General features: G+C 33.0%; 13 protein-coding genes across 14 annotated transcripts; 7 read left to right on the forward strand and 6 right to left on the reverse strand.

The window, feature by feature from the left end:
- Nucleotides 1-13,646: 13,646 nt before the first annotated feature.
- LOC145585338 (blue copper protein-like) lies at nt 13,647-15,058 on the reverse strand. Its single transcript, XM_081642045.1, has 2 exons — nt 14,853-15,058; nt 13,647-14,313 (listed from the first exon to the last, which is right to left on the reverse strand). The coding sequence occupies exons 1-2, from the start codon at nt 15,025-15,027 to the stop codon at nt 13,901-13,903; spliced, it is 588 nt and encodes a 195-aa protein (XP_081498171.1). The 5' UTR covers nt 15,028-15,058; the 3' UTR covers nt 13,647-13,900.
- An 8,232-nt stretch (nt 15,059-23,290) lies between these two features.
- LOC145586528 (28 kDa ribonucleoprotein, chloroplastic-like) lies at nt 23,291-25,452 on the reverse strand. The gene is made up of 4 exons (XM_081643378.1): nt 25,053-25,452; nt 24,841-24,939; nt 23,489-23,776; nt 23,291-23,338 (listed from the first exon to the last, which is right to left on the reverse strand). The coding sequence occupies exons 1-4, from the start codon at nt 25,374-25,376 to the stop codon at nt 23,306-23,308; spliced, it is 744 nt and encodes a 247-aa protein (XP_081499504.1). The 5' UTR covers nt 25,377-25,452; the 3' UTR covers nt 23,291-23,305.
- A 1,043-nt stretch (nt 25,453-26,495) lies between these two features.
- On the reverse strand, nt 26,496-29,782 carry LOC145585340 (uncharacterized). Its single transcript, XM_081642046.1, has 6 exons — nt 29,382-29,782; nt 29,004-29,276; nt 27,370-27,533; nt 27,144-27,249; nt 26,886-27,011; nt 26,496-26,789 (listed from the first exon to the last, which is right to left on the reverse strand). The coding sequence occupies exons 1-6, from the start codon at nt 29,571-29,573 to the stop codon at nt 26,652-26,654; spliced, it is 999 nt and encodes a 332-aa protein (XP_081498172.1). The 5' UTR covers nt 29,574-29,782; the 3' UTR covers nt 26,496-26,651.
- A 1,979-nt stretch (nt 29,783-31,761) lies between these two features.
- LOC145585341 (uncharacterized) lies at nt 31,762-38,120 on the reverse strand. Of its 2 annotated transcripts, none has more exons than XM_081642048.1 (5): nt 37,882-38,120; nt 37,678-37,761; nt 36,766-36,848; nt 36,435-36,637; nt 31,762-32,238 (listed from the first exon to the last, which is right to left on the reverse strand). In XM_081642048.1, the coding sequence occupies exons 1-5, from the start codon at nt 38,031-38,033 to the stop codon at nt 32,128-32,130; spliced, it is 633 nt and encodes a 210-aa protein (XP_081498174.1). In that variant the 5' UTR covers nt 38,034-38,120; the 3' UTR covers nt 31,762-32,127. The 2 variants fall into 2 exon arrangements, with proteins under 2 accessions (XP_081498174.1, XP_081498173.1); XM_081642047.1 differs by having other exon boundaries at nt 36,766-36,851.
- A 13,057-nt stretch (nt 38,121-51,177) lies between these two features.
- LOC145585342 (RING-H2 finger protein ATL54-like) lies at nt 51,178-52,557 on the forward strand. Its single transcript, XM_081642049.1, has one exon. The coding sequence runs from the start codon at nt 51,191-51,193 to the stop codon at nt 52,340-52,342; it is 1,152 nt and encodes a 383-aa protein (XP_081498175.1). The 5' UTR covers nt 51,178-51,190; the 3' UTR covers nt 52,343-52,557.
- A 6,259-nt stretch (nt 52,558-58,816) lies between these two features.
- LOC145584315 (uncharacterized) lies at nt 58,817-63,759 on the forward strand. The gene is made up of 4 exons (XM_081641181.1): nt 58,817-58,904; nt 59,761-59,863; nt 62,670-62,928; nt 63,058-63,759. The coding sequence occupies exons 1-4, from the start codon at nt 58,817-58,819 to the stop codon at nt 63,757-63,759; spliced, it is 1,152 nt and encodes a 383-aa protein (XP_081497307.1).
- A 6,211-nt stretch (nt 63,760-69,970) lies between these two features.
- Nucleotides 69,971-73,423, reverse strand: LOC145585343 (transcription factor bHLH94-like). Its single transcript, XM_081642050.1, has 3 exons — nt 72,657-73,423; nt 71,745-72,263; nt 69,971-70,252 (listed from the first exon to the last, which is right to left on the reverse strand). Exons 1-3 carry the CDS (start codon nt 73,227-73,229, stop codon nt 70,151-70,153), a joined length of 1,194 nt encoding a protein of 397 aa, XP_081498176.1. The 5' UTR covers nt 73,230-73,423; the 3' UTR covers nt 69,971-70,150.
- A 15,901-nt stretch (nt 73,424-89,324) lies between these two features.
- LOC145585344 (E3 ubiquitin-protein ligase ATL6-like) lies at nt 89,325-90,663 on the forward strand. The gene has a single exon (XM_081642051.1). The coding sequence runs from the start codon at nt 89,406-89,408 to the stop codon at nt 90,654-90,656; it is 1,251 nt and encodes a 416-aa protein (XP_081498177.1). The 5' UTR covers nt 89,325-89,405; the 3' UTR covers nt 90,657-90,663.
- A 2,524-nt stretch (nt 90,664-93,187) lies between these two features.
- Nucleotides 93,188-94,501, forward strand: LOC145585345 (RING-H2 finger protein ATL34-like). The gene has a single exon (XM_081642052.1). The coding sequence runs from the start codon at nt 93,251-93,253 to the stop codon at nt 94,439-94,441; it is 1,191 nt and encodes a 396-aa protein (XP_081498178.1). The 5' UTR covers nt 93,188-93,250; the 3' UTR covers nt 94,442-94,501.
- Nucleotides 94,502-97,467: 2,966 nt separating this feature from the next.
- On the forward strand, nt 97,468-98,909 carry LOC145584316 (RING-H2 finger protein ATL39-like). Its single transcript, XM_081641182.1, has 2 exons — nt 97,468-97,904; nt 98,861-98,909. Exons 1-2 carry the CDS (start codon nt 97,468-97,470, stop codon nt 98,907-98,909), a joined length of 486 nt encoding a protein of 161 aa, XP_081497308.1.
- A 1,118-nt stretch (nt 98,910-100,027) lies between these two features.
- LOC145584317 (uncharacterized) lies at nt 100,028-102,289 on the forward strand. Its single transcript, XM_081641183.1, has 2 exons — nt 100,028-100,461; nt 101,749-102,289. Exons 1-2 carry the CDS (start codon nt 100,028-100,030, stop codon nt 102,266-102,268), a joined length of 954 nt encoding a protein of 317 aa, XP_081497309.1. The 3' UTR covers nt 102,269-102,289.
- Nucleotides 102,290-104,111: 1,822 nt separating this feature from the next.
- Nucleotides 104,112-105,270, reverse strand: LOC145585347 (E3 ubiquitin-protein ligase ATL6-like). Its single transcript, XM_081642053.1, has one exon. It carries the CDS (start codon nt 105,268-105,270, stop codon nt 104,338-104,340), a length of 933 nt encoding a protein of 310 aa, XP_081498179.1. The 3' UTR covers nt 104,112-104,337.
- A 27,056-nt stretch (nt 105,271-132,326) lies between these two features.
- On the forward strand, nt 132,327-133,593 carry LOC145585348 (putative clathrin assembly protein At4g40080). Its single transcript, XM_081642054.1, has one exon. It carries the CDS (start codon nt 132,360-132,362, stop codon nt 133,344-133,346), a length of 987 nt encoding a protein of 328 aa, XP_081498180.1. The 5' UTR covers nt 132,327-132,359; the 3' UTR covers nt 133,347-133,593.
- The last annotated feature ends 3,181 nt before the right edge of the window (nt 133,594-136,774 follow it).

A 136,774-nucleotide genomic window follows, 5' to 3' on the forward strand; every position in this document is an offset into this window, starting at 1 on the left:
GTTTCATAAGATTCAGCTAGGCTTGGCATCAGGATTCTTGAATAAATTGATAATCTATTTGGTATTTAAGTATCTCTATGCTTGCATTTAGCATAGGTTTTCGATTATCATTAGTGTCTTCAATTTCGTATTTATTATAGAAACAAAATCAGTTTCTAGATTATTTTGCATTTAAACGAATACAATAAGATTATATTTGATGCATTAATGTTTATCCTACTATCTAAACGTACTTTCGATTACACTTTATTTATAAGACGAAGTGATTATATAATTATATTTATAAATCAAAAGACATACTTTACTTCAAATCTTGTCAACATATTTAAGGCCTGTTCACTTCAGCTTAATTTCAATTCAGTTTAGCTCTAATTAGTTCAGTTCAGTTCAGCTCCTAATTTCCTTCTCTCATAAAATATTCATTTCACTTCTATTCAGTTCAGTTCAACTCAGTTCATGTGAACAAACCTTTAGTAAATTCCCTTTTTTTTTTTTTTGTTTAGAGAGCCACAAGGGCGGGGGTGGAACTGGGAGAGAAGTTCTAACCACTTGAGCTATCCCTCACTCTTTTCTATACTATTTAGTTAATTCCTAAACCTTTAATTTGTTGCTTCAACTAATCTCTTTTTCTATACTATGACTGCACGAGTACATATATACGTAGTACGTATTTGATGACAATTGAAGTGAAATAACGATCATCAATTAAAGAAGACAACAAGTGGCTCCATAGATGAATTTGGAAAATAGACATCCCTCCCAAACTCCAAATTTTCCTTTGGCAAATATTTAATAATAGTGTAGGTGTTCGAGACACTCTTCACAAAAGAAACATTATCCCTTTTAACATATGCCCTTTGTGCAATCAGCATACTGAAACAGTTGATCATCTTTTTCTCAACTGCACTAGAACCAAAGAAGTTTGGAATCTCCCATTATCAAAAAAGTGGTTAGATTGCTCAACCTCCTTTCTACAACTAACAGAAACATTAATGTACTTAAGAAAACACCCAAATATTTTAAGGAAATTCATTTTCCTCATTTGGAGTATTTGGAAAGAGCAGAATGCTATTATCTTCCGTAATGAGACCTTTGATATCTTTAGGATTTACCACCGAACACAATTTGTGTTCATGAGTGGCACCAAAGAAGCCTCATAGATACCTTTTCCTCCATAGGATCTCCCATTTCGAGATCCTATAATCATTCATCTCATACTCAATTCCCATCATCCATTTTTAATATCATGGAAGACGCCTCCCAACAACTTCTTCAAGCTCAACTTCGACGGTTTAGTTCGTAACAACTCAGCAACAACAAGTGTTACCATCAGGGATAGCAGCGGAACACTCATCATCAAGGCATCTACGCTCAACTTCGGCAACGCCAAAGTATTTATAGCGGAAGCTATGACTCTTCATAAAGGAGTCCAACTACCTCTTCAATGTGGCATTCAAGACATTGAAATTGAAGGTGATAATATATTAGTCATCAACTCAATAAAAGGAATTTGGGCAGTACCTTGGCAAATTGAACATATTATCGAAGACATTTGTTCTCTTCTTTCTCGGTTTCGCAATTGGAGTATCCATCACATCTACCGAGAGGAAAATCGCGCAGCGGATTGGATAGCTAATGTTGGCCATTTAGTGTGTAGTAGTATGGATATTAATGTTTGTTATAACTCTAGTTTGTTTTCTATTCTTTCTTTTGATACATTAGGAATTCCCCTTGTGAGGAGGGCTTCCTAATGTTTATTTTTTCTTACCTTCTTTAAAAAAATAAAAAAATAAATAAAAATAAAGAAACTCACATATCAGTATCAAGTGAAATGGATATTGAACTTCTAGCACAGTTATATAAGTATATGTAGGCAACTTTCTGTGTCAATTTGATTCATTTAATATAATTCACAATTGGACCATATATAAATTGATCATGCATATGCATTTAATAAAGGAAAAATTAACATTAATAATTTGAACTATGAGGTGTCTTCCCATTTTAATCCCAATTATTATTTAACCTTAAATAATCCTAATTATACACTAACCCTTCCCTAATTAATCTTTATCATTAAATTACTTGTTTAGCTGGTAAACTTCATAAAATTCTTGCTTTCTTTTTACATTTTCTTGTCTTCTTTCTTTCTTTATATCTAATCATGGATTACACCTCCATTAATCATCTTCAAGCTTTTTTCTCTATATTTTTTTTTCTCCTATTCTTAGATAATCCTTCCTGCTTCCCGTAATTTTTTTTTTCTCTTATTCCATCTTCTCTAAACATAGCTTTTCTAGATGTAACTCCTTTTGCCTTTTATTTCTTTAAATACAAGATCTTACACGTCAAGATACATTGTGAAATGTCATCACAAATATGAATTTATCATATTATTTGTGCTTCTAAACTTTGAAGGAAAAAAAAAATCCCCTTTTTTTGCTATTTAAGAAAGGAGATTATGGGTTATTTTTGCAATTGTATATTTGTATGTAATGTATAACAATTAGTGGACTTAAAAGTAAGAAAAACTAAATCAATGCATAATACAAACCAATTAGTACTACATCTTACCATATATTATCGCAATAAATCAAATCCGTAATCACCACAATTTAAGAATTTCTTGCTGCAAATGAAACACTTAATTGATCGAACTCGTAAATGACAACAAACTAGTATGGGAAGTAAATAACAATTGCTAATTATAATGGGTAGCATGTGGCAATTGCTAGCATCACCATGATTTCCAACTACAGAAGGGTTAACAATGGCGGAGCAAATTGACGAAGATGAATTTTTATTTTTTCAACAGGGGTTTTAGTTGAGGAGAGAGAGGAATATCTTTTACTAAGGTAACCCACTAACGTTATTTTATTTTACCGGTTCTTTGGGTTGCCTATATTGTTAGATTAATAAGGGAAGGGTTAGTGCATAATTAGGATTATTCAAGGTTAAATAATAGTTGGGATTAAAATGGGAAGACACCTCATAGTTCGGATTATTCATGTTAATTTTTCCTTTAATAAACAATAGTAATGTAGTTTTTTTGGTTCCCTTTAGGGTTTCTCCCTTGGGAGGGTTTTTCTAGCCTCCATTGCTAGATTATTTTTTTTTATTTATTTTTTTTTATTTTATTTTTTTTAAAGGTTTTCCTTCACTTTTCTCCTATTCTCTCTTTCTCTTTCATCTCTTTTTCTTCTGGTCTCAATTGTAAATTTAGTAGGGGCTTCCATCGGTATTTTTTTATCGATGGTAAGCCCCAAAACCTTTTAATTGCTTTCAACAAATGGATCTCATATCTATGATGGTGTTTATTCTATTAGGTTTAATTTTTTCATTTATTCGTTTGTCAAAAATTGAAGATTTAGGGTTTCACAATCTGCGATGAAGTTTTTTATTAAGGCGATCGTTGATCGAATCTGCGATGTAACTAGTTCTAAGGTGATTTGTACTTGTATTGGAATTTTAGATTTCTTAGGATTTGTTTGTAAGTGCCGTTTGGCTATCTTTCATTAGTGAAATCTTTGTTCTTTTTGTCAAAAAAAAAAAAAAAAAAAAAAAACCTATAGTAATGTAATAAGTTATTACTTAGAGGTTTACGATAGTAAATATATATAGGATAGTAGGAAATTATAGCTCTGTTGTATACAAACCCTAATTATGTAGTCAAATACGAAGATTTATAGCCAATCTTTATGGGTGGTCTAAGGAAAGCCACAAAAAGCAATCTCATATACCTTTGAAGATATTTACCCAATTATGTAGTCGACATGCTAAAATTTAGTTACTTGCTAGTTGCCTAAAAAGAGCAAAACACTTCAATTCTATGAATAATTTTAAAGTTGATAAACTATCTTTAAAAAATTCTTTTTCAGATTTCACACTTAAACTTAACTATTAAGTAAACTAGCTAGCAAATGTAAATTTACTACCTACACCATATGATTCATATTCATGGTATTTTCACACCTATGTTCCTATTTATTAACTTAAAAATTAAGCTAAACTAAAATAATAATAACAACAACAATACTAATAATTTAAAATTTGAAAAATAATTGATGAAATAGCCGGCCACCTATTTCCAACAGAGAGAGTCACAAACATTCAAATAAACAGAAAAACTTTCTTAGAAGACAACCCACATAACCATAAAAAGACAACCTTACCACTCATTATTAATCACTACAATTAACACTTCATAATCATTAATTAAATATTTATAATATAAAGTTTTATTTTTAGTGTAATATATTTATATTTATAATGTAAAAGGTCATACTATTATATGATCTGTATAATAGTAACAACTTTTATGTCCCGTTATTAGTCTAATTAAGTAAAATAAAATATAAAATTAGTAGTCCCCTTATAATCAAACAACACCAAACCACCGTTTATTAATCTATTTCTCCAACAACGTGCTAATCATAACGGTCCACTTACTTTTTATATTTTTATAAAACTATCATATAGTACAAACGTTGAAATATTATTTTTTAAATTTCCAACCGTTGGAAAACTAATTTTTTCCTCCTCAAATTAACGTCCACAATAGTTACCCTACACCCTACTTTCTCAACCGTTAGATCAACACGCCAGCTTTAGTAAACGAGTCGTTTAAAACGTGGACGGTTGAGATTACATGTTGAGAAAAAGTATAAAATTTAACTTTTTTATTTTATGAAAAAACGGCTAGGATTAAGTGTGGGCCACGACAGGTAACATGGGATGAGTTGTCAGTATATTATTAGTTACATTCATAATTATAATTATTATTAAAAAAGGACTATGTATAAGAAGCTAAAAAAGAAAATATTAAGGATAAATTAACATTTATTACATCGATCTCCATGTCATAAATCTCCAATTTAATTCAATTTTAATAAGTATATTTAATGTCTATACATAACCTTAAGGGTTACATATATCATTATCCCTATTATTAACTCTATTCCAAACAAAATTAATTAATTTAATTTAAATAATTTCAATTAACAAAATTTATCCTCTTCATTTTTATTTTTTCTTTAACTTTTTTTTTTTTAACTTATTAAAACTTAAAACCCTCTTTCTTTTCTCTCTCCTATATAAACACTTCCTCCCTCGCTTTCTCTCTTCATCGCACTTCTATCAATCTCTCTGAATTCCCAAATTTTCTCTCTCTAAAACAACTTCGAATTTTTTCTCTCTCTAGAATTTTCAACTTCGACTTCATCTTCTTCATCAAATCAACAATGGCAGGAGCAATCATCACAACAATTTTCTCTCTCCTCGTGGTGTCCGCCATAGCTCAAGCTCCCACCGGAGCTCCGGCAGCATCTCCGATGTCACCACCAACAATGACCGCTACTCCTCCGACACCGACAATGGCCGCTGCTCCTCCTACCACGGCCGCAACTCCCACCACATCTCCCGTTGGATCTCCTCTCTCTCCACCACCAGCTGAAGTTCCCGCCGCCTTCAGTCCCGGTGTCGCCGCCGGACCAGGAGCCGCCGCCGGTCCAGGTGTCTCCGGAGGTCCTGGTATGAGCCCAAGCGCTGCTCCCACCGCTGACAGCTCAAGTGGTTTCAGAACCGCCATTGCTGGTGGATCTGCTGCCGCAGTTGTTTTGGCTTCCGTGTTGATGTTCTAGATAGATCGAGAAATCTTGAGATTATCTCTTTCTCTCTCTTCTTCATTTTTCTCTCTCTCTTCACTTTTTTAGGGTTTATTTATTTTTTTAGTTCCTCGATTTGCGTATATTTGTTTATTTTTGTTTTAATTGATGGGTGGCGGTTGATGGACGGTGGTGGTTATTGTGTTTGGCGGTGTTGAGACTTCATTTTACGGCCCAGATTTCATTTGTTATTACTTGTTATTATTATCATTATTATCATCATTATTATTACCATCATTATCATTATTGTTAATTATTACTCATTTTTACTGCTCTTAATTCCTCTCTTCACTTCAATTTCACTTGCATTTTCTTAAATTTTAAGTCTGATTATTGTTTTCAACTTTTCACATATCTGACTAATAATGATGTAGATGATATTCGATTCGAGTTTAGATTAGAAAACAGAGTAAAGACATAAGACAGCTAACGAAGTAAAATTCCAAAAAATTCCAGTTGGAAAATAAATCGTACAAATTTGTTGGTATTCTAAGTGATATTTTGATCGGTGGAAGTGGTTAAGAAAAATGGAAAAAGATAATGGAAGAATTTTACTTTTATTTTTTTCAAGGAAGAAACAGGTGTCATGTTTAACACAAGTGTTAGGGAAAAGATAGAGAGCACAAGGTTCCAACTAGTTTCCCATGTGACTTTGCTTTTAGTAGCTGGCAAGAAATAGAAGAGAGAGAAAATTCGAGGATTTTTATTTAATTTAAATTCGATTGTGGTATTTTTATTCTGTTGTTGTCACTGCAAAAGGAAGAATATTTATGGTAACACCAAAATAAACTTTACTAAAAGAAAGGAAGAAGGATTCCTTTGTTCATTATTTATGGCTCTGATTTTGCCATATTTAACCACTTTTTTTTGGTTCTTAATTTGTGTTAACTAAGTTTGTTAGTCATGATTGTAATAAATTTGACTACCTACTTTATTAGGTTAGTTTTGGTGAGGTCTAGCATTAACGATTTGAAATGATTCGAGTTGGGAGTTTTGGTTAATTTGATCTAAATGAGGATAGTACCCTGTATTTTAGTTGGTGCTTCTGGTTCCCTGACCTATTACAATGTGGTTGGAAGCTGTAAGCTCTATTAATGAACCAAGAACTTGATTTTCAAATGTTTTACGGAGTACATTGTTGTAGCGACGTCAAATTATGCAATAGAGGTTTATTCGAATTTAAATTTTATGTTTACATACAACAAATCAAAGTTTTTTTGTGGGACCATTACACGTTCACACACGACGCCGGATGTGACAATTGGTAAACTAGCGATGTGTGAAACATTAAAGTTACAACAAATTAAATCACTTGTAAAATACAGTAAAATTACCAAAATTTGATAAAAAAAAAAAAAAGAGTTGTTATGGGATAGGGGCAAGCACAAAGGGGCAACTAGAAGCATAAGATGAAGGGTGAACATATTACAGTGAAGGTGGGGAATTGACCGAGCACATGTTTGGTGTCCCACTGCGCGTGTCAAGCTTGTTGGGCTCACACAGACGTCTTCCTATGTCCGTGGGTCTATTTACTCATTTTTGGACGCCCACAATTATCAGAAGATATCAAAGTCAAGGATAAATAACATAAAAGTGATGCAAAATGGATGTGAACGAACATTTGCCTTAAAATGGAGCTCAGATGTCAAATCAGAGTGAATAGATTTTCTGTCTATCGTATTAAGGTATTCACAAGTATATATACAACCTAACTAGATAAGGGCTCGTATCTTCGGCCCAAGTACACTAAATAGGCTTAACACCCCCTCAAGTTGGAGCATGCAAATCACAAATGCCCAACTTGCCAAGTAAATACATAAATTGGGTTTTGCCTAAAGCTTTAGTGAATATATCAGCTAATTGGTCGGTAGTTTTCACATATGATGGACTAATAGTACCATCCTGAATCGCATCACGAACATAATGACAATCAACTTCAATGTGCTTAGTACGCTCATGAAACACCGGATTCTGCGCAATATACATGCCGATTGACTGTCGCAGAATAAACTCATCGCACGACGATGCGAAACTCCCAAACTAAGAAGCAAGGCCTTCAACCATTTTAACTCATCGGTGGCCTTAGACATTGAGCGATATTCCGCTTCTGATGACGACTTAGCAACCGTGTCCTGTTTCTTGGTTTTCCAAGAAATAGGTGAATCACCCAGAGATACAAACCAACCAGTGATCGAACGTCTTGTCAAAGGACAACTAGCCCAATCGGAATCACACCAACCTGTCAAATGTAAATTACAAGCAGAGCTCAATAGTATCCCTTGACCCGGACAACCCTTCAAGTAGCGAACTGCACGCAGAGCTGCTTCCCAATGATCCTGACGAGGTTGTTGCATAAATTGTGACAAAATATGAACAGTATATGCCAAATCTGGTCTAGTAAAAGACAAGTAAATCAGACGACCCACAAGACGTCGATACATTTCAGGCTCTGCAAAATGAGGAGTCTCTGATTTTGCCAGAGTATGATTTTGCTCAATAGGAGTACCTGCCGGACGTGCACCAAGTAAACCAGACTTTGCAATAATATCAAGAGAATATTTCCGTTGACACAAAAATATGCCCTCCGGACTACGTGCTACCTCAATGCCAAGAAAATACTTCAACACACCCAAATCTTTCATATGAAAACATGCACTCAAGTATGATTTGAATTGTGAAATAGCAGAAGAATCATTACCAGAGATTATTAAATCATCAGCATACACTAGAACACTAAGTTGGATAGTACCCGATTGCAGAGTAAATAGAGAATAATCAGAGTACGATTGTATAAAACCGTACCTTTTCAGAGAAGTAGCCAACTTAGAGAACCAACACCGAGGCGCTTGCCGGAGACCATACAAGGACTTAAGAAGGCGACACACCAAACCTGGTTGAGTGCCATGAAAACCAGGCGGGGGTGTCATATAAACCTCCTCATCAAGATCACCGTGAAGAAATGCATTGTGAACGTCCATCTGGTGCAATTCCCAATTTTTCGCAGCAGCAACAGCCAGAAATGCACGAACAGTGACCATTTTAGCAACGGGAGCAAATGTCTCGTTATAATCAATACCCTCAACCTGATGATTACCAAAAATAACGAGACGGGCCTTCAACCTCTCAATAGTGTCGTCAGAATTAAGCTTAACTTTGTAAACCCATCTGCAACCAAGAGCTTTCTTCCCTGGAGGTAATTTTTCCTTTACCCATGTTTGATTATTTTCTAATGCAGATATTTCTTTCTGCATTGCATCTCTCCACCCTGCATCTTTCATGGCCTCTTTGAAATTTCGTGGCTCTACCACAGTATCCACAGCTGCAATAAATACACGATGTCGCACAGAAAATTTATCACAATTCACAAAATGTGCTAAAGGATAGGGAGTACCTGAGGAGCATGAAGAAGGCGATGAACTGGAGGAGATAGATGGACTAGTAATAGCATGAGCGACATAATCCTTGTGCCAATTCGGAGGGTTCCTAGGACGTTGTCCACGTCCTAAATCATGAGAGGAAGTGTCCGTAATAGCAGCGGCAAAAGGGGTGGGATCTGCCTGGGAGCCACGGGTGAGCTGCGGACTGTCCCGCTCCCAGCAGTCCCAGGGGCAGCAGGTTCCCCCAAGGTGGCAGCGTCCCCCGTGCTGCTGCTAGCAGCCATATCCGAGGCAGCAGACCCCGAGCTGGCAGCAGCAGACCCCTTGGCAGAATTGGCGGGGCTGCTGGGATGTGAGGCATGTTCAACGGAGGCATCACCAATTTCTAAGACGTGCTCAAGGTCATCCAAAAAATCAACATCAATGCCATTTTCCACTCTTTCGGGTGCATTAGTAGAGGAACCATTTGAGTGATCATCAAGCATAAAAGGAAATTCATTTTCATGAAACTTAACATCTCGTGAAACAAAAATATCACCCGTCTCTAAGTCATACACCTTCCAACCTTTCTTCCCATGAGGATATCCCAAGAATACACATTTTCTACTCCTATGAGCGAATTTGTCACCCTTGGCTTTTTTATTATGAGCAAAACAAAGACACCCAAACACCCTTATCACATCAAAATTAGGTAGCTTGCCAAAGAGAAGTTCATATGGGGTTTTATTGGCTAACAAACGAGATGGAGTACGATTAATCAAATAAACCGCCCCAAGTACACACTCTCCCCAAAAAGCTATCGGCAAGTTGCCTTGAAACATTAAAGCTCGACTCACATTAAGGATATGTTGGTGTTTTCGCTCTACCCTCCCATTTTGTTGAGGTGTGCCAACACACGAGATTTGAAACAGGATACCATTTGCATCAAAATAAGGAAGCATGGTTTTAAATTCCGTACCATTATCACTCCGCACACATTTTACAGAGACATCAAATTGACATTTAATCATAGCAAAGAAGGAGCAAAAAGCAGAATAGACTTCAGTTTTGTCATTCAATAAATAAACCTAAACACCTCTCGAAAAATCATCCACAATAGTAAAAAAATAGTGCGCACCACAAGTAGACGGTGTCTTATATGATCCCCATAAATCACAATGAATTAATTTAAAAATACGACTAGCTCTACTATCACTAATAGGAAAACTATCCCGTGATTGTTTCGCTTGCGGGCAAATAGTACAAGCTTTATTCAAAAAATTACTACTAGAACTACCACTAAGAGCAGGCACTAACTTGACTATATTGTCCGACGGATGTCCCATACGACGATGCCATAATTCAAATGTAGAAACCGCTGGATTTGTCACCGTACATGCCTTAGGAATTCGCCGGAAATAATATATTCCATCTATCCGTTCACCGGCTCCAATCAGGCTCCCCGAGTGTTGGTCTTGTATAGCACATAAAGAGTCAGTGAATCGGACAAAACAATGTGAATCATCAATCATTTTAGACACCGAAATTAAATTGCAATTTAATTTTGGGACAAATAAAACATTCTCAAGAATAATTCCATCCGCCAAATAAACTCGCCCCTCCTTCATAGCCATAGCATGGGCACCATCCGGGAGACCCACAGGGCAAGGAGAAATAGAATGTACGTCCATCAAACAAGAATCATCACCAGTAACATGATGTGAAGCTCCGGTATCCACAATCCAAGATAAAGAAAAAGACTCACCGGTCATCTTGTCTTGTTGGTGATTATTTACCATATTCAATAGCATCCAAACATGCTCGGGTTGGAGCTCAGACAAAGCAGAAAGGGTGTCCTGTGAAGGCAGAACAGAGGCAGCAAGAGGGCTGCCCACGGCATTGGCACGAGCCGTGGGCTTGTGGTGATCAACGACAGCAGCAGCAGGCTTCGAGGATGAAGCAGGAGGTGCGGCAGAGGTCTTCCAAGACTGCTGCCCCGTAGGTGCAGCCCCCTTCTTCCCATATTTCTCTACCCACCACTCGGGGTAACCATGGAGCATAAAACACCCCGAATTCTCATGTCCCGAACGCTTACAATGAGTGCAAAAGAGCTTCGACTTATCCACACGAGTAGTCGATTGAAAGGGCTTTCGATCACTTGGAAGAGCAAACACATGTGCATCCACCCTTTCGGCAGAGGTTTGATGGCTACGATCAATTGCACGCGAACGTTCCTCTTGAAGAAACGCTTAATACGCGCGATCTAAGGTAGCAGGAGGTTGTTGAGAGAGCAAATTCGTTCTCACCATGGCATATAAATCATCATCAATGCCAACAAGAAATTGATGCAATTTTTCTTCCTCCTTATCAAGTTCGTACGAGGCAGCCACATTACAGGAGCAATTTCCACATGTACAGCCATGTGGAGGCTTGAGACGGGCTAAATCATCAAAGTAACCCATCAATTGGGTATAGTATTCTTCAACAGAGACGTTCTTCCCCTGTTTGCAGCTTGTGATGGAAGCCCTTAATTGCTGTAAGCGCATCCCATCAGCCACACAAAATCGAGATTCCAAATAATCCCATAATTTTTTCGCCTCTTCAAAGTAAGGAATTGATGCCGCAAGTTTCGGGTCAACAACTCTCAAAACCCACGAAACAAGCATAGAATTAATCGTGTCCCAGTCCAGCAACTTCTTCTTCTCTGTCGGTTTGGTAATGGTTCCATCAACAAACCCATACTTCCTCCTAGATTTCAAGGATAGAGTCATGGCCCTCGACCACGCAAGATAATTTTCGCCCTTCAACACCACATGGGTAATCAAATTACCAGGCTGATCCCCGGCACCAAGGTAAAAAGGTGAAGAAGGATCAAGTTTACCTTCGTCTCCCATTGATAATTGATCGATAGAGTAATAGAGATTAGAGCAGAGTAGTGATTAGAAATCAGAGATTAGAGATTTTTTTTTTTTTAGGGTTTAGAGTATAGAGGCTCCGATACCATGTCAAATTAGAGTGAATAGATTTTCTGTCTATCGTATTAAGGTATTCACAAGTATATATACAACCTAACTAGATAAGGGCTCGTATTTTCGGCCCAAGTACACTAAATAGGCTTAACATCAGATTATGGGGTAAGCTGGTAAGCTTAGTTGAGCCTGATCAACTTAGGGCCTGTTTTGATTTTTTGAATTGAACTGATTGGGCTAAACTGAACTGAACTAAATAGAGATGAAATGAATTGTTTATGAAAGAAGGAAATTAGGAGCTAAACTGAACTGAACTGATTGGAGCTGAAATGAACTAAAATTAAGTTGAAGAAAACAGGCCCTTAGGCCTATTCAGGCTAAGACTTCGAGATTAGATAGGATAACGGATTCCCACCGATAAAGTGTATTAACACTATTTTTAACGCCATGTAACTTGTTATTGCTCGGGTGAGGCATTACCTGAGTACGAGTCTTTGCTTGTCAAAGGAGAACATCAATTTTATACTCTTTGTACCCTTTATTTCTTACATTATTTGACTCAAAAAACTCTCACAATAAATGCGACCAAAGAATAGGAGTATATTCTTTAGGGTTAAAATGTCTTTTATGTAGACATGTTTTTGGAGTCTCTCAATTATTTTCTCCTTTAGAGGGCTTCATATATGAGTTGGGGAAATTCCCTAACTCCATTTTTTTGTTATACTTTTCTTGTAGCCCTCTAATCTCTAGATTTAGTGGAAGTATAGGTCATATCATGTTAGCTGAGTTATAGAGAGTGAGGGATAGCTCAAGTGGTTAGAGCTTTCCTCCCGATTCTAAAGAGATCTTGGGATCGATTCTCACCCCCGCCCTTGTGGCTCTCTAAACACCAAAAAAAAATATTAACTGACTTATATTTACATCCTCAAATTTCATTTTTTTTTTGTCCCTATAAATTGTCACTGAGTGGTATTGTACTTAAACTTATAATGTAAACACATGTTTAGGGATGAACTATATTTATTGTCACAGATAATACCACATTACCACGAGTTGACAAGTACATGTACAATTATATAAAAAGTGATACGATACGTTAATTGCACGTTAACATATAGTTGTCATACTGATTTTTCTATGATATGGTATCAATATTATTGATGTGAAAGACAGGGTCAATTATAGGCAAATTGAAGTTTGCATCAGTTTTGCTGATGCTTATGTTTCCAAACATTTGAAAATGAGATTTCAACAATAAAGTAGACCTGAAAACCTCTTGATGTTTTCTTGGAAAATAATTGTGCGTTTATCCTTTTAATTAAATTAAAACAGAGTTCAAAATTACAGTGTGTCTCATAATAATAGACTATCTACTCCATACTTTCTAAATTTAGTACCTCACTAGTCACTACTTTACTAGCTAGCTAGCATTTGTTTTATTTACCTTCATTTTAATTAATTCTGAAAATATAAGTTCACGTTACACAAGTTTATTAAAATGATCAAATTCAAAAACAGGTTAATTAGTTATTTTAAACTCAACTGAACTTATTATTATAACAGTAAATTGAAATAAAAATTACGTATTTCTTATATTTACACCACTCGTGAGATCATAAAAAGAAAAAATCATTCATGAGCCTTATTGGTAATCTTAATTATTTAATCTTAGATGGTCATTGGTCTAGGCTAGTGCATATATGAGGAACACATGATCAACAAACTAATCATACCTTTTTCTTAATAAATTTAACAAATATTTCCATCTAAAAGAAGTATACAATTATTTATTTTTTTAGGCACATCCGCACATGAAAATATCTTACAATAAAGTAATTACTTAACTAAAAATAGAAAAGCACTGCCTCTAACCTGGCTATAAGAACCAACAAAAATTAAATACACATTAAAATCACAAAAACAGAACAAAATGAACTAAAACAACCACAAACAAAACAAGGCCACCTTGAATAGAGCTAGTAATACTCCTCAAAGACGAGGCCGAATCTGGGATCATATACGGCATGGTACCGGAGGCGGTGGTGGGGTAGACACCGGTGGTGGTGGTAGGAGTACTAGTAGTGGAAGGAGCAGCAGTAGTAGGAGAAGAAGAAGGAGCAGCAGAAGCTAAAACATTAACAGAAAGTTTCATACCACTACCACAATGCCCTAAAATAGCACAAATAAAAAAATGTGTCCCAGGAGTTTGGAGTAGAATTGAAGTAGTGCCTTTGTTGTCAGTGCTAATTGAATTCCCAATTGTGCATGTTTTGTAGTCACTTTGCTTTACTTCATCCACTGTGTGTCCACTTCCATAATTGAACACTGTCATGCATCCAATTTGTCCCCAACTTTAATTTATATCATCAAATTTATTGATAATAAATAATAAACAAATAGATTCCTTTTGATCTATGTGACAAATAAAAAATTTTCTGACAATAGTTGTAATAATTAATCATATACAAGTATATATCTATATAATTTATATATGCTCCATCATTTTGGAGATTCTTGGAATTTGATAATTATATAATGTAGTCATTTAGTTTAAGAATATATATAGGAATCATGAGTATGGCACAATTTTACAGAATAACTCTTGATAATAGTAATAGTTAGACAGTATTTTTGTTCAATCATCAGCCTATTAGAAAACACGTACATTCCATGTTAACAAACTAGTCACTACGTACAATCGTTGTCTAATTTGTAAAAATAAACTTTATAAATTGGCACCTCTTATGTGATTTAAGATGATATACATACGAGTTTATAATTTTGATGAGTTTATAATTTTGATCATGCTAACTAAAAACCTTTGATTTAGAGCTAATGTAAGGAGAAAATGAGGAGAAACTCACCTAGGCTATCACCAACGACGAATGTCTTAGAAGCAGCCCAAGTGCCATAATCAACCCCAATTGTCCATCCACTCGAGTCACCCACAGTGTACACGGTTGCTAAGCTTCGCACTGCCAAGCATAGCACCACTAACACAATCCAAGCCAAATTTCTGCCCATCATTATCATGTTCATAGAATTAATATAGAGTGAAAGATTATAGAGATTATGGTAGACAAGCTAACATTTTTTGTACAATAGAGATATGGTTTATGGTGGTTTATATATTAGTGGAAAACTATTAATATGATTATTAGGTAAGTGTTTTGGTTTACTTAAGATTTACTCCTCTCTTTATAGACTTAAAGGTACTCAATCATTACCATAAAAGTACATTAAATTCTACTTGTATCTGTCAATTAAGACCAATAATACCAAAAAAATACTAGGATAAAGAAAGTTGTACTCTTAGGTTACGTTTAGAATCACATGCTTATTGATAGTACTACTAATCTTATTGTATGATTTGCTAGACATTTGTTACAAACTATTAATAGAAAAATAAATAGTTCAGGGACCAAGGGGGGCAAATTTTGCATATATAATGCCCTAATTTTATAAACCAAAGCAATATTAAGTTATTAAGTAAATACAACTTATAATTTTGTTTTGTTCGTCATGCAAAATTTTGATAAAAGACTGTCTTTGTGACTTTCTACGAAACTACGAAATATATTACTTTAGTGTGAAACCGTTTGATCCAAATTGAGATGTTTGAATTTTATATTTTTGGATGGAAGTGAATATCAATCGAAGAATATTATTGTTGAATTGTCAGGCCATGATAAGGAAATAGAAAGTTTGGTGAAGATATATGACTTGATAGTTGATATAGCTAAGAATACTAATTAAGATCGACCAAGTAATTACATGGTGAAGTAGGTCTTGATTTTGATTACTAAAGCAGCTAATTACCTCATTTTTACTGTTAGAGAAGTTCTTAAATCACTAATAGACTTTTACATGCATTGATAAGTTAACGATTTATGGAAATGATTTCAAAGAGCAAAAGAAAAAAGAAATTTCAATTCAAAAGGGAAAAGACTGTTTGCTTCAAAAGCCAGCATCTATCACCCTTAATATTTTCCAAGGATAGTATGGAAAATCTGTTGGGGGATGGACTTTAATTATCACGCTCATTTCGATAAATCAGTCCAATTCAGTTGTTGCTTAAATATGTGTTAATAATATTTTTGTAATTTTGTTTTCTTCCACGGATACAAAAACATCATGTCGAGTCACCTCTAAATCACCTTACGTGTTATTTTAGAGGTAACTTTGTAGAATTTGATGTTATGGCCCCTTTATTGTGTTCGTGCATAGAAGAGAAAGACATTGATATAAACGAGATTCTATTCCATCAAGTTGGGAATTCATCTTTCAGATCAAATATTAAGAAAGTGAACTTGCTATCTGGATATGCACATGCATGTAATATATACTTCCTGGTAAGGAATAAATGATAGGGCTTAATGTTTAACATAATACACCTTCCATTTATTAGGAGGGGATGAATTGACATTGTATGTACTTACGCTTGCTGTAACCCTAGTTGGCTTGGAAGAGATAATAGGCCCTTGGAGAGCTGATGCTGATGCCTAAGCCAAGTCCGTCCAAGGCATGGGAATTGGGTGTTGCTGCCCAAGTCAAGGCACGCTGCGCCTAGGTAAGGGGTGAAGATGTGCACAACACAAGGCATAAAAATATCTCATCCTTAGTACACCTATTTTGACAATCAAGGGTAGTGTCTTGCCGTCTTAGCCAAGCCAAGACAAGGTCAAGGCAAGGCAAGACCAACTCAAGGCAATAAGGCGGGCAAGGCAAGGGTTCTTAACACATGCTAAAAATGGGTGGGTCAAGAGCTCAAGACATCGATGAGATGGTTCCGGGCACCAAGCAGGCTACCTAGTGCCATTTTGAAACCCTGGAAAGCCCCTGATGCATATCCTTGCCAAGTCTAAAAATGTCTAACCGTCAAATGTAAAAGCAATATACAAGAAATCGGACATTTTCAAGATATCGAGAATTGGTATTGAAAACTCATGTGATGGTAGGGGGGCATCGTAAATCACAGTTTATGTTTACAGAAAAGTGTATGAATAATGCTAAAGTATACATTGTGCAACAATAGAGGAACGAAGGACATATTTTGTAACACCACAATAACTCAATAAGTGCAAGTCTACATGCTTCAATTAAAAGCAATACACAAGCTCACATCATCACATGGGTTTGGGACGTCGAAATTTGACAACCCCAGCCCACTTTACCAAACTGTTTATACATATTCTTCGTGGGTATAATGTATCCAAATTTAAGCCCAATGGGACCTACTACATGAGTCTTAGCTCCATGATTTAATCATAGTTGCGTTTACTAATGTTCGTTAACGAGTAGTGGGTTGCTTCAATTGCTTGTCTTGGTTTTCCTACTCATGCTTTGATTTTTCATCACCAACCTAACACTAATCTTGTTTTTATCCAACTTAATCACCAAGCAACATACGAAGCATTTATTGTTTTAGACCAGGTTATCAGGCTTACAGACTTTCAAAATCTCGGACAAGTAGTCTAGTACTCACTTTGTACCAATTGTTTGCTTCATTCTAAGCTCAATAACTTCGGCCGTTATTCATATTGATGTCATTTTTCCAACTTTTAACCGCAACCTTTCAAGATCCAACATTAAAAAAAACCCTTCAAAGTATAACAATGAAAATATCAGTGAATCTAGTGAGCAGAATTTATTCAAAAAGCATCTATTGTAACGAGGGCAAAAGATACAGTGCTACAAAGCCTACAATTGCTGTCAAAGTACCCCCCAATTTATTTGGGTCGATAACACTCTAATCCTTGCTCAAGCAGTGACATATGTTACAGCAGTTAGACCAATTTACAAAATACAGGGCTTTACAGGGATGATTTTGGTACTTAACTGCAAACACGCAGTATGCTATTTATGGCTGTAATGCATCCACATAATGTTATGTTTAACTGTAATTATAAGCATTTGATCATGTACTCAGCACATTTCAGTGCACATAGTCAGGGGAAGCAGAGCGACCATTGAGCACAATGTATGAGGAACTTCCAAGCTCTGTATGTAAGCGCCATAATGCTAAAATCCAATATACTGCTTAACCTTGTCCTCTTAGTAATCCATTCAGTCAGACACTATAAGCTTTACATCATCAAATGACAGCCTGCATCAAAGGTTTTAGTGTTTAGTTTTTTGATAAAGCATCAACAGATGCAACACACTAGACCTCCAGGTACTTCACAACAAGAGATGCAACAGGGTAATACTTGGCCTCAAAGGTAACATACTTTGCAACAGGAGACGTAACATACAATATATCTGACTCTAGAAGTCTAGGATAAGGAGCTTATTCCTTCCCATTAACCTTTTGTCCCATCAACAAACAAGCAGTTGTTCTTCATGTTTTCTCCTAAAGATTGGGGCGTCCAGACTTTATACTGGCCATTAGCATCACCCTGAGGTGTACTAGAAAGATCACACTATGGAATTAAAACCTAGGTATGAAAAGAAACAAAAGCAACGATGCTCAAAACTAGAAAATGTGAATTTTTAAAACTAGAAGGCTTATGACCAAAAGGCTTGCAACATAACATACAAAACAAGTCAGATTTGTATGTAGCTTGCAATCACAAATTGATGTGCAACAAAATTAAATTTCTATGATCTTTGTGATACAAGAAAAATGCAGAAGTCATCATGATACATGAATAATTTCATGTCAAAACCAGATGAGAATTCCTTTAGGTCACTAACTCACTACTCTAAAGATAAGCACAAGAAAGGCATTCCTCGAGGACTCGAGGATCAAGTCCAAAAGCAAGGGGAATCTTTATAGGATGGAAACATATTGTGTGTCTGATTTTTTGTAGTTTGATTGGTTTAGGAATTTAGTTATTTGTTTCCTTACAGTGTTTACTGTATTCTAGAGTATATAAGTTTCTTAATAGTATTTAGTCGTTTGCTCAATCTCCAAGTTTACAAGCTAGTATATATATTGTAACACATTTCTGCTAAATATTCTAAATCAATTGAAATATTTTCCCGGAATTTTTACAGAGCATCATGGGCGATAGCTTGGGTTTGCTAGAGTGTGATATCCAAGATAAGCATTGCAGAAAACGTAAGAAGCTGCTTTGGCTGCCAGTCTATTGAGCTTGGCCCAGGTTTGTCACTTTCTTAATCATTAATAATACAGGACACCAAAAGGTATTGACAGACTTCCAAAGTTCACAACTCATGACTGTGAGACTACTATCTGGAAAACTTGTAGTCTCTATATTACTTTAACATTACAGGTCTCCATAACCAAACTCCAGCAAAGGCCATGACTAACGAATCAGATACCTGCATGTCATAAGATCCCAAAGTTTTCCAAAAAACTAGCAATTAAAGTCACATATGACATGCAATGCAAAAATGAAGTGACCCCTACAAGCCTATACCCCAAGCCTTGCCATCCTCTCAATGGGAAAAAGCTGGCCAGAACGACTGACATTTTTTTCAGGGTTACTCAATGGCCATTGGAATCATTAATAACACCAAACCAAGATCGATTGCTTAGAGGCCTTAAGTTATACCTATTTGACTCATACTAGACAAGAATCCCAAGATAGAAGACCTCAACAAAGAGAAGCATGCACAACCACAAATATAAGTTATATAATGTGAATCATAGAAGACAAGATGACGGATCTCAACAAAAAGAAGCATACACAAATACCATCAAGGGTTATGGACCCTTAAACACGAATTGGCATTGACAGATGCCATCTTCAAAAAATCAAAAGCCATATGTGACATCCATGAGAGCCCGAGTGGTCTGTTTGGTAGTAGCCAGTAAGTAATAATTGGCAGTACTGGTAATCTATATTACTTCGCCCCGTTCTTTAGAGCTGTTCTGCTTTGTTGAAATCTGCTCTACTCTGCTCTGCCCAGCCCTTCCCTACTCTGCTTAAAAATAATACTTAATATTGAATTATTATAATAATAATTAATATTTAATAATAATAATAAATATTTAATAATAATAATAATAATTAATATTGAATTATTATTATAATAATAAATATTTAATAATAACAATAAATAATTAATATTTAAAAATAATAATAATAATTAATATTGAATCATTATTATAATAATAATAAATATCTCATAATAATAATAAATAATTAATATTTAATAACAATAATATTATTAAAAATTAATATTTAATAATAACAACAATAAATAATTAATAATTAATATTTAATAATAATAATAATTAATATTGAATCATTATTATAATAATAATAATAAATATTTCATAATAATAATAAATAATTAATACTTAATAATAATAATAATAATATTAAAAATTAATATTTAATAATAACAACAATAAATAATTAATATTTAATAATAATAATAAAAATTAATATTTAATAATAATAATTAATAAATAAATAATATTTAATAATAATAATATTATTAAAAATTAATATTTAATAATAAATAATAAATAATTAATATTTAATAATTAAAATAATAATTAATATTTATTGATAATAATAATAATAAATAATAATAATAATAGTAAAAGTAATAATGATAATAATATTTTCTCAAAAAAAAATGACAATAATAGTAATAATAATGCTTATTATTAATAATATTAATAATAATAATAATTGATTTTTTATAATATAAATTAATATTTAAAGATAATAACTAATATTTAAATATAACACTAATTATTAATTTTTAATAAAAATAAAAATAATAATTAATATTTAATAATAATATTTAATAATTATAATAATAATGTGATAATATTAATAATAGTTATAGTAGTAGTAGTAGTAGTAGTAGTAGTAGTAGTAATAATAATAATAATAATAATAAGGAAATCTGCTCTGCTGTGCTGAAATTTGCTCTGCTCTGCCCTGCCAGAAACTCAAAAGAACAGGGCCTTCATCCGTTTTATATTAGATGACACGTTTCACTTAGGCATGTTTGCATACTTTCTAATGCGATTACATATTAGCAAAAATTTAAAAAATTTGATTTTTAAAAAATAGATGTTGAGATGAAACTAACAAGACCTAACATGACTATATTTTTCTCAATCGGAAATTACAAAATGAAGTCAAAGTTATGTGAAAAGTGCACAAAATCAAAGTGTGTCATCTAATTTGGAATGAGGAAGTATGTATTTTTGTAAAGAAGTCCCATGCCAATACCCCTGATCACCTGATGATAGATATGTTTAGTGTAAAAAAGGAGTCATTCGGGGGAAGACAATTAAATTCCATTTCTACTCTAATAATGTGTTTTTTCCATAAGTTTTCATTACTACCTTAATGGATGGTAATAAAATTGAAGAAATGGAATCATTCAAGAGTAGACAATCATTACGATGGACATAGACATAGAACTTTCTCTATTAATTTGCATATATTAACTATCATTACCACAACTAAAAACTGACACCAAACGATTTCGAGAATAATTGAAGAAGGGATAGCCTAACAGATAGCACTTGATCATGAATAAGTTGCCACAGGTAAAGGCCATAGATCATTATTGGAAGGCCCTTTTCAAACAACTTCAGAAAGTCTAATCTAAATAACAGAGAAACTTCTCTGGCTCTAAAGCTAAAGCAATTTCTCCACATCTCCTGAATGCATATAGGTTATACATAATACGAAGTAGTATAGTACAGAAGATATTATACCAACACCTATCTTTAATGCACTCAAGCTATAAAATACTTTCTAGAGCCAATAAAGTATCTAAGGGAAAAACAGGGAGAAAACATTTTGCTTCACAAATCAAGACTATAAATGACACAAGACACGGATATAGAGCACAATTTCCTTGATATTCCCTTATATATGAGTGGAATAATTTCTTGACAAAATTCTCCTAAACAGTCTCCAAAGATATCCTGCTTGGTTCCATTGAAGTTGCTGGTTCCAGAATAGCAAAATTCAATTGCTAAAACTCCCAGTCTCATCTAATGGGACACTAATGAAGTAACAAGGCAGGCAAACAATCTCTACAGTTACTAAGACATCCTCAAGACCTCAACACTGAACACTTGACCACCAGGAGCTTAGGACATAAATGACAAAGGACCAATTTATAGCCCCAACCGCAACAGGTATTAGCATACCATAATTCAGTTCAATACCTCATTCAGGACTTGCCAATATATGAAAACACAAACTATCCAAACTTCCCAACAAAACCCATGTTTAGACTAACTATGCATGCATTGTTTTATTTACCTACCATCATTGGGCAGGTTACCCACATGCCAATGATGCAATCTCCCAACAAACCATTTTCCCAGTTTATTTTTCTTCCTCTTGATCATATGACCCTATCCCATCTCCATAAGAAATTCTGTTTAGTCAATCATTACCCCAGATATGCTTTAAGCTCATAATTATTGGCACAAATAGACTAATGTATAAAAAAGCTCAAGGTGATTTAATAATTGGCATAACAGCTAAGAATGGTGTACCCTTGGCATGACTGAATTTGTGGATAAGAGGTTCTAGTGTTTCTGAACCCAATCAGAACTAAGGGGGAGGAGGAGGAGGAAGGGGGGGGGGGGGGGGTGGTAGAACCGGTAAAGTAGCAAGTAAACCAATCAAACCCATGGTAGGAAAGGGAGATGTCTAGTAAAAAGAAACTAGAAAATATGCTAAAAGAACTAAAATAAAACAAGGATAATGAAAGCAAAAGGCAATAGAATATCAATCAAGTTATCGAGGAAAAGGTTTGCACTTGAATGACATCTATATATTATTTTTGAAGCATTCAGTTATGAGCTTACCTTCTCAACAAGAGAGTTGACGCAAACACAAAATTGATAGTGCCTCCAATTCTTCATTATTACAAGTTATCAACTGTCTCTGTTTGCTCTGAATCATGAGAATCATCAGGCTGGTCTTCCCCATCCTCTGGGAGGGAATTCAATTCTGATTCAAGTTTTACGAATCTATTGCTACGTGCTAGTCTGATTCAAGTTTTCACTTAGGCATGTTTGCATACTTTCTAATGCGATTACATATTAGCAAAAATTTAAAAAATTTGATTTTTAAAAAATAGATGTTGAGATGAAACTAACAAGACCTAACATGACTATATTTTTCTCAATCGGAAATTACAAAATGAAGTCAAAGTTATGTGAAAAGTGCACAAAATCAAAGTGTGTCATCTAATTTGGAATGAGGAAGTATGTATTTTTGTAAAGAAGTCCCATGCCAATACCCCTGATCACCTGATGATAGATATGTTTAGTGTAAAAAAGGAGTCATTCGGGGGAAGACAATTAAATTCCATTTCTACTCTAATAATGTGTTTTTTCCATAAGTTTTCATTACTACCTTAATGTAAAAAAGGAGTCATTCAGCTCCTGCAAAACGAAACCAACATTCAGGAGTAAAAAGAATTCAATACGAAGGTTAATTAAAGAAAGAAAGAAAGAAAGATGGGAGGGAGGGAGGAAACATGTGTGAAACTAATAGATGTAGCTAAGAGATACAATAACAATACTGAGTAATACCTTCCCATCAAAAGTAGTGAGGGCATCATCGGCTTCTTTCTTAGTCTTAAAAGAAGCAAATCCATATCCAGATGATTTTCTAGGGTTTTCATTAAATATGACCTCAGCTTTAACAACTTCACTACCACCAGACTGAAAAAACTCCTTAAGGTCTTTAGACCTTGTAAGATAAGGTAAATTTGCCACAAACAGGTTGTACACAACAGGTGGCTTAGGTTGCACAAGAGGAGATGCTTTCGTCTTCTTTGGCGTAGCATAAGCTAGCCTTAGAGTTCGACCTTCATACTCCTGCAAAACAGCATGCATGAAGATCTATCATAATATCACAAGCTGAAGTTAGGAACTTTGAAAAGAGCTATAGGTATAACCACATAGGCCAGGATAAGAAAGCTGAAAGGACTTAACAACGAAGGACGCCAACACTGAACAGCAATTAGTGGAATAGGACAACATGTTTAATCTGTGGTGTTCTAAAGTTCCATCACAAATACAAACACATTCATGGAAACATCATAAATCGAGTTATCTCATTTACTCGCAATGAATGTATCCTAATGCTATAACATACTCGTATTAACATTTCAAGTTCAGTATAATAGGACATCCATGTTTGTCAATATACCATATGAAAGAAACCAAAACCAAAATAAGCAATCTCCAATAACAATGACTCTTCTTATTATCAAGACAGCAACTATAACTTCCTTGGCAGATTGAGAAAGTTAAGACAGGGATGCAAAACAATACTCCTCTACCATCAAAAGTTGTACCTTCAGTCCTTCAGTTTATTTGAAACATTTAAGAATTCAAAATTAATGAAAAATTCTTTTCCCTTCTCAGATTACTTGAAGTTAGTTAATTTTTGAAATAACGGGGACACAGTTGGCTACTCAATACTCACCATGAAGGCCTAGTAGAGTTGTAGGTCCGCCCAGGCGCCCATAGCTACGAAAGACGACATCACTCTAAACAAATTAATCCATGACCTTTTTGATATTTTCACAATACGGAGTATCAAATAAGATTATATCCTAATGGCTAATGCTATAACATACTTGTAATAACATTACAAGTTCATTATTAAAGACTGATTGCAATTGATCAACCCTTACTTGAAAAAAAAAATGTGAATAAAATTAACCAGTTTTGTCAAGACAACTCCCAAAATTGCATTGGATTACTTCATCAAGACAAGTTAAAATAATGCTAAGAAAAGTTAAACCCTAATATAACCCAAAACTGTAAGTTCTTCACAATTTTGTCTTTCACCTCAACACTTCATCCACAATTTAAACTTTATTCACAATTAAGTGAAAAAAAAAAAATTAGGTCACAATAACAGTGTTTCTTACAAAAGCTTCGAGCTTAGCAAGAGCTTGAGCAGCTTCTTCCTCAGAACCCATTTCGACAAATGCCAATCCCCTATTCCTCGCTTTATTATGCATCGGCAACTTCAATCAAAACCCAAAAAATAAAGTCCCTCAATTAATCCCAAAATTAAAACCCAGAAAATAAAAAATGAAGAACAATTAAAAAAAAAATCAAAGGGTATTAAAAAGATAACCTCAACATCGATAACAGTGCCATAGTTCTGAAACAAAGCACGAATTTCATCAGCAGTTGATGTCCAAGGGACGTTTGAAGCCAGCAATCTGGTGGGACATATCTCTTTTTCTGGGGATTCTGAAGATGGGTTTTCAATGGCGAGAGTTGCAGAAGAAGAAGAAGAAGGGGAAATGTGGGTGAGGCGGGAATTGCGGCGGAGAGAGGGGAAAGAGGGTTTAGTAGAGGAGAGAGAAAGAGAAGGAAAAGGGGAGAAAGAATGGGGTTCGAGGAGAGAGAAAGAGGTTATTGGTGAAGCGAAGCACAGAGAATTGAGTTGCGCCATTTTTTGGTTAGTGAGTGAGTTTTCTGGGTAAAGAGGAAGAAGGATAGTGGATAAGGAAGTTAAAGATTTCTTTTTTATGCAAAAACTCTATAAATGCTCATTCTTCCCAAATTAATCATCTCATTTTCTGCTTTCTTCCAAAAAAAAAAAAAAAAAAAAAAGTATCTCATTTGACTGATAAAGCTCGAAAAATAAATAAAGAAGTCGATTGAGTCAGATCTTACTTATATTAAAATTTGATAATCTGTTTAGAGCTGGCAAAAGTTAACACAATATGACTAAACGATGAACCAATCATAGAAAAAAGTATAGAATTAGTGTCAAGGGTTTATGACTTATTTTAGATTAAATTATTAACATGACAGTATGACACTACATGTTTAATTATATATAGGCTGAGTAGGTATTGAGATTTTTAAACTTGAAACTAACATGAATTACAGGGTACGAAGTAATATGATTAGTGTCAAGAGTTTCTAATAGGTATGATCATATGAATTAACACGTTTATTTAAATAAATATGTTGGAATAGTGGTGATATTTTCCAACCCGTTTATCTTCAAACACAACACGAGTACGACCCTACATTACATGACACATTTGTCAGCTCTACTTGTTTAATTATAAGTAATTTATTTAGTACTCCGTACTAGTATAAGAAAAGGCATTACCAAATAATATTTCAAATTCATTTAGGGCTTGTTCTCTTCATATTATTTTCAGTTTATTTCAGTTCTTAATTTCTTTCTTTCATAAAATATTCAGTTTAGTTCCGTCAATCAAAACAGACCCTTAGTATTACTTGTGTTATTGTTGGAGCTTAAATATCTTCATTAGCTCTTCTTATAATTTTTTTTTTTTCCATACCCCTTAGCGGCTCCCTCTTTCAGGTAAATAGATAGGTGAGGATTTGTAATTTAGTGGCACATGAGGATAATATAGAATGTTGGCTATCAAGGGGCACCTTACCTTGAAGATTTGCAGCTTCAAATGGAAAAAAACAAATAACAGCGTTTTGACAATCTGCTGTTATATGATAGAATGAATCATACATCAGAAAATCGATGAAAGAGAAAGCAGCTTTCTCTAATTAGTAATCAGTTTTTACAAACATGTTTATAAGCTTTCTAAGATCAAGAATTCAATTCGAATTGTGGTGTTAGAAGCGCTATGAATTACAGCATTGGTGAGAGTTTACATGTTCAGATTTCTATGTGCTACTCAACAATCTACAACTGTTGTTTTTGTTGCTGTTGTTGGTGCTGCTACTGCAATCACATCTTATGGGATTTGGAGCCCGGTGAGTTTTCTTTAAGTGGTGAAAGAGGACAGCGAAGGTTATCAATATCATTAAAATCAATCTTCCGGTCAACTGGACTACTCATCACAGGGCTGGTTTTTCTTTTATTGTTCTGCAAAATATTCAAATACGGCTGCATGAGATCTTCTGATCAAATTTCTTACTTTGATTGTTGAGTAACGGCATAAGAGTACAGCTTATCTCTTACCTTAGTTTTAGCACTGCTATCATGTTTCCCTCCTGAATTAGCATGTTTCTTCTCAGATTTATACAACTTCAGCAGCCTTTTGTTTTCATCATCCAAGACATGATTTTCCTCAAATAGCACCCTCACCTACACAGGGAGCAATACAGTAAACATCATAAAAAAAAAAAAAACCCTAGGATCTCATGCAGACCAGTTAAGAATTCCAAAGAAAAAAATATACAAATACTTCATATTATTATGACGTCCTTAGTTCCTTACCTCTTCTTCAGCTCTGTGTAGATTGATTGTTAAATGTTCCTTGTCCTTCTGCAGAGTCCGTACATGAGCAGCCAATGAGAGTATATTTAGGGTTTCTGGTCTCAAACTGTCAAATAGAGAGATTCACCAAAGAGAGTAAGTCAGGACAGTGAAAACTAGATTAAGTGCAGCCACAGAACATATACAACTGTAACCAATGTCGTGAGCCAAAACTGTGAAGGCTCACCTATTCCACATGTTGAGCAATGCATGACATGTTTCAACCCCATTATTAGCCTCCAGAAATGCTGATGCTGTCTTCGCCACTTCATTTTTGTTTACTAAACTAGCAACCAGTGTGTTAAGTAATTTTTGCTCAGTCAATGAGCCATCATCCTTAGATGAATCAACCTTCAGAAAAATAAATGTTCTGATGAAGTTAGTACTTGCCAACAATTAACTCATGATTATTCTGCTACGGATCAGTTTAGCAAATTACCATCAAACTAAACATGGGTTCCACAAAGTGTGGGAATTTCCCACTTACTACCTAAAGCATCTTGCGATCAGTATAAACCTAATTAAATTCTCACATTACAGATATCATGTAGCCAACACACATCCTTATTCATCACATTCTAATTTCAATAAGACAAAATTCAGTGTCAAAGAATGTCATTTAACAAAACATTCAAAATTGCATCTTTATTGACATCAGGTATACTGCAGCAGTGCAGCTACACTCTAAAACATTCTGGTAGCTGTATATCCAATTATGTATCTAGCATCAGTAGTTATGTGCCACTTATTAGAGAAGCAGCAAAAGAAGAACGAAGGATCTCGTTTCTTTGAGTATTTTGAGTACCAATATTCCGCAAAAAGGAGTGATCTTCCATATAATCCGAATGTATACTATGATTCACAGAAAATGTAAAATCAATGTTGAATTTTACCAAATTGACTTGCTCATCTCTATGTCAAGATATTTCTTGATAACACTTAAAAGAATGATAATTTCTTAAGTCTACTCAGTGACTAAAAATACCTATCTTAAAAAAACACAAGAAGCTAATGGACACATAGAGAAGGATGTGATCCGCAGAAGTATACAACAAAGCAGACCATCCAACACAAATAACAAGGTCAAAAACAGTCCCTTCCACTCAAATGAAAAAAATGAAGGTTGCATTATTACCACACATTGAATGACATCCACTTAAGTCCAATTGACCAATGTATAATAGCAACTACAAAATGTACGCGAACATAACAACTAAGAAAATTGTATAAAACCCGAAACAACTAAGCAAAATGAACCAAGGGCACACCACTTAGTGGCACTGACCACGCATCAAGACATCCCTTTGAAGATTTACTCCAAACTAACAACATCATTCTTGCACTACATTAATAAAGTACACAATGTAAGAATTATTACCACAAATTGATTGACCTCCACTGAAGTCCAATTGACCAATGTATAACAGCAACTACGAAGTGTACGAGAATGTAACAACTAAAAAAATTGTATAAAACCTGAAACAACTAAGCAAATTGGACCAAGGGCACACCACTAATTGGCAATGACCACACATAAGAACATCACTTTGAAGGTTTACTCCAAACTAACGACATCATTCTTGCACTACATTAATAAATTACACAATGTAAGAATCACAAAAATTACATCCAGCAAGATTTACACCAAAACCCAACCAAGGTTTCTTCTTTACTAAAATTATAAATTCTACAGTCCATTTAATAATAGCACTATCAGAAACATTACAGATTAAAAACAATCAAACCCTACAACAAAACTTAGCAATTAAATTATACACACAAAATCAAATAAAATAAGCGCAAAAAAACTTAAATGCTCACCGAAAGGATCTCACATTGATGCTTGTAGTAATTAACTTCTTCAGTAATCTGCTTCAATTCTTCATCCAATTCACTAACCCTAACTTCAGCTTCTTTCGCTCTCTCATCTGCCTCATTGCCGAACTCCATTAATGCCTCGCGATCGTGATCGTAAAGCGAACATTCTCTCTCCAATTTCGAACACTGATTCGCTAAATTCGAACATTCAGCCGCCAATTTCTGATTTTCCTCCACAAATTTCTTGATTGCTTGGGCATTCATACACGCTTCACCCTACAAAAACCCAGAATTCCAAATCAAAACCCAGAATTTCAATCAAAACCCAGAAACAAAAACCCTAAACCACAAAAAAAAAAAGGGAAAAATCGTAAAACAAACCTTAGCAAGTTCAAGGGCTTGTTCTTTCTGCTTCAATTTCGAGAGTAGACTTAAATACTGATTCCGAAGAACATGATTTGATGTTTCAAGCGATTGAACCTTCAATTTGAGGCATTCATTGGGTAAAGAAAGTCCCATAGTATGGTCGATTGAATTTTTGATGAAATCATCGAGTTCTTGAGGAAGTTCCATTCTTGATCTTGCAAAACCCTAATCAAATTGGGGGTAAATTCTTGGGTTTTGAAGATCGAAGATTTCCTGCAAATGGAGGGAAATTGAAACAAAGAGAGAAGAGAGAGAAAGAGGGAAGAATCCAAAAGGAATAAGAGGGATTTGGGGGAAAGAGAATTTGAAAAAAAGGAGAAATGTAGCCGTTAGTCGGTTTTTTAAAAAGGGGCAGATTCAGTGTAACGTATACGGAGGAAGAGTATTACGTGGCATAATGAGGGAGAGATTGAAATCATTGAATTGAGGAGTAAGTGATGAGTAATGACTAATGAGGAGTGAGTCGGCTACTAAAACAACAATGGTGTCACTCCAACGATAGATCATGTGGGTGGGTGGATGAATCGATGGATATATTGTGTGAGATTGATAGTTCTAAATCTTCTAATGATGGTAATGTTAGGACAATTTTTGGAATTCGGAAATTTATTAATTAAAAACTATGCAAAGTATGTAAAATGTCGGTTTTTAGAGAATTTATTGAAAAGGGATATAAGTGTGTAATACGAGTTGTATTCTCTTTGAGGATGGTTGGCTTTGGCAGAATTTTAGTCATATGGAACATATTGTTAGTAAACCATCTCAACCAAAAGTTTAACCTAATAGTTGAGGCCCATAAATACGTTTTATACTTTATCACGCCCCCCCCCACACGAAACCCCGTTAGGCTTGAAATGTGGATGCAGTATGGGCTCACCTCATACCTAGCACTTAATATTCCACTTGAAAATGGGGGTGGATGATATTCGAATTCATGACATTTGTGTCACGCTGGCTCTGATACCATATTTGTGGATCATCTCAACCAAAAGCTTAAACTGATAATTAAGGTCAAGGAAAATATGTTTTATACTCTCACATATTTTAAGAGATGTTGCCACGGTTCCGAGTGTTTTGATATTGGGTTCGTGCGACGCATACTCGTCTAGAAGCATCGAAGGTGCAAGCCAAGTATTTGAGTGGCTCACAACAAGGAGCAACACAAGTATGGAAGCTTCTTGAGAACACTCACGTCTATAGGCAATCAGAGAAAATGTCTGATTTAGTCAAGGTTTGTGAAGGCCAATCAAGTCAAAGTGTTCATAAGCAGATCTTATTACGACAAGTAAATTTGTGTGGAAGGTTTTTTGGTTTGGTAGGGAAGCTTTACAAAAAGAAAGACGACACAATATCTAAAAGGGCATAAAACAACACACAAGTTTCAAATCAATATGCAATGGGATAGAGGGCACAGATTTACAGTACGATGGGTAAAAGGTTGATTTTGTTAGGTTTTATGATGTTTTATCAAACAGTTTGAAGTGATAAATTAGCATTGGAATGTTGAAATAACTTGTGAGATTATGAATGGATCAGACTTGATGAGTGAGGTTGCAAAAGGTAAAAAACTTGTAAGTTGGATATGGTGTCTACCTTATAACCTATTATTGGCTTATTGCACTATTGTTGGGTGTCATCTCAAGTTCCACATAGAGGAAAAAAAAAGTAGCATTTTTGCAGTTTCTATCTATTACATTAGTATATTTGCTTCTTTATTTTATTTTATTTTATTTTTTTTAAATGTACCTAAGAACAAATTCGTGACAATGTCTAAATAAGCACCAAAGTTAGTCTAAATGTATACACCCTTTATTTCAAAACATATTTTACACTGTTTTACTTTTTACACTATTTAATTTTTTAAAAATTGATGTTAATGATTAAATTGCGTGTTGGCATTTTTTTTTCCTAAAGGAAGTGCAACATAATTAACAAACCTGCAAGTTTTATTATAATTTAACGATTTCCAAGTATTATACGTAGTACAAATTAAACTTGTTATATTTAATTAGTTTTAATATGGACAAACTTGTGATTTAGACTTATGACTAATTCTTTCTCCAATTTGATCTCCTCCCCCTATCTACCTCTCATCCAACCAGCTCTCTTCCTCTTCCAGCCTCTTCTCCAAATTCCATTGCCATAGTTGCCTCCTTGGCATCCCCATTGCTCCTTCTACTCAATGTTCTCAATTGCCTCCCAATTATGCTCATCTTTAAGTCCGTACCTAGTACAATAAATCTCTAATTTGTACTACATTTTTCCACTTTTCCAATGACTTCTATATAATTAAAATTTAAAGTTGTCGAGCTAATCAAAAGGATTTCTTCGCGTTTATTGATAATAGAATATATATTTAAATGAGTTAAAGATTCATGTAAATTTGGCTTAGCCGTTTGTGTTGTTTTATTGTTCTTCAATGCACAAATGCACATTTAAGATAATAATTTATGAAAACAGGAAATTATAAATCACAATTCACGAGCTATAAACAGTCTTACATATATGTTAGAGCCGTTCATAAAAAAAAAATGTTAGAGAAGTACTACGAACTAGATACTGAATTATGTCACACTTGAGACTTGAGTACGTACACACAACCACATAGACAAGAAGCAACGCTTTATAAATGGTACTTATATAACTAGTACAAAACATCAAATAACATTAAATCGGATAATTAAAAATAACAATATAGATTTTATGATGCTGGTTTGTTATTATTACTTGTATTATTTTCTTCAATTGACTGGCTTGCTTTTGTTTGTTTTGACTTTGCATACGAATCCACTTGGTCTTCTAATTCTTGAATCTGCATGAGTAATTATTAATGGATAATTAAATATGTATACATAATATGAACACGCATTAATTAAAAAATATATAGAAAAACTTTGAAATGTTAGGTTAAAAAAATGAAAAGAAAAGCTTTGAATGCTATACATACTGAAAATTTTATAGTAGCCATCCATAAAATGACTATCAGTCTATCATTATACTAATATTTTATTAGTTGATTAACATATCAAAATTAAATATGAATGTTATTTCTTATTTTTGAAATTTATTTTTATTTGTTATTCTTTATCTTTTAATAACTAATTTATGAATTATTTTTTAATTTTAGTATAATAAAACTAAATTTCATAAATTAATTATGAAAATTATAAAAAAAAATAAAAAAATTAATTAATAAATTAATGTTAAAAATTAGATAAATGATTTATAATTAATTTTGATGTTAAAGAAAATTAAAATCAGCCAATAAAAATTAGTATTGTATTGTTGGGTTTTGTAGTGTGTGGAGAGTGGTTCAAGAAGGTAAAGGAGAGCATAGCTTTGGAAGTTAAGCTATGGGTTGTTTGCTTGGTATAAAGCAACAATGAAAGGCAAGGGTTGAATTTAAATGGGCATATCTCAAGATCTAGAAATGATATTGAGATGAATCAAGTTGGAGGTGATAGCTCGTCTCAAGAGCTTTCCAACGACTGGTCATAAGCTCATTTTATCCAAGAAACGAGGAAGATATGACTGTTTTACGAGAATCTATCCAGTAGGGGAATTCGGAGCGGCCGCTCCTCTCTGGTGGAGCGCCCGCTCCTTCAAGGCTCATTTTGGCTATTTTCTTCCAGTTTGTTGGAGCGCCCGTTCCTGTTTTTTCGAGGCTCTGTTTTTTCGCGCTTGAGCCTCGATTTTACGGTCTTGATTTCTCCTTTGTTAGTAACTTATAATCTTAGCCCTTGGATTATTTGCTTGTATTTGGACTATATATACTCATGTATGTCATTAATTAGGTTATGATGTTAGATTTAAGAGAGAGAAAAAAGCCTCTAGAGATTAGTTCATCTTCTTAGGGTTTTAGAGAGTGAATTAAGAGAGGTGTGAGCTTTCATGGTGTATTGAGAGCCTGTAATCATCATCATCAAGTTACTTCATAGTGGATTGGTGGGTTTTCTCCCGGCACTCGGGTTCCCATGGTAAATTCGTTCTTGTTTCTTTGCTTCACTTGCTTTCGTTCTTCGTTGTTGTTAATTGTCATTAATCATAAACTTGTTAGCACATACGTAATCCTTTCAATTGGTATCAGAGCCAAGGTTTTTTTTGGTGGTATTTTTGATTAGTTTGTGTGGAATTGCTTGTTATTTGTGATTGAAAATCCAAAATTTGATTCTTTGGTGTTAAAGTTTCAATTTTTTTGGTGTTGTGGGTATTCAAAATTTAAGTGGTTTGTTGGAATTTCAATTGTTTGTTATTGGAATTTGAAATCTTGAATTTTGGGATTGATTAACAATGGAAGACGGGAAAGTAAGGATTGAGAAGTTTGATGGAAAAGATTTTGGGTTTTGGAAGATGCAAATAGAGGATTATTTGCACCAAAGGGATCTTTATCAACCTCTTGAAGAAACGAACTCCGGTATGAAAGAGGAGGATTGGAAGGTCTTGGATCGCAAGGCACTTGGAGTAGTGAGATTGTCATTGTCTAGAAATGTTGCCTACAATGTCAAGGATGGGAAGACAACGGCGGGTTTGATCAAAACTCTATCAAGTATGTATAAAAAGCCCTCGGCGGTGAACAAGGTTTACTTGATGCGCCGATTGCACTACAAGAAAAATGTCTTTTCGTAGCGATTATTTCGTAGCGATTGTACATTCGCTACAATATGCAAGTATGTTTGTGAAATCATTAAGGAAGTCGTATCATTTTACAATCGCCATGGTTTTCCCAAATAAAATCGATACGGAAAACATAATAATATCTATCCACACTATATTTACACATTTATATAATTTTGAGAAATCGTATCATTTACAATCGCCACTAAATCCCAAAAATCGATACGAAAAGTCTTTTCAACACTAGATATATAAATATTGTTTGACAAAGAATACATAAAATATATCATAGCTTATTGGTGAAACATTTACTATAACAGTTTGAGGTTGCATGTTCGAATCTTATAAAGATCACGTGCATGTTTTTTTTTTTTTTTGAAGAAAATGAGTTCAACATTTATAGCGATTGTAATCGCTACAATAATCACCACGATTGGATGTAGTTTTTCGTATCGATTATTAAGGCCAACCCCAACGATATTGAAAACCACTACTAAAGGCTAAGGCAACGGGGGATATTGTATCGAATGATCATTCCTTGGGAAAGCTTTTTGTTGCAATTACAATCGATACTAAAGGTTAAAATAATCGCTACGAAAAGGTTATTTTCTTGTAGTGTTGTTTGATTTGAAGATGAGTGATGGTAGCTCGGCCGCGGAACACATGAATGAATTCAATTCGATATTGAGCCAATTGTCTTCGGTGGAGATTAAGTTCGATGATGAGGGGAAGGCATTAATTTTGTTGTCCTCCTTGCCTACGTCGTGGGAAACGGTGGTGACCGCTATTAGCAACTCTTCGGGAAGACGAAGCTAAAGAGTGATGATGTGAGGGATTTGATTTTGAGTGAGCGCACTTGAAGAAGAGAATCCGGGGAGTCATCCGACGAGGCATATGCGTTTAAGATAGGGGAAGGGGAAGACAACAAGGTGGGAGTGCTAGTCATCATGGGAGGTCGAAGAGTAGAGGGCCAGGAAGATCGAATGCCAATGTGTTGTGTTGGGGATGTGGCGGTGAGGGGCATGTGAAGAGAAGTTTCCCCAAGATTAAGAAGAAGGGGAAAGGCAAGAGCCAAGGGAGTGATGAGGATGAGGATACATCCACAAACTCGATGACGGAGTATGATTCGGATGCTTTGTGTGTAATCACGGAGTGCTCCGTGGATGCTTGGGTTCTTGATTCCGAATCTTCGGTTCATTCCACTCCATGTAAGGAGTTCTTTCGAAGGTTCAAGTCCGAAAAGCTTGAGAATGTTCACCTTGCAAATGGTGAATGTGTCAAAGTCATGAGGAGTGGGGATGTGAGTGTGAAGCTCATGAATGGTGGCTTGTTGGTGTTGAAGGATGTCATGTACAACCCGCTCCTTCAAGGCTCGTTTTGGCTATTTTCTTCCAGTTTGTTGGAGCGCCCGCTCCTGTTTTTTCGGGGCTCTGTTTTTTCGCGCTTGAGCCTCGATTTTACGGTCTTGATTTCTCCTTTGTTAGTAACTTATAATCTTAACCCTTGGATTATTTGCTTGTATTTGGACTATATATACTCATGTATGTCATTAATTAGGTTATGATGTTAGATTTAAGAGAGAGAAAAAAGCCTCATGAGATTAGTTCATCTTCTTAGGGTTTAAGAGAGTGAATTAAGAGAGGTGTGAGCTTTCATGGTGTATTGAGAGCTTGTAATCATCACCATCAAGTTACTCCATAGTGGATTGGTGGGTTTTCTCCCGTCACTCGGGTTCCCACGGTAAATTCGTTCTTGTTTCTTTGCTTCACTTGATTTCGTTCTTCGTTGTTGTTAATTGTCATTAATCATAAACTTGTTAGCACATACGTAATCCTTTCATGTATAATGGTGGTCATTTTAAGGATGACTACCATAGAAATACAGAGCTTTTAAAAATGTTGATAGGCTCTAATAATTAGTACTTTATGAAGTATAAAGTCTCATTCAATTCACTTTTAAATTAGGAAGACAAATCAAATTAGAGTTAAAAATAATTAAATTTAAGTTCAATTTACAATTGAAACATGTTCGAATAATTCCAGTTAAGTCAAGAATCTTAAATTGAGGTATAAGCAAGTTGATAAGCTAACCTCTAGTGTGATAGAATTAAGTGTACACTTAATTTAAGAGTAGTTGATATCATCCTTGAAGTGGTTAGTCTACTACCACAATCAATTACTTGTATATCATTGACTACTAAATAATTGACTTATTATAATGTTTATTATGAGCTATGAATTGAAGTATATGTTACTCCATATTATCTGTCACGTTCAACACAAGTTGTGTTATTATTGTTATTGTTTTTTAAACGTAATTATAACTTACTACGCAAGAAAAGACAAATAAATCATAACAGAAATAAATAAGGATGGGCAGTTTAGAAATAAACACCTTGTCAATGGCTGTATCAGTTAAATGAGCAGCTAATTCCACCTTTTCAGCAGCATCCTCAATTAAATTGGCTACCCTTTTAAGTGATGATCCTTCTTGAAGTTTCTCGCCGACGTCTTCAGCCATGTGCTCCACCTTATCTGCCAACTTTTCCAATCCCTCCGCCACATCTTCTACCGTCTGTAATTTCTGGTCAACTTCCTCTGCAAATATGCAATCGCGTTTGTTATTTTTGCTCTCAGTCCTCACGTTATCAATATTATAATTAATTCCGGATAGAAAGAGTGCGTTACAATTAACAATGTAGTAGAAAGTTGATAATAATAGTTACTTCTTAGTAAGAACAAAGGCCCCCATTTGTCCTTCAAGAATGAGAGCAATAATGCTAGGACTGCTCCTGCTATCCATCCTTTCCTGCTGTGGTTTAATCGTCACCCATAATACATGTCAAGTAAACAAATAATTATAATTAATACTCGCTGTGTCCCAAAACATAATATAAAGAGTCCATCTTAGCGTATAGCTGTTATTTATTAAGCATGTATATAGGAGGGCAGCGCAGTTTGGGCATTTTTTTTTGTTTTTTTCATTTGATATTTTTCTATATTGGTACATTTTTGTGTACTATTATTCATGTATAATGTACCATTAAAGTATAAGTTGGATTAATAGTACTTTTTATGTAGTATTATACATATAGTGGTATTTTTTGTCATCTTATATTGTTGAATATTTTCACCAAAATACCCAATACATGTCACCTATTATGCATGTAGTGATACTTTTTGTCATCCTATTTGTTTGCTAACAAATAACAGCTATGCGTTAATGGTTAACCTAATATAAATACTTGTATGTTTTATCATGAAATATTATTTTTATTAATAACATAATATAAATATGTTTTTATTATGAAGTAGGTTGTTAAATAGTTATTAATATAAAATTTCATAACATAATTATATAAAAATAAGTTTAAAATAGTACATTAGCTGTGTGTAAAATTTGACTATGCATGTTAATTATTTTGGGACAAAGAAAGTATTTCAAGTAAGTTTAGCATATAGATTTTCTTAGACGTTTGTATTATATATACAAGTATATATCTTAGTGATTGAGTTCTCGGGGATGATACATTCATATCCACAATCCATTTCTACTACTATAGAATAGATTAATCTACTTATCTTTGAGATGGATGCGGTTATCATGAAATTAAATGGAGTAAGATAAAAAGTCGTACCCAGGAAATCCAGCAGGCGTGGGGCTTGAAGGGATTGGTGGCGGAACTGGTTCGATGCTGCTTCTAACAGTTAACGAACGCTGCCTTCGTGCATAACAATCATAATCAAACACAAACCAAATTAGAAATATATATACATATATATATCTCAATCAAGACTATAATTAAGCTCAATAATCATGAATTAGCTAAATAATCACATACCTTTGACTTTGTCTCAAGGAGCTAAGATTATAACCAAATCTTGATTTTGAATCTAAAGAAGATTGTCTGCTATTTGAGTTTAAGCTAATATTATGAAGATTAATGCAAGTTGGTGGTTTTGTTGATACGAATAAACTTATATTCATGGACATTTTTGTATTTCGTACTTTGTATAATTGTATTATATGAATAATTTGAAATTAAGAGTAGTTTGAGATGAGGTTTTGGAATATATATAACCTTTTATTTTGAGCAGATAAATCTAGATTAAGGATCGGAAATGCATGTGAGGTTTAAGACTATTTTAGTAAGGAGTAACGTGCAAAGAATTAATGGCCAATTATTTATTCATGCGAAGACTTAGCATATTACGTATAGTAGACAGTGAACCAATACTATATTATGAATTTAATACTTAAAAATAGGGGAGATAGGTAGAAGTGTAGAACATGATGATGTATTATTGTATATTAATCTGAAGCCTGGCCTATTAATCTTATTGGAGGAATTTTAAAATGTACATGTACGATATATACAAACTTTGACAAATATGCATGCTGATTAGATACGGATCTGGGTCGCACCCACAATAAAAGAGATTGTCCACTTCACATATTCATGGAGGTTTTATTCCAAAATTATATGACAATAAAAGAAGTGGCGCCAAACTCTTAATGATTAACCGAGGCTCACCCAAGTAAAGGCCCTAATTCCTTGCTATCTAATTGTCAAAGCAACTTGCGCACCCGGCCATGCTTCACTGCCTAGAACTCGCCAAGCCAATTTCAAATATTGGATATTCAATTTGTAAATGATTTTGTATCGGATATACAATTTGTGCTCAACCCTTGTTAAATATTGGATATCTGATTTGTGTATATACGGAGTATATGTACAATGTACGTTAGAAATTAAATATATAGTGTAAGTACTGTAAATTAGTAAATATAGCTTGTTCTTATTAGTTTTAAAATATTAGGAATACTTGTCTTTTGGGATCTTTTATCAAAATGGCTAATTTACAAAAGTATTTATCAAAACGGCTAATTATAAAATTTAATTCCCAAACTAGCTAATTTCTTAACTTGGAAAGAATTTATGTATTTCTTATATTCTTTTTGAACCGGTTTGGTTCAAATATTATGGGTGTTTTTTTTTTTAGTTTTATTTTGAAAAAATTAGTTTTTTTTTTTTAAAAAAAAAAAAATTTGGATTGTTGTTTTCTTTGGGAAATTCTAATGCCATAGTTTATAATATCCCATTAATTTGAACAATAACATTCAACAAAATATATTTGCAACAATTCTCAATTTTAAAAAGGTTACTCAAAATAAACAATCACTCAAAAAAATTGATCCAAACTTCCAATATCCAAAAAAAAAAAAAAAAAAACTTTATTTTAACACATAAAGATAGAAATATATTAAGGTCTAAAGGCCCAAAGTTTCTAATGCACTTACAGGGAGAAAAGGTGTATTTAGAATGAGATAAAAGCCTAAAATCTAGAAAGCAAGTAGGAACAATTAAGTTTTGATTATAAAGAACTAGAGTTATACAACTGTTGTTTATAGAATCATTTTATTTGCACTGGAAAAGATGAACAATAATACTTTATTTCCCTTATCATCGTATAATTTGCAATAGTCTTGATAGAACAATACTACTTAAAATTTCAAATTTTTGTGATTGATATAATCTAGACGAAAAATTAAGACTTTTTTTTTGATCGAAATTAGGGTTCTAACACTGTTTACATACTACTTATTTTTGCATATTGCTTAAATTTTTCAACTTAAAAAAAATCTTTAAGAAAATTAAAATAAAACCAAAAAAACAAAATTAAAAATAAAAAAACAATAAAGTGAACCAAACCGGTTCAAAGAAAAATAAGAAATAGATAAATTCCTTCCAAGTTAGGTCCTGTTCTCTTCACCTTAAAAAAATAATATTAAGTAAAATAATTTCAGTTCAGTAAAAATAAGTTCAGTTCAGTAAAATTAATTTCAGTTCAGTAAAAATAATTTCAGTTCAGTAAAAATAAGTTTAGTTCAGTAAAATTCAGTTTTTTTAAAGAAAAATTATAATAGAAAATCAATAAAAATAATTTCAGTTCAGCAAAAATAATTTCAGTTCGGTAAAACTAATTTAAGTTCAGTAAAAATAATTTAAGTTTAGCAAATATAATTTTGTTTCAGTAAAAATAATTTCAGTTCAGCAAAAATAAGGTGAAGAGAACGGGGCCTTAATAAATTAGCTAGTTTGGGAATTAAATTTTATAATTAGCAGTTTTGGTAAATACTTTTATCAAATTAGCCGTTTTGGTAAAAGATCCTGTCTTTTGTCAAGGATCCCTTAGAAATATTATTTATTTTTGGTTTGTAGTCATATACAATGGAATGTTGAGTTTCCTCTTTAGGCAGACCTCAACTCTCATGGTTTACAGAGTATACAATTGTTATATAATGAACTTTGGATAATATGGTCGATTAGAAGGTATAAGTGAGTTATTTATATCATAAAAGTTATAAAGCAAATGTAGGAAAATAAAATTAAAATATCAAATGGTATGTAGGAAGATAAAATTAAACGGAGGGGTATACATTTATTAGTTAAAATCTATGAATTTACTCTTTAAAATTTGAAAAATCGAGATACAGGGCAAGAAAAAAATGTTTCCCAACACTTTGCATTATTTTTGTTTTCTTCAATTTTTTTGCTTGCTTCATCTTCTATATCTTTAATCTGCATGAACAGCAAAATTATTACATACATATTTTTTTTTTTAAAAATAAGAATCTAATCTGTATAAGGTAATAAGGATAATTTATAATTTAAAAAATGAAAATTGATATAGTAAAAAGGATTTTTTTTTGAAACCTAGTAAAAAGAATTTGAACATGATCATTTTAAGTATATAAACAAGTACGGAGTATATGTCAATGGGTGAAACTTTTTGGGGTTTTTTTTTTAAAAAAAAAATAGCTGAGAAATTAATCTCTAAAAGTTACAATAAATATTTTGTAAAATAATTTTAAAATATTATTCAATGTGTATATATCATGTACTCCATAATTACTTATTACTCAGTAGTAGATAAATGTAATTAAGTATATGCAAATTTAGTTAAGTAAAAAAAACTTTATATCATCCTTCCCATTTTAAAAATCAATATATATAGTACATGCATGCATAGTCCTAAATTCTAATTGCAAAAGCAAACAACATATGTATGTATAGTACTTAATTGATTTATGTTCAAAGTGATTACCATGTTGTCCAAATACATACTTCCTATGCAATTATAAATTTTAGATGAAGAGATTATACTGTTGTATATGTATTTATACATGCATATATTTTTTTTTTCAAATAATACTCCCTCAACCTCTTGAGTTGATAATTATACTCCTAGAATGTTGATACCTAGTGTGTTTCTCTCTTATCGAATCTAAACATCAAATAGTACTGTATATAATAAAAGAAATAACTTTCAATTCTATAAATAGATATAAGACATTAGTACATAATAAAAAGAAACACAAGAAGTAGATAGTAAGTACTCCCTCCGCCCCTTAAATGTGTGTCTATTTTTAACATTTACTACTCACATAATAAAAAGAAATATGCACGTAATTAAGGGACAGATAGAGTACTAAACGCAATTATATATTTGGTTTCATAGTCTAGTTGTGTCTTAAATACTACTCAATTGGAAGGATAAAAAGATTCAAGCACTTGTTTTAAAGCTTATTAGTTATTACTATAAAAATAAAACTATAAATGGAAGAAATCCTTGTCAATGGCTACCTTCTCAGCTGCATTTTCTATGAAATTAGCAGCCCCTTTAAGTGTACTTTCCGGAATATTCTTGACAACATCCTCAGCCTTGTGTTCCACCCCATCTGTTATCATTGTCAATCCCTTCCCGGTGACAACATCCTCGGCCATGTGTTCCACCCCGCCTACCGTCTTTTTCAATTCCTTCCCCGTGACAATGTCTTCGGCCATGTGTTCCGCCTCGTCTGTCATCTTTTCAAATCCCTCCTCCACATTTTCTACCATCTGTAACTCTTGATCTCTTTTAACTACACTCACATAATACGTCATATATTAATACATTCGATTAATTAATACGCAGATATACATAGTTACCTATATCAAAACTATTTATCTATCATATTACTAGTTAAAATTACGTACAATATGAACATGACTATATAAATATATAATCACTTACTTTTCATCAACATGTTTATGAGCATTGGCCCGCACTTGTTCCATAAGAACCTCAATAGTGATTGCAAAAATGCTTTAATAGCATCTGTTATTTGGCCTTTAACTTTCCTGTTGTGCTTTAATTGTTAATTACATACCCAAAAATATGTAAGGTACAAGGTACTTACGATTTCAATAAATATAATACCAGAATTTCTTAGACTTATCCTTGTTTATAAGGAATGTCGTTACACGAATTCCAATCCAAAAAATGATAAATTATTCATCTAGCTTAGGGTTTCCTTTATTTAGATCGGAATGGATGAATTTTCTCTTTTTTTTTTTTTTTTTTTTTTTTTGACGAATTTTCTCATCTTTAAAATGGGTTTATCATAATTTTACTAATTAATTAAGAAACAAACCAAAGATAATTAATGAAAAGCTAACTTACTTAACAAAACCACCAAGAGAGGGACTCAAACCATTGGGTGGCGGATCAATATTGCTTCTAACAGTCAACATAGGCATCCTTCATGCATAATCATCAAAATGAAACAAATAATTAGTTAAATCATACTATTGAACACTATATCACCATAAACTCATTAATCATTACTCGAATTAATTAACCATTAATCATAGTACATACCTTTTACCTTTTGTTGAGGAGCTAAGATTATAATGACATTTTGACCTTGAAGCCAAAAATGATTGCCTGTTTGAATTTGCACTAATCACATTATTAACGCATATTGATGGTTTTGTTACAATGAACGCGCTCATACTCATGGACATGTTTTTATTTCAAATAAACTTTGTATTAGGAATTGTATGTTTGAAATAATTAAGAAGAATTTGGATCGAATTTATACTATACTTTGAGAAGATAAATCCATCTTAAGACAATAATACATTAATACATACGTGACGTTAGCTATATTATTCATAATTAAAAACGTGTAAAGTATTAATGATCAATTAAATATGTATCATACATTCATTATCTAATAAGAGCTGTATAATAAAAACAGTCTTCCCCCCACTGTACTCAACTAGCTTTCCAACGGTTTGTTATTAAGAGACTTCGAATAGTTTTGGAACATTAAAACATCATGCCATTCTAGTTAAAAATAAAGGTGAAAGAGGTAGAGTGGACGATGAGAAAATACCAAATTATCAATATGATAAACAAAATTTGTTTATCAAATGGCAAAATTATAATTAAATCGACAACTTTTTATTAAATTTGGATTCCACTGTTGTTGATATATTTACAAAAATGTCATGCTGACTGGATATTTAAGTTGTTTTATTTACCATTTTGCCATTTGATAAACAAATTTTATTTATCAATTTGATTAACTGGGGCTTCCTCGTAAATGATATATATCAACCAATAATAATCAAACTAAACATGAATCGATATTATAATTCTTAATTTTCTACTACCTAACAAATAAAACAATACCCTATTCTACTAAAAATGAATGTTAAAATAGGGGTGGCAAATAGATCAGGTCGAGGTCGGGTCAGGTTCGTGTTCGGGTCAGCTGATTTCGAGTCAAATGTCCCCCAACCCGAACCTGATCCATTTAAATTTTCGGGTTGAAAACTCCAACCTGAACCTGATATTTTCAGGTTCGGGTCAACCCGAAATCGACCTGTTTTGACCTGTTTTTTTTTTGGGTTTCAATTGGGTTGCTTTGACCTGAAATCGACCTAAATAAATCTGGATTTTTTAAAATTCAATTAAGTGTATCTTCAAGTTCTCAAGCAAAACAACACTTTAATCCTAACTGAAATAAAGAACATTGCCTATAAAGATGGGCACAGGCCGTGCCGGCACGCTGGCGGCACGGGCCTGACACGGCACGGCGGCCCACTCGTGGGCCGTGGGCCGTGCCGTGAACAAAAAAATGAAATCCGACACGAGCACGGCAGGCGGCACGGCCCGTGGCACGGCCCATGCCCAAATAAAACTTAATTAATTAAGTTTATTTATATAAACTTATTTAGTTATTTATATAAACTTATTTAATTAAATAAACTTATTTAATTAAGTTTATTTATATTAACTTATTTAATTAAGTTTATATAAATAAACTTAATTAAATAAATTTATATAAATCGATTAATTTATATAAAATTATTTAATTATTTATAACACAATAAATTGATTTTTTTTATATATACATATATATTTTAAAAAAAAAAAATACGGGCTGGCCGGTAGCCCGCCACGGCACGGCCCGCCAGGCACGTGGGCCTTACCGTGCCGTGGGCTGGGGTGTGCCAAAATTTGGCACGGCCCGGCACGAGCCCCACCCAGGCATGGCCAGGCACGGCCCGATACGGCACGATGTCCACCTTTAATTGCCTACAAGCCTAATTATATATCACAATCCAAAATAATTCTTTAACAAATTACAAACTTTATTTAAAAAGAACAAGATCTAAAGAAACAATAAGATCTAATTCTTACTACCATACCGTATTTCAAAAGAAAAACCGTAAAAATAAAATAAAATAAAAATAAAAATAAAAATTGAAATCTAATTATCTTGAACCGTGAAGAAGATTAAAGCTTGGAGGTCTGGTGAATGGGAAGTTGACAATTATTCAAGCAGATTGTTGAGAGTTGACTATTGAGAGTTGAAGAGAGAAAAAAAATGTAAAGTGAATGAGTGAATGAGACGGCTGAGAAGAAAATTAGGGTTTTAACTTTTAACATCTGACATTTATATGTGCAATTGGGCTTGGGCCAATATTAATAATTTTTTTATTTGATCGTGACCTTTTTAGTGTTTGAATTATCAGATTGGCACCGACTTGATTTTGATCCAATAACATTTTTGGGTTACATGGGTCATTTTCGGGTTGGAATTTTCAACCTTAATCAAACCCATTTAATTTAAGGTCGGGTTCGTGTCGACCCATTTAAGATTTCGGGTCGAAAATCTCAACCCTAATCCGCTATTTTCAGGCCAGGTTTGTGTCGGGTTATAGGACCGGGTCAGCTTTTGCCACCCCTAGTTCAAACGGCCAAACCAAATCATATATACAACAATTTTGGACAAAAAGAGTACATAAAGCTTATCACGTAAAACATAAAAGTAAAGTCCAAATATACACATAGTTTTTTTCAAGTAATAAGAATTGTTCCACTAGGCCAAAATCCTGCACAAATAAACCTATAGCTGGTCCGAAATAATAGGCTAGAAATATAAGACGAATAAGGTGTAATAGTGTAATACTACCATACTAGATCAAACTTAACTTTGTAACTATTGTGCAGAATATTAATGCTCTTTATCATAAGACAAGACTTTAATGTTGCAAGCAAGTGTGCAAGTAATGGCGTAATTTAATTGACTTTTATCCCATTGATAAACAAACATTTTCAAACATAATAAAGATTTTAGAAAGGAACCAATATGAATACGATAATACGAATGAGTTTAGTGTAATAATCAATGCATAGTCCCTCTTTAATTGTACTTCATGTATATATGCCACTCATCTTATACACGAAGTATATGTTCAATCATTTTAAAAATATCAAATAGGTGGTTGGAGCTTAATAAAAATAAATCAATAAGAATGATGGCACATATGTGAAACAAAATTAGTACGGAGTAGAGCAAAAGATTTTTATGTCTATCTATTATACATTGAATATTATTGCATATTGTACATTTGTACTAGCTATGTACGGAGGAAAGTAAATTATATACTTGTTCATACTTCATAAAAAAATTCCTTAATCATAGGGTACGTAGTTTTATACGGTTTTGTGAAAATGTTATCCAACATTAGTGAATCTCCAAAACCATGCATGAAGTTGTGATCAAGATCTCTAAAAGATATAAATATTCTACCTTCATACCATGATTTTACTAAAAATACCTTTTTAATAGTTGTGTACATGTATAGTTGTATTTAATCCTTCAATTCATCTTTTCTCCATCGCTTTTGAGAAATTTTTACAATGTATTTAATCCTTCAATTCAGGTTTAAGTGATTACAATGTATTTGAAAATCTAAACATTTTCTCAAAAAAAAAAAAAACTAAACATAATGGTTCATTTTTTATTTAACAATTTTGTTGATATGAATAATGTTAAAATCAACAATTGTACAAATGTAGTTGTGATTAATCTAACTAATCCCTGATTCCCTGTCCTACAGATCTATGATTCATGCATGTGAAATTGCATCCTCCTAATTAAGAGTAAGTTTTACATTGATTAGTGAAACAAAAAATTTCTATATGCTTTTTAATGCCCAAGTGAGGCAAATAAATGGAGAATTAATTTTGTAAGACCATTTATCATTACCTATTTATCTAGACCATTACTGTGAGCTATTGTAAGCGTGTAACCTTATTCCAAATTCTCATACCAATTGACCAACATATATAAACCTAAAATTATATAAATCTCAAAGCTATTGTGACTTATTGTATGTTACGACTAAATAATTATATCATACTTCATTATCAAATTAGATAATACAATTTGACTTTGTGCACTATTCACATAATTAGTTGTTTTGACTTCGTTTTGTGATTTGCGTTAAGAAAAAGTATAGTTATTTGGGGGTCTTGTTAGATACAAATTCTTAAATAGACCTAGTTCACACTAATTTATTGTGGACCACCAACATTAGAGACAATATGATTGTTTTATTAATAAAAAAAAAAAGTTACTATATTAAAATAAAGGTTATTATGTTGAAATAAAAGTTAGTGTGACATTATAAAAGCTATAAGAGGTTAATTTTTTTAATGAAATTTTTAATATAAGGTCAATATGAATAATAATAATCACTATGTTAAAATTAGGTCACTATTTAACATAATGTCGTACTTTAAATTCATAATAATATTAAAGATCACACAAGTTTTAAAAAGGGTTACTATGTTAAAAAATAAGATTACTAAATTAAAATTAGGGGTCACTATGTTGAATATAATATCAGTTACGTGTGTATAAATCTTGGGTCCACAATAATATTATTGTGAATCAAGTCCACGCAAGATTTTCTGGCTCAATTATAGACATCATCATCAAAACCTCATAAGGGTCAACAATTTCCCCCTTTTTAATGATGATAAACTGAGCAAACTTGTGGGATAACAAAGTAAAGCAGAAGGTTAGTTTTTTCATTTTCCAATTCATTGATTTATTCATAACGAGTGACTAATTATTAGATGATACTTTAAAAAATTTCAAGTTGATTCAATCGAGGTCATGTACACTTCTACGGACTATTAAATACGGAGTAAATTTTAAAAATGGATTGTCAATCAACATTACATAGGCAATAGGCGTGAACTTTTGGGGATAAATTTTTGATTGGTTTGGGCTGATAAAAAGTAGACAATCTTTTTTGGATTTTAGGTAGTTTAGATAGCCCCACATTACGAAATTACCCGGCCCAATGCTACGACCCACCCTAAAGTACAACTAAGGATTTTCTAGTGTTATGATGTTTGCAGGGCAAGTAAACTTGGGGAGTTGAAGTAGGAACTGAAACAGAAAAACTTTAGAAAATCTAGGATAACAAGCAAAGTCAGAAGAAGAGTTCCAGAAAGAAGTTTTCTTAACATTGCTGGATGGAACTACAAGGAGTTCCTGAAGGAACTCATCAACGGGACAACTTGGTTCCGGTGTAATGTTGGGACAAGACCTCAACAATCAAGGACCAGTGCAGAGCTCGAGATATCAACCGAATAGGATGAATTTCATAACTTAGATTGTATTAAAGATAAGTTTGTTTTCTAGATTGATGTAAATATATACCTGGTTGATATGCATGAGATTTATTAGAAATCGGATAAAGCTTGGCAAACTAAGTAATTCGTAAAAGATAAGTTTAATTTTGTGAAAAAGTATTTTATTTGATTTTATCTTTTAAAATCCAGTTTACTTGGTTTATCTTTTTCATAAAACTTTATCTTTTTATTAAAACGAATTTAACTAGATAAAGGTTTTCAAAAACGTGAGATTAAGTCTATTTTAATTTCAGTTTTGAAAGGATAAGTTCGAAATTCTGTTTGGCTTATCAGTTTTCCAAAAACCCTACTTGTCAGTAGAGGAACTTCTAATAAGGAAGAAGTACTTCGAAGTAAAGTGAGAGTTTTAAGCGTGAAAACCACTTAGTGCTTAAGAGTAAGTTTGCTAAAAGGTTTAAGCTTTATCACTTTTATTTCGGGTTTCATGTGTAGCTTTCCATTTATATATTAGAGTGAGTCTTTGTGTTGTAATTGGTTTTGGAGTGTTTGTGAATTCTTCACAATTCACATTTGAGTTAGGAGTTTGAATTCTCTAAAATTCGTGTGTGTTTAGGAGTTTAAAAGTCTCTAAAATTCGAGTGGTAGCTGTGAGAGTACAGTGAGTGAGCTTCAGGTAGGAAGCCGAGTGTAGGCACTCCGGGAGTGCTGAGTGAACCTAGGTGGGACTTAGGTTGGGTAGGATAGGGTCCTATCAGGTAGCAAGTGTCCGTAGTGGAACTTGTGAGAAAGGTCTGTGTTAATAGGTTGTAATTAGGTGTTGCCCTATTATAGTGGAGTTTGTTTGAAAATCCCGAGAATGGTCGAGGTTTTACTTCCAATTGGGCCCTAGAAGGTTTCCTCGTAAAATCTTGCTGTGTTCTTTAAGTTCCTTTTATTTTCTGTCTTTAAATTCCAAAAAAGTTTACCTAATTGAAACCTACTACTATTCACCCCCCTCTCTCGTAGTAGTTCATCTAAACTAACAGAAGTGACTCAAACCAGATACTATATTGAATGATTAAATTTTCACAAAAAAATAAATCATACGGAATAGATGTGTAAATAAGATTAACTCACAAAAATACATACACAATTCAAAGATAAGGAACATATTGTTAAAACTAATTGAGCATATTCCATTTTCATATATGTTCGTTCTATGTTCTTTTATTTTGAAGTATATGCTCTTTCACTATATGATCTTCTACTATGACATGTACATTACTTTAGATTATACTGAATTGTTTGTTCTTTTGTGATCATTATGCTTTCAAGTGTGGCAATTAGATTCTGACATTATTATATGAGCAACAAGTTTCTACCTGGCTAAATATTTTGGTCGATTTGGATTACTCCTATTTTCAATCAATTTGAAAATGAAATATCACTGCAAATGTTGTTGTTAGGTTTATCTTTCCTCCTCAGCTCATTTCTTTTCCGTATGTACCACTTTAAACATGTCCATATTCCTGCAACAAGTATCTAGTTAGTCATAGGATCATAGCTAATTTTCTTTTCGGTCCCGGGTGGTATAATGTAAAACATTCTCAATAAAAAAAAATGAAAAAATAGTTTTAAGAAAAATCACAATTGCAAATTAGTTTTCCTTTCTTTGGTCACATATAAGAAAAGTTAAAAAGAAAAATGAAAAAAATAGGAATGGAAATGTGACTATGTGAAGGTGGATGATGAGATGAAAGTAAAAAGGAAGCAAGGAGGGAGGAAAACCGGGCTTTCCTTGTTTTGTGAAGAAAAAATGTATTTTATCATTAATGTTGCAATTTTCCACCTATTCACAAGCCAAATAAAGGAAAGGAAAATGTGGAAAAATCATTTTTCATGAAAACAGAAAAAATTTACATTAAACCAAATGATTTAGTTTCATGTTATAATTATATTTTTATTTGTTTTTGGTGATCCTCAATTCCTCACACTATGTATCAGTTTACTGTTGATTACTAGATCATTGAAATCCAATAATTTATCACCTTAAAAAAACTAAAATTAATAAATAAGATATTTGAAAAACAAATGACATGTCATATCCAAGTTAGGAAAAGTATTATCTTGTCCACGCATAAATATATGTGGATTCACTAAAGGGAATGAACAATTAGGTACTAGAATTTTGATTAAGCTACGCCAAGATTATATGCAAGTGTGGTAATTGCTTGGTAATTACTTCTCTTAATTATGAATATGACGGGCAACCTCATTTCTGCAATCTAATTAGGCACCATACAATATTTCTCAACAACCATAACTCTTGTTAGAAATTTAAAAATGATCTTTTGTAAGATCAAGAATATGACAAGGATATACAACCAAATTTCATTGTTAATTTCTTACAAGCATGCAGAAATCAGAGTTCCCGTAAGTTTAGTCTTATATAGGCTAAGAAACAAAACAGAGCAGCTGGTAAAATAAGCATCAATCTAAAATATGAACGTAGTAGGGTCGACTATGGTGCATTGGTGTCATGGAGGTGCCGATCGAGGTGGGATGTTACCATTAAAAATTTATTGGCAAACCAGCGCTTGTCTTGTAAATTTGCCGATCTTAAGTTGGTATAGATTTAGTGGTAATAAAGTGGTGCACTAAAAAAAAAAAAACGAGTAGCTAAGATCTAGCTAGCATGGTGGTACAATATATACAAAGTATATGATATCGTGATGCGAAGATTGCTAACTAGATTACTATAAACCATTAGCCATAGTGTCTTGTGTCAACTTGATCAAGAAAACCTCAATATATGACATTAAAATTTTAACAACAGACGTAAATTTAATTTTTCATGTGCGATTGATTGTTTTAGTTTTCTTAAAACCGTTAACACGACCTTTGTCATTTGCTTTATCTAAAATCAGATTCATTCTATACTACCAATTAATTGAATTTGCCTCCCCTATTTCCAATATTTGCCCACAAATGTACATAGCAAAATTATTCTTAAATCAATGAGTGAGTGGACAAGCTATAAGATAATGTTATATAATGTATATTTGTACATAATAACCTAGAAAGTCATAGGTAATGAGTTGAACTAATATTAATAAACCATAAAAAAAAAAATTTAAAAAAAAGTGGCATATACACTTGCACGTCAAAGTTATAGTAGTGTCTTACCACACCTAATATTTGAAAATAACATTGTTTCCAATCACAGCAACCTTCTAAAATGTGTTAAACAAACCCTTCTTTTCCTCTCCCTTTCCCTTAGGAGATGCCTTAAACTATACTCAGCCTTTAATCTAGTCCTTCCTATTCCTAATCTTAGTTTTTTCTTCCCTCTTTTTTCTCATCAATGGTCTCCTAATTATGGCCATTCGATTTCGGAAACTCTTACATTATCTAACTTATACTACAAATGTCACAACTACTATTCCTTGCACTGATTTATGTGATCCTACATGTGGTGATTTTGATGAATGTTACTCCTTCCCTACCGGACCCGACTCGTTCCCTCCTCTTCCACCACCACTACCCTCTACGCCTACGATCGTGGCAACCCCATCGTCGAACACCCATGATGATTTCCACTTATCACCCCTTGTGATTATAATCATTATTATTTTAGCCGGTGCCTTTCTTCTGGTGTCTTACTATGCTATTGTTATAAAATATTGTACCCTCTGGACACGCTTAGTGTCCAGAATGTCTAACAACAGACATGTAACAAATGAGTCTAATCAATTAGGTGACCCTCATCACGTACCCGAGGATCGAGCCATCGACATCACAACCGGTCAATTTAACCCAATGGTAGATCACCCTATATGGTTAATCTCAACTGTTGGATTGCACCAGTCAGTGATCAACTCGATAACCGTGATTCGATACAAGAAAGAGGATGGTTTAATCGATGGTACAGATTGTTCAGTTTGTCTTAGTGAATTTCAAGAAGGTGAAACTCTTAGACTTTTACCAAAATGTGAACATGCATTTCATATTGATTGCATTGATACTTGGCTTAGGTCACATACTAATTGTCCTATGTGCCGGGCAAGTATTGTTCCCAACCCCGATAACGAGCCCGGTTTCGGGACCTCGAGGCGAATTGAGGTCCCACACGTGGCTGAATCAGAATCTAGTGATGGAGAATTAGTGATCACCCAAAATGGGAACAATGAAGTTAGTTTGGTGATAGAAAACAGAGGAGAAACAGGGGATTTTGAAGTTGAGATTGAAATTGATCAAAGTAAAGCTGAAAGTGATATTCATCCTATAGCATTTCTAGTAAGGAGATCTTATTCTATGGATTATAGACATGTTAGTACTCCATATACGCAACAAAACTCGAACTCGTATCCGAACTCGAACTCGAACTCGTATGCATTAGTGGGCGGTTCTTCATCAAGACCACTTCCTTCAAGGGTTAATAGAGCAATGAAGAGATCATATTCATGGAGTGAGAGAATTTTTTGGCCAGCACGTAATCAGAATCATTGCAATTCAAATACTTCACCGTAAGAGTTTATTTTTTTTTTAAATTAGAGAGATAAATTTTTTATGGCTTAGTAAATGTTTTTTTTTTTTCTTTTTCCCCCAAAAAATTTTAAGGTGGGAAATTGGTAATTGTACATATTTGTATAGAAATCATGTTCAATTGAGATTATTATATACACTAAAATTCGACTTTTAATGTATTTTTTTTTTTTCCCTGGTGGTCCATAAACATGGCGGTCTTTCCCTATAAAAAAAAAAAAAAAAAAAAAAGAAAAAAAAAAGTTGGTGGTCTTTTTCAAAGCTGAAATTTATTCCGTAATTTGTTATAATCCTATGAAATCGGTGATCAAATTTGATTATAAGAACATGAAGCAATTATTAAATTTCATGATTTGTACGGGTGTATCTAAATCGAACACTGTAGAAATCAAGTGTTTTTGTGGAAGATTAATAATTGAAGTAAGACCCAAAAAAAAAAAAAAAAAAAAAAAGGGTAAAAGAACGATTCTTATAAAAATTGGAAAAATAAAGGGTTTGAACCTAGGACTTGCATGCTGTAATTGCAACAATCATTAATGTTCCGCTGAGCTATAACATAGTCCTGCTCTATTATTATAAAAACAAAAGAAATTTGGTTGTTGGTCGAAGGGGACGACTGGGCCTCCACCAGCCTTCCCGTGGCTCCGCCCCTGCATCAATCCCTTATTGCTGGAAATCATTGATGTTAAGGTAAACGAGGAAGAGAATGTGGCCATGGAGACAACTCATATGAGATAAATGTTTCAGAGCCAGACGAATAATAATCCTGTTGACAATCAACATCCAAGAATTGACCTTTAGCGTGGTCATAGGGGACAAGCATGGTATTGTGAATGAAGAAGAAAATATTGGGATTACCGGGATGAAATCCTTCCAGAAGCACCAATCTAGTTGAAGGAGCGAGTACTTGAAGAGGCACTGTATAGGTCAAACACCCATGAACCTTGATCTTTAAAAGGATTGCCCTCATACATATACACTAGAATCGCCTTGTTCTTTAGGCTGCCATATCCAAGGAAAAGACGATTCTCAAAAGAAACACATAATATTTCGTTATAACTAAAAAAGGAAGTCACTTGACGGCCATGAAAGTTATTATAGTCAGTACTTGGCAAATCCATGACCCAATATTTATTTCAAATGCTACCATGATACTCAAGTTTCTACTGTTAACTATCCAATATAAAACACCATCATGTACTGTACAACACCAGGTCGGGTATGGCAAGAAGATGTAATATGTATTGGCCATTTAACATTGATTATTGTTGGGTTGGGCCGATTTATGACTTGGAGTCTGAGATGTCTCCATTGATGATGATGATGATTGGAAGAGAGAATTCGAACCTCAATGATGATTGGGACGTCATGGGTTTGAGATCATATCAAACCATATATTGTCTAGAGACAGTGCACAACCTTATTAGGGTTTTATGAGGGAGTTTATTCAGGATTTCTAGCATCATATCTTCACACAATAACATTATTGTTGTACTTGTATTTGTTTGGGTGGTCATCAATGAAAGAGATGGTGCCGGTGGCGATTGCGGTGGTGACAGCCTCTTCCCCATCTGATGTTATGTTAGTTTCCCTTGTTTAATTTGTTTGCCTCTCTCCTTAATTGGCAATCGACCACTTTTCGTATTTTGTATGCCTAGCTACCTAGAAATTAAACCGTCTTATATAACAGTTTAACATGCATATTTGGACCAATTAATTATAAATTTTTAAGCAAAAATTAGGAAACAAATTTGGACACATACTTTGATCGCCTTCCTAAAATCAAGTATGAAAATGTGATTGGTTGTCAAAATTACAAGGATCCACTTTTCAAAATTTATTTAGGGCCTGTTCATATTTACTGAATTGAGCTGAACTGAACTGAACTGAACTGATTGGAACTGAACTGAACTGAACTGAACTGATTGGAACTGAACTGAACTGAATTGAGCTGAAATGAATATTTTATGTGAGAGAGAAATTAAGAGCTGAACTGAACTGAACTGAACTGATTGGAACTGAACTGAACTGATTGGAACTGAACTGAACTGAACTGAAATTAAGTAAATGTGAACAGGCCCTTAATAGACCAAAAAAAAAAAAAAAAAATTATTATGACAACCAATCAAAATAAATGGATTACAAATAGAACATGAAAAGTTAGACAGAGAATTTTTTTCTGATATATAGATATAATTGTGTATATAGTTTAATTATTTTTGGAAATTTTTATAAAAATGGAAAAATAAATTAGAATCTTCTTCACTTTCCTAAAATTAAGCATTTATTGTGTTAACCGTCCGTATAAGTAATTATTTTTTGGCATTTAAAAAATAATAAATAAAGTTCATCAGATATAGGGGCTGGCTTGCTAGTCGATTCATTTGCTCAAAGGAGTATGGCATATAAAGCACTTTAGTTTGTCAAAAGTGTCTGGCATCATATTTGAAATTTAATCAGGAATCATCTACCTCTATAAATAGGGTTTTGTCGATGTTGTCAAGAAAATAATTGTATGTCAACGCGTAACCAAAAGACAATATTACATGTTGGGTGCATGAAAAATTGAAATTACCCCGTACATTGTACGAGTTACGAAGTACTCCGTACTTGTATATGTTTGTGGAATTGTGGCCTGGATTTGAGTGGGAAAATAAAATGGGCTTATAACAGAATTTAGGTTTGGAAGACTTTGGAAGGCTTTGAAGAGGTTTCATGATCAGGCTTACAATTTGGTAATAATCCACTTTTTAAGGCTTTGTTACATTTGCTTAACTTCTAAAAATTTGGTAACGGGCCACTTCTGAAAATCAGTTTAAACAGTGAAATAATATTAGTTTGATAGAAATTGTGTTAAGGAAATAAGGCCTTGATTAGCAAAAATTAGTATTTCCTCCGTCCGGAAATTACACTCCTATTTCTCTCTATTATGTGAGGAATAAATGCTAAATGCTAGAAGTAGGAATGTAATTTAGGGATGGAGGGAGTATCATAATATAACAAAAAACATTAAAGAATTTGTAAAAATAAGTAATTTTAAGCAAAAGTAAGGGCCTGTTCACTTTAGTTTAATTTCAGTTTAGTTCAGCTCCAATCAATTCGGTTTAGTTCAGTTCAGCTCTAATCAGTTCAGTTCAGCTCCAATCAGTTCAGTTCAGTAAATGTGAACAGGCCCTAAGTTCCAATAATTAGTAATGTGTGTCAATCAATAATTATAGGCTTTACTCACTATACAGTTATACTACCTTCTTCTTGCACCAAAAAAAAAAAAAAATAAATAATATCTTCTTTTCTTATTATTTGCAACAAAGGAATATTTTATATTTTACAATAATAAGAAACTGAGGCAGTAAAAAAAATTAGTTGAATTAGTAAAAATAATTAGTTTCATTAATAAAAATATTGTCTTGAGTAAAAATATGGGGAACTAAGCAAGGTTTAAATATTTGTCTCTCCGTTGTTGTTTTTTTTTTTTTTTTAAATTTTACACTTCCTTTATTGGTAAAAAGTTATGGTTGATATTTTCATCCTGAAATCAACCTATTCTATATTGCTATTTGACCTTATACTCATTTAATTCACTTATAAATATCCCAAATATTAATATTGAAATTTTTGAAAATTAAAATAACTGAGTATGTAATTACTTTTTTTTTTTAAAAAAAAAAAAGTCAAATTGTAGATGATAAATTTTTGTAATTAGTCTATTAGAAAATGATTACTTTTAATATGATTATAGTCATAAAAATTAGATGATTGAGTTTAATTAAGTGGATAAAATAAATAATGGATTAAATAGGTTGGATTAGAAATGTGTTTTCAAATAGTTTAATCAATAATTTTCAATCCAAACACGAATACAAATTCGACTCGCCCTGATCAGTTAGCTATAGCCCCATCTATGTCGTTACTGGTCTAAGTGGGCTGCACTACCAAAACAAATGTACTACGTACATGTGATAGATTATCTTCGTACAATTGTGCCCAAAAATTGTATGAACAACAGTTAGTGACAAACCATGCATAGCCAACCATGTGAACCATATATCTTCAGCATATATCTGGGTGAATGTTTTCTAATATGGATCATATATATATTTGTTCTTGTACGCCTTTTTCAATTTCAAAATTATTTACAGACATTATAATTGTCGGGCGGAAGTACTTACATTAATGACTCCAACAAAAATCGTGTATAGAATCTCATCACCTCAGCTATTTATTGGCTTTTTGTCAATTCACCAACTGATGATATGAATCTAATCAATTTGCATGTTGGCGTGTTAAATGTTATTTCAAACAGATTGTTACTGTATTTGGAACTGGTCTCCCCTACTAATTTTGCTAACTTTTGTAACAAAATTAGTTAAAGAGTATTACTCCTTCGTTTCAATTTATTAGTCCCATATACTATTTTAGGCATTTAAAAAAGATCTACCCATATTGAATGTATTCCATTTTTAACTTAGTTTTTATTTTCCATTTTATACATATTAAATTCTAATTGGTTAAATTAATTGATTGTGAATTGATGACATGACTCTAATTAAAGAAATTACTCTAGGGCCGTTTTTGAGATTTTGGTGGCCTAGGGCGAATATTTAATTTGGGGCCCTGTTAAAACTTTAAGGTATGCAAAACAAAAGATTCCTCAATTTTAACTACACATTTCAAATTTGAAAAATAAAAGACAAAGCTAACAAAGCTCTCAAACAATAAAAATTTTAACATTAAAAAAAATGAAAATTAAACATAAACTTCACAATATTAAGAAAATCAAATAACTTAAGAAGTAATACGTAGTATATTTTTTATTTTGAAATATAGTTGTAAGAAGTAAAATAATACTGGTGAATTATGAACTTCAAAGGAGGATAACATATAACTGAAAGCTTTCTTGTTAAATATTGAGACGATATATCACTGTTTACTTACATTATTCATCTTCAATTGGTATAATTACTACTCATTAGGAAAGAGGGATCTGTATTTAATACTCCCTCAGTCCCCTTTTGATAGTCCCTTATAGGCATTTTTCACGGGAATTAATAAACACAAATAAGAATAGTAAAAGTACATTGAAAAAGTAAATTGTGGGTATGCAAAAAAGTAGAGAGAGAAAGTGATAAAAGTACATGGGAAAACAAAATTTACATGAGAAAATTAAATTTGCATAAATATTGTTGCAAATTGGAGGGAATTTTGGTAAAAAAAATTAATATTAATAAATGTTGGAAAAAGCAAATGGGGTGAACATTTTTGGACTAAAATTTGCCCATAAAGAACTATCATTTGGGGACGACAGGAGTATGAAATAAAAAAGAATATGTGTAGAATTTGAAAAAAGGAAAAAAAAAAGTGAAATATGGGGATTTGTAAATGATTAATTATAGGCATGATTGTGTGACTAATTTTAGTTTCGGAATCTGAATATTATGTGCAATAATCAAGGGTGAGGGAAACCTAAACATGGACATCGTGCCGTCGCGGGCCGTGCCAAGGCAGAACTCATGTCGGGCCGTGCCGTGCCAAATTTTGGCACACCCCAGCCCACGGCACGGCACGGCCCACGTGCCTGACAGGCCGTGCCATTCCGGGCAGCGGGCCAACTCATATTTTTTTAAAAAAATATATATATGTATATTAAAAGAAATCGATATATATATATATATATATATATATATATATATATATATATATATATATATATATATATATATATATATATATATATATATATATATATATATATATATATATATATATATTTTGAACAACTTAAGTTTATATAAATAATATTATTAATTTATGTTTATGTTAATGTTAATATTTTTTTTTTGAACAACTTTAATTTAATTAAGTTTATATAAATAAACTTATTTATTTATTAATTAATTAAGTTTATTTAATTTAATAAGTTTATTTAATTAAATAAGTTTATATAAATAAACTTAATTAAATAAGTTTATATAAATAAGTTTATATAATTATGAAGGTGGGCATTGGTCGTGCCACGTGCTGGGCTGGTGGGCTGTGCCGGCGTGCCGACGACCGTGCCGCCCGCCGTGCCCGTGCCGGATTTCAATTTTTTTTGTTCACGGCACGGCCCACAAGTGGGCCGCTGTGCCATGCCGGAATCGTGTCGAGCTCGTGCCGACATGGCCCATGCCCACCTTTAAGGAAACCAAAGTAGAGAAAAGAAATTATTAAAAGAAGTAGTAATACGTATACAAATTTTTCACTACACTCTAGGGTAGGCAGCTTCCCCTACACCCCCTTCTAACTACGTCGTTTTATATGTCATCTTCTGCATGCTTTTTTTTTTTACTTGCCATTCTAGAAAACCATAGATACATTTTATAGATTTAATTTTTAATTTTCTCTTTCCTATTTTTCACTGATTTCATTTTCTCTCTCCACTTTTTTCTGATTGTTTTTCAATTTTCTCTCTCTTCTTCCATGGACATCTCAAGCTCAATTGCATTTGATGATTGTGAGTCGATTTTCCCTGTTGGAGTTAGATTACTTGATTTGTTTAAGCATCAATGTGAGTAATTCGTATTTTAAATGATAATCAATCAATCGATTTTGATAATGCTATGTTTTTTGATTGTAATGTACGACTATAATATTTTGATTTCATATTTTTGTTGTATTGATTTTAATTTTGATAATGTTTTGGTTTTAGTATTATTATTGTTGATATTAGTTGATTCATAGTTTTGGTTGTATATTATTCTTCTAATTCGATTCTTAGTTGTGTTATTGTTTTATTATGTAATTTTGATTATAATCTTATTATTTGATTGTTGCCTTTCCAGTTTTGTGCGTCATATATGAACATCTATAGTTTTTATCATTTTGCTAACCGATTATTTTTTTCAGTTTGGTGTGTCACATAAAAATAAGCTTAGTTTAAAAAATGATCACTTGTGTAATAGTAAATGTTCATTTATGTTTTCCCTAAAAAAAAAATGTTCATTTATATTTAATGTATGTTTTCTGTAGTAAACTATAGGTTTATTGTAGTTGTATTTGAATATATATGTTGTACAGGTGAATTTCAATGATTTTCATTCTTTTAAACACGCTCATATATATTTTAACAAGTGAACATATTTTAAAATTTGTTATTCTGTGTATTTGTAATAATGTTCAATTATGCAATTATAAATGTTTATTTATATATATATATTTTTGTTTATGGAATTATAAGTTGTACATGTGACTTTTAATAATTATCACTATTTTGTAGTTTCATAAATAATGTTCAGCTATGTAACTATACATGATCATATATATTTTTACATATGGTAATTTAACTGTAATTGATCAAATGCATTATTGTAATGACCATTATTGCTACTGTATGTGTTTATTTGTTACATGTTTAATTATTGCAGTGGGAAAAAAAGAGGATGTTGTTATTTTTGAAGAAGCAAGTCAGTTTGATTTTTGGGGGAAACAATTTCCTTCTAAAGATGATGTTTATGAGATGTATAATGAGTATGTTTTTATGAAAGGTTTTAGAATCAAAGTTGGGAGGAGTAAGAGGCAAAGGGATGACTCATTTTTTATGAAAGGAAATATTTGTTCTAATGAGGGTTGTTATAAAGATGATAAGTGTAGAAATATTAGGTCCTATGAGAGACTTGATACAAGAACTGAATGTTTAGCTTTTGTACAGTATACTATTGATCGTTCAAGTGTGTTTATGAACATGTAGTGTCAAATATTCTAATATAGTTAGTGAATAATGGTTCAAAGTCGACAATTGTACACGCTCAACCACAAATTCAAGTTGATATGAATATTTAGTTTTTTTGTTTATGAACATGTTGTGTTCCTAATATGAACATTATATAAGTCGTCAAAAAATATGAACAACATTATATAAGTCGTCAAAAAAAATATGAACATTATATATATATATATATATATATATATATATATATATATATATATATATATATATATATAATGTTTGCTTTTGAAGGATGTGATTTGTAATAATACTTTGGGAAAAAAAAAGTTTATTTCCTTCTTATTAAAATCAAATAGAAATTGTATATCACCAAAAATTAAAATATTGGATATTAAAATATACAACACAATTCCACACATATTATTATACACAATGAATTCTCGATCCAAAATTGAAAAATACAAGCTCGTGTTATTGGTTCATGTTGCGCGAATCCATGCCTTCTTGATTTCCTTATTTTTGTCGTCTTTTTTTTTTCCTTGCTATTGTGTGGTGTAACTCACTATATCCACGATTTTTTGTTTAACTAATGGACAAAAACAAATGAATTTTTAGTTAGATTTGAGCAAGAATAAGTGTTGAAATGAACCAATTTTCATATGAATATGAATAGTAGAATTGTAATACTCCTCATGATTGCTTTAAAGGATTTGATCTACTACTCATATCAACAAGATGCATCTTCTTTTTAGGGAGCTCATATGCTAAGATACTCCATAGTTAAGCGTGCTTAGCTGGGAGTAGTCTTGGGATGGGTGACCTCCTGGGAAGTTTCTCGGGGTGCGCATGTGTAATACCCCTCATATATACGGCAATTGAAATGATCCATATATATGGAAATGAACATATAATAGTATAGAAATGATCATCCATTAATATGGAAATGAACAAATATTAATACATAAATGAACTTCATTAAAAATAAAAAATAAAAAAAAAACCACTACAAACTAATTTAATTAATGCTTACTTTTCTCCAGATTTTTGATGTTCTTTGCTGAAACTATTTCCTTCGTACTGCAATAAAAATGAACATTCATCAAACACCTTTGATGTTCTAATAATCGTATGTTAATATGTAAAATTGTGAATGACCATGTATTATTATGTGATTGAACATTTACCAAAATAAAAACGAACATTCATCAAAATAATTCTCCACTTCAAACTATGAAAAAAATGAACATTATTACACGAATGACTATAAATTATTAAATACATGTGAATGAGCATTTGTATTAATTACCTATTAATATGTAAATGAGAGTTTTTTCAAAAAAAAAAAAATAAATAAATAATAAAAAAAACATGTGAATAATAGTATACTAATGTATAAATGAGCATTTATCAAAATGGAAATGAACATTCATCAAAAGAAAAAGTTCGCAACGAATTAATTTTATTAATACTTACATTTTTCCAGCATCTTTATTTTCCTTCTCTGGAACTGTTTTCTTCGTTTTACAAAAAAAAAAAAAAAAAAAAAAAAAAATGAAGAATGTACTGATTTGATTTACTAGTTTTTGAACAAAAATTACTAAACCTATAGTATATACTTACATTGATGCATTTTCCGTAGTTGATGTTTCAATTATTGTTCTGAAATACAATCACAACAAACAAACAAAAAAATAAAAAAATAAATAAATTAGTAAAACCTAGGTTTCATACTCTTATTTAAACCAAATATGAACAAAACCACTTATTCTTTCGAATTTCAATCTTGTGTTGTTGAATTTTGTAGTGATTGAACAATTTTTATTGATAATTTGTCTCAGATTCGTAGAAATTTTGGATTTGAAAAGTAGATCAATGGGTTTAGAGAGAGAAAATGCAAAAAATGGGTGTAGAGAGAGAAAATGGGTAAGGAGAGAGAAAATGAAATGAAATGGTGATTTGAATTTATTTTATTTTTTTTTTAATTATCTATAGGTGGGTAAAAAGTGTAGTTACTATGCAGTTACTACACAATTACAGAAAGTGGGGTTGTTGGGTTTGTTTATGCGTTGTTTAGGGGTGAGGGTGTAGGAATAGATAGCTACACTAGAGTCTAGGAGTATATAATTAGTAATATGTATAGTCTAATAAAATTACTATAGGCTTGAATCTCTTTATAGCTTTGTTATTTTGGGGCCCTAACTTCAATCAAAATTGGGCTTCCCAATATTGGGCCTAGGGCAAGTGCCCTACCAGCCCTGCCCTTGTTACGGGCTTGAATTACTTCCTTGATTTATGCAATTATAGCTAATGTTTTTCTAAAAAAATCAAAAAATTTAAATAAGGCAAAACTAGTTATGAATTGTTTTTTTACTTTAATGTTAGATTCCAAATATTCTCCTTTTCTTAGTTTATGTGATTGATTCCATATGAGACTATCATATTAAAACGGACTATCATATTGAAACTGAGGGAGTATTAATTACAAAACTTTTTTTTTCCTTTGTGGAGTTCAAAAGCTTTACTAAAGGAGGGATTGGTGTGGCGTGTTGGCAACGGGGAAAACATCAGTATCTGGTCCAACCCTTAGATTATTGATGATGAGAGCAGGTTTGGGACTAGTACTACGAATGACAATATTTCAAAGGTTAGTGACCTCATTAATTTTGAGACTATGGAATGGGATTATGACCTTGTCCGTGCAAATTTCAATGATCGAGATTGTCGTTGTATTTTTTCCATCCTCTTGCGCGAAAGCTGCCCTAATGATGATCTTTCTTGGGCGTTCTCCAAAAATGGGCTTTACTCTGTTAAAACAGCCTATATGCTTGGTAAGGGGTGTGACTTGGACAAATTTCACAATGCTTGGGTGGATCTCTAGAAATTTAATGTGTGTCCAAAGGCTCGAAATTTTATGTGGAGATTTTGCACTGAAACTCTTCCTGTACGAAGCCTCTTGAAGTATCGCCATCTTATAGAAAATGATCTTTGTCCTTAGTGTGAAACTGCAGCAGAAACCTGGAAGCATGCTTTTTTTGAGTGTGATCGTGTTCGTGACCTATGGACTGAATTAAATTGTGCTGGTCTAAGGTGCAGCGATGATATACTGTCTGCCTGCGATCTTGTGGAGTGTTGGAGAGGAAACCAGGCTGAAATAATTTCTCAAGGAGTTTACCTTGTGTGGGGAATTTGGCTTGACCGTAATGTGAAGATTTTTCAGGATAAGGTGACGCCATTTTCTGTTCTGATTAACCGTGTTGAGAGATGGGTGGATGAAACTGAGAGATATAGCAAGGCTATATATCCTACACCTCCTGCAGCCACACACTCTAGTCCCAATACATGGGTTCCTCCCCCTGCTGGTATAGTGAAGATTAACTCTGATGCATCTCTGTCAGACGAAGGTTGGATTGGGTTAGGTGTCATTGCCTGCAACAGCTATGGTGAAGTTCTTTTCTCTACTTGTAGAAGGGTGCGAGCTTGGTGGCAAGCTGATATAGCAGAGGCAAAGACCGTAGTGATGGCTATCAAGTTGGGGCGTAACTTTGGGTTTGATAAGGTGATCTTTGAGACTGACTGTCAAGTGGTTTCCAACCGTTTGTCCAAAGGAGCTACTCATCTTACTCATCTGGATGCAATACTCTCGGATGCTATGAGGCCTAGCTCTTCCTACTCCTACATTCACTGGTCACATGTCTGACGCACAGGCAATGAAGTAGCTCACAATCTTGCAAAGTATATTCCTTATAATGTTGAGCAAACTTGGGAGAATTGTGTGCCTAATGATATATCTCCTTTAGGGATGTCAATGGGGCGGATGTTGGTCATCCCATCCCCATCCCCAGCTAACATTTTCATCCCCATCCCCATCCCCATCCCCATCTCCGCGTCGGGTTCAATATTCATCCCCATCCCCGTCCCGGCGGGTACAACTCTAAAACCATCCCCGTCCCACCCCCACTTGGATATCCATCCCCACCTAATCCCCACCAAGACCCGCCTAATCCCCACCCAAAACCCATCTAATCTCTATCTCTTAAATACACAATCCTACATAATTAATACAGATTATAATAATAAAAAAAAATTCTTAATATTACACACATTTTTGTTTATAATATAAGTGTATAGTAGTACAAAGTAATATAATTAATATTTTATTTCACATAATTATTTTATAAAATAGTATAAAAGTATATAATTTGCTTTTAAAGATATATAGATGTGGGTACGAGGTGAAGATGAGGCGGGTACGAAGTGGGGCGGGTGGGGCGGGGATGGGGCGGATACAACTTAAAATCCACCCCCGCTCCATCACCCATGGCGGGTATGGTTTTTATCCCCATCCCCGCCCCACCACCCGCCAAACCGAGACCCATCCCCGCCCCACTGGGGCGAGGATGGGGCGGGTCTCCTACTTGATCCGCCCCACTAATATCCCTAATCTCCTTATGTACTTATTGATACCCTTATTACACACATTTTTGTTTATAATATAAGTGTATAGTAGTACAAAGTATTATAATTAATATTTTATTTCACGTATATATTTTATAAAATAGTATAAAAGTATATAATTTGCTTTTAAAGATATATAGATGTGGGTACGAGGTGGAGATGGGGCAGGTACGAAGTGGGGCGGATACAACTTAAAATCCACCCCCGCCCCATCACCCATGGCAGGTATGGTTTTTATCCCCATCCCCGCCACACCACCCGCCAAACCGAGACCCATCCCTGCCCCACTGGGGCGGGGATGGGGCGGGTCTCCTACTTGACTCGCCCCACCGATATCCCTAATCTCCTTATGTACTTATTGATACCTTTATTAACGAATGATTAAGCCTTGTGCTCCATTTCAAAAAAAAAAAAAAAATGTTATTAGAAAACTTTATTGATGTCATGGTCACTTTAACTTATTTAAATAAATTACGTTTACATAATTAAGTTTAAATAAATACTACCTCCGATTTTTATTATTTGCAACTTTGAAATATTTTATATCTCACAAATAATACTCTAAAGTTGTAAATAATAAAAATCGAAGCTAGTATATTGTATATTGTAGTCTTGTAGGACTTTTGATCTTTTTCAACTTCATTACCTACTAGTATGGACTACGTATCTCACAGTTTAAATGAAAAAACTACCTATCAGCTCGATACAACTTTTTAAAAGATAAATTTGATCCGTAAATCAGACCGGAGATACCAATGTCAAAGGGTGGGAGGACATATATATTACTAATATTATACAAGTATAAAGCATAAGAAAAACCATGGTATTCACATTAAATTTTAGATAAGATGTAAAGAATATAATCATTACAACAATGATTTTAAAAATGCAATGTTTGGAAGAAATCTAGTGGCATTTATGTTGTTCCATCTCTGTCATACCCCCTGGCCTAGGAACAACAATGAATCTCCTTTTCCCTATACCCATATCAACTTTTTATTCCTTTATTATGCTGTTTGCATAGTTCTCCCTACAATAATGTCACTTTAATTAGATTTAATTTATTTTTAGTTACAAAAAAGGTTGTTTATCCATGTACGGAAAGTTTATGTGGGGGAATTAATGTCTTATGAAGAATATAGTAACAGTTAACATTGTTCAATAAACAGTTGTGCATGGATCGATATAGTTATTTCTTATTTTCTTTACAATATTTATGCACATTTTAATATATATATAAAGCCCTTGTAAAAAAAAAAATTAATTAAATAAATAAAGCCCTTAGGAATGTAAAGAAAATAAGAAATACTTACATTTCCTAATTTATCCCATGAAAAAATTGTGCATGGATCGATATAGTTATTGCTTCGTAATAAGGCCCCGTTCTTTAGAGCTGCTCTGCTCTGCTTTGCTCTGCTGAAATCTGCTCTGCTCTGCTTCAATCTGCTCTGCTCTGCTCTGCCCTGCTTAAAATTAATACTTAATATTGAATTATTATAATAATAATGTATATTTAATAATATTAATAATAATAATAAATAATTAATACTTAATGATAATAATAATAAATATTTAATAATAATAATAAATAAATAATATTTAATAATAATAATATATAATTAATATTTAATAATAATAATATATAAATAATATTTAATAATAATAATATTAATAATAACATAATTAATATTTGATAATAATAATAATAATAATAATAATATAATTAATATTTAATAATATAAATATTATTAATTATAATTAATATTTAATAATAAAATTTAATGATTATAATAGTAGTAGTAGTAGTAGTAGTAGTAGTAGTAGCAGCAGCAGCAGCAGTAGTAATAATAATAATTGTAGTAATAATAATAATAATAATAATAATAGTAATAATAATAATAATAGTAAAAATAATAATTATAATAATAATAGTAATAATAATAATAATAGTAATAATAATATTAGTAATTATAATAATATTAGTAATAATAATAATATTAATATTAATGAAATCTGCTCTGCTCTGCTCGGCTCTGCTTTGCTCTGCTCTGCTCTGTTTCAATCTGCTCTGCTCTGCTGAAATCTGCTCTGCTCTGCCCAGAAGCTCAAAAGAACAGGGCCTAAGTAAACTATTGCCAAATTAACTTGTTATTGCTTCTTAACAAGTTGTATCATTTAAGATTTCAAGCTACTGTCTTTTTAGTTAGTTTGATGTATTCCAATAGTGGTTAGTTGATAGTCCTATTTGTTAATTATATGAGTCTCACTTGTCAGGTTGTCAATCAATTTGTTTGTCAATTAAATTGGGTATGGTCAAGCTATTAGTTTGAAACTTCAATAAATTGCAAGAAAGTTGATCTCTAATTACATGTTAGTGCATGTAGATTGATGTTCTTTTTTTGGTATTTAGAGAGCCACAAGGGTAGATGATGAGAATCGATCGTAGCTCAAGATCAAATTCTCTGAAATCGGGCGGGTGTTGACGTTCTACGTATATTTTGTTATTATAACTATATTTTTACGAGTAATAGGAATAAGTAATTAATAGAGTATATAATAACGTAAATTGGACAATAGTCTTTTTTTTTTCAATGGAAAGATACACAAGAAATGAGGTAAGACTAGTCTTCTCTTAAAACTATAACCTAATCTATTAATCAGCAGTCGTCAAATTAATTATTTTTTTATTTGATGTGCAATAATAAATAATTATCAAACTGTGTTAGTGTTAATCAACAATCGTCAAATTAATTAATTGTCCCACAGTAATATTCTAAAGATGTCTTAGTCAAATTCTTTTTCAATTATGTTGACGTGAAATTCATGCATGTTACATTGTTACAAAGAGCCGCACTGTCGGGCCAAAGATGAACCCTTTTTTGTTGTAGCATAAAATCTCAATGGGTCCAACCCTTAATTTTTGATTAATCTAGGCAATTATTGGACTTGTTAATTCCAAACGCTATGAAAGTAGAATGATACTCAAAACTTAGCTTGTAGGAAAAGCCAATGTTTATGACTAATATATTCGCCTTTTTGTGAATGCCAACTAGATTAATTAATTAAAAATTTCGACGATAATATTATTTAAGCTATAAGAGTCATCCATCTCATAATATCTGTTGTGGTTCTCTTTACACACAAAAAATCGATCTTTCCTGTTGATCTCTGAGTTATACTAGCTGAAATTGTCAAGTAAAGCTCAATGTGTGAAAGCAACATTGTCAATTGTTTGTTCCTATACACAAAACTCATAAACACTATTAACAAGTCCAATAATTGGAAGTGACTTCCATTGCAATTTTATTTGATGGATTATATAACTGTTCAAGTACTATCTGTGACATTGTTAACATATAAACAATTAAACTGTATCTTTGTAGATACTTACAAGGAGGTAAAGACATGGAGACAAATAAACCTGAATGAACTGCAGAATATTTTTGGCCCTGAAAATTGAGTAAATTTTTTTATGATTGGACATTTGACACAAAAACTCCTGAACCTTTAGAAGTTTAACCTTCTGTTTATTCAAAAACATCATAAGTTGTTTTTTTTTTTTTAATTATTATTTTGGAAATATCAAATACACATACTGTTTTAGAACATATGCGACAATTTGATTTTGCGACAATTTGATTTTAATTAACACTATTTATGTACTCATATTAATTTTGATCTTATATTTTTAACGAAGTACGCAAAAATCAAATGTTTTATTTATTTATATGAAGTAGCATATATTTATGGTTAAACTTGTGCATTGATACGTAGATTAAACTGTTAATATAAATATAAACGGGGAATGTTAACAAATACTCGTAGTTTAAGTTTGATATTTTAAAAATACATATTAAGACGAATTGAATCAACAAGATTCTCAACACTATCTCTAAATAACGAAAAGTAATTGATATGAAGATATCAAATGTTTTATTTACTTATATGAAGTAGTATATATTTATGGTTAAACTTGTGCATTGATACATAAATTAAATTGTTAGTATAAATATTAACGGGGAATATTAACAAATACTTGTAGTTTAAGTTTGATATTTTAAAAATACATATTAAGACGAATTGAATCAAAAAGATTCTCAACACTATCTCTAAATAACAAAAAGTAATTGAAATGAAGATTTTATTTTTTTTGGTTGGTAAGGAGAATAGCTCATAAACCTCTCATAGGTCCTTTCGGACCGGGTTAGCGGGCTAGACAACTTGGGCATTGGGGGTAAGGGTAAGAAATCCTCACCCCAAAGTGTCTCTAATGGAGTTTGATCTCATAACCTCAAGGTTAGAAAATGCAACTTTATCACTTGAGATGCAAATTTTACCACTAAACCAAACTACTATCTCCGTTACATATTATTTGCAATGATTAGACATTTTTCCTCTCTACTTTATGTCAAATCTAGGGGTTCTTATCGAGCGAGTCGATCATGAGATGAGGGGTGCTCGACTCAACTCCAAAACTTTTTACATGTGCTCAACTCGTGCTCGCTAAAGTTTCGAGCAAATAAAACCTGCTCGACTCGTGCTCGTTAAAGTTTCGAGTCGAGTCGAGTAGCTCACGATCTGCTCGTTAAAATTTTGGTCCTTCTATTATTATATGCCTTTATTTGTTTTTTGTTCAATTTATATTGTTTTCCTTATTATATATAGATATTATTAAACATTTACTCTTTCTTTTTTTTATGATATAAATTAAGACTTAATAAGTGTCAAATTTGTTTAAAAATAGTAACTTTGTTTGCAAATACTATATTAATATTATATTATCGAGTCGAGTTAGAGCTTGCTCAACTCGTGCTCGTTAACATCTCGAGTCGAATTTGAGTCGAGCTAACTCGAGTCGAGTTTTGACCGAGCGTTGATCGAGTCGAGTACGAGTTGCTCGCGAGCTGCTCAACTCAATTAGCACCCCTAGTCAAATCGTTGCAAATAATATGTAATGAAGGTAGTATGTTGGTTAATCCATATGAAGATGTGATTTGTACTTTGTTAATTCAAAAAAAAAAAAAAAAAGTGATTTGTTCAAAAAACTCAATACAACAATAAACTAAAATTATACTTCCTCCATTTTTTTTTATTATTGCACTATAGGGGTTGGGTACAAATATTTTGGTAGTGGAAAAAAGTAATAGAGAGAAAGATAAAAATACAAAATTGCCCATGTGACATATTGATAAACTAAAAAGTAAGTGTGAAAAAGTAAGAGTATGTTGGGTATTTATGGTATGTAAACAAATAATTCGTTTCCTAAAGAGAAGATTGTGTAATATTTGTGAAACTTTCTAAAAAGGCAAGTGGTGAAATAATAAAAGAACGGAGGAAGTATAAAAAATAAAATAAATAGGAAAGTAACAATAATGCACAAAAAAGGCCTACTGAAATCAAGCTTTACCCCACTATGGAAAAGGGGTAATTTAACAGTATTACAGTAAAAAGATGAGATATGGCGAAAAAGGTGAGCTATTAATGGGAACGATTTTAAAGGGGCAACGATTTTAAATAATTGAAAACCCCCTTACCTAGCTTGTCATTAGCGCTACTAATACAGAGTATTAAAAGCTTAAATTATATGCATAATCATATTAAAGTGACTGTTCTCAAAAAAAAAAAAAAAAAAATTAAAGTGACTGATCTACGGCTTCCTCTTTATTTTGACCAAGAATATGATTAGCAGCCGCCGCGATATCATCAACTGAATTCAATTGGCATCCTTCCTCGACCTATTTTACAAAAATGGAAATTTATTCAACTATAATTTAATAATAAAATAAATTGATCATGGAACAAAGATATGCACAATGGAAAATAAAAACCTTTATAACTTGATCATGGAAAATAAGAAGACATTAACAAAATAACAAGGCTTAATAAGGTAAATATTTTGTTGAGTTTGGTATTTTGGTGGCTCTAGTAAGTGGAGTTGGTTATTTATGGCTAAATGTAATGGTGATTGTGAAGACTATCGACAAAAGTCGTACAAGCAACAACTTTCTAATCAACCAAAGATCAAAGCCGTTAATATAATCAACTAGTCAGACATGCTATTTTCCCTAACATATAAAGGGACACAAATGCATGACCTGCGGTGAACCTAACCACACCCATCGGCCATCGCAAGTGCAGCTAAAAATTCCCTCGGAATCAACTGGTCGTACACTTGATGAAAGCTTACTATAAAAAGGAAAACACACACCTCTGAAATTATAGGTACTCCTATGAGATAATACTTGAGCAAATAATGAAATAAATATAACACACGGTCCTCTATATACATTTTTTTTTGTCGTATAGATTTGGCTAGTGAAACACTGAAACATGTCTTTTGTTATTTCGAATAATTTAACTATCATAACCGATAAATGCGGAATTACACTATTTTATTTTCTACCTAATTTTTATACGACCTCTAATTTAATTAGTATTCTCTAAGCTACGTAGTACTTTTATTAAGAGTACGTGTTGTTAGCTGAATGGAATGTTCAATATCTCTTAGCTCTTTTCTTTGTCTCTTTCTCTCTAAATGTGTATACTCCATATAAATTTTTAATACGCAATACATCTCATAATTCTCATTGATACATTGGCCTTGTTCTACAAAGTAATAATTATAGAAAGAAAAAAATGATGATTTTTTTTTTTTTTTTTGGGTCATGGTTCTAAACTTCTAACCATAACTTAATTAAAGTAAAGGCATAGGCATATTAAGGTAGAAAAGCCAAATAATATTAAGCGGTGAGACATGATAAGGACAAAATGAAATTTTAAGTTAACAAGCACTAAATCCGATCACTTAAATATTAAACCTTACTTTCTTTATAATTTTTTTTTTTTTTTTCATCCGGTTCACCCTTTGGGTTAATTCGAATTCGGGGATTAATTATGAGTGGTTAAGTTCTAGTCCCCTCCCGATTGTTGTTGCGGACGATCGAACACGGATGTTCCCTATCAAGTGTAGTCCCAATCACCACTACACCAACCACCATATAGAGATGTAGGGGAAACTAGTTACCATTTATAATTATTGATGTAGGTGAAAGTTTTGCTTTGCTAGACAAATTAGGACATTTATTTTAACAGAGTATAAATAAAAAAATCTTTTTCCAAATCATCATTTCACAATACAATAAAGTCAAAACAGAACAACAAAAAGCAACAAAGAGAGCACAACGAATCAAGCAAATAATACTACGTATAAGGAAAAAAGAAACAAACCTTGAGGCTTAAAGAGTAAAGGACGAAAGAGTCAACAGTAGTGACGTTAAGATGAAGAACATTTAAACGAAGACCCTGAAATCCTGCTATTAATTTTACTAGTTGCTTTGCTTCTTTCTTTGCCAATATCTTCACGTTTGCATGGCTTTCCACCATTGTCACCTCTATGTCACCCACACCCGAGTTGCTACAACTCACTGAGTTGCCACTACTTCCTGAACCAGAACCGGAACCTGACCCTGACCCTGACCCGGGTGAGCTGGGCTTTGACCTAGTTGAGTATTGTGGGAAACTGAAGAAGTCAGCAAATGGTGTTGATTCTGTACAAGAATCCAACTCATTATGACTAGCAACATTTTTGTTTTCGTTGTCGCCAGGCGGTGGTGACGTTGGATTTTGGTGGTGGTCGTGGCGGCGGGGGTGTTTGTTTGATGTCTTTTGTGACTCCATTGACTGTAATAGTTGCTCTAGCTTTTTCACATAGTTTATTGCTCCTCCTACTATTGATGCTTGATCTCCCTAAAAAAATTTAGTCATTTCTTTTAGATCAAAGTGTATCTTTACATTTAAAATGCCACAATAACAAAACATAGTTTACATTATAAATCAAAAACAACTTTGGCACACACAAAAATAATTATGAATCTACATTATCCTTATATAAAACATATGACATGTTCACATTTACTGAAGTCAACTATAATGAATATTTTAAGAGAAAATGAAATTAAGAGCTGATCTGAACAAGACCATACTCGCTCTATCTCTATTTGTTTTTTTTATTTAAAATTATATTTCCTTTTGACTAGTCATTGAAAACAAAAATTAAATTTATTCGGAGGGAGTATAATGCAGAGAAATACGCATAATCGATAAAAATAAAAATAAAAAAAAATTAATGAACATACATACCCTTTGAACATAGGAAGGAGGCATCAAGGACCTAATAACAGCAAGATACTCATTCATCTGTTTCCGGCGATTTCGCTCCACAGCAATGTGAGTCATCCTTTGGTGTTCCACTTCCTCTTTGTTTTTACAACTCCGCCGCCGTCTCTTCCTCCGAACCCCACCACTTATAGGGGGTTCGACAGCTGTAGACGGTGGCGGGGCTTCGCCGGATAAATACAATTGATCTTCCGGCGAAGAATAATCAGCAGTAGTAACATACTGCTGATGATGTTGCTGTTGTTGTTGTTGCCATTGAAGGATATTATTTTGAATGATAAAATCAGGGGTAGTAGGAGTATTTATGTTATTATTAGGACTAAAGTCGTAAACATTATTATTATTATTGACGAGATCAAATAAACCAACATTTAAAGGTAGTTTAAAACTATCTTCGAAAAACTTAGAGGGATGATGAGAAAAATAATTATTGGAAAACTCAAAGTTGGTACCAAAATTATTAGTATTAGTAGTAGTAGAACAAGGATTATTATTAATTAGTGGGTCTTGAGAGAACACCACTGCTTCTAATGCCATAATTAGGTGATAATAATGATGATTAAGAGACAAATAATAAAAAGAAGTTGAAGGAGAGAGGCCAAAAAATGAGAGGAAGAAAAAGGGACAAGGAGAGTAGCTTTATTGGGGGGCTAGGCAGCTTTATTATATAAGCAATTAAGGGTGTCATAAAATAGAAAAATAAAGGGAAAACACAGAAAAGGTGAAAATATATGGTTGAAGGTTCCAAGAGATATAGTACTACTGTGTGAGTAATCAGGAATACAGTGTTTGTTTAAAACTACAGGCTATGCCTTCTTGCACGTGAGGCTTTTTCAGAGTGAGTGAGTGAGTGTGAGAGAGAGGTGGGGGAAAAATGAGGAGGTGCGCAATTTTACAACGATTTGTATGAATTTATGATGATGATTATGTAAGTGGAGTAATTATAAGTTTGAGTGAGTTTTAGGGAGGGGGGGGGGGGGGGGGTCTACTTTGGAGAGATTTAATCAACAAGTTGATTATTAACTATATGTGTCTTTTGTTTGTTTGGGTTTATGTGAGAGATTTGAGTTCATTCAGTGTATCGAGTTTATAAGGAAGATACCCATGGTCCATGGAAATGGGCAAATACAAGTTTATCTGCCAGATAAATGAATTTTTGCTAATCTGATGACATTTCGGTAAATATATTGAAAAAATGTGATTATTTATTCAGTACTTTTGATGAGTTGTCCAATTACTGTTTGCAACTTGCATTTACTACTTGGTGAGAAAATTACACATGTACCCCTCAACTAGTATATGAAAAGACGCATGTACCTCTCCACTAGTACTTGAAAAGACGATTATACCCCCAGATAAACAAATTGTACATGGGAAATTAACAGGGTACAGCTCCATGGAAATTGTCTGTGTTGCGTTTAAAGAAAAGTTAAATATTGATACGGAATACGGAGTACATTGTTAGGTACAAGTGTGAGTATGTTTATTTTCATATTAAATCATGAGGAAAATTTTCAAGTTTATAATTTGAGCGAAATATTTCTCCTATTGTCAACTGGTCCTATTGCCAACAAGTGTGAGTATGTTTGTTTTCAAGTTTATTGTCTTTCATCTATTCGAAATAAGTGGTAGTTCAAGGATGGATTTATGCACCATTTAATGGAAGTCATTTGCATTGGGCTTGTGGAGCACGAATCCAATAATTATACGTCGATCTTGTAAGGGCTTCTTAACAGAAACATGGCTTCAATTTTCTCATTAGTTGGGGGGGGGGGGCTCCATAGAGTTTGAATGGAGATTGATAGGTACAAGCGTGAGTCTATTTTTGTCTTGCACGATGAAAAGATGAGCCAAAAAAATATCTAGTTTATAACATACTATGTGTCTACTCACCCAAGCCACTCCTTCGTAAAACAACTGAGTTCTAATTAGACAAGGGGTGTCAATGTATTAGGTCGTACCAAAAATATTCATAGCTAACCAATAATTGAACTAGATCAAAACTATACTATTTTTCTTGATAAGATGAACAAAGCCTTGGTATATAATTTCTACAAAAATTATTGACCCTAAAGGCTAAAGTAAGCATTTTTAGTAGGTAATTGAAACTTAATTGAGGAATAAACATAATTAGGGTCAATAATCCTCATCTCAGTGTAAAATTTTGTGGGGATTGATCGAACCTCTAAGGTTTTACTAGGCTGAAAGCTTGTCGAACTAATGCATATTATTAATTATGAGTTCTTATTTAGTGGCCGTATCCGTTTTCATATAATTTAGCAAATGGTCCATATAAAATATTGCCGACTCATATGGTAATATTTCAAATGTGTTCAATCTATTAGAAAGAGGACCGGTGGTGACTGGTGAGGATTTGAGGAACCAAGAAAAAGCAAGGACTCAATTTTCTTCGTACGCAAAAAGACATCTAGATCTTTTTCTTCCCGTCTATTTTTGTTATTGTCTTTTATTGTGTATTGTAAATTTGTAATCTCCAATATTGAATCGTTTGTTTCTTTCCCCATATACAAAGTATACAAATAAAGACTATACACTTTTTCATTAATCATAAGCTAAAAAGGTTCTTCTAACAAAGATAGATTTAATTAGTTATTATCCACGCACTTTATGATCATATATCAAAACGAATAATTGGTTATTTTATAATTTAACATATCATCACTAATTTGGAATAATTAACTCTGTCAATATTATAGTAATTGAGTGGGAAAACAAGAAAAGAAAAACATACACTCTTCCAATGTCATCAGATTGGATAGGGACAAATAAAGGTTGATACTGATATCAATGAAACCATGGATCCAAGTGACACTGACCAAAAACCATGTCTTTACATAAAAATAAATCTAATTCAAAAGTAATGTAATGAAATCTCACACTCTTGTGCATGTTACTTAAAGCTAGGAGAATTATTATGGTGAAGACTGCCATGAACTTTGAAAGCTATCAGATAATAATGACCGTACAAAAATTTTATGGTATTCATCCTTAAAATGATCATTGACCATATCTTAAATTAAATGGAAATAAAAGAGATTTAAACTTATATATAGTACTAAGACTATGTCTTGTTCAACTAATTAAAGTAAATGTTTGCTTGTTTTAAAATGATCAGATCAAATTAAACAAGATCATGTCATACATATTTTTTTAATTTGTATTTGCTTAATACTAAATGCCTATAATTTCACTATAAAACGTTTGGACTGTGGATATATGATGAGCAAAAAAAGCACAATGTTCATTATGCAACAAAAGAATGTAAGTGCATGTATATGAAACAGAACATGACAATACGATACATGAGCACGATTTTGTTATTTTTTTCCAAGTACTGATATATGGAGTTAAGTTAAATGTAGCACATATTCTTTCATCATAATATCATACTGTACAGAGTGTACTTTACGATATACTCGTATTCTTTTGGTGCACAATAAGCATTATACTTGTGTGAATGATCTAATATTTTTGTAAGGAAGGCTTTTAACTGATAAAGCCATGAGTATTTGGCTGGTACTCTTTGTTCAGACTTCAAACAACCCAAAAGAACCATCAATCTATCTAAACTTTTAGGTTAACTTTGCAAAAGTTCTCGTTAGTTTGTATCTCAATCAGATTACATCACTTTTGGATTAGTGTGATATCAAATATCAATACGTTAAGGAATTGCTTTCCTATATGTATGGGAAAAGAAAAGGGTGAAGAGGAAAAGTAAAAAGATGAATAAAATCAGATTATGTATTCAAGGCTAAGATATGAGAAAGATGCATGTTGTAAGAGCAAATATAATAAGTCCAGGTTGGTTTACCAGTACTTTTTTTTTTTTTTTTTTTTTTTTTTTGTATCAGTGTAGTATTGAGCAGTGGCAGGAGAATCCATGTGACCAAATTCTGTTATCATCTATTTCTATTAAGACTTTGTGTTTCACTTTTCTGAGAAAGCTTAAAGGCATAACAGTTATACACAATTAAATACAAATCAGTGACAATTTTGTAAATAATAACAAATTAAAAGTACTATTAAGAAGTAAAAAAGTACTACTGATCATTTTTTAGTATTATGTAGTATTTTTCATGCTCACAGTAATACTGATCACCTGTTATTAGTACTACTGAACAATAACAATAGTACTACTTAGAGATGAAAAAGCTTGTTATGTAAAATTACTAGTGCATAACTGTTATGTATCACAACTTTCTCCAATTTTCTTAACCAATTTGCCCTAACCCAGACCACTAGTATTCATGACTTATAATGATTTCACCCAGGAAGAAATAATTGGGTATTATGTTAAAGGTTATAAGAATCAAACACTTGATTCTAATACACGGTACTAAAGATATTTATTACGAGTAATAAATAATACGAAGAGGGGTATATCATACATGTTCTCTCCATTTAAAATAAATGTTTCACTTTAATCTACACATTTGTCAACGCAGAACTTTAATCAATAACATCTTAATTTATCAATAAGTAAAAAAAAATATAAAAGGTTGATATTTTGAAGCTATCCCATGAGACAGTTCTAACAAATATCAACATGATCTTATGTATAATTTTAAGTATGTACTCCGTATAAAACAATAGTGATGGTCAAAGTGTGTATGTGTATAGAGTGAATATCAAATTAATTTGGGACATTTATTTTGAGACTGAGAGTTATTATTTTTTTATTTTTATTTTTTTTGGTTGGTAAGGAGAAGGGTTCTACTGGGTTAGTGGGCTAGACACTTTAGGAGTGGGAGGGAAGGGTAAGGAAATCCCCACCCCAAATTAATTCTAATGGAGATTAAACCCCCAACTTCAAGGTTGAAAGATATAACCCTTCCCACTAGACCAAATAATTAAACAAACCCTCTAAGAACAGAACTGAATTGAACCCCCAATATGTTTTTTTTTAAGGAAAGAATATATGCTAGCCTTTAAGAACAGAGTGTGATAGCCTATCTTTTAAAACCATTGGTTGATATAGATCGGATTGATCTGAAAAGCAAAAATCCTTTTTTAGAACCAACAATAATATCCATTGATAAGGATTAAAGAAAGAAATTTTCTATCACTTATCAATGTAATTATTCCATAAAGTTTGTAGTATTATGACACACTTAAAGGTAAATCACCTAACCACTAAGCTAGTAGTAGTACAACTTTGATTAGCTTAACTTTTGTTGCTTATTAAAGCTTTGTTCAATTCTTTGCCCTCATATTACTTTTTAGGAAAAAAAAAAAAAAGACAAATCTAGAAAAAAATTTAGATCAGACCGAATTATCTAGATATATAGTGCATATATTTTAGTATGCTAATTAAATTAACGGTAGTTAAGATACGCAAATCGTAGATAATTAACTAGCATATTACACTGCCAATTATTCTTGTGCAGAACATCGTATATTAATTACTAATAAGTTTCATTAATCTCAATAAGACATTCTCTTAGTGTTCTTTCTTGGACCTCATCCTACCTTCTTCGATTATGGAGCATAATATAATATTATTAATACGTAGTTTATTAACTATAATAATATAATCCAACTCTCCAAGTAGTATAAATAACTATTAAGTGAGTTTCAATCAAAAGAAAAAGTTATAATGTTACAAAAAAGAGTCATATGTTTTTTCTTGCAACACGAGAAATTCCAATTTGGCAAACTAGCATCTTCTTGATTATAACATAATTAATTTTGATTCCAGTGTTTAAGATATTCGACGACCGATTTAGTCTTGTAATTCGTGTAACTTGCCAAGTGTTTAGATCTTTAATCAAGATGTTTCCTCTTAAAACCAACCAAGATTAATTATTTAATTTAATTTGGATTAATTGACATCTAATCATTCTTCATTCAATATATAGCCTTTTTGTCATCGCTATCCTCCAATTTGATTCTCGAGCTAGCTACCCTACTATTGCCTCTGTTTGCTCGTCATGCAAAATTACGTACAATGCATTTGGTTTTGTTTGTTTCCTTTCTGAGTACGTACTAGTCTAATTGTTTAAACACAATTATGCAACAATTTACACATTAGTTTCCTAAACGGCAATGCTATATAGCTAAGCTCGGATAGCTCGGGTTAAATATTACGGATCCACTCAATCATCAATATTGTCATGTGTTATCTTCTCTATATATATATGTCATAATGTAGTACATATTTTATACCTCACAAGTAATAGCCCAAAGTTACAACTAAAAGTTAACGGAGGTAGTACATAATGTAGTCACATCCGATCCTTATTATCAACTAAGACCAAAAACCTAAAAGAAATTGTGTATTGGCCGCTATTAGAATATATACATAAATACAAATTAAACATTAAGTACTAGACTTGTGGAAAAAAAGTTGCTGTAAACAACGTTATTTCAACAGCTCTGTATTCTATAATGTATGTACTCCATGAAACTTTTTTAAAGAGTGTTATTCTATACCATCATGAATATTATTTTGTGCATTATTGTACAAGATTTAAAACTAGAAAATACCGGAATGTTTCTGTTTCACAGATTACTACTTTAGTATTTGCATAAATTTAATGAAGCTGTTTTTAACATTTCCAACCACATCTCACAATATAAATTAATTTCAATAATAAATAATTAAGACTATATCACATCCGTGAATATAGCACAAGTACATTCTCATGTAGTAAATGATTATGGATCAATGCAAGCAACACTACACAGTAAGAAGTTACAAATTCTAATGTATAACCAATTGTATGGTGCATCCGATTGATTGTGCCGTGGATGCTTTGCTCTCTAGCAAGTAGCACATAATGGGTTGTAGACCTCCAATAGTCTTATTGATTCACCAAGAAAAACCTAATCCAAATCTAAACCAAATCAAGAAGAAGAGAAATGAATGACGCGTGAACGACTCGACAATGTAGAAGAACATGAGAATTATTATAGACTACCAAGCTAGGGTTTAATTAATTAATCAACCAAACCCTAATAAACAATTAATTAATAATGGAATATATTAGTAAACCAACGCGTAATTATAATTATCATGTGGCAGAACCGCAAACTACGCCCATTCCACGAGCCTAGCCTACTATAGTCCGAAGTGCTGGACATGGTACGGTGGTTCAAACTTATTAGCTAAGCTAGTTTTTAATTTGTATTTCATGCGTATTATATATACGTTAATCTTATTTTATGTTTTGTTTTATTCTTAAACATTACTATTGGGATTTTATTGACTTTGACTCTATTTTTTATTTTTTATTTTTTCTCTTTTTGGTTCAATTACCTTTAGATCTGGGCATTATATGATTACTTGTTACATTGGATTTATACTCAACGGTTCAATAATTTTTAACGCTGCACCATAACACTAGAGTTGAAATTTCGAAGCTAAAAGTAGCATGCAGATCTTCTAATTAGACATTTTCCTTTTGGACTATAGGGAGTACGAGTATTACGAAACACAATGAATTTAAACCATGTTATTTAAGAAAATAGTGATTCTAATGTAATATTCCATGGAGGTTTAGAATTTTCTTTAATTAGGGTCACCGCCTCACCACATAAAAGTGAAATTTTATATAAAAAAAAAAGTAAATAACATAACAAATGACTATATAAATAACTAGTGCATAAGTGATAGGGCCTGTTATTGTGTATAGTGTATAGTTATCGGGCCTATTTCATGAGCCCTATTCTATTTGCTAGGTTGTATACTTGTATATATACTCTACTCTACACTCTAATGAAACTACGGAAAATCTATTCACTCTAATTTGACATGGTATCGGAGCCTCTATACTCTAAACCCTAAATTTTTGCCATAAAATCACGTGGCTATAAGAGGACTAGTCCACAAACTATTAATCCATAAATTGAATATTTATACAAAACCTAAACTCATAAGATAGGAAACAATCTTTCTAAAAGATATATTCGCCTAACTATAAATCTTAAAGATATATTCTCTAAATAAATAAATAATATCTTAACATAAAATAAACCTAAATATATTATTCTCTTAATGACATCAACGGAAAATATATCACACATATCTCTAACCCCTCCCGCAACGGCAGTAACACAAACGTTGCGATTGGAAATTCTACTTTGTTGAGATGCATGTCGCCTTCATTTTTTTTCCTTCAATGATGAGAACGTTCATCTTTTTCAAACTCATTAGTCATCAATCAAGCAGGAACGTCATACTTTTCGAACCTGCAAATATAACAAATTTGGTTTTTCCATAGCAAAACCGAGCTCCAATCAAATATTGGTTTTTCAGAGAAACCATACTCAAATCTCTTATTGGTTTTATTTTAGAGCAAAGCAAAATCATGCTCGAATCAACTCACAAACCCTGTCTCACGGCACAAGGAGAACCTATATGTCTTGCCTCACGACACAAGAGAGACAAAATTTATTCATTTATTTTTTTATTTTATGAAAAAAAAAAAACCTAGATCGATGCCACAATCTATCTCTTTCTTCAAGGATCAAAGATCTACGTACTAAGTACCGTGATGATCCGATCCGCCACAATAAAGTCATCAAACTCTTTAAAAAAGAACTTGCACATCGGATTTTTTTTTTTTTTTTTTTTTAAATTTTTTTTCAAAGTAATTTTGGCTAAAAGTTTAGTTTATTTCACCGATGGGTTGAATGCAGGGGGGAAATTTTTCTGAACGACCCCAAGATCTAACCAGCTCTTGATATCATGACAAATTTAGAGTGAAAGAGATAATGAAATGACTTGATTATTATTCATTTATTCATCAATGGATTGAGTATATATACAAAACCTAAACTCATAAGATAGGAAATAATTTTCCTAAAAAATATAGTAGCCTAATCATAAATATTAAAAATATAAACTACTCGTGATGATCGTATGTGATTGAGATTATGAATCCTCTAAGACAGAGATGGGACTATACCAGTATATTATACTCCGTATACCATCAATTGTCTTAAGTAATGTGAATAACCTTAAACCAAGGATAGACTCTACTTGTTGAATAACTTATAGGTTAATAAATCAAATCCTAGCATTGGTCTTGTCGTTGGTATAAATTTATTATATAAAGTACCTATTTCTTAATTTGGATTTTTAGCTCGATAGATTATTTGAGCCCATGCATGAACGGAAACTTGACGACAATATGCAAATAGAGATGATACGTTAATACTACAAGTAGTGAACTGTTTAATTAGACCCCAAAAAACAGTATTTGTTTTTATGACAACTCTTTAATTTTATGGACTGCCTATCCTGCACCTAAGGAATTGATAACAGAACACAAGATTCCGACAATAATTCCATGCATTCAATAAATGTTTTCACTTTTTTTTCCCTCGTCTTTGTTTTCCTTTTTTTTAAAAAAAATAAATAAATAATTCCCCTCTATTTTTCATTTTTTCACTTTTTTCCCCTTAAGGAAACTTCTATACGAATACGCTGGCCATACTCCTATATTATTTTAAGCTTTAACAACCCGGAATCTAAATAGTTTGATAGTTTAGTGTGTATAACTTTGTATGTGTATAATTGTATATTGACATATTAGTAAAAATAATAAAAAGTTACATGACTCGGTTCTAATAAAAGTGTGCAAAGTATAACAACATTGTACTCCCTCTATCCTTTTATTAGAGTTTCATTTCTCTTTATTATGTGAGTAATAAATGTTAGAAATGAGACTTTAATAAAAGAACAGAGGAAGTACTAATAATTGATCTAGAAAATTCATCTTTGGATTTCAAAGAAATAAGTGAGTGAAACATTATACTACCTTCGTTTCATATTATTTGTAACAATTTGATATGAAGTATAGAGAAAAAATGTCTAATCGTTGCTAATAATATGAAATGAAGGAATATATGAACATTGAGCTTAATTATTAGGTCACATCTATGTACCAGTATTATTTAATACCCTCCTATATAATTTGCACAAAACTGTTACTTACTAGCTAGTTAAAATTAGCATGGTTTACGATTTTGCTAGTTTCTTTTAGATATTAAAAAAAAAAAAAAAAAAAAAGTAACGAACATTTACACCATTGCGTAACAGAATTATTGGCATAATTAATAGTTAGGCTCCATTCACTTCACCTTAATTTGTCTGAATAGAATTATTTTTACTGAATTGAAATTAATTTTACTGAACTGAAATTATTTTTACTTATTCTTTGTTATATATTTGTTCTTTAAACTTACTGATTTTCACTGAATTGAAATTATTTTACTGAACTAAATTATTTTTACTGAATAGAAATTATTTTTACTGAACTAAAATTATTTTTATTAAATATTTTTTTTAAAGTGTAGTGAATAGACCCTTACTGTAGTATAATGAACATCTGGATTGTAAAAAAAAAAAAAATAAATAAAAATAAAAATAAAAGCTGATTTGATGCATTAATTTTATTTTTTAATGAAATTGATCAAATTTATACACACTTTCATGATCTTTTCTAAAATCTATCTACACAACTTTTAAGAATGCGGCAAACAAAAGGTTCTTGCCTTTTTGTCTGGTTAGTGGACGGCTACCAAAGAAATTATATTAAACAAATAGTCTGATGTATTAGGCAAATTTAATATAAAAACAAAGAAAAAAAATGAAAATGGCAAACTTCTTCCCAAATTAGTATTGATAAGATATGTCTTGTCTCAATTCGCCCTCTTCAAATAATTAACATGGCTGCTATATTGTAATCTGTATTTTTACTCATTAGGAATACAAATTCTTCAGTCTCTTATCGGTCGGTAATCATAGCTAACTTATAATTTGTGAATGACATATACATAATGTTTGTAACATATTTAACAACAAATCAATACCTAATTAATTCTTCAAAAAAAATAAATAAAAAAATAAAAATAAATTAATACCTATTTAACAATCACTTAAGTGGTTAGAGCTCCCCTTCCGATTCCAAGTGATTATAAGATCGATTCTTATCCCCACCCTTGTAGCTCTCTAAACACCTAAAAAATAAAACAACAAACTAATACCTATTTAACAATATTTTTCATTATAAAATTTACTTTTAATAGGTTATCAAAATTATACACTTCGTATACTAGTTTTGTTTCTTTATTTTCTTCCTTTTTTATTTTCTCATACTACATTAAGAAAAACTCTCTCTTTTATTTGCATCTTAACTAAGCTTGGTCTAATAGATAGAATTGCACTTTCCAAATTGAGGTTTGAGGTGATTTAGACTTCAATCCCTACTAAGGATAATAAGTTCAGTTCAGTCAATAAGAATAGATCCTTAATATATAAACTAGCATAGTGCGCGTGCGATGCACCGTTTATAAATCTAATTATTAATCCTGTAAAAAAAAAATTACTTCAATCAATAAAAAAGAGTCATTTACGTTCTCAATAAAAACTTTACAGAAAACCCCAAAAAACTCTTTGTTCTCTCTCCTCTCAAAAACCAAAACAGAGAACCCCCTTCCCCTGAAACCTATGACCGACCGAATAACAACTGACGACCAAATAACCCCTAACAAAGTAACTAATGACTATTCCCTGACAGAGTGAGGTATGTAACATGTGACTGACGAGTAACCCCGCCCATTCATTCAAAAAAAAAAAAATGTGGTGCGGCGAGCCCCATGTGAAAGGTTATGTATTACTTTTATAGTAATTGTATTCTTTTTATTTCGTGTTCTATTTAGTTAAAATAGTTGCATATGATATTGAGACCTTTTAATTAAGGGAGAATAAGCTACTTCTTCCGTTTTTTTTAGTTGACACCGTTTGACTTTTACACTATTCACACAACACGCTTTGACTCGCTTTTGTGGTTTATAGATACGATAAAACATATTCATGTGGGGTCTTGTTTGAATCGTTTCAATGTATATTTTATTAATATCCACTTTTTATAATTTTATAATGTTGATAATTAGAGATATTAATCGTTAAAAACATGTGTTGGCAAATGTGATAATAGAAATGTGTTAACTAAAAAAAAAAAAGAGGAAGTATAATTTAGAAGGTTGATATATAGTGGAGAGTATAATATAGCATAGCACCCGTGCGATACACGACTTACAAATCTTAATACTTACATTCATTTAGCAAAATTTTAAGATAAAACGATTTAATGAGTAATAACGAATTTACTGACACAGGTGTCTTAATCATACATTTTTCACCTCTCAAAATAATAATATACATACTAATTTAAAATGGGGGATTTTTCTGTATGGCTAGCCACACCGTGTGACTGTAGTTACTCGAGAATTACTCTGTCAAGGGGTTATTTAAGTTATTCCTTACCGAGTAACCCCTGATCGAACCTCTCGAATAACCTGTAATCGAGTAAACCCTCGAATAAGCTCTGATCGAGTAACCCTCAAGTAACCCCTGACCGATTAACTCCTCAGGTAACCTCTAACTGAGTAACTCCTAACCAAAGCCCTCGGCTAATGAACTACAAGTAAAATTTGTGGACAAAATAAAATGGGAAAAGGTCCTTTGTCTAATTGGCGTAGGAAGACAAGACTCGAAACAGGCATAAACGTGGACCAATAAAAGAGCCGACAAGTGGGACCCATTGGTCAGATTGTTGAAGTCGGGTAATTTGTTTGGGTGCGGAGAAAAACAGCGGCGAAACCTGGACCCTGGTTTGGTCAATACCATGGACTCATTCTGGTATACACTTCACCTGACCCACCCAAAATAGAAAGGTTCGTCATCAGCCGTTTTTAACTAACTCTTTTGGGCTGGATTAGTTTACTTGAACTATTTTTGGGCTTTTGTCAGTTTGTAGCAATTTATACAGTATCAGTTTATCTTTTGTAATGGGCTAGATAGTGAACAACTTGGTATTTGCTCTCTTTGTTCCTATTTTTTTTTTTTTTTCCATGTTTCATACCATGCATTAAAAAAAAGAAAAAAAAAAAGAAGGAGTTTTCAAGAACAAAATGAATTTTATCTTAAGAATTAGTATAATATTCTCCTTTTCTCTTTTAACCTCTCTTCCCTTGAATGCATTCAACACACAAAGTTGCCCTTATTTATTTCAACTTGAGGGAAGAACCTATAAGGTTTGTCTCATACATCAACTTTATATATTTTAACTAAAATATACAAAGTATTTACAAATATTAACAGCCAAATGAAAAATGTATTGATAGAGATAGAACTCCAAATGATGCAAATATTTAGTAACTACAGTGATACTACCTTCGTTCAAGTTATTTGAACTGATTAGACATTACTATTCATACGTTATGTCAAATTCTTGCAAATAAGTTCAAATGGAGATAGTACTAGAGTTTTTATCTTATTAACCTGAGTTGGGTTGGGTTGGTTGGGTTGAGTCGTTAGGAGTTTTGCCCCGAAGAGGCACTTCAACATACCTACCAAATAAAAGAAAGTATAAAGAATCAATTTTTCAAGTTCGCTACGGTACTTTCATGGCCCAAAACCACAATTCACTTCTACAACAAGCTAACTCAAACCCATCCATGATCCATCTACAAGTGTTAATTAGGTGTATTTCTTTGGCCTACCTATACAAATTGAAGAATAGTTACTTGGGCTGTTTGCATAGGAATACCTCCAATTCAAAATTTTCAAAGTCTCTGAAACAAAGAAGTAAAAAACATTCAATATTAAAATTCACAAACTTTATAAAAATTGACTCACAGTACAGAATCCAAATTAACAAAAAGTTCAAATACATATCAGATTGAATTCATTTATTTTATAAGCAGCAATGTATTTATCATTTGGTCCACATGAAAAGCAAATAGCATAATCAACCACCTCAAGTCCTCAATATCTTTTAGCATTTCTCTAGTGATTCATCTATTCAACTCAAGACATCAAGCCAACGTACAAAGGAGTTTGTATCAACATTTAGTATATTCCAAATTCATGTGTCCCCTTTAGCAATTAGCACTTTCAACATGCAACTAACTCATTCATTCATTGTACTCTCTTCATTTATTTTACAGTTATTAGTTTCATTTAAATTTGGAAATATTCCAATCTAAATATTATATATATGAATTTGACTTGTGATTATTTTGTCAATAACACTAAGTGAATCGTTGAGGGTAAAGATTTTCTTACTCTTCCCTCGTTCCCTTTCAAGAGACCCTTCTCGTTAGCTTGAACTCATTGAATTGACCCGTGTAATATTCTACTATGACATGGTGTCCGCCTTAATTATTTACCAATAAGTAACAGTTATAATAATTTTGAATTATATAATTCCACTAGTTAATTAGTAAATTGCATAATAAATTTGCATTTTATAATTCCTCTTGACAATCCAATAACAAGCATAATAATTTTACGGAGTACATTTTATAGTTCTATTAGTTAGTGAAAAGCATAATAATTTTGCATTTTATAATTCTACTTGACATGTCAAGTGATCTAAGTGGAAAAAGATAATGAAAAGTACGTTATAATTTGCTATGCTAATTCAGAAATTAAGCCCATTAAACTAGAAAAATCGAAATTGGATACAATTAAAAACGCACCCATCAATAGCTTGTTGAAGCATCATTTTCATGAATTTCTCACATTAATGCTTCGTCAATTTAAGGCCATTTCTGGACCTTTCGGTTAAGATAAGAGCTTTTTTATGTTTGTCATCTTTAATTTATTCATATTCCCTTTTTTATTTTTTTTAAACATCATTCTAGCATCATGTTTTTACAATTTCGGAAGCACGTACGTTTGAGCTTATCCAATCCATTGACAAATACAACTTGGATTAAAAATAAGTAAAATTTGGAATCTTTGCATTAATTTATTGCTGATTGCATGTTTAATCTTGCTAGTTATACTTATGTTTATATTAAATGTTTATCTAATGATTTGCAGTTATTATCATTGATTGGTGAGCGACCCAAATATAATTTTTTTTCCCCTTAATCTTGGATACGAAGTGACAACCCTGAAGCATGTATTTCTAGAAGTTGACAATTTTCAATTGTTGAACCGAGGAAAGGGGCGTGGTTTTGCATTCGCATGCGTGTTCTAATTGTAAGGACACTAATAAATGAAGTATAACATAAAAAGCTTATAAATAATTAGAAGAAAAAAAAATGTACTATTACGGAGTATAAGTATTAAAGTTTTGATTAACAAAACTAATTAATAATAAACTTACATCACTTATCTTAAATTAAGCTTTAAAAGTCAAACTTGATACGAATGGATTAATATAAAATTAAAGAAAATGTCAATAATATCACTGAAAATAGACTTTGGGTATACTTCATAGACATCATACATTATCCTTTTCACAATATAATAATAATAATAATAATAATAATAATAATAATAATAATAATAATAATAATGTAGTAACAAATTGTTATCCTTTTTTTTTTTTTTTTTTATGTGTTATACGGTCTAAGCTAATAGTATATTAGTCTCGTAAATATATAAACAAAATAAAAATAGTACATTAGAGAAATTAATTCAAAATTACTCTTCAAATTTATGTTAATTATACTTGTACTCTATGTGTATGATTCTGACAACCCTAATATTATACCATTAGCTTTATATTAAATCATTGATACATCTGAATTACAAGAAGATTTAGATTCCTTTTAGCTTCAAAATTTATACACCTAGTCCTAATCACATCAATATTTATACACCTAGTCCTAATATTACCTGCATATAATATTTTGAATAGGTCTATCTATTTAAATATACATTCATCAAACAACAACCTGAGCAAGGGATTAATTAACTTCATAAAAAGAATCTTTAGGGGCAAAAGTAATTCCTAACTTAATTTAATCAATACTCAAATACTATAAAGATTGATTAATACTATTTTTATAGATTCAGGTGATTCACATCAAGTAATTAGGTATGGGCGTAGTAGGGGTCAACTTTCCTAGCACTAATTGAGTTTATCGAATTTATTCACTTTTAATAATGGTAGGTACTAGATTGCAATATCATTTTTGGCATAGGATAGATATCATTATCTCTTTATAAACACCCTCAAAATGACATATGTACAAATTATTGAAAAAAACACATCCAATACATAATTATAGTCTTTTAGCCTCATGTTTTTTTTCTCAGGTAGGACCTTTTAGTAATTATAATGAATAGTAAATTATAATGAATGCAATAGGATTTACAAGTTTTACGAGGTACGGAGTAGAACACACTTTGTGTGGTCGTGCAAAAATATTACCCACATCCATTACACAAACCGCAACGAAAATGACATTTTTATATGCATCGAGTGTACAATATGTAAGTGCATTTATCCGAAGATAATAGCATGTTTACTCAGATAGGTATTTTATAATTAATATTCCCTTCGTCTTTTTTTTTTTTTTTTTTTTTTTTTTTTGTGGTTTCATGAGAGTAATGTTACTCGTACTTTATTAATTTTTGATTGGAAAAAACGACGAAAGAGAAAAATAGTGGGATTATTGAAGTTGTTTATAAGAGTAATATAACTTTATTAATTATTGCTTTTAGATGTACCTAACTCTAAAACAATACTTTGGACAACATAAAAAACAAAAAGTAGGGCCCATTTTTTCTAAGTCAACACAATACCTTGATTACCATTCTTGTTATCCACCATATTTTCAGTATTATTACAATCTTAAAAACCCTTCCACCTTCACCACTACCCCTAATCTCTTTCAAACAACATTTTCTTTCCCTCTCCTCCACTCGAACAAGGAGTGGGCATGCCTTGTACTTCCCATACCCATCCTCATGTCAATCATCTCTGCTTCATCCTCGTCGTCGTCGTCGTCTTCACCTCACCAATTAAAGCCCAGCAACCACCACCATGGCCTGACTCTAACCAAAACTACAACTCCCCTATGGCCACTGCCCTCATTGTCATGATCATCGTCTTCTTCTCGGTTGGCTTCATATCCGTCTACCTCCGCCACTTCCTCGCTTGCTTCGGCTTTCGTGCCTACGGAGGTGGTCGTCGTGGTGGTGGTAATCATATAGGAGGCCAAACACGACATCCTCCCCGTGGACTCGACCCTACTATAATAAATGCTTTCCCCACGTTTTTGTATTCCGACGTTAAGGTCCATCGCGTAGGCAAAACGACGTCGTTAGAGTGCGCAATTTGTATAACAGAATTCACTGACAATGAGATTTTACAATTGTTGCCTAAATGTAATCATGTGTTTCATCCTCATTGCGTCGGTCCATGGTTCACCTCCCACGTCACGTGCCCGGTTTGTAGAGCGAATCTAGAGATTCCGGTCCACGATCAAAGAACCATCACTTTCCAACAACGGTTCGATCAATCGTCTTCAGGGGACGAATCAGAGCCGTCTAATTTTGGTGTAAACCAAAACGACGGTCATCCTAGGGATGTGATTGTACGAGTTGAACCGCCACCAGAGATAACGGCTAACAGTCCTGTACAGGACATTATGAAGGGGTTAAGTGAGAGCGGTCGTATGATAAGATTACCTAGGTCACATTCAACGGGTCATTCATTAGTCGAAGATAGTGAGAGATTTACGCTAAGGTTGCCGGATGAGGTACGTAACAAGTTAGTAAATGATGGTAATAATCAATTATGTGGTCTACCAGCTGCTATAGTTAGTCCAAGAATTGGGTACCGTGTTAGTAGTGTTGGTTGTGGTACAATGCAAGGGAAACCCGACCGGTGGCGGTTTTCGATGAGCCCGCCTTTTATTTCCCGGCCGGGTACTCCGAAATCGGAAGTTGCCATGGATTGCAGCTACATGACCCCTAGTAAAAATAATAATACTAGTAGCAATAACAATGTGTCAGGGGGAATATTAAGAAGTCCGATAAATTTATTGAAGTCAATGAGATCGCCGAATAAATCGCCGTTACACCATGTTGGTAGATGTAATGACATTGGTGAGCGATCATCGGATCGATTATGGGCTAATCCAATAGCGCTTCAACACCTCGAATCCGAGGATAATCAAAAGAGTTGATCATGAATCGATCGTGTCGTGTTTAACCCTTCAAAAAAGTCTTGTTAGTTGTTACCAACTTAGCAAGGAGTTGAGCTGGGTTGGACCAAAATTTGAGGTTAGTATTAGGCTTTGGGCTTAAAACAAAAAGCCCAAAAGTATATAAAATTTAATACGGTCAATCTGTTTTAAACCCCGACCGGATGAATCATCCGGCCGAGGTGAAAGTTGATCAACGATTGATCTTGCCAACGAAGAGTTGCTCATTATTGGTTCGAATCGTGTGGTTGGTGGGGAACAAAGGATATATAGGGAATATATTGTGTTTACAGTTGAGTTGGAGTTTAATACACAGAATTTGTGGAGGAACTTTAACCAAAGAAAGATTTTTTTGTTGGGTATCCAGAGGAGGAAATTGTAATTTCATATATGGTTTAATTTTGAGATGTCATTGTATATAATTCAATTATTACAAAGATTTTTTTTTGTTATTTTAATTTTGGCTTCTTATTCAATTACATACGCATGAAGTACATTGTCATGTAGTTGGATGAAGTCTTTAAAAGCATGTCAACGATTTATGATAGAGCTAATGGATCCTAAGCTTGGAATTAGGGACTTGTTTATTTAATTAGTCATTATAATTATTAATTAGGTTGGTTGCTAGATTATTACTAATGATTTCCTTATAGTATGGTTTTATATCATTATCTAACACTCACTCTCATAATTAAGAGATTAGCCGGCTTGATATTCTCTTACTTGTATATAGTTTACATTGGGAAAGGCAAACACGTTGGTTAAGCTGATAATGTTTGTCCAAAGTCAGATTATACAAGTGAGATATCATAAAAAAAAATTCTTATTGCCATTTGTCAAATTCTTGTTTGTCCCTACATTTTTTGTTTATAACCATTTGCTTGACATTTCTTCCCATACTACCATCCTCACCCCGCAATAATATTTATGTTTACTTTTTACACTGCGGCTCTATTATGTACTTTACCCTCTTCTTATGCCTATTCATTTCTTCAAATTTTCTTAGAAATAAGAATATACATCTAGTGCCCTCAAAAAAAAAAAAAAAAAAGAATATACATCTAGTGATCGAGATAGGAAACAAATAGAGTACTAACGTTGACCACATGATTAACTCCTTTAAAAAAAAACATAAAAATATTATCGTTTAAACACTTATTAAAATTAAAATGTCTCGACTTATATGTTCAAAATATCTTATTTATAATTGATTAAGATATGTATTGTTTATCCATACAACTTAAGGCTGTTTTTTATTGAAGAGATTAGGCTGTGTTTAATAGGTTGTTAATAACATAACTACGATTATAGTGTTACATTTGGCGTTCTGCACCTGAATGAACTAATAAAATAAATTAAATATGCTAATAAGATGATACTTGTATGAAAGATTGAATATAATTATTTATCTAACTATCATACTCAACCTCAAGTTTGTACAAGTTTATACGTTATCAATTTGCTAACTAAGCTGATTCAAAACCTTGTATATCTTGCAATTCTCCTTTCAAAATAAATTAAATAGAATACCACATAACAAGCAAAACATTAAGACAAAGGATAGATTATGTTTATCATCAACTCGTGATGTAGTGTTTTTGATCTCAGGAGTTGATCAAACTGAGTACCACCTCAAAACTTTAAGTAACATTCACTCGTAAAAAATAGAAGTATATAATTTGTAACATAGATGATGAGCATGAGACCTGACATATCTGAAAATCATCTTTCAGATAATTGAATTATTGAATTACTGTATTACACGACATTGTACAAGCCAAGGGCCCATCAATCAATATAGGAAGTAATTTTATGGTTGGTCTTGGTGTAATTCAATTAATTTTATATGAAAAATAAAAATGTGATAGGATCATATAACTCCTCAACAATTCCAAGGATAAAATTAAAACATAAAAGCTAGAGACCGACTGAAGAAGAAAAAGGGAGGAGGTTCATGAGTGAAAATAATTATATACACTCGGGTGTATGGTACACTTAAGATTAATTTTTTGTTAATTTGATGATTAAATGAGCAATAATCATTAAAATGAGCAAACAATATCTTTAGGTGCACTGTGCACCCGAATGTTCATAACAAACTCCCCTCCATGAGGGAAACATCGGGTTGGTTGATAAACCAAAAATGTGAAATAGTTGATTAACCAAAAATGTGAAATAGTGTGTACTTTTGTTATGTGATCACTTTATTTCCTTACATGTTTTTAACTTCAATTTTGACCTCTTTTATAACTTTATTGCATAGCCAATTATATTATATAAAATTATACTCATATATAAATAAATAATACATATTTCAACAAATAATAATAATAATAATAATAATAATAATAATATTATTATTATTATTATTATTATTATTATTATTATTATTATTATTATTATTATTATCATCTTCTCTATTATACTGTGATTCTTTAACCATGAAATAAAAAATAATAATGACTAGTTATTGACAACTACTCCTAATATCCTTCATTATCTCAACCCACACCACGCCAAATCCTTGATTAATAACTCTTATAATCAATCTCAACTCACAAAGGGAGTGGCATGATATGCCTTACCTTAACCACTTTCATCGCACCCTCTTTCTATTATTACTCATCACCCTTCCATACACAACAACAGCCCAACCATCACCAACTTCAGACAACTACGACTCACCTTTACCCACCAACGCCATCATCATCATCATCGTCGTCGTCTCCTTCGGCGTCCTCACTTGCTGCGCCCGCCCATTCATCTCTTGCTTCAGCGCCTACATCTACGGTGGTAGCACCCAAGAAGGCGGCGAAGCCGACGATGGTGGAGTACGACAGAGGGAAAATCCACGTGGACTTGACCCTTCTATAACCGCAGCTTTTCCTACGTTTTTATTTTCCGACGTTAAAGTCCACCTTATTAGTAAAACGACGCCGTTAGAGTGCGCAATATGTTTAAACGAGTTTGTTGACAATGAACATTTGAGGTTGTTACCTAGATGTAGCCACGTGTTTCATCCTCATTGCATTTCACCTTGGCTTGCATCCAACGTTACTTGTCCTGTTTGTAGGGCAAATTTGGAAATTCAAGTTGACCGTCCGAATTCTCCTACGTCGTTAGCGCAAGTACTCCTACAACCGTACGAGGATGAATTGGACACGTCATCGGATCAAGTTTCGCAACCTCCTCGTGGTGACGATCAAGGGGACGACGTGATCGTTCATGTAGGATCATCTCCGGAGGCTATATTAAAAAGTCCAACAATAGACACAATTAATGGCGTGGGTGAACGTAGGGATTTTTTTCCTAGGTCACATTCGACGGGTCGTTCATTGGTTGAAGATCGTGAGAAGTATACGTTAAGGTTACCTGACGAGGTACGTAACAAGTTAAGGAATATAAATAATTTAAGTGGTCTACCCCCTGCAATGGTTAGTCCACGGACCGGGTACCGGTCTAGGAGGAGTAATAGTTGTGCTACAATAATAGCGGGTAAACCGGATCAGTGGCGGTTTACTATGAGTCCGCCTTTTATTTCCCGGTCAGGATCAACCGGGATGGCAGAAGGTAGCAATAATAATAACAATAACAATAATAATATAGGGGTGATCATGAGAAGTCCTCGAAGTTTTTTTAAATCAATGAAATCACCAAAGAAATCACCATTGAACCGTATTGTTCGATGTGATGACATAGGTGAACGATCATCGGATAGATTATGGTGTAATCCTACGTCTCAAGAAGTAGAATTAGAGCATCATTAGTGGTTTAGTTTGGTCAATGAAATTTGAGTATTATTATTGTAATTTTTGGATTGTGACTGGTTGGGCGGTTGAAGTTTTGTTTATGACATTTTTTTTTTGGTGAATATTAGTTGTTTGATTATTTTGTAATGATGATTGATGAATATGTGAAGGGATATTGTAAAAAACAAGTACAACAACAAGGTCTAACCCCCTTTTTTTATTATTTATAAGTTTTATAAATTGATTGTCAAATTACATACTAATGATACTATTTCAAATTATGATGTCAAGTATATGAATACACTAATAATTTCACTTAATGTTAACTTCATTCAATTAATTAATTAACATCATGTAATTTCAAAGAAAAATAATTTTTTAGAATATGCTTGAAATCTGTCTATATAATCTGTAAATAACCCTTTTGTGCTCACCATTTTTGTACTCAAATAATCAAAAGAAGATTTTAAAGAGGGGACGAACATGAAATTTCAATTTCTAATAATCAATAATATCAAAAACATGTGAAGAGTCGTGTTTTAAAGTTGGTCATCGACAACCTTAATCCAATCCTTCATATCAAATACTCCCACTATAATCGTGTATTCATATGCTCTATTCATTATTTATTGATATTCCTACTAGCTCGCTATTTGTAGTATTAAAAAACAATTAAATAAATGAGAGAGTTAGTGAAAAGTGATTTGTTTAATTTGTTTTTTTATTCATAGAAAATCATTATGAAAAAGTTATTAAATGGGATAAGCCTTGTTCATTCAACATTATAAAAAATTTTTCAATTATTACAAATTTTTGTATGCGGCTGGTCACATGGTGCGGCAGGGGTTACTTGTAGGGTGTTACTGGTTTTGTCAGGGGTTACTTGTATTTTGGGATTACTTGTATGGGTGTTACTGATTTTGGTCAGGGGATACTTGTAGGGTGTTACTGGTTTTGTCAGAGGTTACTTGTATTCTGGGATTACTTGTATGGGTGTTACTGGTTTTGGTCAGGGATTACTTGTAGGGTCTTACTGGTTTGGTATGGGGTTTTGGTTTGGAGTTACTTGTAGGAGTTACTCAGAATACACGTAACACCTACAAGTAACTCATACAAGTAACCCTACGATACAAGTAACCTCATAATACAAGTAACACCCTACACGTATCCCATATAAGTAACCCCAGAATACAAGTAACTCATACAAGTAACCGTAGAATACAAGTAACACCCTGTAAGTAACCCCTGCCGCACCATGTGACTTGCCGCACTGAAAAACCTCTGTTCAATTAAAATATAAAATAAATATCATAATTATTTATAAAATTAATATTTCCCGTATTTCTCTAATGGAGTAATTTGGTGATTAGCTAGATGGTAAGATTACCTACAACTACAATAAACTCATTATTTTTATTCATATTTGGCCCATTCTTTCTCTCTCAGATAATTTCATCTCTAATTTCTTTTAAACATAAATTTTACAATTTACTTTCTGTATAATCACGTACACATGATTAATGATTAACAACCCACTTGCTATAACTCTTCTTTTACCAAAAATATTGTAACTATTGCAATTGATCTGATGCACTTTTATTGTAGAAAAAGTACATACATATATGCTGCAAAAATTCAAATGATGTTATTACTTAAAAAATGAAGGTACACCATTATAGGCTAGTAAGCATAATATAAATACTAGGTAAATTTTGAAAATAACACCACAAATTTTACAAAAATTGATTATAACACCACAATTTTTCAAACTTTTATTATAACACCACAAAAAAATCAAAAAAAAAAAATTGATTTCACCATCATCTAACGGATTCTTGGATGGAACCCGTTAGTGGGGCTCGCTATGGACACGTGTCACTAAATGATTTGTTTAAAAAAATAAATAAAAATAAAAATCCTAAATCCTAACCCAACCCAACCCCACCACCGGAACCACCAGCCAAAGCCGTCGACAGCCCCTGAACTCCCGCCGGAACACCGTTACCTCCCGCCGGAACACGTCAAAACCCCCTGACACCCCACCAAAACCGTCGACTCCACCTAATCCTTCCTTCCTCCTCCCCAAAAACCACCCTAGCCACCGCAATTATCTCACGTTGTACCGACTCCAGCACCCAGACGGCGACCCACCGAAATCCGCTTGCTCGACGACCCACAGAACTCCACTTGTGCGACGACCCACGCCCTGATCCCCACCCTAGTTTGCGGCCCCATTCCTTGCTAGCGGCAGCTGGGGTGTTTCAAGTGGGTTAGGTGGGTTTTTTGGTGGCTAGGGTGTTTTGAGGTTGGCTCCGGTGGGTTTTTCGGTGGCTTGGGGTGCCGACAGTGGAGCTGGATTAGGGTTTCGGGGCTGTCGGCAGCTGTTCATGGTTGTCGGTGGACAGTGGCGGGGTTGGGTTAGGGTTTAGGTTTTTTGTTTTTTATTTTATTTTTATTTTTTTTAAACCAATCAATGAATGACACGTATGTTTAGTAAGTCCCACTAACGGATTCTATCCAAAAATTCTGTTAGATGGTGGTGAAATCCAATTTTTGGGTTTTTTGTGTGGTGTTATAATAAAAGTTTGAGATTTTGTGGTGTTATAATCTATTTTTTGTAAAATTTATGGTGTTATTTTCAAAATTTTCCTAAATACTATACTCGCTAAAAATAAGAAAGTTGTACCATAATATATAACTCGCATCTACTTTCAAAAGATACTTCCAAATTCCAATTAACACGTTACATTTCTATAATAGCAACATAAAAGGTCAATGACTAAATGAGTACCACGCCTGAGGCATTAGATGAAAATCTTACTACTTAATTATCATCAAACTACCCGAATCGGCATGTTTGTTGGTGCATATAATTGTAGGTTAGAGAATATACATTCATATATTAGGAATATAATTAATCATACTTCTATGCAAGTAACACTACATGCTAACCAGTAACCACGTACTATAATAATCCAAATACAAATACTACCTTATAAATTATACATGTACTAATATTGTTCATAAATTCCTAAGCTAATTAAATGGGAAGAAAGAATTCGTTGTATTTGCTTCTGTTAGTAATATCACCTGTTTTAGTATCAGCTGAGAAGGGTAAATCAGGATGGTGGTCAACCTTTCTCATCTCAACAATATACATCGGGTTCATCGTATTCGCCGCGGGTTTGGCAATTTTTATAAGGCGTTACCGTGAGCGTCGCGACCAACTCAACAACGATAACGTTGAGCGAGCGCTAGGGTTGGACGTGGAGGAGATTGATTCACTTCCGTCGCTTAGATTCGCACAGATAAAAATGTATAGAAATGAAAAAGGAGAGCAGCAGGAGCTAGAGTGCGTTGTGTGTCTTAGCGAGTTTAAGGATCAAGAGGTGCTGCGCATTTTGCCTGATTGCCTTCACGTCTTTCATCCTCATTGTATTGCGCCTTGGCTTGCTTCTCATATCACGTGCCCCGTTTGCAGGTTCGATTTTTTTTTTTTTTTTTTTTCTTTTTGGTAATTTAGCAACGTAATTAAGTGAAAATATACTTCTTATATTAGAAGAAAAAGAATATTTTGTGTATACTCCATCCGTGTTTAAATATTTGCTCTACTTTTCTTTTTCGGCCATTTTAAAATATTTGCTCAATTTTCTTATTTGAAAAACTTTTACAATATTTAATTAATTTCTCTCACCTAGTGTAATTACCATAATCATATTTTATTAATTTCATACTCTCTCCAATTCTCCCTACTAGTTTTACTTTTTACAATTTTTTATTCTTTCACACCTACCCCACTATCTCCATATTTTATTACTTTCTTCAATTTCTCCAAAAACTCCGTGCATGGAGAATTGAAACAAGTATTTAAAAATAAAGGAAGTATTATCTATACTTTATTTTAGACAATACATATATCCAAACATAGGAAGAAATATTACTAGTAAATACGCAAATATTCGCGGATATAAATCTTGGTACTTTTTTGTTGGGCCTGTGCATGGATGGTACTCATGTTGCGACGATAACTAGTTTAATTACGGAGTACATAACATTTTTTTTAACGAGAACTACGCAGTATTTATATATCCGTATAAGGTTTGTAAGCTACACTTCTCTTTTTGTCAATTTATCATATTTTCTCTGTTTTATATTACTTGATACATTTTATTTAGACGCATTTATCAATATATAATTTTAAATATTAATATCTTCAATTATTAAGTAGAACAAATAAGAACGTGATATTTAAAAAATAGAATTCGAGACAAATTTAATAACACCCTATTTAACAACATTGTTTCTTAAAGATAAATCAAAAAATGAAGTTAAAGTAATTTATGTGAATAGTTAGGAAAGTCAAACATATTATCTAATACTATGAAACAGAGGAAATACGATAAAGATGGACCTCACTTACTTTGTGTGTGAAATTAGTGAGCTCTCCTCCTGTCGTGGGCTTAGGAGTGTAGCCCACAAACCATAAATCTTTAAAGTTCGGTCACATTAATTCAAACATGGATTACACACCTTCACACACACTTGCATACGTGGCCACTACTCTCTACAACTCCCAGTACAATCACTACTGTCCACTACTGCTGATTTAGCATTCATTACTTCAAGGAAATTTACTTAACTACATGACAAAAACAGTAAATAACAGCTTAGGCAATCCACTCTAGCTTTTTAAATTTCTCTAAATTAACTTTCACGCATACAATTAAAAGATTTATAACCATTAATTAATAATTAAAAATCATAATTATACAAAAAAAAAAAGTTAAAATCATAAAAAAAAAATAAAAAAAATAAATAAAAAGCAAGTTAGAGCATGTTCTCTTAAGCTTAATTTCAGTTCAATTCAGCTCCAATCAATTCAGTTTATAATTTTCTTCTCTCATGAACAATTTATTTCAACTCTATTCATTTCATTAAATCAGAACATGCATGCCCTTATTCGTACATACTATAGTAATAGTTTAGTGAAAAATATATAGGTCAACGTATATACGTAGAAATCGAAAATAATACAAAAGTCAACGTAAAATAATTAATAAAAAAAAAAGTAAAAGACGTACGTAGTAGTGAGTATAGATCCTAATGAACACGAACATGAAGCAAGGAAAATTGGGCCAAGAATGGAGAATGAAAATGTGTGGTGAATTGAGAAAGTAAGATAGCGAGGCTTATGTAAATGATAACCTCATCTTAAGACTTTGGTTGTTTAAAAAGATTATATATATATGAAAACTTAGATTAACAAATAAATTAAATAATCTTAGTTATACTTGGCCCCAAACTAATTAAGAGGGGACACCATTTACCAATTCATAGTCAAACAGTATGCAACCTCTCCGATTATACGAAGTTACAAGATGACCACTAATCCCCAATCATGCACCTTAACATGTGAAAATTAATAAATTATATTAATTAATCTATTAAAATCTAATTATTATCCAACTTGACCATGTTTGGTACATAGACTAAAAAATTTACTCTATACATGTTATGTAACACTACTACTATCTACCTAATAAGCATGCAACAACTAAATCAACAAACACAAAGTTATGTACTTAAAAAAACCTTAAAAAAATAATGAGGAAAGATCATTTTTTTGTGCTTGTTTTGCTTCTATCACCATCTTTGGCATTTGGTGAAGATGGAAAACCAAAAAAATGGTGGTCAACACCTCTTATAATAGTCCTTTACATAGGGCTCTTCCTAGTAGCAGCCGGTGTAGCGCTATGCGTACGCCATTTCCGAGACCGGAACCTCCCCCTACACTACCAACATGAGCGGGAGGTACGTGGTTTGGATGCGGAGGAGATAGAGTCACTTCCTTCACTACGATTCTCCGAGGCTAAAATGCACCGGCTTAAAGAGGAGGACCGGCAGGTCGAGTGTGCCGTGTGCCTTAGCGAGTTTAAGGATCAAGAGGTGTTGCGTATTTTGCCTGATTGTTTCCATGTTTTTCATCCTTCTTGCATTGCGCCTTGGCTCTCTTCTCACGTTACTTGCCCGATTTGCAGGTTCGATTTTTTTTTCTATTTCTAACCCTCAAGTGTTACATGATCTTAATTAATAATTAACTATAACTACTTAGCTAGCTAGCTGATTAATTATAAATTTATTATCAAACTTTTTAGGATTAATTGTTCAATTTTGGCTCCATTATGAGTATTAATTAGTTTATTTATATGCATCAATATTAAAGGTAACAAGGCTAACTTCTATAAGTTAATTAATACTCGTAATAAGCTAAGCTACCTGCAAAAGTTGATAAAATTTTTACTTATAATGTAAAAACTTTAGGATTTGGAAATGGTATGGTCATATATGGAATATAAGTTATTCATATAATTTTCACATGTATTTAATAAAGAAATTATCATCGTCATTTTTATTCACATATTTTTGTTATTATATGAGACTTTAGGATAAATACGAGTACTGTACTAGAATTTCTTTGCTTGTCATCTCATGAGTTGTATTTTGTCTCTATCTTTAAGATTTAGTTGTTTCTTGGAAATTCCAATATCTTTGATTATTTATTTTAAAATTTATTTCTATATTACTTCCATCCTTTTTACTCGTCCTAATAATTTTTTTTTTTTTTTTTTTTTTTTTGGCTAAAATTGTCCTAATAATTTATTTGTGCAATTTGCCAAATTTCTTGCCTCGTTTTTTTTACTCTATGTTTCGTACATTTTTTAAATCAATCCCTGTTTCACGCTCCTAAAATTTGCAAAGTATTACGAATCTACTACTTTACTAGTATAGAGTATAGACTTGAGCAAGTAAAAAGGGTAGGAGGGATGATAACATTTTTTACAAGCAACAACATTATTAATTTATATAAAAAATAGTGTTAACACCACGTAAGCTCAATTAATAAGTAAAAAAATGTTGTTTTTTTTTTTTTTTTTTTTTTGAATGCAACAATTAATAGGGACATTATTCAATTGTAAGAACTAAAAAGTCAACGAGTCTTTAGTTTGTTTCGTTTTTCAAATAAGCATATCAAATTCCCAATCTACTACTTTGCCTGTTTGCCAGATAGCAATAATATAATGGACAACCCCCTTAAGTCCTCAACATCCAACTTACATGCTAATATGGTTATATAGATTATAATTTAATATATTGTCGCGGTTCAAAATTAATAATCACATTATCATAGTATTATAATTGAACCCTTTATAGTATACAAATTATATGGTGGGTTCATTTCCATAAATTAATTTCTCCGTATATATATATATATATATATATATATATATATAACAAATTAACAATTAAGTTGGTCATGCATGCAGGTCGAGCTTGGAGCATAGGCAAGGATCTAGTGTGAGCATGTCTTCCGCATTTGATGCTACTTCAGGTCCATTGTCACAGAGATTTGGTCATAGTGGTTATTTTCAGCACTTTATGGATGAGAACAACGATGATCTCAATCACGATCACGATCATGATCATGTTACACTCAACATTGAAGGGTCATCAAACGTACATTCAGAAGTGTTGAGTGATGATGGTCCTAGTACTCCTGGAGTAACTAGTGACACTGGAAAAAAGTTACATAGGTCTTACTCAACGGGTGACTTGACAGGGAAAAATAAAACTAGTATGACTACTTCTTGGAGTCCATTATTTCCTAAAGAAAGTAGTCCAAAGAGTGATTATCATACAACAGTTAATAATAATGCACAACAACATTGGAGTAGCATTATGTCTTTCAAATCGGATCGATTCGTAGACTATTCTTCATTAATATTGGTGCAAATGAAGGGTGCAATTAGGTCACCAAGCCATGTAACGTCTACGTTAGAGCCGTAAGAGATATATTGGTGGTGTCACTCTTAGCCCACTTCTAAACTCTGGAGCTCGAAATTTAAATCGAGTGTTATAGATGTACAAATGGAGTCATATTAGCCAATAAGGTTACAAGTCACTACAAAATTAATCGAGAAAAAGTTCATATAATAAGACGGTATAAGGGAATTTTTTTCATCATTTTTCATCCCCTAATACTGTTTTTTTTCCCCCTCTCTTTTATGATGTTTAGTAACTGTGTTAATTGTTATTTTCCCACTAATTGTGCAGGGAACAAGAAACCTAAAAATTTTTATGGGCTTGGGCCTAGTAGAGTCTCAGCCTAAGGGGCCAATTAACAAGCTTAATCTCAACTCGTTTGATGGACTCTTTAGACTACGAGACTATAATAGACATGAATGTAATTCTTTTGTCACAATGATCCTTGAAGAGATGTCACTCCCTCTATTTCTAGTAGAGTCCCATTTGGAAATAAATATGGAATCTTATTCGTCACGATAAATTTTATTACTCCAATCTGCACATATTTAAAATTAAAAATTGATTTTGTTCGATTCATTGTCGATATGTAGTTTTTTACTTTCATTTATTGTAATTGCTCAAGCATCAAAAGATCCGAAAGTTGAACATTGTTGTAATAAGGATAACCACTTTGATTATACGATAAGAATAGCTCGACCTTGTGCATCAGTAATGAGTTTATCTCGAATAAGTAATTTAATAGTCGGCTCAAAAACTAACATTCTTACTTGGACATAGCAATAACTTAGAAAGTTGAACATCTTTGTCAAAATTTTATGATCATTAGCCATCTTTTTGAATGTATACATTTACAAGTTATTCCACGTTAGAGATATATTAATTAAATCAAGCAACCATTTTATTAGTCTAAATATTATGAATCTCCCTTTGATTACTTAAAAGCACCTAATCTTTTGTTCATACTTGTGCTACATATACTCCTTGTTCTTACTTGTGCTACATGTAAGCTTTCAATGGTGTCGCTACCTACCACTTTTGTTCTTACTTACAGTACATTTAGTCCTTGTTCGTAATTACTTATTATTAATAAACATGATCTTTGTATCTATGATACCGATGTTTTTGATAAAATAATCTATCGTAAATTTGAAGATACCAAATCAAGATATCATATTGACATACCAATCACAAAATCAAAACCAGTACATTATATTTGTATTACTTCACAATATATTTAGTTTTTTTCTCGATATACAAACTAAACATATCATATAGATTAAGAAAGCTAAGGGAAATTAAATATAAAGCCAAGTTTGTAAGAAATCAAAATTGCCTCTTTTATACATAACCTTACAATTAATATATGTAGTGATATCGACGTTATCTCCACAATAAACCAGAAACAATGATGTTAAATTATTAATATATAGTTGTACACATAATTGTATCTCCAATTAAGCTAGTTAGCTGTATAAAATGCTATCATTATCAATTAAATTGACTTCTCAACTTGTTCTTTCTTGGAATAGTATAATCATATAACAAAAATAATACAATATTACAATAATTGAGAATGTACACATAGACTTTGCTAACTTATTGCAGGCATCGTTAAAAAAAAAAAAAAAAAAAAAAAAAAAAAAAAAAAAAAAAAACAAACAAACCAACATTTCAATTAACATGCTTGACTACATGTAGTATTCTCTATCTAATTTAACCATATATGTCAAAGTATCTTTAATTTTATTATATTATATACTTGTATAAAAAAATTTACTCCAATGAATCATAGAATTCATGGGAACCCTCCTCTTTGGAAAGATTAAGTAACATTTGTACCACTTTAATGAATCGATCACCAATTCACCATACCTGATTTTATCGATTCATGATGTTGTGTTACCTTCAAAACCCAACCTTTTTGATTCAGTATGGATCCAAGTAAAAGTAAAACGCACCCATCACAATACACAAAAATGGAATTAGAAACTTTTTTTTTTTTAATGGAATTTATAAACTATAGAACTTAACCACCAAGTAAATTTAGAGGAATCATTTCCTACAAAATTCGACTTATCTTGAGTACGTCTTTATATAGGCCATAAACGATCAGAGGTTTTGACCGGAGGGAGGGCGGCCATGCTCTTGGAGCTATTGAAAACCAAACCGGATGACACCATGGACCGAACCGACCGAGACGGAGCATTAAAAATAGGTGGAGTCATAGCAAACCACCCACACCGGTAAGCACTCCTAGGGCTAAGCATGGACCGTAACATCTTAGACCGATTTGGTATATTATTTTGTACATCCTCGGGTAACACAAGCGTAAACCTCTCCGAATCCACCATAGAATGCCCCGTCGAATGTGATCTAGGAAACTTTCCTACAATCGCCTTCGTCTTTACATCCTCACTATCTACAAACTCCATCGAATTACTAAAATCGCGGTGAGAACCATCCGAATCATCGTGTAACGTTGTAGGAATATTAATTATACTATGTGAAGATTTAATGTTACCTGGTTCAGGCTCTAGGGAGTGTCTACACACGGGACAGGTAACGTGTTTCATAAGCCATTGATCGACACAACGAGGGTGAAAAACATGGCTACAACCCGGTAATAGTCGTAAGGCCTCGGGGTCTTGGAACTCGCTTAAGCACACGGCACATTCAAGCTCGACTTGACCTTTACGATGTTGTTTTACGTCCGCGTAGAAGTACGTAGGGAGGGCCTTGATGAACACGGGGTCGAGGCCTTGGTTGATTAGTTGACCGTCGGCTGTCACGTTAGGGTTGATGGGGGTTACGTTGAGGCCGAAACATCCGTCCGAGAATTGGCGGAGGAATACGGCTAGGCAACCCGTGAACATGAATATTATTCCCATGATTATGATTATTACGGTGGATGGTGTGAAGGGCTCTCCGGAGTTCCCTTTGAAGCTATCTTGCGCCGCCACGAAGGACGCCGATAGGAGGAGCAAGAGGAGGAGGGAAAATTGATAGTGATTTTTGTCTTGCATTTTTTTTTTCTTTTTTTTTTTGGATGAGGTTATATTAGCTTAACCTTTAGGGGTGTGTTTTGGGGAGTTGGAAGAGTTGAGAGAAGAAGAGAAAAGAATTGAGGATATGATTAGTAGGAGTGAGTGTATTTGAAGAAATCTTATGAGATTTTGAGTTAATTTTATGAATGTTGACTTGAGGTGAATATGATCCTCGTAGAAATAGGTGGTTGTATTCTTGTATAATATAATGGTGACGTGATTCCCAAATGTTTGCTACTTGGGGAGTATTAGCTTGTTAAGGTTTCATCCATTCATAAAGCCATACTCATTTTTCAATGATAATTAAGGAGCTGAGTAAGATTGCCAAATCAAAACTCAAAAACTCGTTTAAGATTTGATCTAACATGATGTTTGATGTACTCCGAGGTAGTCAAGTAGTCTTATATACGATGACTTATCAATAAGGTTTAGTCTAGTGAAAAGGTTTGCAACTTCGTATCTTTCAACCATAAAAGCCAAATCAAATTCCACTTAAGACACTTTGGCCGGGAGGGGATTCTCTTACCTCCCCTCCTCACTCCCAAATAGCCTACCCAGCTAACTCTTATGTTCATCAGTGAGAGATTCCAACTTGAGAGTGCCTTCTCCTTAGCCCTTATCTATGGGGAAAAAAAAATAGTACAATAGTCTTTTGTGTTAAACAATAACTAGATATGGATTTTGACTTGTATGGCCATAATAATTTAGCATAATTTAAACTATAATTAAACTAGACCTGGCCTGATCCGATTCAATTCAATTGACCGAATTGAACTCAACTCGATCGTCAAAATTGACACCTATAGTCTTATGACAAGCTTGTCATATTGTTCAACTTGTTACACTGTCACCTATAAATTGGGTGTTGAGATTGAAGACCTTGATCATATGAAAATATCCCCATGTTTTGTTTAAAATATTAAAATAAATATAATCCCAAGTATAAATAATTAATGTGTCTATGTCTTTCAATTTCGCTTCCTTGGATCGTACCTACGAGACATACCAAACACCATAATTCTATTACAATAAAAATATACAGATTGTTTTTAATTTCGTCGTAGAGCTATGTCATTAAGTATCATCATTACGATTTACGAGTATATCTCATTCAATAGTTCTTATTCTCTCCTTAGTAGTGGTTGGGTTTTAAGTTCTTCCTTGTTAAGGCTTATCAATTTAGGAAGGGAAATAAAATATTGATCGAAGTCATGCATTTGAAGAACTAGATGTCTAAAATAATCTTATTCAACTCCTTTTGCATGCCCCCGGTTTACAGTAATTTTATTGTACATCGAACATTTTTACGAAAAAGTGACCCTTTTTCTTTATAAAAGTGACCCTTTTTCTTTACAAAAGTGACCCTTTTTATTATAAAAGTGATTCATATTTTCACAAAAGTTACCCCTTTTTTACAAAAATGACCCTTTTTTTCCACAAAAGTGACCCTTTTTCTTCACAAAAGTGACCCTTTTTTTCACAAAAACAGAGTATTAAAATAAAAAAAATAAACACAAAATACAAAGGTTACCCCAATGGCTCTACTTTCATCCCGTATCTTTATCTCTCCTCAAAACTAAACATTTCCACCATTAACAAACCTTCAAATTCTCTCTCCTCCATCAAAACCTCAACCCCCTTCTCCCTCTCCGTTACCAACTGCAAGCCCTCATATTTTTCCCTTCATAGTTGTCGTCATCGTCACCTCTGCCGCCATAGTCATCACCACCTCCGCCGCTGCCATGTTTGCCACCATCAAAGTAGATGAGGCGAAATGATAAAAACCCACAATAAGGTATATATGCAATTGGGGTCGAGGTATTCGGAGTTGTTGTAATTCCGGACTTCAAACTCGACAAATCGGGGGATGGGGGGAGGTCAGAAGCGCAGGAATCAGGGGATTGGGATGGTTAGCAAGGTCGAAATCGGAGGGGGACGCCGGATTCTTAGGAGAAGCTAAGGGAGTGGCGACAGGAGTGGTGGTTTGGCAGTTGTTGGTTGTCCCAACTTCCGCCATTCACTAATTTACTGAACACCGGCTTTTTTTAAAAATTTGTGAATCTTATTAGTCTTTATCAATTGGGTCATTTAGATGTATTTAATTAGATTTGATACCTATAATCAAGGTCTAAGGGTAGATCAGATATAACTATAATTCTATAACAATGTGTTTATTTTAAGGAAAAAATCGGAAGATTCTGGATTTTTATCACTTGTGATATTTATCATGCTTGTCTAGATATTTCTTATAATCTTGTTTTGGTATGTATCAATGTATGTGAATATTTTTTTAATTTGTGATTAGTAATTTATTTGTATTCATATGTATCAGCCTTTTCACAGTACAGTAGTCAGTACTTACATTTTCTCCATAGACAATTATTAGTATGAATGTAAGGTAGTACAATTAATAATACTCCGTATGAATTTGATCTATTTGATAAGGGAAAGGTTGATTGTTTTCAGGCTTTGGCCCTGTTTACTTCACCTTTAAAAAACAATATTTAGTAAAATTAATTTCAGTTATATAAAATTAATTTCACTTCAGTAAAAATAAGTCTAGTTCAACAAAAATGATTTCAATTCAGTTAAAATAATTTCAGTTCAGTAAAAATCAGTAAACTTAAAGAAGAAATATAATAGAAAATCACTAAAAATAATTTAAGTTCAGCAAAAATAATTTCAGTTTAGTAAAAATAATTTCAGTTCGGCAAAAATAAGGTGAAGTGAACAATACCTTACGAAGTTATTTTGTTCAAGTTGTGTGATTAATATTAATCGAATTTACACTTTATTTGTTAAAGAACCAACTCAATCAAAAACTTAAGAGGCCTAAATACGCCATGTACCCTCACTCTTCAACTCTCGAGTAATAATCGAAATACTAATTTAATGCATATTTATATGGTTTGCAAAGAATATATGCAAAGAGTCCTACTACACAGAGCCTCATTATTTATTTCCAAGGTCCTAATATTTATAGAGTATTTGTTGATGGAGAAGGTGTTGCGTCAGTCCGGACTGACGAAATGTTTTCTCAATTTACACTGACAAAATACGGATTTTGATACCTTAATTAGCTGGATGATATCCTCTACTGGTCGGATGATATCCTCGATGATATCCTCTATTGGCTATATGATATATCATGGCTGGATGATATCATATAGCCATTAGAGGACACTACTAAAATTAGGTCAAATTGCGACCGTTTTTCTACGACTGTCATTAAGTCATTAAAGCGGTCGCAAAATATGAAATTTGCGACCGATTTTTATGCGGTCGTAATTTTGCGACCGTTTTTAAAGCGCTCGCAGATTTACGACCGTTCTGCGACCGACTTTGGGCTATTAAACCATCGCAAAGCTATTTAAATATTATTTTTATTTTTAAAAAAATATGTGTGCAAAACAATTCTAAATAAAAATAAATATGTTGCGACCGCTTTTAACAGTTGCAAATTGCACAAATTGCGACCGTTTAAGAGTCGGTTGCAATTCTGCAACCGTTTTGAGCGGTTGCAAAGAGGTTTATTTTTTTTATAAAAAAAATAGGGTATAAAACGGCACCCAATACACCCTAACCCTAATATTTCATGTCATCATTCGCCGCTTCCTCTTGTTTCTTTGCCTCCCCTCTTTCCTTTCTCTCTCTTCTCAAGCATATCCTCCCTTCTTCTCTTTCCTCTATTCTCTTCTCACGCATCTCACTCCTCCTCTCTCTTCTTCACTGTACTCCTCTTTCTTCTCTTCTCACACATCTCCTCCTCCCAAATTCCTTCATTTTTCCCAACAAATAATGGTATTTGGTTTTTGCAACTAAGACCATTATATTTCCCCCTTCTCACGCATCCCCATACTCCATTTTCATTGTTTTTGGTCTAACGGTTTAAGCAACAAACAATTTTTAGTGTTTTTGGTCAAATTCGACCATAAAAATTCTAGATTTGGAGTTTTCATGGTCGAATTTGACAATATAAACACAAAGAGGATGAATTATTTTTTCTAAAAATTTTGTTTGTTTTTTATTTCGATTGTTGTTCAAATTTTTGTGTTGATATTCATACGAGTTTTTTTTTTTTTTTTTTCGATATTTAGGTTTGGTTTTTGTTGTAGTTCATAAGAATATTTGTTTGATTTTTGTAACTTTTGGTTATGATGTTTGTTGATATACGATTTTTTGTTCCTTTATTTTTCTTTTTTTGCTCTTTTTTTGCCTTCTGATTTTTGGGTTTGATTTTCGTTTTGATTTTTTGTTAATTGTGGGTTTGATTTTTGTTCAATGTTATTTTCGTTTTTGCTAGATTTAAATTCGATTTATGTTAATTTTGATTTTGGGTTTGATTTTTGTTGTTTGTTTTTGGTGGGTAATTTTTGTGGATTTATATTTGTGGGGTTTTTTATTTGTTAGTTGTGTGGGTTTTTTTTTTTATTAATTTTGATTTTCGTTTTAAATTTTATTTGGTTTCATTTTTGTGGGTTGAATTTTCGATCTGGTTTTTTGGGTTATAGTGGGCGGTGGTGGTGGGAAGAGGTGGTTTAGCATGGGCGGTGGTGGTAGGTAGAGGTGGTTTAGCGTGGGCGGTGGTTAGTTGGGGTGGTGGTTTACGGTGTGAATGTATGTAGACTGAGTTTCGATGGTGGGTACAGGTGGTTTAGGGTGCTGCTGGGTTTCGTCTGTTTTTGTGTTTTTTTTTATTTTTTTTTAATACATTTAGCGACCACCTATAGCCGTCGCAAATGGTCATATTTGCGACCGCTACTTTTCCGGTCGCAAATATATTTGCGACCGTTTTAGAACCGGTCGTTGAAAATAGTGAAAACGGTCGCAATTTTTTTGCGACCGTCAACCAGTCGTAATTTTGTTTTGTTGCGACCAAGGGAATAACAACCACCACTCTACGACCGTCAACGGTTGCAATTATTTTCAGCTACTGTTTGCGGCGGTCGCAAAATCCTTTATTTTTACCTGTGGGATGTACGAAATGTTTCGTTAGGCTAAACTGACGAAATGTTTCATCAATCCGCATTGACGAAATGTTTCGTCAGTCCGGACTAACAAAATGCGGATTTTGATACCTTAATTAGCCGGATGATATCCTCTATTGGCTGGTTGATATCCTCTACTGACCGGATGGATATCCTCTATTAGCTGGATGATATTCTCTATTGGCTATATGATATATCATGACTAGATGATATCATATAGCCAATAGAGGATATCATCCAGTCATGATATCATATAGCCAATAGAGGATATCATCCAGCCAGTAGAAATATCACCCAGCTAATTGAGGATATCATATAGCCAATAAAGAATATCATCCAACTAATTGAGGATATCAAAATCCGAATTTCGTCAGTCCGGACTAACGCAATAATTTGTGTTTGTTGAAGGCACTAGCTAGCCCACATTTTCTATTTTCTAATTTATTTAATGCTCTCTCTATGTTAATAGTTTTGAATTACGTTGCTTTGTCTTCCATCTGTAATTATAATCTTCCTTTAGTTTCTCTTGAAATTTTCCATTATTGTATTGCAACTGTCCACTAACAGATGTGATTACTAATTATTGTTTACAATGGCCCTTCATATTCATATTTTAAGTTTTAGATGTGATTACTAATTATTTTAAATGGACTTCATATTCCTATTTATAATTTAAAATTAACATTATTGGGTCATTGTCAGTAACATTTTATATTAAATTACCATTATTGGGTCATTGTCAGTAACATTTTATATTAAATTACTTGTAAGTTGACCCACATTGGAGATTACTTGTAAGTTGACCCACATTGGAGAAGGAAAGCTACTAAGCCACCTTATAAGTTAAAAGAAGTTTCCTGATTTACTAAGAGTGTATCACCAACATAATTTATATAGAAATAAACCTTTACAACATTGACATATCAATATATCATGCATAATTGCATAAACCATTGGAATATATCTAATTACAAAATTATACTATTAGTTAAAGTCTTAAAGATGGCTATTTTTAATAATCATCTACCAAACGGATCATTAGGTAAATCAAATTAGATGTGATAAAAACTTCATGAAGGTACGAAGGAATATGTTTCAGGATCGAGATGTAAATGTGGGTTGACATGAGAGCCTAAGGCGGGTCCGAGCAGAAATCTTGCGTGGACCTGGTCCACAATAGTATTATTGTGGACCTAAGGTTTATACATACGTAACTGACATTATATTCAACATAGTGACCCGTAATTTTAATATAATAACCTTATTTTTAATATAGTAACCTTTTTTAAAACTTGTGTGACCTTTAATGTTATTATGAATTTAAAGTACGACTCTATGTTGAATGGTGACCTAATTTTAACACAGTGATCTTTATTATTCATATTGACCATTATATTAAAAATTAAAAAAATTAACCTCTTATAACTTTTATAATGTCACATACACTAACTATTATTTCAACATAATAACCTTTATTTTAATATAGTGGCCTTTTTTTATTAATAAAACAATCATATTGTCTATAATGTTGGTGGTTTATAATAAACTAGCATTTTGGCCCGTTCAACGAACGGGTTGAAGCTCATTTTATTTTTCTTGAAATGTGTTACTTATTTGTGTTATATGTGTCGGTGATTTTTTTATAATAATTTGCTTAATTTTCTTACTTATAATTTGCAAGTTAGGAATACATAAAGATTTTAACATTAAATAATTTGTTATTTTAACTTTTACATTAAAAGGGCTATAAAGAGGAGTACAACTATTTTTTATAGTGAAAATGGAACACTAATGGAACACTCCATTTCTTACTCAAATTTGCAAGTTAGGAATGCATAAAGACTTTAGCATTCAATATCATTTTATTTTATCTTTTACATTAAAAGGGAGTAAAGGAAATATTAATTGTTGTGTTATGTGGCATATGGGTGAATTATGATGACATGTGTCATATAGGTGATTGTGGTTTCGCTTTTTAAATACTAAGTATAGATTAGTGTGAACCAGGTCCATTTAAGAATTATGGACAAATAATCTGAAATTTGTGATGTATCTTTCTAGTAAGACAACTACTTAAAATATTGCTTTATTTGTGACCTTCAATCTTACTCAATAGACAAACCGAATACAACTGTCTAATCAAATTGAACAAGTTTTATAATTTCTTGAGTATTCTAAATTTCTAATACACAAGTATTAATTTTTTTGCTTGTTGGAATGTTATAAAGTTGTTTTATGGGTAAAAATTTATGCAGGATCGAAAAAGGGAATAATTCCTTTATTAGAATTAGATGTATCATACCAAAATGATCATTACGGCTACAACAAATCGATAAACCCCCTCATCGAATAAGGTAGTGAATCACAGCAATATGAATTGAAAGAGAATGCACGATGAGCCATAAGGGTCGTAGTTTTGTTGAAAAGATGTTTTTATTTGATTCAATTGTCATGTTTTTATTAAATATAAATACCTTTGTGGATGTCGTTCATATGATTTCATATTTATGAATCTATTTTTAATAAAAAAAAAAAAACAAAAAAAAAAAAAATTACTCTGAGATTTTTTTTTTTTTTTTTGAAAACATGCTAAGTCATATATTAGTTAGCGGATAAACGATCCATGAGTACATATAGAGCAACAACCTGGGGGCAATGATTTTCCCATATTTGCTCGGTTCCATAGGGAATAAGCTTAGCTAGATTGTGCGCAACAATTACCATCATGCCTAACGTGAGACCAAGAAATTATATGATTATTGTCAAAATGTCATAACTCCAAGAAATGAATCAAAGCCATAGACACCTTACACTCTCACTCTATGCTAATTAAGCTAAATAAACCCTGACGCGTCACAATCCATTTCATGTTCGAACTTGTTGAATATGTGTATGAAGCGAGAACAATCCCTTTCTTTCACTCACACAAGATACAAAGTGAGTAAGTGGTATGAAAAAGACAGCATAAATATCTCCAAAAATACATGCACAATCAGATTTGAATTTGTTTCTTGTGTAGTAAGGAAAATGGTAGGTTCAAAATGCTAATAACTCTTAATTAGTAAATAATAATGCAAAGCTCAATTTGTTAACCAACCCAATAGTTTTCGCGTACCCTGGTCCACGCGGTGTAACAAGTGCTTTAACAATATTATCTTAATCGCTCGTGTACCTTAATACACCACCAAAGAGAAATATAGCATCTCAATTATGGACTATAGATACTAATTACTCCGTATAATTTATTAATCATTCACATTTCCGTACTGATTGATCATACATTTTGGCTTAATATAAAATCCTCCAATTATTCAAAAGAGAGAATAAATTATAGGATTTTTTTTTTTTTTTTTTTTACTAAAATAGTAGGACAATTTTTAGAGTATTGTATATACATGCACAATTTATGCATTAAATCCTCACTCCCAATCTTGAAATTCTGCTAATTTATTATTCATACTAGGTTAGAACTCGTGCGATGCACGGTTTATAAAAAGCCTATTTTTAATTTATACATTTTAAAAATAAATTGCTATTATACATGAATATAAATAAGAATTATGTATATTTTGTGATTTTAAAATTTTTTATTTTAATTAAAATTATGATATAGTATCTGTTCAGCGTTGTCTAATTTATAGTTCAATGTAGGAGGTCATTTATTAGTGTGCTATTTAAAATTGTTTCAATTTCCTACGATAAATTGATAGGTTTTAGTTGTAATGTAGAAGCTTCCAATATTTAAATTTCAAAAATGTTAAATATGATAGCTCTACACAAAAAAAAAAAAAAAAAAAAAAACACAATCATCATTGCATTTAGGCGGGAAAATTTTTATTGAGAAAGCAACACGTGGACAATGGTGACGTCAGCAAAATCTGTTTTAGTAATAGTTAATAGATTATGGAATTATTATTATTTTTTTTTTAGAGGGCAGATTATGGAATTGATTATGTACAAGATACTCCATAGTTTCTTAGGAAGTTAGTACTTATTTTCCTAATTCTTGGCTTTAGGAAGTTTGGACATATTTTCCTAATTCTAGGTTTTTTATATTCGATAATAGATTAATAGGGATTACAAAGATTAGATCATAAGTATCAAATATGACAAAATATGATTAGATTGTTACTTTTGTTTTTAACATATCGAAATTGATTTAATTTATTTTTTTATAGTTTGGTGCCCGTGTGATGTCCGAGTTGTTTATTGAAATTTAAGATTTTTTTAGTAATGACTAAAAAAAAGGTTCGATTTAAAAAATCTTTTTTTAAAAAAAAAAAGCAAAATAAACTTGAAATATTAGAAATTTTTAAAAATTAGCCAAAATAAAATCAAACAAAATATTGTTGGGTTGACCCGAACCCAAAACTTTGGACTAGCGTCGAAAATTTCTTGACCCATGACTTGAAGTGACTCGACCTGAAATGATCTGTGACCTTACTCGATTGACAGGTCTACATACAATAATAAAATCATATTAGTATTGTGAAGTATTTTATTTCAAGCAGTAGCTACTCCTTCCGTGTTTTTTTAAGTGACACACTTTGACCGACACGTAGTTTTAGGAGATTTTATTGACTTTAATAAAATAAGATGTTAGTGGGGTAGGTTGGAGGAATGAGAAATGATAAAGTAAAAGAATGTGAAAGGAAGTGGGGACCATGAAAGGAGTGAGAAATGATAAAGTAAGAGATAGTGGGGTGAAGATATATTATTAAAATGTAAGAAATTTCTAAAAGAAGAAGTGTGTCACTTAAAAAAACGGCCGTTTAAGGAAAGTGTGTCACTTAAAAAAACACGGAGGGAGTACTTCCTTTGCTTCAAAAAAATATAATATAAAAATAAATTTGTATGATAAATTATTTAACTGTTTTCTACGTGGCGCGACATTGCTGAAAAGTTGAAACGCTAAGTGTCGTTGTCCCGTAGTCTGGCTAAACTTATATTTTATTTTGTACTCATAAAATATTGGTATTTTATCTGAAATAAAACTCTAAACCAACAATTTTATCCTATAAATTTATCCAATTTTTATTGAAAATAAAACTTTAAAGGATATTTTGTGAAAAATAACTACCTATTAAAGTCTAGAATTTGCGAAAAACTACCTAATAAAAAAATGTTGTAATTAACTACCTATTAAAGTACAAAATGTTGTAATTGACTACCTCCCACCGGATTTTCAGCTTTGACTATTTTTCTCCGGTGTTGACTTGGTCACATGACCATCACATGACTCTTTTCCTCCCTTTCTTCCCCAAAATCCCTGATTCAGCCCTTTTAACCCCAAAAATCCCTAATTTTAGTTTGTAACTCCACTCTTTGAGACAAATTCTCCTTTTGTAGGTCGCAATTGAGGTAGGTCTTCTTTAATTTAGTTTTCTGTAATGGATTTCGATTGAAACCCTTTAACAATTGTTGATTTTGTTCCAAAAAAAATTCATTTCCATGAAATTCGACACTAAACTTCTTGCTTTGCTCTGATTTTTTGGCTTATTGTTGGGCGGCAATAGTGATTTTATGGCCTTTGGGGTGGTCGATGTTGATAGTTGTGGCGTGGGTGGTGAGCAGTGGCGTTTGGTGGCAAGAGGTGGAGATGGGTGTGCTGCAATGGACGTTCGATTATTGCGGGATCGATGGCGGATGAATGGGAGTTGTGGTTGTTAACTTGTGATGCGAGCTAGAGTTGATGGCTGATGGTGAGTGGTGGCAGCGGTTGCTGCTATTGTTGTGTTGTGGGCGAAAGAAGAGAGATGGCTGGGGTTGCAGTTTGTGTTGTGGGTGCTGCTTGGTGTATGTGGTGGAGTAGGGCGTGAATTGGTAATTGGTAAATGGTAATAACGGTTAGTTGTGGTTGTGGTGGGAAAATTTGGGGAAAAAAAGGGAGGAAAACAGTCATTAAGTGTCACATGACCAAGTCAACGCCGGAGAAAAATGGTCAAAGCTAAGAATCCGGTGGGAGGTAGTCAATTACTGTTGGGTTTTGATGAGTCCGACTCATCGCGGAAGAAAACCTAAGCCAAGATCACACTCACAATTAATATAATCAAAAGACATAATTAACAAGAATTAAGGAAAAATTATTTACCTTTGACGTGTGCTTCACTCGTATCCCGAGCTCTTACTTGAGAAAGCTTTAAGTCTCGCACGGGCGAAAACCTCCAACGGTATCCACCCGCAACTCAACCCCAACTAGGTCTATTTCTTAGAGGTTAGCTAAGCCCGACCAAATACTCGAGTAATTGTATGTGTTTAAAGGTTTTCTCAATGGAGATGTCTTTTCTAACACCTTACTCAAGTGAACAATACCAGGGTATGCCTTGGCTATTTATAAGGAGTGCTTCCTTGTGAATTCTACTCATCTTTCAATGTGGGACTTTTCCACAAAAAGATCCCACATAAAAAGAATGTTGAATTCAATCCTTAGTTAAATAAACCAAGGAATAACAAAGTAACAAGTGTCACATAGTTAGGTGAGGACCACTTCCTCACTTGCTCCCCAAGACAACTCACATGCATTGTGAGCTAACCATGTGCCACCCTACCTTGAGCCCCAAGTTGGAGTTAAGCTAAAATACGGTCCCTCAACTGTAGTATTTGTAGCATTTTGGTCCCTCAGATTTCAAACGAAGCAAATTGGTCCCTCAACCACCCATAACTTACTTTTTCGGTGGAAAAAAAGATGAGTCACCAAAGTTTAAGGACCAAAGTGCCCATGTGGCAAAAAATAAAATAATATTTTAAAAAAAGTTAAGGGACCTATCCTAGTAGCAAAAGTTTAGAGGTCATGATTCATTAAAAAAAAATTATTTTTTTTGTTAGTTTTTATTTAAAAAGGAATCTTTTAACTGACATTAATTTTTTTTCATCAACATTAATATTTTGATTTGCATTAATAAAACTATATAAAAAAAAAAACTTTTAGGATTTTCCACCTTTTCTTACCCTACATCACCAACAACCTGCCACAAATACACAACCCCATCTCCACCAATATGCAGTCTCACCACCATCATTAATCAACCACGCAACCCAAACCTCCGGTTCGGTCGAACTATATTGCGTATGAGCTTGTATAGAATTAATAAAATCAGGAGGCCAACATTAAATCACAAAATAAATCAAAGACTAGAATTAAAAGATGGTGATTGCTGATGATCGTTAATGAGATGCAAAGTAGGGGATTGTTTCTCCCATTAGAGCAGCCAAACCGAAAGAGAAGAAGAGAGGGCTGACCATTTTATTTTTTTTAATTTTAATTTTCTTTATTTTTTCTTTTCCTATTCCCTTTTTTCTTTATTTTTGCTTTTCCTATTTCTTTAATTCGAAGTATTTAGTTTTTTTTTTTGAAAGAAAGTTGAAGTATTTAATTTTTTAAGTCATATTTAAATTTCTTCTTTAATTCTTTAAGGCTCTGTTCTCTTCACCTTAAAAAAATAATATTAAGTAAAAATAATTTCAGTTCAGTAAAAATAAGTTCAGTTCAGTAAAATTAATTTCAGTTCAGTAAAAATAATTTTAGTTCAGTAAAAATAAGTCCAGTTCAGTAAAATTCAGCTTTCTTAAAGAAGAATTATAATAGAAAATCAATAAAAATAATTTCAGTTCAGCAAAAATAATTTTAGTTCAGTAAAATTAAGTTAAGTTCGGTAAAAATAATTTAAGTTCAGCAAATATAATTTTGTTTCAGTAAAAATAATTGCAGTTCAGCAAAAATAAGGTGAAAAGAACGGGGCCTAAGTCATATATTAAAAAAAAAAGTCATTTAATTTTTTAAAAAAGCAAAAAATTTGGGTATGTTTTCTTTCATTTTAATCAAAGTTTGTACATAATAAATAATAGTAGCTGAAAAAAAAATTGATGATTTATAATCCCTAAACAAATGCTAACTAGGATAAGTCCCTTAACTTTTGCTTAGTTGGCAGCACACATCTCCAAACTTTGCTGACTCATAAGTTTCTCCACCAGAAATGGTGAGGCAAGGGTGGTAGAGAGACCAATTTGTCTCATTTGAAAGATGAGGGACTAAATATGCAACTAATGTCATAGTTCAGGGACCGTATTTTAGCTTATCTCTCCCAGTTGGGTTCGGTTGGGCCGCCACTTTTTAGCCCGCGTCCATGACCCGTCACCCGGGTCCACGCCTGTTGCCACATGGCATTGCCAACGTGACACGCCGCCACTTTGGCGCGCTGCCACGTAGCACGCCGCCACTTAGCGGCTACCACGTGTGATGCCACGTGTGCCGCCACATGGCGTGCTGCCATGTGCGCTACCACGTGGCGTGCTTCCATAGCCTTTGCGTGGCTAAGGTTTTTACTTGTTATTTGAAGCATTTTCCCGTCTCGCCAAATCCTAAATTTTGGCTCGACTTTTAAGATTCGGTTCCGACGCTCTAAGCTTGGAAGCCGAAATCTTTGTTCACAATACTCGAGTGACTTATTAATTCCTTTCGGATTAATTCATCGCGTCGGATCGTAAGTTGGTTGGGTGTGACCCGAAGGGTTCAGTCAAGATTAAGCTGTAATATTAATTACTCATTAATACACTAGTAGAAAAAACTAAATGGGAAGCCCCAATTGGCAAGCGGTTTTTCAAATCCGCTTCGAAAGACCCAATTTTTTAAAAAAAAAAACTCTTGTTTAGAATGGCAAGCGGTTTTGGCGTGAACCGCTTCCCATTACAAGTATTGGCAAGCGGTTCGGGGTTGAACCGCTTCCCATTTGTTATAATGGTAAGCGGTTCAACCCCGAACCGCTTGCCAATTCAAAAAAAAAAATGCGGGAGAGATTGGGCTCAATTCCTTAGTCGAAATTTTCGGCAAAATTTCAATCCCCCCCAATTGAAACATACATGCAGTAGCTGCTCTCTCCTCTCTTTCATTCCCCTCTCTTTCTCAGCCATACTCCTCCACCACCACGCCTCCGCCGCCACCACTCCTTTCACTCCCTTATCTTTTTTTTTTTTTTTTTTATTTTCGCTGGTTTGTATGTAAGTAGCTGCGAATGGACTGTGCGAGCTGAGGGTTGTTGCGTTCGTGTGGGTTGCTGCGCTCGTGGGGAGGTGTTGCTGGTGGTTGCTGGTGTTTTCGTGGGTGTGGGTGTCATCAGTTCGTGGGTGCAGTGACTGGTGCCTGGTGGTGTGCGTTCTGATTTTTCGCCCCACCACCACACCTCTCTCTCTCTGCCCTAATTGAAGCTACTACCTCTTTCAAAGGCACAACAATTAACTCTCACTCTCAAATTAGGGTGAGCTCTTGCTAAACTTTACTTCAATATGTATTAATTGTTTGTTTATTCCAAACTTTAAAGTTAGGGTTTCAAATTTAGTGAACACATTTATCTTAATTGTTTTATTAATTGTGATTTTTTTCCATAAAGTATGTTAATTGTTACTTTAATTGTTTAAATTTAGTGAACACATTTAGTTAACATGTTAATTAGTTTGTTAAATTTGGTTAGTAAATTATAATGTTTGAATGGATTGCTATGAATGAATGAATGGAATGTAAACCTTAGTTTGATTTTAGGTAATTTAATTAGCAATATATGAATGAATGAACTTGTGTATTGTTAGTTGAATGTCATATAAATGCAAATTATTGAATGCTTGCATCATCATTTGCCTAGATACCCGTTCGAGTCTTTCTCATTAGGAGAAAGTCTTGAATAGTCCCCGGTTGGGACTGTTCTTGGACGTTTAATCTCACTTAGGTAGTGAATGTATGTCTCTTTTTCGATTTTAAGGAAATCTCGGCTTATCATTTTCTCACCATGTTCTCTGGGTGCATATGTAGGTAAGTAATTACCTACATTGTGTACTTGGAGAACTGGGGGGAAATGCTGCCGGATTTTCCTTAAAATTGAAAAGTTGACATACCTTCACTAGTGAGATTAGACGTTCAAGGATGGGTTAGGTTGGAGTGATAAGGACCTTTTGGGAGCATTCATTTTTACGCGATATGGATGAATTATATGATATATGTACTTTGATTAACATAATTCATGTTACATTTATACATTATTTGAAATGTGTCGGTATATTTAAAGGCAATTTAAAACGACAATGGATCGCGGTTGGATGTATGGTAGACGTGATACATTCGAATTCTTTAATGGGCTTCAAGAGTTTTGCAAGAGTGCTTCACAGTATCAGCTCAGTACGGGTGAAAATTACCTTTATTGTCCTTGTGTCAATTGTAATAATGTCACAAGGGTCGATAGTGTTGATACCATCATGGCTCATGTACAATGTCATGGGTTTAGGCCTCAATATCATGTGTGGGTTTGGCACGGTGAAAAGGGATCGTATAGAGAGAATGTTGTTGGGAATGAGACGCATTGTAAAAGTGCCGAGATTCGTGTGGAAGAGGAATATGGGAGTGATGATGATGGAGATGGGGATGAGGATGGGGATGAGATCGAAGATGTTGGTTATGATCACTTGGATGAGATGATGCGTGATGTTGAAGGTGAATTTGGTGACCGATCTGATGTATTTGACTCATTATCAGAGGCTGCCAAAAAGCCTTTGTATCCTGGGTCCAAAAAATACACAAAACTCTAAGCCGTGCTAACACTTTTTAATATTAAGTCGAAGCACAACTGGAGCGACACTAGTTTTACTTCTTTGTTGACTGCGTTATGTGACATGTTGCCTGATGGGAATGAACTTCCTAATTCCTACTAGTATGCAAAGAAACTCATGTGTCCATTTGGTTTGGAATATAAGAAGATACATGCATGTCCTAATGATTGTGTTCTGTATCGAAATGAATATGAAGAATTGGAGGAGTGTCCACGTTGCGGTGAGTCGCGCTACAAGCAAACAAGCTGCAATGTTGGTATGAATGGACCTCCTGCCAAGGTGTTGTGGTATCTTCCCATTATTCCAAGGTTAAAGCGTCTATTCTCAATACCAAAAGATGCTAAGAACTTGAGATGGCATGCAGAGGGGAGAAAGAAAAATGGTTTGTTGAAGCATCCGGCTGATTCTCCACAATGGAAGAACATCGATATGAAGTTTAGGGAATTTGGTGATGAAGTTAGAAATTTAAGGCTTGGGTTGTGCACGGACGGTATGAATCCATTTGGCACTCTTAGTACCAAACATAGCACATGGCCGGTACTTTTAGTGATCTACAACTTGCCTCCGTGGTTGTGCATGAAACGGAAGTACATAATGCTTTCACTTTTGATAACGGGGCCAAGGCAACCTGGAAACGACATAGATGTTTACCTTGAGCCCCTTGTTGATGATTTGAGAAAGATGTGGGATGAAGGAGTTTCCGTTTTTGATGCCCATAAGAACGAGATGTTCATATTGCGTGCTGCCCTTATGTGGATCATCAATGATTTTCCCGCATATGGCAACTTGTCCGGGTACAAGAACAAAGGGAAGAAAGCATGTCCCATATGTATCGATGACACACCAAGCGTGTACCTTCACAACTGGGGCAAAGATGTGTACGTGAGGACCCGAAGATTGCTTAGGCGCGATCACCCATATCGTAGGCAGAAAAAGGCCTTTAATGGGAAAGTGGAAGAGGGGGTTGCACCTAGGGCATTGAGTGGAAAAGAGGTTTATGCTAGAGTGAAGGGTATACCATGTGTTTTTGGTAAAACAACGAAACCAATAGACCCACATGCTCTTTTTAAAAAAGAATCAATCTTTTGGAAGCTTGAGTACTGGAAAGAACACGATGTTAGACATTGTCTCGATGTGATGCATATAGAGAAGAATGTTTGTGATGCAATTGTTGGGACAATTATGAACATTTCTGGAAAAACAAAGGATGGAAAGAGTGCACGATTAGATTTGCAAGCTTGGGGGGTTCGTCCGGAATTGTGGGTTAACACAAAGGTAGTGAAGGCAATGGTAAAGGAAAAGGGAAGCGAAGATGGTGGACAAAAACGTAAGGGGAAGTGCAAGGACAAGGCCACGGGTAGCTCAAAGAAGAAAGTTGATGGAAAAGGCAAGAATAAAAAGGTTTATTTACCTCCAGCTTGCTACACATTGTCAAAGGAAGAAAAACGAAAGTTTTGTGCTTGTTTGTATGACATTAAAGTTCCATCTGGGTTCTCGTCAAACATGAAAAGATTTGTGTCCTTAAATGGAGAATTGAAGTTGACAAGTATGAAATCCCATGATTGTCACATGATGATGCAAGTATTCCTACCGATTGCAATTCGTGGTATTTTACCGAAGCACGTGAGAGAAGTTATTACAAGCCTTTGTTCGTTTTTCAATACTATATGCAGCAAAGTGCTTGATCCCTTTACACTTGATGCGCTCCAGGCGAATGTTGTTGTAACTATGTGCAAATTTGAGATGTATTTTCCACCGTCACTTTTTGACATAATGGTGCATTTGATTCTTCATTTGGTTCGAGAGATTAAGTTGTGTGGTCCAGTCTTTATGAGGTGGTGCTATCCTTTTGAAAGACACATGGGTACATTGCAAGATAAAGTCAGAAATCCAGCCCATCCGGAAGGTAGTATGGTACAAGGAATAGTGGCTGAGGATATTGGTAATTTCGTGGCAGAGTATGTTGCCGTTGCCGAACCTATGACCGTGTGTTTTTATGTTACTAGGTGACAAAGGAAAATCAGCCCGCTAAAAGGAAGAAGGTGGAGAAGCCAAAATCCAAGGATGTCCAACCTCCAAAGATCATGAAACAAGGACAAGGGTCAAAGGGTGAACACTTGTCGAATAAGAGTTCGAGAGCTCCTTCGACTCCACTCGTAGAAGCCGATGTCCTTAAGTCGTTCTCAAAAGCTTGTTATTTTCTTCACAACCGTGTTAGTGAGTTACCAATGGACAAACAAATTCAAGTGTTTTTACCTAAGGCATTGTTCCACTATGATGAGGATGCGATCGCATTTATTTCAAGAGTCGATGTGAAGGAATTTCTCACCGGTTCAGAGCTTAACATTTCCATTATTCAAGCGTTCATGAGGTAATGCAATGCTACCATTCCTAATGATATTGTTTTCTTGATATTTCTGAATGAAAACAATGCAAATACTAATAATTTTCCCACATTACTCTTATGAAGGTCACTACAGGTGCTCATTCTTAGTAAACCCAATTCTCAGGCTGCAGTTGGGTGGTTATGCCCCGAGCAGACCTCCGAAACCAGATGCTTACATAACCCTCGTGAGGTGGTAGATTACCTTGCGCGGAGTTTGAAAGAATCAACGCATGCGGGAGACAAGTTCATATTAGCCCCATGCTTTGAGGAGTACGTTTAAATATGTCATAATTTAGTTCTTTGTTAAGTATATATGTTGACGTCTAACACTGATGGATTGTTATTTGGTGAAAATATATATGCAGTTCTCATTGGAGCCTTATGGTGGTATGTGTTGCTAATAACACAATCTACTACTTTGATTCAGCTAGTACTTGGCCACCACGGAAGTTGCTAGTGCAGAACCTACTGAATGGGTAAATATTGATTCCTGTTGTTGAATATCCTCACCTAAGTTATTGAGTATTTATGTTTCTTACTTTGAACTTATTTTCCTAAAGTGTTATGAAGAAGCTAAATTGTCGTTCTGTTGCGGGTCCAACGTGGAAATATGCAAAGGTAATGCTTTGAACAGTGCTTTGTTTAGTAAACTTGGCTTCGATTATGGCTATGCATGACTAGATTACCTTTGTGTCATGTAAGTGTGCGTAACAAGACAACGGAGTTGATTGTGCCCTATACGTGATGAGGTTTATGTTTGCCATAGTCAATTGTTGCACGGAAGTTCAACACGTTGAGGAGGTATGGGTTTTTTTTTTTTTTTTTATTCTCCAGATCAATAATTGCTTCCATGGCAGCTGCAGCAGCCACGGCAGCAGCAGCAGCAGCCCAGGCAGGTGCCCAGGCAGCTGCTGCAGCCATGGCAGCAGACCAGGCAGCTGCAGCAGCCACGGCAGCAGCAGCAGCAGCAGCAGCCCAGGCAGCTGCAGCAGCCACGGCAGCAGCCCAGGCAGCTGCAGCAGCCCAGGCCGCTGCAGCAGCCACGGCAACAGCCCAGGCAGCTGCAGCAGCCACGGCAGTAGCCTTGGAAGCAGCAGCAGCAGCCCAGGCAAGTGCCCAGGCAGCTGCAGCAGCCACGGCAGCAGCCCAGGCAGGTGCCCAGGCAGCTGCAGCAGCCCAGTTAGCTGCAGCAGCCCAGCTAGCTGCAGCAGCCATATGGCAGCGGCGTTGGTAGCAGCCCGGGGAATGTGGTAGTATTTTATGAACTTGGTGCGTAAATGAAAGTGAATTTGGCCATTGTGGTAAAATTTTTTGAACTTGTTGCATAATTGATAGTGAATTTGGTAATGAAGTCATACATGTCATATTTGGGCCATTTTGGGTAAATTGCGTCCTAAAACTAAGTAAATTGTTATTTTGATGTGATTTCAAACCTTATACACCTAAGACTAGGTAATAGTGACATGTTATGAGAAAGAAATAGTCCATTTGATAAAAAATGTAGAAATTGGGCAAAGTAGTAGTCACATATGCCTTATTTGGGCCATTTTGGATGAAATCCGTCCTAAAACTTAGTAAAATGCATTTTGATGGGATTTCAAGCCTTAAACTCCTAAGGCTAGTTAATATTGACATGTTATGAGAAAGAATTAATTCATTTTATAAGAAATGTAGAAAATGGGCAAAGTGGAAGTCATATAGGCCTTATTTGGGGCATCCATGTATAAAATGTGTCCTAAAACTTAGGAAAATGTTCTTTTGATGTGATTTCAAGTCTTAGACACCAAAAACTAGGTAATATTGACATTTTATGATAAAGAATTAGTGCATTTGATAAAAAATGTAGAAAATGGGCAAAGTAGAAGTCATATAGGCCTTATTTGGGGCATCTTGTATAAAATGCGTCCTAAAACTTAGTAAAATGTTCTTTTGATGTGATTTCAAATCTGAGACACCTAAGACTAGGTAATATTGACATGTTTTGATAGAGAATTAGTGCATTTGACTAGAATAGTAGAAAATGGGCAAAGTAGAAGTACAATAGGCCTTATTTGGGGCATCCTTGGATAAAATAGGCCCTAAAACTTAGTAAAATGTTTTTTTGATGTGATTTCAAGTCTTAGACACCAAGTACTAGGTAATATTGACATGTTATGATAAAGAATTAGTGCATTTGATAAAAAATGTAGAAAATGGGCAAAGTAGAAGTCATATAGGCCTTATTTGGGGCATCCATGGATAAAATGTGTCCTAAAACTTAGTAAAATGTTCTTTTGATGTGATTTCAAGTCTTAGACACCAAATCCTAGGTAATATTGATATGTTATGATAAAGAATTAGTGCATTTGATAAAAAATGTAGAAAATGGGCAAAGTAGAAGTCATATAGGCCTTATTTGGGGCATCCATGGATAAAATGTGTCCTAAAACTTAGTAAAATGTTCTTTTGATGTGATTTCAAGTCTTAGACGCCAAATCCTAGGTAATATTGACATGTTATGATAAAGAATTAGTGCATTTGATAAAAAATGTAGAAAATGGGCAAAGTAGAAGTCATATAGGCCTTATTTGGGGCATCTTGTATAAAATGTGTCCTAAAACTTAGTAAAATGTTCTTTTGATGTGATTTCAAGCCTTAGACACCTAAGAATAGGTAATATTGACTTGTTTTGATAGAGAATTAGTGCATTTGACTAGAATAGTAGAAAATGGGCAAAGTAGAAGTACAATAGGCCTTATTTGGGGCATCCTTGGATAAAATAGGCCCTAAAACTTAGTAAAATGTTTTTTTGATGTGATTTCAAGTCTTAGACACCAAGTACTAGGTAATATTGACATGTTATGATAAACAGTTAGTGCATTTGATAAAAAATGTAGAAAATGGGCAAAGTAGAAGTCATATAGGCCTTATTTGGGGCATCCATGGATAAAATGTGTCCTAAAACTTAGTAAAATGTTCTTTTGATGTGATTTCAAGTCTTAGACACCAAATCCTAGGTAATATTGACATGTTATGATAAAGAATTAGTGCATTTGATAAAAAATGTAGAAAATGGACAAAGTATAAGTCATATAGGCCTTTTTTGGGGCATCTTGTATAAATTGCGTCCTAAAACTTAGTAAAATGTTCTTTTGATGTGATTTCAAGCCTTAGACACCTAAGATTAGGGAATATTGACTTGTTTTGATAGAGAATTAGTGCATATGATATGAAATGTAGAAAATGGGAAAAGTACAAGTCATATAGGACTTATGTGGGGCATCAATGGGTAAAATGCGTAATGCTCTTTTGATGTGATTTGTAAATGGCATAATGCTCTTTTGATGTGATTTGTAAATGGCATAATGCTCTTTTGATGTGATTTGTAAATGGCATCAATTAGTCCTAGCTAGCTAATTATTTTAATTTTTTTTATAATAGTCAAGTGTTATATATATAATGTTTGTTTTTTTTTTCCTAAAGGTTTGCGCGATTCAAAGGGAAGGCCCGTTAACAAGCAAAGAAATCGATAAAATTCGCGACATGTGGGCTTATTTCGTGACATTTGATGGCATCTATTAGTATTGTCGGAGTGGGTGCATACACACCAAATTAATTAGTGAGCTTGAGTTTATTAGTTATTAGTATGATGAACATTATTTTAGTTAGTATATGTTTTTTTTTTTTTTTTATATTAACATTAATTATGATTAGTACGTAGCTATTGATGGTGTTATATATCTTTACACATTTTGTTGTACTTACATATTATTGTTAATTCAATATTACAATGATGTTACTTTTGATATGATATATATATATGTAATTTTTATTTCATGTTATATTATATTGTATTATTATTAATAATATTAATATTAATATTAATAATAATAACAATAATATTATTATTATTATTATTAATAATATTAATATTATTGTGACAGGTCCCTATTATAATTAAGACATGACTATTTATATTAAAACAGGTCACTAATTATATTATTTACAAATTAATAATAATTTTGGAAAAAAAAAAAAAGGAATGGCAAGCGGTTTAGGTTCAGAACCGCTTCCCATTTGAAGATAATGGCAAGCGGTTTGGCGCCAAAACCGCTTGCCATTACAATTGACATAAGAGTATGTCATGTGTAATGGCAAGCGGTTTTGGCGCCAAACCGCTTGCCATTCTCATCAAATGGCAAGCGGTTCTGAACCGCTTGCCATTTAAATGGCCATTGGCAAGCCCCCCATTAGGGAGCGGTTCAAAACCGCTTGTCATTGGGGGGTTTGAACCGCTTGCCAATTTGTTTTTTCTACTAGTGATATTACCGATCGAAAGCGGCCTCCACCTAGGCATTCTGATCACTTGACCTCACTGAATAATTAGCTTTCTAATAATTCTGAACCCTCTACCGGAATAATACACTTGTTTGAAGGACACTATTCCTATCATTTACAACATATTGTACTTTAATAGGTAGTTAATTACAACATTTTTTTTATTAGGCAGTTTTTCGCAAATTTTGGACTTTAATAGGTAGTTTTTCACAAAAAATCCAACTTTAAACTAGCTTTTTTATCCTACATAATCTATCCAAGTTTTTATTCTAATAAAAAAATACAAATTTTTTATTCATAAAAAATATATCCAAATAAATCTTACATGTCAGGCTAATATTTAATTGTTGCCTACGTGGCGCGACGCTCATGACTAAAAGTTTAGCTTTACATATTAGTTACTAGTTTTGTGCTCCGTGTGATGCCCGGGTTGTTTGTTGAATTTTAAGATAAACCTTTTTATCTAAAATATATACGGAGTATTTTATTTGAATTTTCTACTCAGTGATTAATAATCACTTGACAATCATACTTGTAAAATAAGAAGAAAAAAAATAGCAATACCACTCATAAAGAGTTGTGGGTGGTTTTAAGAAAGAGTTTGGGTTGGTAGTTCTTGAAACTGGTGCAAGTAGCATGGTAAGAGCAATTAGAAGAAATCAATTTGGAGTTGCACCTATTCTCATATTATTGGATGAAATTTCTAAAATAAGTTGTGATTTAAATGTCTTTAATTTTAGCTAGATGGGAGATCAATATGTATTCACAATACTTATGTATGATTTCCTCCAAAGTCTTCAATTTATGGCAGATCTTGATTTAATTTTTCTAATATCCGTAATGTAGAGTTTGAAATATTTGTTACTATAAGTCGCTTATTAAAATATATAATAGAAGTAAATGGATTTATTTTGAAGTAACGAATATTATGATAATAGAATAATAAATTTATAAGATAATTAACCGCCCGTCTTGTGTGTGGCTTGAACAAAGCAACCCTTATAACACTAATCAAGTAATCCCTATAACACTGATGAAATAATCGACCAAGTAATCCCTATAAAACTAAACAATCCCTGTAACATTGACTGAGTAACCCCTTATAACACTAACAAAGTAACCCCTATAATGCTAACCAAGTAAACCAATAACATTGACCGATTAAACCCTAAAACATTGACTGAGTAACCCCTATAACACTAACTAAGTAACGTTTGTAATACTAACTAAGTAACTCTCACTATGGCTAGCCACATATAAGAATTTGTGATTATTGAAAGTTATAATAATTTAGCATTTATTTATTTTTGAATAAAGTTATACATACGTAGTAATTTAAAGAAAGCATTTAGAAAAAGGCTGAACATTTAGAGGAAGGCTGGTTGCATGTTAAGACTTAAAAGAATGGTTATATATATTAATAGGTCTCTTTGATTTTTTTTTTCTTTTAATTTGTATAAAATTCTAAACCAAAAGCTTTATTAAAAATAAAACTCTAAAAAAATTTTTTATCATATTAAATCTATCCAAATTTTATTGAAAATAAAACTTTAAAATAACTTTTTTATCCTAACAAATCTATCCAACTTTTTTATCTTATTAAAAAATATTCAAATAAATCATACGTGCCATACTTTTAATTAATTGCCGCCTACGTGGCGCGACACTTGGCGAAAAGTTGGAACGCCAAATGTCTTTGCCTCGCGACCTGGCTAAAAGTTTAGCTTTATATGTTAATTATATGATATGATATGTTAGTGGGCTTATACAACGAATAAAATCGATATGAGAAGTTTTGTGTCCCGTGCGATATCCGGGTTGTTTATTGAATTTTAAGATAAATTTTTAATCTATATATCAAATTTTAAAATATATCATTGATACAAAATTAGTTAGGAATTGATTTTCTTTTGTGACGATTTACTATCTGGTAGGCATGTAATGATTATAATAATGTTGGTGGAAATGTTCGATTTAATACATTTCAAAAATAAAAAAATTAGCAAAAAATAAATAAAATTAACGTTCAAAGCCTGTTGGGTTGACCTGAACCCAAAATTTTGGGCAAGGGTTGAACATTTCTTGACTTGTAACCTGAAGTGACTCAATCCGAGATGACTCATGACTTGACCCTATCTGACAGGTCTACATTGTAATAAAGTTCTATTGGATTGTGAAGTATATTATTTTAACCGATTAGTATATATTATAAATGCATGTTATACGCTTTGAACTACTTCTTTGGCTCCAAAAAATATTATGATAAAATAAATAAATTTATATGATAATTTTTTAGAATTATAATCTAATAATTTTTTGAATAAAATTATAAGGCAATTTATACATCTGAAATATTGGTATTTTATCGAAACTAAAACTCTAAACTAACAATTTTATCCTAAAACTTTATCCAAATAGAATTTTAAACTATTTTTTTTTAATCTTATGAAGTCTATTTAAATCTATCCAACATGGCAACGACACTTGATGTTTTAACATTTTTGATTTTTTATTAGGAAAGCACAAGTCATAATTGCATAATTTAAAGTAAAGATTTCCTTACTTAGAGTCATGCCATCAATCCACAACCAATTAATTTCAAAAAAAATCAAGTTATAAATTAAATATATTCAATATAGGTAGATCTTTTTTAAACTCCCAAAATAGTATATGGACTAACATTATGAAACCGAGGGAATAAATATTTACGGAGTAGTTTCTAACCGTATATTTATTGAACCTAACACTTCAAATATTAATTGTAATAAATTTATAATTGATGATAGACTAATTAAAAATATGTCGTGAACATAATGTCTTAGGCGGCCAAACATACTGCCAAATTCGATCCCAAAAATAGTTAATCGTTTCCAAAAATCAATCATGTATATTTGAATTTTGAGATAATAATTAAGTAGAGATATTTCTGTCACAGATTTAGGGATATATTTGGGATATTTTTTTTAAAAAAACACTCCGTATTATTCTTTCAAAAAAAAAAAAATAAATAATAAAAAATAAACTAGTACTCGTAGTATTATAACCCTAATTAATACGGAGTAAAAAAAAAAAAAAAAAAAAAAAAAGAGAAAATCGACCTTGGCCGTCATTTCACCCTTAAACCTTATACCTCAAGATGTGATGTTTGAAATATTAGTAAGGCTACCCGTAAAATCATTGTTACGATTCAAGTGTGTATGCAAAGATTGGTACAACCTCATCAATAGCTCACCTTTCATCCAACATCATCTTATCAAATTCAGTGAAATCAATTCCAATTCCTATCACCATAATCGTCCCTTTGTATTTATTCATTATATGTTGGTGATGATATCGATTCCCACAATCCCACTCCCAACTCGTTAAATTAAATATTTTTGACGATTATAAGATAGAGGAGGATCCGTACATAGAATTATCCAACGTAGGTTCTTCCCGTGGCTTGATTTGCCTAAGAATCAGTCCTGGCTTGATTAAAAACAATAAGGCTTTTGAGCGTTTCACTATTTGTAACCCATCAACTCGGCATACCCTCCATATATCCTCTCTTGGAGATAGGTTTAAGTAATTGTAGGGGTGTAAAATATGGATTTGGCTATGATTGTTGTGTTTTTTCTAGGAGGAAAGAGAGACATGCTAACTTATAATTGGACATTTTAGTCTTATTTGGTATGATCCGAAATATGAAATTGTGGAGTCGAATGAACTTGCCATCTCAAGATATATTAATGGCAGTGTAAGTCTTGGTGTTGAAAGCCTTATTTCTATTCCAGGGAGCTCCCAAATGAAGAGTAAGCTCAAGCCACCGATGAGTATTTTATAGAATTATATAAGGAATTGCACACCTTGGTGAAATTGTGGAAATTCATCATGGTGTATCATTTTCTTCTTAGAGTTTGTCAGAATTTAATTAAATTATAGGCGATATTTATATTATTTAAGCAAAGATTTTCTTTCAATAATATACGCATTGTTAAATAAACCAAAATTAGACGGACAATAACAATTAACAAGGGGCATGGTATTTAGTTCAGCTCCCGACTTTCCTTCTCTCATAAAATATTCAATTCACTTCACTTCAGCTCAATTTAGTAAATATGAACAGGTCTTAAGGTGAGCAAAGATTTGGATCCAAAGAAGTTGGTGAGATGGTTGAATTTGTAGCTTAGCTTGCTAGAATTTGTTATATACATCCAGGTGTACCGTACACCCAACGAATCCAAAGTTAGTTTTTATAAGAATCTCTCGGGCTTGTGGACCTATACAAGTTTTTTCCTTCTCTTAATTTTGCCAAAAAATAGTAAAGTGCTTCCTACTTCCAAAAAAAAAAATAAAGAGTATAGAAACGGCTATTTTTACTGTCGTTGTCTTCGTATGATTACGAGAACCACAAAGCTCTTTTTCGGGAAAAGCGCTAACCCACACAACCACACTTCACTTGATCAATAACTCCAATAATAAAAATTAAAAAAAATAATAATAATCCCTTTTTAATTAATTTATCAACCGAAATTATTAAAGCAAAGACTATGATTAATACCCTAATTTAATATTCTCAACAAAAACATAGACTTATTAAACTCCCACTTTATTAATAAAAATCCCTTAAAAAAAAAATTACTCGTAATTCAACACGTAGACCGCGTCTATTTATTTAGACCACTAGGAAAATTCCACCTCAGAAAAAAAAAAAGGCGTTATATAAATACCCTAAAAATAACCAAAAACTAACAGACTCTTCCCCCTATTTTCTCTCTCCTCCTAACACTCTGTTTTTCTGATTAACAATGGGTCGTCCTCAAAAAATGAAAAACTTAGTCGGAATTTTCAAAGACAAAGTTTCTCTTATCAAAGCCACCCTTTTATTTTCCTCTAAACCAACCACTTCTTTTCATATTGCCGTCTTACGCGCCACCACACACCGCCACCCTTCCGACCCGCCCCCGCTCGACGCTGTTTTATCTTTGGTTAACCATTATCGCCCTTCTACCTCCGGCGTTTTTATCCACGCGCTACTGCAACGTCTTCATGGGACCACCAGTGTCTACGTGGCACTCAAGTGCTTGCTCACGCTCCACCACGTCATCATTCACGGTTCCCCTGCTTTGAAGGAGGAGATCTTGGGTTATTCGAGTGGACCGTTGTTGAATTTGTCGGGGTTTAAGGATGATTCCGGGGGTGACACGTGGGAGTTGTCGGAGTGGGTGAGGTGGTATGGTGACGTCATTGATCACGGTGTCGGGTTGTCGCGGCGGAAGAACAGGGGAGGAGGAGGAGGAGAGAGATTAGGGTTGTTGGTTAATATGGCTGAGGTGATTTGTGGGGCCCCTGAAAGTCTCCATTATCAAAGAATAAGTTTGATTTATGAAGTAATTAAGCTTGTTGGAGAAGATTATCGGATGATTATGAGAGAGATTAATGCTTTAATCAATCAATTTGGGAAGAAAAGAATTCAAGATTTGAGCAATGATTTAATTGGGGAATTGTTAAATGATTTAAAAAGACTCCAAAATTGCCGGGAAAAACTGGTTTTAATGTTCTTGAATAAGAAGAATGATGGGGTTTGGGAATTGATCGAGGAAGTAAGGAAAGATGTTGAGGAGGTTAAGGAGAGGAGAGAGAATATGAAATTGTTAAAATTTGAAAGGAGTAAGTCGACTCGGGTGGCGGAGAACCGAGTTGGTGAGTCGATATCGGTTTCGGTCGTGCCGCCGCGGCGGAATAGACGGTGGTTGGATGTTGAATGGAATACAATGGTTGCTTCCTATGGTTGAGTTTTGGTTACTATTGTCAAGGTTGGTTTCTCAAGTGTGAATTTGGAGATTGGTAGTTAGGTCAATTTTTGGAATATAAAATGTGTATATTTGTCATACTGTTATTTTTTGATGTACAAAAATATCAGAAACATTCCTTTGGTTTTCTAATTACTTAGCAAATAAGGAAAAGAAATAGGAATAAGAATAAGTCAATAATAAGAGAAGAAACTGTTGTTCAGGTCAGTGTCTTTTTTGTGATTATTTCCTGATATGTGTGAATGAATATAATGTGTGTTCTAATAAACTTGTGTTATCTTTGATTTGCTTCCTACTGAGTTGGTGTGAATATGGATACTGGTGCTGATGTCATTTGAATGACTTGGAAATGGGCAAATGATCCTAATTCAATGAGCTTGAAATCTAGAAGCTCGCGATACAAACTTGTTAATTTTGATGTTTTTATAAAGTTAGAAAATGTCGTTCTTAAAAGCGTGTTCGACAAAATTAGTTATTTTTACTGGCGGTGAGTCGGTAACTTGATGTCATTTTATGACAAAAATTGGGCAAATGATCCTAATTTGGTGTTTATGAGTTGAGTTTGAGATCTAGAAGATCTTAAACTGAGCATATCAATTTTATAGCTTTCTTATTCATGATATCTTATTTCTATACCTAGTGTGTTTTAGATCTCAATAACATTAAAAGAACAATAGAGAGTACTCCACAAAAGTACAATCACACAAGAAAGATCTAGGACTATAATTAGGGAAAATTTTGATTTAATGTAGTGTTTTAAAAAGTTAAATTTAAGTCCCATTCAAAAAAAAAAAAAAAAAGTTAAATTTAAATAGACCTTCCAATAATACAAGATTCAGGTAAATCAAATTTAATACCATACGTCCATACTCATAAGCATAAACATAGGAAGATCAGAATAGTATTCTGTAATATGAATGTCAGGAAATCATAATGAAGAAGCATATACAACTACACAGCATGAGTCTAGGAGGCATTCTTCATAAGGATTTAGGGCTTGTTCATATTTATAGAACTGAGCTGAACTTAATTGATTGGAGCTGAACTGAATTGAATAGAGCTGAAATGAATATTTTATAAGAGAAGTAAATTAGGAGTTGAGCTGAACTGAACTGAACTAAATAGATTGAAGCTGAAATGAACTGAATTGATTGAAGCTAAACTGAACTGAAATGAAGCTGAAGTGAACAAGCTCTTAGTAATGAGATAGACATTTAGAGCACACCAAACTTGAAAAATCCACATTAGAATAATTTCTAGTCAAAGTATAGTAAAGTTAGATTTTTTTTTTCTTTTTTTTACAAGAAGAAGAATAATACTCCGTACCATTATTGAATAACCATACGACATCTACAATGATAATGAAGATTTGTCCCATATTGAAAAAGAAAGCAAAGGACTTTCAATTTATAACCCAAAAAGGCTACTTCTATTGTCAATTGGTTTTAAGATGAAATCTTGCTATGAGCTTTTATTTGTTTGTGAAATGAGTCCCGCACTATCCATGAGTTTAGAATTTGTTATATATTGGTGTTTAATTTTCTAACAACTTGATTGTAACAAACAATATAATTTCTTTAATTGCATTTTTACTTTTAAAAAAAAGAGTCAATAAAGATGAGGTGTTAATAATGATGAAACCATCCTTCCTTCTTGTCTTCCCGGCCTTTTGATTCTTCTGACTTTTTTGTAATGCTGAAAACGAGAGATAATCTACCATTTTTACACGGCAGGGCTATTAAAGAAAAATAATCCAACTGAATAATTGTGTGGAGACTCAAGTTAATTAATACCGAGTAAAACAACAAAGTCATTTGGTCTAGGGTTCATGTCTTGATCGAAGCACTAATTTCATTAATAATCCGACTAGTATCTTAATCACTCCATAACGCATTGGAGTTATTTTTAGGGTTCATATTTTGATTGAAGCACTCCAACTTATATTTATATTAACACATATACAGATTATATTTTACCAGTGATTCTGATTATCCTAAGCATTTAGAGATTTAGTGCACGAGACTAATTTTGACAAAAGTCACACCTAAATTTTTGTGTTTAAGGTGTTGCAAGTCTTATTTGACTATGATGATGATGAGTAATTTAATGAGAATGATTCAACACCGTACCAACCATGTATATATGGAGTTGTATAAAACTTAATATTTTTTGTTATTGAACATGTAATTATTGCATGCATATGGTCATTAAACAAAGGAAATAGGACGTTTCTTTATTAATAGGTTTCTTTCTTTTCTCGTGGCCTTGTAAAGTTGTAATAAAGATGTACTGTCTTTGCTCATGATGGAATATAATTTTGCTTTAATTTCTTGTTGATTATGAACAATGTAGAATATTAAATTCCTTCAATCCCTATATAACTAATCAATTATGTCATTTTAAACTATCATAATATAATATAATGTGTCGATCAATTTTCTAGAGTTAGGCCATGTTCACTTCACCTTAAAAAATAATATTAAGTAAAAAAATAATTTTAGTTCAATAAAAATAAGTTCAGTTCAGTAAAAATAATTTAAGTTCAGTAAAAATAATTTAAGTTCAGTAAAAATAAGTTCAGTTTAGTAAAATTCAGTTATCTTAAAGAAGAATTATAATAGAAAATCAGTAAAAATAATTTCAGTTCAGCAAAAATAATTTCAGTTCAGCAAATATAATTTTGTTTCAGTAAAAATAATTTCAGTTCAGCAAAAATAAGATGAAGAGAATGGGGCCTTAGGGCCTGTTCACATTTACTTAATTTCAATACAGTTCTGTTCAGTTCAGTTCAGTTCAGCTCCAATCAGTTCAGTTCAGTTCAGTTTAGTTCCAATCAGTTCAGTTCAGTTCAACTCTTAATTTCCCTCTCTCATAAAATATTCATTTCAGCTCAGTTTAGTTCAATTCAGTTCAGTTCAGTTCAACTTTAATCAGTTCACTTCAACTCAGTTCAATAAATATAAACAGGCCCTTAGTAAGTTACAGGCTAATTAATCAACCTTGACAATACCTGATATAGTGGTATATATAAAGTTAAAAACATTGCTCCGCCTCCCCTCCCCGGCCCCCTCCAAATAAAAGATAAATATATATAACTCATGTAGTAAAAATATAAATTACGATCAACGATGTACTATAAAAGAAATAAAAACTATGAGAATAATTAAAGTACTTTAATTTACTTTTGTAAGCTTGACTCTTCTTTTATCACAAATCCATAAGTTTAGGTGTATGTGTAAAATATTCCATGAAAAAACTTTTTTTTTTTTTTGAAACCATCAAAAAACTAAGCAAGCAAAACAAAAGTAATAAGCAGGCGTCCTAAAATTTGAAAAAGTAAGAATATCAAGAAAAAAAAAGAAGAAGAAGAAGAAGAAGAAAGTTGATACAATATTATGAAATTTAGGTAC

This window comes from Chenopodium album, chromosome 16 (assembly GCF_948465745.1).
Source record: "Chenopodium album chromosome 16, dcCheAlbu1.1, whole genome shotgun sequence".
Taxonomy (NCBI): Eukaryota; Viridiplantae; Streptophyta; class Magnoliopsida; order Caryophyllales; family Amaranthaceae; genus Chenopodium; species Chenopodium album.

Bases quoted from the DNA above. Each gene is read 5' to 3' on its own strand.
- LOC145585338 (XM_081642045.1), bottom strand. From the start codon at position 15,027: ATGAACATGATAATGATGGGCAGAAATTTGGCTTGGATTGTGTTAGTG. The intron at 14,314-14,852 runs GTGAGTTTCTCC...GATGCATGACAG, and splicing joins CGTCGTTGGTGATAGCCTAG to TGTTCAATTATGGAAGTGGA.
- LOC145586528 (XM_081643378.1), bottom strand. From the start codon at position 25,376: ATGGCGCAACTCAATTCTCTGTGCTTCGCTTCACCAATAACCTCTTTC. The intron at 23,777-24,840 runs GTAAGAAACACT...GCTGTTTTGCAG, and splicing joins TTGCTAAGCTCGAAGCTTTT to GAGTATGAAGGTCGAACTCT. The intron at 23,339-23,488 runs GTATTACTCAGT...TTCGTTTTGCAG, and splicing joins TCACTACTTTTGATGGGAAG to GAGCTGAATGACTCCTTTTT.
- LOC145585340 (XM_081642046.1), bottom strand. From the start codon at position 29,573: ATGGAACTTCCTCAAGAACTCGATGATTTCATCAAAAATTCAATCGAC. The intron at 29,277-29,381 runs GTTTGTTTTACG...GGGTTTTTGTAG, and splicing joins AAGCCCTTGAACTTGCTAAG to GGTGAAGCGTGTATGAATGC. The intron at 27,012-27,143 runs GTAAGGAACTAA...CTCCCTGTGTAG, and splicing joins TACACAGAGCTGAAGAAGAG to GTGAGGGTGCTATTTGAGGA.
- LOC145585341 (XM_081642047.1), bottom strand. From the start codon at position 38,033: ATGTCCATGAATATAAGTTTATTCGTATCAACAAAACCACCAACTTGC. The intron at 37,762-37,881 runs GTATGTGATTAT...TTATGCACGAAG, and splicing joins TCCTTGAGACAAAGTCAAAG to GCAGCGTTCGTTAACTGTTA. The intron at 36,638-36,765 runs GTAACTATTATT...GCATATTTGCAG, and splicing joins GCCTTTGTTCTTACTAAGAA to AGGAAGTTGACCAGAAATTA.
- LOC145585342 (XM_081642049.1), top strand. From the start codon at position 51,191: ATGGCCATTCGATTTCGGAAACTCTTACATTATCTAACTTATACTACA.
- LOC145584315 (XM_081641181.1), top strand. From the start codon at position 58,817: ATGGACATCTCAAGCTCAATTGCATTTGATGATTGTGAGTCGATTTTC. The intron at 59,864-62,669 runs GTATGTTTTTAT...TGATGAGAGCAG, and splicing joins GTTTATGAGATGTATAATGA to GTTTGGGACTAGTACTACGA. The intron at 62,929-63,057 runs GTGGATCTCTAG...CTTTGTCCTTAG, and splicing joins ACAAATTTCACAATGCTTGG to TGTGAAACTGCAGCAGAAAC.
- LOC145585343 (XM_081642050.1), bottom strand. From the start codon at position 73,229: ATGGCATTAGAAGCAGTGGTGTTCTCTCAAGACCCACTAATTAATAAT. The intron at 72,264-72,656 runs GTATGTATGTTC...AAATTTTTTTAG, and splicing joins CTCCTTCCTATGTTCAAAGG to GGAGATCAAGCATCAATAGT. The intron at 70,253-71,744 runs GTTTGTTTCTTT...TTTGTAAAATAG, and splicing joins TTTACTCTTTAAGCCTCAAG to GTCGAGGAAGGATGCCAATT.
- LOC145585344 (XM_081642051.1), top strand. From the start codon at position 89,406: ATGCCTTGTACTTCCCATACCCATCCTCATGTCAATCATCTCTGCTTC.
- LOC145585345 (XM_081642052.1), top strand. From the start codon at position 93,251: ATGCCTTACCTTAACCACTTTCATCGCACCCTCTTTCTATTATTACTC.
- LOC145584316 (XM_081641182.1), top strand. From the start codon at position 97,468: ATGGGAAGAAAGAATTCGTTGTATTTGCTTCTGTTAGTAATATCACCT. The intron at 97,905-98,860 runs GTTCGATTTTTT...GTGTGAAATTAG, and splicing joins ATCACGTGCCCCGTTTGCAG to TGAGCTCTCCTCCTGTCGTG.
- LOC145584317 (XM_081641183.1), top strand. From the start codon at position 100,028: ATGAGGAAAGATCATTTTTTTGTGCTTGTTTTGCTTCTATCACCATCT. The intron at 100,462-101,748 runs GTTCGATTTTTT...TCATGCATGCAG, and splicing joins GTTACTTGCCCGATTTGCAG to GTCGAGCTTGGAGCATAGGC.
- LOC145585347 (XM_081642053.1), bottom strand. From the start codon at position 105,270: ATGCAAGACAAAAATCACTATCAATTTTCCCTCCTCCTCTTGCTCCTC.
- LOC145585348 (XM_081642054.1), top strand. From the start codon at position 132,360: ATGGGTCGTCCTCAAAAAATGAAAAACTTAGTCGGAATTTTCAAAGAC.